This window comes from Phacochoerus africanus, chromosome 5, assembly GCF_016906955.1.
Source record: "Phacochoerus africanus isolate WHEZ1 chromosome 5, ROS_Pafr_v1, whole genome shotgun sequence".
Classification (NCBI taxonomy): domain Eukaryota; kingdom Metazoa; phylum Chordata; class Mammalia; order Artiodactyla; family Suidae; genus Phacochoerus; species Phacochoerus africanus.
Window position 1 is genome coordinate 53,645,203 of NC_062548.1, and position 144,179 is coordinate 53,789,381.

General features: G+C 43.3%; 1 protein-coding gene across 1 annotated transcript; it reads right to left on the reverse strand.

Annotated features, from left to right (window-relative positions):
* Nucleotides 1–11,676: 11,676 nt before the first annotated feature.
* MRPS9 (mitochondrial ribosomal protein S9) lies at nt 11,677–66,582 on the reverse strand. The gene is made up of 11 exons (XM_047781324.1): nt 66,398–66,582; nt 57,762–57,941; nt 46,737–46,799; nt 46,619–46,649; nt 33,471–33,550; nt 23,635–23,723; nt 22,714–22,789; nt 20,196–20,364; nt 18,725–18,833; nt 14,210–14,379; nt 11,677–12,566 (listed from the first exon to the last, which is right to left on the reverse strand). Exons 1-11 carry the CDS (start codon nt 66,530–66,532, stop codon nt 12,475–12,477), a joined length of 1,194 nt encoding a protein of 397 aa, XP_047637280.1. The 5' UTR covers nt 66,533–66,582; the 3' UTR covers nt 11,677–12,474.
* Between the last annotated feature and the right edge of the window lie 77,597 nt (nt 66,583–144,179).

A 144,179-nucleotide genomic window follows, 5' to 3' on the forward strand; every position in this document is an offset into this window, starting at 1 on the left:
TAGCCCACCCCCCTGGCTGGGATGGAGAAGGCAGAGGAGGCGAGCAAGGCCGTCCTGGCCACCCTGTCTAGCACACAGCCAGCGTGGCTCCTGGCTTGGGGGCAGGTCCTTGGGGCCACCCACATGCTCTCGTTGACTCCCACCGTTCACCCCCAGTCTCAGGGGGTAACTGAGGCGCTGCTTTTGGGTCTCGGTCTCTTAATATTTGTCTTCCACTATTTTGATTTAAATTCTCTGACACAATAGAAAAGTTAGACTTAACTGACATTTTCAGGATATCACATCCAAAAAAATCAGAACATACACACATACTCAAGTGCACACGGAACATTCTCAAGGACTGACCCCATACTGGGCCACAAAACTAACCTCAACAAATTGAGGGGTATAGAAATTATTTCAATTATCTTCTCTGACCAAAATGGCATGAAACTAGAAATCAACCACAGGAAAAGAAAGGAGAAAAAAACTGACTACATGGAGACTAAACAACATGCTACTAAAAAACCAAGGGGTCAATGAGGAAATCGAGAAGGAAATCAAAAAATACCTCGAGACAAATGATAAATGAAGACACAACCATTCAAAATCTATGGGATGCCGCAAAAGCAGTGCTTAGAGGGAAATTCACAGCAATACAGGCCTTCCTCAAAACAAGAAAAATCTCAAATCGACAACTTAACTCACCACCTAAATGAATCAGAAAAAGAAGAACAAACAAGACCAAAATCAGCAGAAGGAAGGAAATTATAAAGATCAGAGAGGTAATTAATAAAACAGAGATTCGAAAATAGAAAAAAATCAATAAAACTAAGAGCTGGTTTTTTGAAAAGGTAAACAAAATGGACAAACCTCTGGCCAGACTCACCAAGAAGAGGAGAGAAAAAAAACCCAAATAAACAAAATAAGAAATGATTTAAATTCTACTCTTCTCCCTTTCTGTAAACTAGCATTTAGAGAGTTTATTTAAAGTACAGTTGATTTACAATGCTGTGCTAATTTCTGTACAGCAAAGTGACCCAGTCTCTCTCTCACACACACAAACACAAATACAGTCTTTTGATTTCCCCCATCATGTTCTAAACCAAGAGACTGTACAGCAGAACCTCACTGCTTATCCATTCTGAATTTAATAGTTCGCATCTACTAACCCCAAACTCCCAGGCCATCCCACTCCCTCCTCCTTCCCCTTGGGAACCACAAGTCTGTTCCCCTATGTCTTTGAGTCTGTTTCTATTCTATAGATAGGTTCATTTGTGCCATATATTAGATTCCACATATAAGTGATACCATATGGTATTTGTCTTTCTGACTTACTCCACTTAGGATGAGAATCTCTAGCTGCATCTGTGTTGCTGCAAATGGCATTAGTTTGTTCTTTTTTATGGCTGAGTAGTATTCCATTGTGTATATGTACCACATCTTCTTTATCCATTCCGAAATGTTGATGAACATTTAGGTTGCTTCTATGTCTTGGCTATTGTGAATAGTGCTGCTATGAACATACAGGAGTGTGCATCTTTTTGAATTACAGGTTTATCTGGATATATGCCCCAGAGTTGGATTGCCGGCTCATGTGTTAGTTCTAGTTTTAGTTTTCTGAGGTGTTACCATAGCGTTCCCCATAGTGGTTGTACCAATTTATATTCCCAGCAGTGCAGGAAGGTTCCCTTTTCTCCACACCCTCTCCAGCATTTGTTACTTGCAGCCTTATTGATGATGGCCATTCTGACCAGTGTGAGGTGGTACCTCATCACAGTTTTAACGTGCATTTAGAGAGTTTATTTACATTCAGAATATTGTTACATGTAAATATATGTTTTGAAGGAGCCACTTGAGGTCAAAGTGGGGGGAGGGCATTCTACCTAGGGGGCCACAGCTAGAGGAGGAAGTGGTGGGGGCCGGATTCCTATTGGCAGGAATCTTCCTTCACTAGAAGGTGCTGCCTATGCCAAGTCCTATGACCCTGGCTTCTGGTTTTCTTCAACAATCCACCTTTCCCAAGAGGACTCGATTTATCCTCATCACAAGAAAAAAACAATTTTTTATAACTACATATGGTGAAGCACGTTAACAGAGCTATTATGGTGAACATTCTGCAGGACATCAAGGCAGATCTCAGAGATGTTGTGGGTTCTGTTCCAGACCATCGCAGTCCAGTGAATGCTGCAATAAAGCGAGCCACGTGAATTTTTTTTTTTTGTCTTTTTGCTATTTATTGGGCCGCTCCCGTGGCATATGGAGGTTCCCAGGCTAGGGGTCGAGTCGGAGCTGTAGCCACCTGTCTACGCCAGAGCCACAGCAACGCAGGATCTGAGCCGTGTCTGCGACCTACACCACAGCTCACGGCAACGCCGGATCCTTAACCCACTGAGCAAGGGCAGGGACCGAACCCGCAACCTCATGGTTCCTAGTTGGATTCGTTAACCACTGCGCCACGACGGGAACTCCCACATGAAATTTTTTTTTTTCGGTTTCCCGGTGCATATAAAAGTTATGTTTACCTTACACTGTAGTCTGTTAGGTGTAGCATTATATTTTTTAAAAGAGTACACGGCTTAAATACTTTATTGCTAAAAAATGCTAACCATCACCTGAGCCTTCAGCACATCAATCTTCTTGCTGCTGTAAGGTCTTGCCTGAGTGTTGACGGCTGGTGGCTGCTGAAGGGTAGGTGGCCACAGGGATGTCTGGCACATTGACCGACTCTTCTTTTCACGAACAACTGCTCTGTAGTGGGCAGCACAGCCTGACAGCGCTTTCCCACAGGAGGACTTCAAACTGCAGTCGATCTTCTCATATCCTGCAGCTGCTTCATCAGCTATGTTTATGGAATAATCTAAGGCCTTTGTTGTCATTTCAAAAGTCTTCACAGCCTCTTCACTAGCAGTAGGTTCCGTCTCGGGAAATCACTGTCTTTGCTCGTCCATGAGAAGCAGCTCCAAATCCTTTCAAGTTTCATCTGGAGTTTGCAGCCATTTGGCCTCATCTCCAGGCTCTACTGACAATTCGAGTTCTCTTGCTGTTTTCCCCACATCTGCAGTGACTTCCTCTATAAAGTCTTGAACCCCTCAGAGTCACCCGTGAGGGCTGAAATCAACTTCTTGCAAACACCTGTTAAGGCTGATATTTTGACCTCTTCTCCTGAGTCATGAGTGTTCTTAATGGCATCTGGAGAGGTGAATCTGGAACCCCTATCTGTGGCTTCGATAGACTTATGAAGTGTTTCTTAAATAATAAGACCTCAAATTTGAACTTTGTGGGCAGTAGTAGTTTCACGGGCTGCAGAGTGGATGCTAGGTTGGCAGACCTGAAAGTCACATTAATCTCCTCGTCCGTCTCCATCACAGCTCTTGGGCGGCCAGGTGCATTGTCAATGAGCAGGAACATTCTGAAAGGAACTTCTTTTTTTTTTTTTTTTTTCTGAGCAGTAGGTCTCAACAGTGAGCTTAAAATATCTAGTCGAGTATGTTGTCAACAGATGTGCTGTCATCTAGACTTGTTATTTCATTTATAGAGCAGAGGCAGAGTAGACTTAGCAAAATTCTTAAGAACCCTAGGACTTTGGGAAAAGTAAATGAGCACTGGCTCCGATGGAAAGTCACCAGCTGAATTAGCCCCTAACAGGAGTGGGTCTCTCCTTTGAACTGAAGCCAGGCAGTGACTTCTCTGTAGCTATGAAGTCCCAGATGGCGTCGTCTTCCCCCATAAAGCTGTCTCATCTCCGCTGTGATTCTGGGTAGGGTGGCCACCTTTGTGAGTGATCTTGGCTAGCTCCTGGGGGCAGCTTGCTGCTTCCCTGGCCCCTCCATGTTATAAAACGGCATCTTCCCTTCATCTCCTGAACCACTCTCTGCTGGCTTCATGATTTTCTTCTGCAGCTTCCTGGGCCTTCACAGACCTGAAGGGAGTTGGGGCCTGAGGGAGTGTTGTGGCTGGTTTCATCTTCTATCCAGACCATTAAACTTTCTCCAGATCGGCAGCAAGGCAGTGTCACTGTCTTATCTATGAGTTCCCTGTAGCAGCGCTTCTAATTCCCATCAAGAACTTCCTCTTGACATTTATACTTTGGCTGTTTGGCACCAGAGGCCTAGCTTTCGGCCTGTCTCACCTCTTGATACGCCTCCTCACTCAGCTTAATCACTTCTAGTTGTTGATTCCACGTGAGAGACGAGCAGCCCTTCCTTTCACTTGAACCCTAGGAGGCCGTCCTAGGGCTGTCAGTTGGCCTAATGTCCATACTGTTGTGTCCCTGGGGACACGGAGGCCTGAGGAGAGGGAGAGAGATGAGGGAAGCGCTGGTCTGTGGAGCAGTCAGCACACATGTTTATCACCTAAGTTCACTGGCCTGGATGGGTGGGATTCGTGGTGCCCTGAATGACTACAATATGGTAACGTCAAAGACCACAGGTCACAGATCACCCTAGCAAAGACAGTAATAAGGAAAACCTTTTAAGTACTGCAAGGAGTACCAAAATGTGACATAGAAACAGAGAGAGGGCAAATGCTTTAGAGAAGTGGCACTGACAGCCTTGCTTGATAAGAGTGGCCACAACCCTTCAACTTATAAAAAATGCAGTATCTGGAGTTCCTTTCATGACTCAGTGGTTAATGAACCCAACTATGATCCATGAGGATGTGGATTTGATCCCTGGCCTCACTCAGTGGGTTAAAGGTCCAGCATTACCATGAGCTGTGGTGTAAGTCGCAGATGTGGCTCGGATCCCGCATTGCTGTGGCTGTGGTGTAAGGCTGGCGGCTACATTCCAATTCGACCCCTAGCCTGGGAACCTCCTATGTGGATGTGGCCCTAAAAAGCAAAAAACAAAAACAAAACAAAACGCAATATCTGGGAAGCACAAGTAAAATGAGGTGTGCCCATATATACATACCCAATATTATGTTGTAGATCTGAAACTAATATGAAAAAGGATTTGATTTTAGTAAGTGCGATAATTCTAAGTTCAAATGTTCAAAGGTAAGGGTATGAAAAATAATTCGAGTTTAGAGATCCATCTGCAATAGACAGATTTAACATATAATTAATATGCCTGATTTTACAAGGGGCATCAGGGCATGCCTGAGTCACCTAGGTGAAATCCAGGAAGAGGGCAGGAAGCCCGCCCCCTTCGCCTAGCTCTGCCTTTAGCTGCTTATTCGGTTGTAAACTACTCCATCTTGTGGTTAAACAAGGGTACTAACTGCTAGAAATCTAGACAGTTTTTTCATGGTGAAAATCACTGTTTTCCGTTATAAAAGTTATGAATGAGCCTTTAAAAACTCAAACCACACCAAAAAGAAGAAAGTAAAAGTTATCAGTAATTTCACTGCCTAAAGATTATCTAGACACAGATAGATTTTATAAGTCAAATATAGGCACATAATACATGAATACTCTTTGACAAAGGAAAAATGGTTACCATTTGCCTTTTTCACTCCCACCATCTCAACACAATTCAAGAACGGGAGCCAGTCAAGACTGGATCACGTGAGCAGGTTGAAATAAAAACTCAGAATACTTTCTCAGCAAAGAGGGTAACCACCACCTCTGCGGGCCTCAGTATCCCCACCTGCTAAGGGGAGGGAATGGGTGTCAGAGGTTGCACCCCAGTGGGACCCTGAGCCAGCATCACACATGGTCCCCCCAAGGAAACATCTGGCATTGCTGGATTAAATGATCCCAAAGTCCCCTCTATCCATGTAATGATGCCCTTTCTTCCCCAGAAAACTTCAGAGTGGGAGCCAAGCTTCCTAGCACACGGTCCCTGGACCAGCCGCAGCGGCTTCGCCTGGAACTAGCTAGAAATACAAACTCAGAGAGAAATGCCTATGCTCAGGCCTGCTGCAGACACTCTGGGGGTGGGGGGTGTGAGGGGCGGGGGGCCTGAACGTGTCTCAGGCCCTCCAGGAGACTCTGGGGTGCGCTTGAGGAACGCTGATGTCGAACATAGAGAAAACACCCCATTCTTATTCACTTATCTCTCACTTCCTCATTATTAACTTTCAAAATGTTCCTTCCATAAAGGATTAGGCTACTACAGTTCAACTGATGGCAATGTGGGTTATACTATTAACTGGTCTGGCAGTTATGGGTTATCTTGATGAAGAAACAGGATGTGGTAACCTAAACCTTAGAAACACCACCAGTGACTTGATTGTGGACTTGGCCAGGGACCAACCCTTCTCTACCTCCCCTGCTGGCACTCTGCTCCCAGCCACCACCTGTGTCACCTGACTTGGGGCACAACCTCCTGCCCCGCCTCCCATTCCACCCCCAGGCCTGGAGCGACTCCTTAGCAGGAGGGGTAGACTCCAAAAGAGGGTGCCAGCCTCTGCTCAGAACATGCCCTGACTCCCCTCTGCTGCCACGGGAAACCATGGACAGCCTTAAAGAGTCCTGAGGCCCACAGGTCACCCTGACCATCTCTGTCTCATGACACTCTTCCCTCTGCTCCGACCACACCTGCCAGCTCCTGGGGTGTGCATTAGGGATCCTCGTTGCCTTTGGGGCCCCGACACAGCTCTCCCTGGCCTCGCCGTGCAAACTCCAACCTCCCCACCCCACCCCTTTCCTGCTCTGGGAGCTGGCTCTGCACCAGTGCAATGCCATGTGCCACTATTGTTCCCGACTGGCAGGTGGACTTCTGTGGGGCTGCACCTGGAGTGATCAGTAAGTATCTGGTGGGTAAATGGACAACATGGGGCCTGGCTGAGACCCCTCTCCTTCGCTCTGGAAGGTGTCGGCCTGCCTGCACCTGTGAGCTGGGCTGGGGCAGGAGGAAGCTCTGGAGGTCCAGGCAGGGCATCACCAGCCCAGGTCCATCCATCCAGGAGAGGGCCTCCTAAAGTATTGTGGGAAAAGAAACTCACTTTTCAGTTTTCATTTCAGATTCGTACATCAAAGGACCTCTGATTTTGAAAAATACAAAGCTGGTAGAGCCACTGGGCGGTGTGGAACCGCCAGCGTCTCTCCCTCGGGCGCAGGCCACAGAAACCCTAAGAGAAGGCCGTGCCCCGAGCTGCCCTTGTGATTCATCACGCAGACCCTGTCCAGAAGCCCTTGTGTCCTGGGACTCAGGGACCCTGCCGGCACCTGTGCTCCTGCCCCAGCTTCCCATCTGATAATAACCTATGCTCACACCTGACTTTCTTTGGCTGCTGTAACCAATTACCACAAGCCTAACGGCTGAAAAGAGCATGAGCTGACTAACTTAGTTCTGTGATTAGAGTCCAATCCCAAGGGTTTACCTCACTGGCTTCAAACCAGGGTGCAAGGAGGTGCTGTTCCCTAGGGCAGCTTGGACCACCTTAACCCTGAGTCCAGGACTGACTTAGGCGATTCCATTAAACGCGTGGAATATGACAGATTACTAAATGCTTAAAATTTTAATTTAACTTTTCTACCTTAAAAGGAAATATATTTACCAAGCCACTGGTGAGTTGTCACTCTTATTGAGCTCAGAGGTTAAGCCAACCACTCAAGAATATTCTGAAAGACCTGGTACTCCAATGAAATGAGTAGCAAGAGCCACACATGAGGTGTGTTGAAGATGAAATGCCCAGCCATTTCCTCCGAGCCCCCCATGACCCCTCAACCTTGCTGGCCTGTGACGTGCTCCCTGTAAGCAGGACATCTCATCTCCAGGCCCCACCCGTGGCTTCCACTCTGTGGAAACAGCTCAGTTTGTAACTGAAAGATCTGCTCTGGAAGTTGGGTGGCTGATCACAGGCCTCCAGATTCTCCCTGCACACCCTCTGCGATCCCAAACGATTTCTAGCAACACATCAGGGAAGCTGCGAGAGGCAGGGTGGGGACATGAAGGCAGGACAGTGGTGGTGAACTGGCCCCTTGCCCTGTGCACCACTGGGATCCCCAACGCACAGGGGACTGGGAGGGAGGGTTTGGGAGCAGCTGGCAGGGAGACCTCAGTGCGCAAGGCCTCACGGGCAGCTGGAGACCTCATCTCACCCACATGATGACACTGGAGCTTGTGTATCAGGACACAAGTAGGTCCATTATGCTTTTCAAGTGATGAATTTAAAGGCAGGAGCAAGAAACTCAGAAATTAACTCAGTTGTCCCACCAATGCAATGATCTGGATGGACATTCTCAATCCCCAGGCCCTGGAGGACTTTAGGGGTACCGTGAACCCTTCGACATCACTGTCTGGGACTCTTTTGTACATGACATCTTCCCAGGGTAAGGGGCCTTTGCCTTCATCTAATTCCATTACTCTAACACGGATTTGAATTTTCACATGGTTTAAATCTATATTCTCCTGAAGGAAAACCAGGGCTGATGAAGTGCATGAGGGCCTCTGGCTTGGGCAATATTTGTGTGCAGAGGTGTCTCTGGAGAAAGCTTCCATGCCATGTGTCAGGCTGTGGCTGCCAACGCCCTCATCATAGCCTGGGAGAAGCCAGATCCAGGAGGGCCCCGAGAAGGGGGACACACGGGAACACTAGCCTTGCCAGCTGAGGCCAGACCAACGGCAGCTCTCAGGACCACAGCTGGTTGTCCTCCTGCTCCTTCCTTGGGAGGCGAGGCCGGGCGTGTCTGCAGGAGGGCAGCTGCCGAGTAGCCAGGGCTTGGCTCTGTACACAGCCTGCAGGGCCCGGGCTTCCGGTCAGTGCTGGCAGCACGACTTCCCAGGGCCTGCTGCTGCGGAGGCTGCTGGGGTCTGCCCCCACTTCTGAGTGGTCTGCAGAGGCCTGAAAAGCAGGGACTTTGCCCATTTTTCACACAGAGGTCAGGGCTCCTGGGGGTGGGGACAGTGGCTTCCTGAGCACCTATCCCACAGAGGCTCTGAGCCCGACAGGTGAGGTCCGACCTCAGCTCAGTCATTATCACTTGGTCAGCTCTTACCAACAGGGCCTAACTGCTGCCCTTGCGTCATTTTCTGTTTGCTGTGTTTCCCTAAGTAGACTCCAAGCTTGGAGGACAAAACTCCTCAGGACCCAAAGGACTTACCAGTAAAGAGGCTGTGGACGGAGGGAAGAATCCAGACGCATAGGCAGCTGGGGAAGGCAGAGGCCACCTCCTGAGTCACTTGAACATCCCAGAGAGGGGTCAGTAGTGACGGCCTCTCCCAAGGTTGAGGGGTTTCCCTGGGCCCCTGCACACCCAGGACAGTGCGTGCCCAGAGGGGAGGGGAGGGGGCCTTCCCGGTCCGACTGGAAAGCAGATGCTGTGGGCACTGGGCAGTGGAGGGTGGCACAGCTGGGGTGCAGGGGCCCAGCTGGACCCGGTGGCACGTCTGGAGTGGCAAGGGGCTGCAGGCCAGAGGAGTGATCCTGGAGTAGGGGGTGAGGCCAACACTCCTCGATAGTGAGGGGCCCCCAACAGCTGCTAAAGTTACAGCTCTCCAGACCCGCAGTGACTGAGGCACGACCCTGGAGCACATGATTCTCTCCTGAGCAGCCTCCTGACTTCAGGGACAGAATCTGCTGTCTGCGAGGACTGTCCCTCCCATGGCTTCCCAGGAGCCGCCCTTGGTCCAGCGGGACCCAGCTCCCTAGGGCCGACTCAAGTCAGGTGGCTGAGCCCCAAGAGGCCACAGAGGGGTCGAGGCTTCCTTCTGCAGGGGTCACTCCCTCAGGGGGTCACACACCTGACAGTCTCTCCAGACACCACCCCACTGCCTCCCGCCATGTAAAGACTGTCCAGGTCTTGGGTTTCTGGGACCTGCAGCAGAAAGAAGCCCTGCTCTAAGGGAAGAGGAGCATCGACTGGCAATGGGGACTTGGCTTCCTTCCTTCACTAAATACCATCCTCCCCTCACCTCAAAGCAAGCCTCTGAAATGACAGAAGGAAAATCCAAGGGCACCATGAGGACCCCAAGAGGGGACGGTCTCCTCCACTGATGCCGGCGGCCGTGGCAGAGGAGACGGTGGAGAGGGGCTGAGGCACAAGCAGGAGTGCGCGTGAGTCTTTCCTGTGCCACAAGTGGGGAGAGAAAGACCCCACCCTGTGAGGCTGGCTCCCCTGGGGAGGGGTCAATCTCTTTTAGGAGAAGTACCATCAGGTCCTGGGAAATTGAAAAAGGAATAAATCCAGAGTTCTTGTGAATGGTTTTCATAGAAAAAGATCCAAAGACAGTTCTCACTTTTGTTAAAACTTAAGTAGCAGGGATTTAATGAGAAGTAATAGGAATTTTACCACTTTAATAAAGGGATTTCCTTTAAGAAAATCTCCTGGAGGGAACTTATCTGGGTGGTATTTATAACCTGGTAAATAAATGCTTGATGAATAAAAAGTGAATAACATAAAGCACCAACCCAGCAAAGTCAGACCATGACCGTCTATCCTGCGGCTGCAGTAACAGTACCCGAAAGGCTAAGGCCTGTCTAAAGTGTAGGTTTAGCATCACCAGGTACAGGGAGACCAGGACAGGATGGCCACCGAGAGGACATCCTGTTACTCAGTTCCCAGGAGCAGGGGACACCAGGCCACTTGGGGCAGCACCAGGGCCGGTGAGGTCGGGAGGCAGAGGGAGCCCACAGAAAAGTGGGCAAGGACCTCTGCCGTGCATTCTGAGGGAGGGAACAGGTGAGGTGGGAAAGTAGGCTCTGGACTGGCTAGTATCCGTGCTGGCAGCAGGCTCTGAGCACAGGTGCTGCCCAAGCTGCCCGGTTCTGGCTCTGGGTGACCAGGCCGGAATGTGGAGCCCCAGAGGGGAGGCGGTGGGGGTGGACGCTTGCACTGGTCGGGAGGCACGTGAGAGAGGGGCCGTCCCTTCAGACAGCAAGGCCCTGGGAGGTCACAGACTCAGAAACAGGTGGTTATTAGCACAGGCCTTCACTCCACAAATCGTGACCTTAAAGCGTCTCCTGATTTTTATGAAATACCTAATTCTATCTATAGTTCCTTTCTGAATATATAAATTTTATTATTTAGTTTGAAAAGCTAATGGCCTATGTTGAAGGAAGTAATACAATGTTATGACCTGAATTCTTTTAAAACATTTTTTTCACATTGTGTACCTCAGCAGTAATTTATATTTTCTGAGAAATGACAGAAAAAGTCTTCTGCTCACAGTGGTAAAGCTCAGTAGTGTTTATAGCTTAGTGCTCCAAGATGACTTTGAATTTTTAGTAATGAGTTTACTGTGCCTTAACCAAAGGCTTAGAATAAGAAAAATTTCTGGAGCCCACAAAGTTGCTCACCAAAGAAGGGGGCAGTATTTTTGTGAGTCGATGATTTTTATGGTTCCTTGACTGTTAATGTGGGGAATGTGTCACAGCCTTTCTGTTAAAGGCACTGGTCCTCAAAATTTGTAAAAAAGCAAAGTGCTGATCTTGCTGATAAACGCTGTAAGGTCCTCGCTGGCTGTCGCCTACTGAGGGCTGAGTGCCCAGCGTCAGCGGATCTGCTGAGCGGAGTGCCGTCTGGGTGTCTTAACACACATGTAAATACTTGGTCCACACATCCAATCACCGTCTTAACACCGTTGTGCTTCTGTTTACTCTGCGTAGTCAAGGCTAGAAACTGTCATTCATTTTCAAGGAAACTGCCTGTTTTCAGCATCACCCGCTGGCTACACATAGAGGCCAGACACACTGCACTTACAGCAAACCCCAAAACCCCCTCGAGCCCACGGTTCTTCATATCCCATGGAGGGAGCCCTCTGGGCATTGTGCCAGAGCAATGCAGCCCAGAAAAAAATGACACACACAGAACTTTGGAAAGTATTTTAAGGTTTCACAGACATGCTAAATAAAGCGAGATCCTCAACTGATTCCTCCTCTAACTGCAAGTCTGTACTCGATTTGGAAGTCTTATGCTAAGTGAAATAAGCCAGACAAAGAAAGACAAACACTGCACGGTATCACTTATACGTAGAATTAAAAAAGTCAAACTCACAGAAACAGAGAGTAGAATGGTGGCTGCTGGGCCAGGGAGGGGACGGGCCTGCTATCTTAATCTGCTACTTGACCCCTGGCAGCTCAGGCCACTCCAGATTGGCCAGCTTCTGACAAAGATGCTTCACTTATTTCATTCTTCTGAAAAAGAACTCTCATCCCTCAGCTTTGAAAAATAACGCTGTAACAACTGTTCTCTGGGAAAACAGGAGAACAGAAGGAACGAGTTCAAGCCTAGCTCTGTCATTAAATTAGCAGCGCAGCTCTGGCTGGTCAGATCTGTGGGGCTGGGCCTTCTTGTCTGCAAAAGGAGGTTTTCTTGACCAGGTTTGGCTGATGCTCCTTTCAGGTCAAACATGCCAAGATTCTAAGAGTTGTGCTTCTAGAACTCTCTTCTGAAAAGCTTTTAAAAATAAAGCAACATAACAAAGCTAAACATTAAAAAAGAATTTTTTTTTCAAGGTCACCTTTACAAGGTAGTATTTTAAAACCAATCCTCTCACAGCTTCGACGTCTGGTGGTGCTGCCGGGGCCGGAGGGCGCCATCTCCCATGCGTGCGCCAGGTGCCAGGCAGGCTCTCGCGATGCTCGCTCCTCTCCTGCTGAAATCACCTAGCGCTTCTTCCAGGTGAACTTCCTACGGGCTCCCTCTTGGCCCGGCTTCTTCCGTTCTCTGACACGGGGGTCAGCGGTTAGTAGTCCAGCTGCGGCACAGAGAGACGCCTTTTATGAGACACGAACAGGCAGGCTCAAGAGCGGGTAAACGAGAGCAGGTAAGCAGGTCAAGGGTGTGAAGTGACAGGGACTGTTGTCAGAGGGACGCACCCAGGCCCACAACAAATACCCAGCCTGATAAACCCCTCAGGACAGCAGTTCGCTTTCACTCTTCTAGGCTAGCCCCAATTTCTGAGACAAACACCAGGTATACAGTCTGGGGCTGCCTTTCTCATCCTATGGACGACAATCCCCTTCTGGTTCGGAGCTGAAGACAAAGTGGCCTTGTGCCAGGGCCACTGCGCACTGCAGGGGATGGTGCCCTGTACATGTGCTCTTACAAATGTGGAAATTGGAACACAGACAAGAAGCAGAAAATAAAAACTTCCTGGATGGCAAAGTAGGTAGAGGTATACAGACACCAAGAGTGACCGTACACATGAATGTACACACGCATGATATATGACTTAGCAAACCCATTTGAGAAAAGAAACCTGTTATTCTAATTTGTGTGATAATAAAAGTACCCCTTGATATTTCGTTTCAGAATCTCAAAAAAATAAGTTTTGGGGTTGTGTTCTCAGCATAAGTCATTTATTCTAAAAGAATAAAGTCAGGTTGGACCGGAAGCCTCCACTCTCACAATCACAGGAATAATTAGGATTTCTGGACAGTTAACGAGTTACTCTTGGCATATGGCCCTGACCGACACGCCTGGGAGTGGTCAGAACCGTGGTACGTGGGTAGTGACCAGACATCAAGGGCACTGGTGACAAGAAAACTCTGTAACTGTGTCTATAAATATGTAAACAGACCAGAGTCTTTTCACGTCTTTTTTACATTTCCAACATGCAAAGCTTTGGTAGTAGGGCACTTTCAATGGCCATAGAGAGCAGGTGGAACTCAAATGCTTATCATACACCCATGGCTCCTGCACTTGTACTTACAGGGCATGGAATAAAACAACAAGGTTCTGGATAGAGTGCAAATGAGGCCTGGCTAAATTCTCGTTTAAATGATAATATATACTTTCTTACTTTTTACTATGTACAGAAACTCAGACTCGAATTGTAAAGTGAGATCCAATCAAACTGTTTTAATGACAAGATAGGAACCCTACAAAATGGTGAGCTGTTTATAAGCAAGGGGGTTTTTAAGAGGCCTTCCCTAGCCTAAGCCGTGAAGGCGTCTACCTGCAGCGCAGGATCAGAACCCCAGGGGCGCCTCGCGCAGGCCATGTGGCTGGAAGGCTCACCCACAGCACCTCCCTCCTCCACAAATAGGGGAAAGACCAGCCATGGTGGGAGCCACCCAACTAACCAAATGCTAAAGCAGGGCCCAAGGAGCATATCCCCCGCCTCCTTCTGACCCGGGGTAGACCCCAAATTCATAACTAGGTGCCAGGGTCAGAGTGAGTAAGGGGAAATAAAATTCAAACTCATCTCACAATGGAAAAATGAATCTCCAATAACTTTGGAAAGGAATACCTTAGGGGTTTCATTATTAAATAGTGGTCTAATTTCTATGATAAAACCAAAGCCACCATTCATCTGTTAAACACAAAATGGAGCCATAAAAAGACTTGAGGATAATCTGGGGCCACCATGCCCCAGGTCCCGCCCCGAACACATACCTTGTCTCATCCACTCGACCTCATCCTCAGTGACAAAGCTGCACAAGGCTCTCGCCATCGCCAAGCGGACGGCCCCTGCCTGCGCCGACCTCCCGCCCCCCGACACCGCGCAGGTCATGTCGTGCTTCCCAAGCCGGTCAAGGAAGTGGAGGGGGAACATCAGCTGTTCTCTAAAGACACCACGAGGGACAGAGGTAAGTCTACGGCAAAAACGTGACTTCGCAGACTGCCCACCTTCTGAATGTTTATAAAAACCCAATTACGTGTCCCAGTGCTCACACTTCCAGATTGATCCACAGCACAAAGAAACACTGTTTCCCATGGCTAGATGCTCTGTGGGAGAGGGCTCAACCCTCTTCTAGGAAACGGTGGCACACCCCATCACACTGTCTGCTGATCCCTTTTATCCCATGAGAACTTGGCGAAGCTTGAAAATAACCCCGGAAAGGTGAGAACCTCCTTTAATCAACTGAACCTGACCCCTCCGGACTCAACAATCAGATGTAACATTAACAGGCCTTTCCAAGTAAGTAGCACATATGCCACCAGGGTTCAGAGTAAAGTCCACTACAATCTATCTGAGGTCGCTGAAACCATAGTTGACACATGCCCTGATCTGCACACTCTGACTCTAGCTCTCTGGGCTGCAGGGTCCTGCCAGGTGTCACCCACACCACCAGTCAGGCCCGCTTCCCCCCAGGGTGCCCACATGGTCCTGGCGGGGCCAGACCCAGGGCTGGAGCAGATGGAAGGCCCTGGGCCTTCTTGCTCCTACCAAGGGCCTACTGACACGTGCCCACAATCTTCTCTACCCTTGCTAGTAGTCTGTCTCCATATCGCTTCTCAACTCTTACTTAGGACAGTCAGTGAGGAGTTCCCGTCATGGCACAGCAGAAAGGAACCCAACTAGGATCCACGAGGATGTGGGTTTGATCCCTTACCTTGCTCAGTGGGTTAAGGATCCGGCGTTGCCGTGAGCTATGGTGTAGGTTTCAGACACAGCTCAGATCTAGCGTTGCAGCTCCGATTGGATCCCTACCCTGAGAACCTCCGTATGCCGCAGATGTGGCCCTAAAAAGCCAAAAAAAAAAAAAAAAGAAAGTTGGTGAATAATGAATATTGCAATTGCTCATGTGGTCTGACACTGCAGCTTTCTGGAGCCCAAATAAAGCTTACTGTGACACAGTGACAGTGAGAGATGAGAGGACAGCTCACTCCTGGGATCACGCCACACAACAATCCCATGTGAGACTCAGAAGCCAGAAGGCGCAGAGCTAACTGGATTTTGTAACAATACTGTTTTAACAGGGATGTTGTTTCAATAGGAACAAAACAACTCCTCCACAGAAAACAGGCATGTGAGGACATAAATCTGTGGGTTTTTTTTTTTTTTTGAACAAATATTTCAAAGCAACCAAATAAAAAATAGGAATGTTACAGAAATAGTACCGCAGGTGACATCTGCCTACGCGGGTTTGTACACGTGGATATTTTCAACAGTAAGTCCTATGAACTACCCATGTACAGCCCCACCCTCAGCTAGTCAGCTCCCTGGATGTGCCCCGCCAGCTACTGGGAAGGGCAACTGGAAGGGTGACTGTGAGGCTGCGCTCAGATGTCCGACTGTGCGGGGCCTGGGCCCCAGCCTTCACATTGTTCAAGGGTCAAAGGTGTTAGTGGTAAGAGCCATACTACAACTGCTAAGGAAAGGTTAGAGGCTGATAATAGAATCCCACCACTTCCAGCCAGCAGACAGGTGAAGGTGGGGTCCTGGAGGAGACCTGAGCACGCGTTGTTGGGCCAGTGCTGCCTGAGACACCATGGCTTAATGACAGCAGTGACATCATGAATGAAGCTTTGCCCACTGACTTTTTCCGAGCCTGACTACCTATCAGTTTTAACTCCTAAAATCTGAAGATTCCCTAACTAGTTTATATAAAGAAAGTGAGACCAAAACTCAGAAAAAAAAACCTGTAATTTACTCAAGATATACTGCTGAGTCAGAGTGGTCAAGGCAACTAGAAGTGGGGAGAAGAGTCTGGCCAGCGGGAAGCTGGTGTGTAGCGGGGACAACACCAAATGAATAAAGAGATGAAACACCCCCCCCCCCTCCCCGCAAGGGGCACAGCTGACCATGATTACATAGCTTTTGATCTGGACTGCGAGCTAGTACATATGAAAATGGTTGGATGGCATGAAAATACTTCACAATTCATCTTCTCTCAGAGATCTCAGATGAAATCCTCAGCTAAAAGAATCAATTGCATTTTGTCTATTTATTTATTTATTTAGGCTGCACCCATGACATATTGGAGTTTCCTGGGCCAAGGACTAAATCCCAAATGCAGCTGCAACCTATGCCACAGCGGTGGCAATGCCAGATCCATTAATGCACTGTGCTGGGTTAGGGATTGAACTCGTTCCTCCGCAGTGACCTGAGCCACTACAGTCAGATCCTTAACCCACTATGCCACAGCAGGAACTCCAGAATCAATTTTATTTTGTTCTTTGTTATATTATCAAAGTTATTTTGTAAAAAAAATTAAGGAATTTCCTCATTTCTATCTTCTCTGAATTCCACTCCTATGGCACCAATTCTATAGTATGTAACTTTGTGTATATATAAAATCACACTCTTTCATTTTTCTATAATTGCTTAAAATGCTAACTTTATCTCCTCTATTACATGGCTAGTGCTGTGTGAAGAATGCATTTCTTTTGCAGATATCAATTAAGAATTGCTTTACTAGTTGAGGGAGAAAAGGCCTTCCAAGTCAGAAGGGCAACTACTCTTCATATCACACAGCACCGGGCGCAGAGCACTAATGTCTGCTGTACAAGTCAACGAACTGATACAAAACTTCTGATGACACAAGGAAGCAATGTGGTCCACGTTCTCGACTAGGTGTGCTGTATTTGTGTGAAAACAGCCTAAAGAAAGGACCCTGGAAAGATAAGTAAGTAGTTCAAACTGACTTTCAGGCCAACATCTGAGACCATCAAGTTCAAGTCCCTCCAACCACTTACAGAAGTGACCTTTAAGCACTCTGGCTAAGGTCACACAGTTAGGAAACAGAACTAGAGTCAAGAAAATCAGATTCCTGGTTTGGCTGTCTACCTACGACTGGTCAGTGGTCACCTCCCTTTGGATCTATAAGCTCCTGAGCTGCTGCCGCAGGAGGAAAGGCCAGTCCGCTGGTAGCATGGCTGCCCTACAACTATTTAAAGGTGCTGAGATGGTTTGGGTGTCCATTCCACCAAGACTAGCCTTAGGCTTCCCAATCCAACAGGAAGTTTCTTGATGATAGAAATCCTATCTTAACCCTCACATCTTCACAACTCCCAGAATGAGACTGGGCATACAGACAACCCTTAGTAAAAGCCTGCTGAATCAGACTGAAGAATAAGTCCTAAGAATACAATTTAATTCTGAGATAAAGCCTAAATTGAGGCTTGCTATTAAATCATCAGGAGTTACATCTGAAAACAAATTAACAGACAGCTTATTGATCAAATGCCATTCCTCACAGCAGTCGCGATGCTCAAATTACTGGTCTCTCTGGCTTTTGATAAGGGAAATAGGAGCTTCCTCTATCTGTTTCTGAGAGGATGATGGCAGAATTAGTTTAATTCAATTAAACAGAGTTAGAGTGGGCTACTTCTTGACACAGGCACACACACGCACACAAATACATGGCTTTAGCAAGGTCTTCTTTCCTTACATAAGCACTGGGAACATAAGGCTTTAATGCTTCTGACCCTAAATATCACTAAGCAGGAGATGGATCGGGACAGGAGGAATTCATCACACAGAGCTTCTGTGACAATAACTACTGAAAAAATAAAAACTGTCTCAAGAGGAGGCCTTGGTGCAGTACCTCATAAGGAGATCCAAGATGAGTATATTTAGTGGATTTGAGCTGTTAACACCCATTTATGATTAACGTCTAGTTCTCCATGGGATACGAAGTTCAAAGAATAAAAGGGCCATATTTAGCCACTGGAACTAAGTAAAGCCTAATGGGCTCTTATTTTAATGCATAAACATCAGTTCTCTTTGCTTGCTCAATATATATAATCAATTTCCTCTGAGTAGGAAACGCTCCAACGTGATAAAGCAGACTTTTTTTCAATCTTTATGATGGGAAGTGCCAACTAAGGTGGGTTTTGGTTGCTGTTTTGCACCCTGGAAGCCAGGAAACAGAGGAGGATGGTCTGCAAAGAGAAATCTGGCACAGTCTGCGTTTACAGCTGAGACACTCAACTTTCACTGGGATCTGATGAAAAGAGGAGGATGGTTCCATTCACGAGGAATTCTAGAGAGGCTTTAAAAATCAGGAAAACAGCTTAAAAAGTAGTGACAGCTTCCTTCTAGCTGGTTTGATGTATTTTCTTAATGAAGAGAAAGAGGCATGCAAATATACTCAGAAAAATCATAAGCCTTAGGTGATCATGATGTATTATAAAGTATGTTTTCTTTCAAAATGAAAAGCAAAACCTAAACAAAGCCCTCACCTGTCCTGCGTCACTGGGAAGTAGAGCAGGTAGTCGACTCCGTTCACTTCTATTCTCCCACTTCCTTGGCCATAAACAACCACTTCTGCCTTTGCCGTCTTTCTTTTACCTTTAGAAGTATAAAGCGTCCATTAGTAAACACCTTGAAGACCAAGGCTTTGAGAGAGGCAAGACTACGGTGAATTTCTCCCCCCAGAATAACAACATATAACAGCCACATAGGAAAGTTTAAGTCAAAAATAAAACAGGCAAACCACACCACAACTGATGTAATAAAGCTTATTATGGAGTGAATTTTTCTTTTTCAATTCCATTTTAGGAACAATGATTTTAAACTAGTTTCAACAAAGTTAATTCATATTTGTTTCTATTACTTCAAAAAACAACCAATTTATACAGTGTCCTTTTAAATTAATACGAATAAATCTAATCATATAACTTTTAAAATAAATGGACAGTTTAATAAAGTGTAATTGGTAGAAATAAAAGAAACCCTCAGGAAAGGTCACACTTCTTTGAAAACATGAGCTGAAAATGACAAAGGAACGATGTTAAATTTTTTTAAGAGTTGCAAATATATCATTTAATAACTCAATTCTTTAAAGTTATACCACTGTCAAATGTCTCTTTACCTACAAGGAAGTGAGCTGAGGATCTAAAGTTTTCACATTTCATAGCTGTAGCATCTGACATGCAGATTCACCAAATATTTTCATTTTATGTAAGAAATCTTTATTATAAATACTTTGTTGTCACCACCAGTGGCAAATGTGAAAATAAAAATATTTAACATAAATGTGTAAAAATAAGAAGTGTTAATTGTGTAGGGATGTGTCCACATTTTAACTTTGGATGTTAAAAGTTTCAGTTATTAATAATGTTGACAGAATCTTAAAAATTAGGAAATCATGGCACAAATGAACCTATCCATAGAAAAGAAACAAACTCATGGACATGGAGAACAGGCTTGTGGTTGCCAAGAGGGAGGGGGAGGGAGGGAGACAGACTGGGAGTTCGGGGTTAGAAGATGCAAACTATTGCCTTTGGAGTGGATAAGCAATGAGATCCTGCTGTCTAGCACTGGGAACTCTATTTAGCCACTTGTGATGGAGCAGGATGGAGGATAATGTGAGAAAAATAATATATATATATATGTGTGTATATATATGTATATATGTATGTATATGTATATATATGCATATATGTGTATATATATGTATATATATGCATATATGTATATATATATAACTGGGTCACTTTGCTGTAATCAGAAATTGACAGAATATTGTAAATCAACTATAACACAAATTAAAAAAAAAACTAGAGGAAAAAAATTAGGAAATCCAAGAAAGCAGCAGCAAAAATAAGCAAACAAAATGAACACCAAAGGGCAAGAGCAAACAAGGGGTCTCCCGGACCTTGGGGTGGGGGGTGGGGGCTCTCTCCCCAAGGGCGCAGGCGCCTTCGTTACCTTCGCCTCTGCTGAAGGCCATCCCTTGCTCGTCATACTGCAAAGGCTCAATCAGCTGTTTTTTTGATTGAATAGGTATACTCCGACGGAACCTGTTCACAAAGTCTTCTTCAGTGGCACCACATGGCAACGCCGATAATCTTTCCAGTAGCCGAATAAACTGTGCGTACTGCAGACAATAAAAATTCATTAGGAGATGTGAGTGTAATTGCATTTGCTAAAGTTTTTCTATTTTTATATACTTGATCTTTCCAATGTTGCTCTTCTTGATGAATTTTGACAGGATGACACTTCCGCAACTTCATGCTGCTTTTAAAACAGCATGCAGATGCAGCACTTTCTCTGTGCACCTTGAGAACGCAATCTTCTCTTTCAGAGAGACAAAGGGATTCAGCATTTAAAGAAAAATGCATTTCTCTGCATAAGGATTACATGAAAGTGAGATTTAAATTCATTTTCAAAAAATATTTAGATGATTTTCAAGTGTAATTTCTACTCTTGTATTAGAACTGTATCAAGAGGAGCTTCATAAATGACTTCTAACAAGTTCCACAGAGTAAAATGGGAAGAGTTTGATTTTAAGAAAATGCACCTCTTAAATTATATTTCATAATACATTTGGCAAATATATCTTTAGCTGTTCAAGCTGTGTTACTTTAATGTTTATGATTTCCTTTAAAACCGAACAATCAAGCTATTTAAAAATTCAAGAGATACTTGACTTAAAGGGCAACCTCTTGAAATAAATTATCCTCGCTACTCTGTGCATTTTTTTTAATAGTTCTTGAACATGTGATTAGAAAGTAAACAACTTGGTATTAACCCCTTAAAATTAGAAGCCAGGATAATCACCCTAAAGTGTTTATGCAGAAGGAAACAACTGACACTTGAGATCCTGAGTTAACATGGAGTGTGAGACACAGCTTTTGATAACCTTATTTATGTTTTTGCCAGCCCTAAAAATCATACTCCTCTTTGTTGCCACTGCCTTCACAGTGAAACTCTGCCATTAATAATGTGAAATATATAAAAATCTCATGAACTAGATTAAAACGACTGCTTCCACTACCACTTCCTGTGATTCTACAAGAGAAAGCCTTGGTCTAAGTAAGGGTGATGTGCTGAGCCACCCATGGCACCCAGCCCTGCAGCTCCTGCTACGGCTCCATCCCCTCGCCATTCACAGGCCTCTATCCTTCCTCAGCTCATCTCAGCTCCTTCCTACTTGCTGCGATGCCCTAGAACCAACTACAGGTGTGACACAGCTGGGCTCAGGAACTGGAACCACGGTTCAGGACGCCACCGACCAGCCCTTCCTCCTTCATCTTAACACCAGCCATCAGCTTCAGGATTTCGTCCAACACCCAGTTGCCCAAAATTACAAAGACTGTATGTACTGTTTTGCCTTCATAGCTGCACACCTATAACAAAGTCCTCAGGATGTTTTAAAAATGAAAACTAACCAACCTGTATTATAAAAAAATCAAAGCAGCTAGAAAACAGGAAAACAATGAAATGATGTGTTCAATGAAGAAGCAATGAGAGATTTTTTTCAGTCAGATCTGAGCGCAGCAATGTGGGCCAGCAGCTGGGATGTTAGAATTCACTCCAGACATACCACTCACCAAATGCCCCACACCTTAGGTAAGCAAATCACACCTTCTCCAAAACATTAATTTCCCCAATATGTTAAATGAGGAAAAGAGCTTATCTGCACAGTGGCAAGGCACTAACAATGTCAGCCACTGCCACGCAAGGAAAAAACCTTTCTTGGAACAATGTGAGAAATTTAGCTGCACTCCAATCTTCCAGAAATAATCTAAATTTGGAATACCAACATATTTAAAACTTCAAATTTTCTGATAATACTGGCACATATCAGAAATTTAGCAAAAGGAGAATCCAACTAAGGCCTAAAGCAGGGGTCACAACCTCTATAGGCTGTAATGGTCACTTGGGGGAGAGCGCTTGCTAAAAATGTGGATTCCTGGGTGATACACGCACAAATTCTGAGTAGGGGCTGAGTCTTTGAAACCGCATGTTGTAATCAGCATTCCAGGTGATTCTGATACAGGTGGTCTGACAGATTCCAAGATGGAAAATATTGGCCGGGTGGGTACTGTACTTGGTAGGCTAGGAGGCAGCAAATGGCATGAAAGTAGCCATGTGCTTCATTTCTTTTCAATTTGACCTGTAACAGCTCCTTACACTTATCATCAGCTTGTAAAATTAGTACCTGCTTTACTGAAGGAGGTGAAAAATGACAGTTGCCAGGCTCCCCTGAACAAGGGCAGTGGACCGAAGGCACTTACGGAGGAGGTCTGGAGACAAGCATGCCACCTTCTTGTCCCTCCCCCACAGGGTGGGGGCAGAAATCAGCTCTAAATATGTTTTGAAAAGGAAAACTGTCTTAGGAACACCTGCCTCTGAGGAACGTTACTATTAGGATCCTGAATACAGCAATTGTCTATGCTCTTACGGCACAGGTCCCCTTAAATTAAAAAGATTAATTACTCACATCTTGATCTGACAGTTTTTCCACTAACATTTCTTCCAGTTCCTCCTTAATCAGCCATCTGCTGCCAATCGGGTCTCTGTTAAAATATCACATATATTCTCTTTTAAATTAACCATGCAATTAGAGTTGTATCACAAAAGATCCCACAAGTCGTAGCGATTCTTGATAGGGAAACACATTTCTGTGTGACATAGCTGTACAATTGCATCCAAGTAAATGATTTTTTAGACATATTATTTCCTCAATCTACTTTAGAAACAATACTTCGTCTAGCAAACGTTTCATTTGCAGAGTTAAACTTGGCTTTGTGGAACCCATTTAATATTAAATTCACCTCATTTCTCAAAAAGTAAAATTGTGCTGGTTTTTCATCATTTACTTTAAAAGAGATGTTATGGACACAGAATTAATCTGTCAATAGACTAAAGCAGTAGTGAAACCCATATAAAAGGTTAGGGGTAGTCTTTACAACCGAAACTGGTATGTTCAAAAACTTGTGTCTTACGCAAGAAGAAATATGTTACTAAGCCGGCCAAAATATAAAAGTGGTTTGCCCAAGTTGATGGATCTAATCTATCACCGTGTGCTAAATGGAAGCACAAACCTTCAAACACATAGATACATAAATATGTAAGCATATAAATGTATAGCTGTATATACAAAAATTCTGAATAATAATCAAATAATTAAGTGCCACTTAATAGATATATAAATTTGGAATGAAGTAACAAAAATAATAACCTTAATATTTATATCCTCTCAAACAAAAAGAAAATCCCACCTATTATTCAGAATTTTAATGATGAATGCTGAAATAACAAACAAAATTATAGGCTTTAGGTATGCCTAGAAACCACCAAAGATAAGTGGTAATGTTTTTTATTAATTTTTTCATATACTCCAATGCAAAAAGGAACTTACTTTAAGATTTTCGTTTTTTCTGCCAAGAGATCTTTGGCTCTCAACTGGTTGTGATGTTTTTCTACATCTAGGAGCTTTCCATATGTGTCCTGTGATAAATAAAACACACGTACTAAACCAGGAGTGACGGTGCGTTATCACTGCCACTTCATACCCCCCTTGAGTATGCCCATCTCAAAAGCCCCCTCCTCAAATTGTAGTTGCAAAGCAAGTACCACCAAAAATGCTTTTTAACAATGTTATTCCTCATTCAAACTAAAGAATGGTGGAGTAATTTCAATGAGAATTTACTATTACACATGGTAGCACACCTAACGTCAACTGATTTTTAAATAATGCTATAAAAAGTTTACAACTCTAGTGAGGTTGGTAAGAACAAAATAAAAATTACAAACTATTTATCTTCTTTAACAGTTTCACAAACAGAACCAAAGATTTTCCTTTAAAAAAATCATAATTTATATAGCAATATGCCTTCAAACATAGAGCATTATCAGTAAAAGTTAAGATATTTATAGCTGAACAACTTACCGGATACTTTATACTTATACAATATTAGGTCTTCACCATGTAGTTTGTATACTAAAAGGTTTTCTATTAATGTTTATTTTTCAATATTTGATTTCTTTGTATTAACTTATTTTCTAAAAAAGTCTGTGAATGTATGTTGCATGTTAAACTGTAATGCAAGTAGGAGAAAATACGCCATTTTGTTAGAACATGCAAAAAAGCAACAATCGGGCAATAAAGGTTATCGATGAAATACATTTTCCAGGAAATGAGTTTACACAGGCAGAATAATGCAACAGTCTCCCAATTTTTCTCGACTGAGAAGCCTGAGAACTCGTATCCAATCTGTGCATATTTATAAATACACATAACCTACCACACTAATATCTAAGAACAGACATTTTCAGAGGATGAGCTAGAGACGATATAAATAACATTTTCTCTTGCTTAATCACGACACCATCCAATGTCATCAACTAATCTCAGAAGATACAACTTGCTGGAGTTCCTGTTGTAGCTCAGCAGAAACGAAACCAACTAGGAACCATGAAGTTGCGGGTTCGATCCCTAGCCTCTCTCAGTAGGTTAAGGATCTGGCATTGCAGTGAGCTGTGGTGCAGGCCAGCAGCTATAGCTCCAATTAGACCCCTAGCCTGGGAGCTTCCATAGGCCTCGAGTGCAGCCCTAAAAAGACAAAAAAAAAAAAAAAGAAGAAGAAACAACTTGTCACTAATAGAGATGTTTTTCCATATTTCAAAGTCTCAATAATTTCCATTTTGGGGGACAACCTCCTGGGTAGGGGCAGGGGGATGGGGGAGAGAGAAAAGGCCAGAAAGAAAAAAAAGCTGCAAAGAATGATCCTTTGCGTTTCACGAGCACATGTGGGAAAAGCTGAGATCATGTTCCCTGATTGCTCAGTGAGATAAGGACGAAGTTCATTTCTTGTGGCTGGGAGGCTTGGGTGTTTCATTTATTTTGTTTGTTTTCGGTAAGGGTAGTAGAATTGATAACTTAGAAAAGGAGAAAAGCAGCACGCTTAGAAACTGTAGAACTGGGCTGAGCATCTCTGACGGAATGAAACAGTCAGCAGTTCTCAAGCTAGGCCCCCAGCAGGAGCAGCAGCAGCAGCAGCGCGTGAGCCCAGGACTGGGTTAGAAAGGTAAATTCTCAGGCCCCACCCCAGACTTTGTGAAGAGGAACCTCTGGGGTGGGCCCAGTGATTGTCCAGAACGATGCCTGTATGTAATGCCTACTGAAGTTTGGATCTAAACACTGCAACTATGGGGACAAATGAAGTGAATTCAATTCTGGTGTCCATATTCAGAACAACAATCTTGACAACTACCTTCAAAGTACAAATCCATAGCCTGGAGCAGCAGAAGAATGTATCTGACAATCTAAAACCACTGTCCGTGCTAAAGAAAGCAAAAACTAAGGTGAACCATTCACATCCAGAACACACAGCTGCTATTCAACTTAAAGTAAAATTTAACAATCTGTCTCCAAAGAATTGGTAAACCTCATCTGACTGTGGTTAGCAGACTTTAAATTCCTATTTAAAGGTTAAGGTGGTGAGTTGTAACTGTAGCTGGATAGTGTATCAGAAAATTTTTTTATGCATCTATTTCTAGAAAGCAATTCTCAAGTGCTCTGAACAGGTAAAACTGTGTGTGTATGGAGGGGGGACCCATAAAATGATGTGCCCCTAGTTGTACAAAGTGAACAGACGCACTGCAAACAGCATCTCACTATCCACCAGCACTGCCCACCAGCAGGTGGGAGCCCGACAGCCTGCCCCAGCCAGGAAGCACAGGAAAGCGCAGGCATCAGCCTCCAGTCTGAGTTTGAGGGTCCGAAGTCAGAGATATTTTACCTCTCAAACCTAGCTGAAAAAACAGGAATCCAAGAGAACACCCATGACAGTAATAAAAAGACACCCTATGTGGCTTGTGAGGGCCTATTTAATTTTCTGGACTAACCAAGGGAACTAAGACAAAAATAAGTGACCTGCTTCATGGGTAAGGTTCAAGTCAAAGTCTGGGCTGCTAAATTTGTCATCATTTTTCAGTGACTTTGGAGCAATTTTTAAGTTCATGTGTTTCTTAAAACTTGCTTTCACAGTGGTACTACCTTTCAGCAATATTATTTATCTCCATAATAATGTATAAATAGTGTTAAGTAAAATCATCAGAAAATATGTGGAGGAGTTCCCGTTGTGGCACAGCAGAAACGAATCCGACTAGGAACCATGAGGTTGCGAGTTCGATCCCTGGCCTCCCTCAGTGGATTAAAGATCTGGCATTGCTGTGAGCTGTGGTGTAGGTCGGCAGCTGTAGCTCCGATTCGACCCCTAGTCTGGGAACCTCCATGTGCCACGAGTGTGGCCCTAAAAACCAAAAAAAAAAAAAAAAAAACCCCCCCCAAAAAAAACAAAGAAAGAAAATATGTGGAACATGAGAAACAATCCATGAAGTGTACACGTCAAATTTCAGACATGTAAGTTCCATTCATTTACTGCAAATGCTTTGATGGCTGTAATCCATCAAGTTATAAGATGCTCATTAAGCCCCCTCATATGCTTCCTTAAATAGGAAAATATGTGTAAAGTACTTAGCATAGTGCCTGACCTATAGGAACGGTCAAGAAATGAGACCAGGGTGAGGCACGGCATTCAGGAGTCAAATAACTGAACATATTGTACTTACAGGTGCAACATTTCTATTTTTCTTCCTTTTCTAGGTAACAAAACCACTCTTGAGACTCGATCTAAGATAGTTAGAGACAAGAGTCCTCTGGAAGCACATTCTATAGCTTCAACTCCCTGAAGAGATGTGCACTAATTTACATTCCCAAATCCTTGAGGGTATAAAACATGCCAGGAACTGTCAACATCACAGATTCTCAGAGCTACCTTCTGGTTTACTGTTAAATTCCCACTTAATTTTTAAGGGACACTAGAGAATTAGCATGACCCCACCTACACTAAGTTTATATATTGTATTTAATAGTATAATTTTCAAATATGACAGGAATAACCCAGATGTGAAATGCTGAATCATTAATCACAGCGATGATTAATATTTCATAAAATCAAAGCAAGCCTATCCACCCTTCATGTCATCAGATTTCCATAATGTATGAGTCGATTTTAGAAGGTGCCTAATTTGAAAATACCAGATGCTCAGGTTGCAGAAAAGAAATGCTCAAACTCAACTCTTCCAAGAGCATGAGCAATATGATTTTTAGTCTAAAAATATGATTTTGGCTTTCTAAAATCTGTTTTGATTATATTAATCATGTAGAAATTCCAATTTTAGGAGGGGCAAACAAACAACATTTCTTAGGAGGGTGGTATAGAAAGTCAACCGTATTTTTAAAAATTATTTATTTATTTTTTGTCTTTTTGCCTTTTCTAGGGCCACTCCCACGGCATATGGAGGTTCCCAGGCTAGGGGTCTAATCAGAGCTGTAGCCGATGGCCTACGCCACAGCCACAGCAACGCAGGATCCGAGCCGTGTCTGTGACCTACACCATAGTTCACGGCAATGCCGGATCCTTAATCCACTGAGCAAGGCCAGGGATTGAACCCACAACCTCAAGGTTCCTAGTCGGATTCATTAACCACTGAGCCAAGACAGGAACTACAGTCAACTGTATTTTGTCTTTTGTTGTTGTTGTTGTTGTTGCTATTTCTTGGACCGCTCCCGCGGCAACCAGGCTAGGGGTCGAATCGGAGCTGTAGCCACCGGCCTACGCCAGAGCCACAGCAACGCGGGATCCGAGCCGCGTCTGCAACCTACACCACAGCTCACGGCAACGCCGGATCGTTAACCCACTGAGCAAGGGCAGGGACCGAACCCGCAACCTCATGGTTCCTAGTCGGATTCGTTAACCACTGCGCCACGACGGGAACTCCATTTTTTTTTGTCTTTTTTTTTTATTTTTTCAACTGTATTTTGACATACAACATGTACAATAACAAACTAACCATAACTATCATCTTAGATGCTAGTTCAACACAGAAAAATAACTTAAAATATGTTTTAAAAAAATCACAGAAAATAAATTTTCTAGATAACCGTCTTCTCAAATTTTTGGTTACTGACATATACAAAAGCAAGTGGAATAAATATGTATATAATTCACTTATCATGCTATTTATCTAAAGTTCCAAGTGATGTAATTCTACCGTAGACCTCTGCTACCACCTTGTAACACACCACACTATTCAGTTTATACTTCACATCATGCTATTTAACATAAAAAAAAAAAAAACTGTCTCACCCTCATGCCACACAGACAAGTACTCTGGGAAAGTACACACCTAGGAGTCATTTGAAGTGCTTGTGGCTCAGATAGCATCTATTTTTACTACTTAAAGCTCCATCATATTACACCATTACAAAAGAAAGAATCTGATTAAAATCAACAGAGGCAATACGTTGAATCAGGTTTTAAAAATTTGTTTTCCTAATTGTTACACTTAGACCAACAAGATACACAACAGTAATCATTCACATATGAGGAAAATGTACATGAAAGACAACTGAAGGAACAGCAATTTCTGTTGCTGAATTAACTTCTGCTATCAAGAAAGGGCTTAAAACAGCACTCAGATATATGTCAGCACCAGTCTGTAGCTTTCTAAAAATAAGTACTTTCACTACTTTAATTCCATTTTTAAAGAGCACTGCTTCAAAATTAAGTTTTAACTATTCACTGCAAGAGGACAAAGAGGATGTAAACTAAGTAAGAATTCTGCGACACTAAGTACCCAGAACTTTTGCTTATTGAGTCTGGAACCTTCATGGAATGAAGCCACACCCCCCCAACACCCTCACAGCCCTCTCCCAGGCGGCTATTCTGGGGCTCTGTGAATACAGAGGATGGCTCAAGTCATTTAAAATAAACTCCTCGAGAATTTCTAAATAAGCCAGGAGCTTCCTTCCAAAGTCAAGTGAATCCTGTTTGTACATAAATTATCAGGATGAGAATTACATCTTCTTTCATATTGTAAACTTCTTTTTCCGATCCAGCAGAACCGTTTAACAATGACCTACTACTTTCATTTTATACTTCTTTTGGGTAAACATTTTATTTGCGGCCACATAATTCCTTCAATTTATAGAAATACTCTTGAAAATACTCCAATGTTTACTACAAAGCTAGTCCTAAAAAATAAATGAGCTTCCTGTAAGATGCTAAATTCCCAGTGTAGTTTTTAGAAACATGGAAACTTATCTTAAAGATTGGGGTGGGAGGAGCTCATATACAACTTCAATAAATGCTTACTGTATCTGACACCTCGCCGTGTTTTCAGCATCTGATACTGCCTTCCCCAAACACTGGTTTCTCAGAATGTTAAAGGCATTCTGAGTGGAGGGTTCAAGGGTTCCCTGACCCAGTGTGTGTGAGCAGTGCATTACCGCAACACGTCTCTTTGCCGGAGGGCTTCCGGAGCCGGACCACGCCCAAGTGTCCCCTCGCTAGAGCGTCCCCGTGTACAGTACGCAGCACTGCCGATAGGGCGTCATTCCACAGACCCTTTCTTGAAGATCTTATAGCCCAGGTTCCTCAGAAAGCACTTTGGAAAAGGCTACAGTACAGACATGCCCCGTCTTAATGAGTCATATTTTATAAAAGGGCTCCCACTTCAGAGTCAAAAAATCACCTCCCACAATGAGTTATTTTAATAATTTTCAACTCACTTTCAGTGAGTGAGTGTCAAGATTTTTCAGAAACGAAGGTATTCATTCAATGAGTGAGCAGGAATCAACATCTGTCTTAGGATTAAAGGAACTGCACAAAGCCCACCACAACTGCCCAGGTTGGGAAGGTGCCGCTCATGAATGCAGCCCCCTCTGCCCACCCGCCCGGCAGCCTGGACAGCTCCAGCCTCAGCAGGCAGGGGTGCCCAGGCAGGCTTCCCTCGGCTCCTGGCCCCAGGCTACCCACAGCTTAGCTCTTCTCTGGTATAGCACCTGCTTCACTGCAGACACGTACGTGATCTTTAAAACGCCGTCCCTTTCCTTTATGCTTTTGCTCCGTTGTTTCAGGAAACTTCTTTTACTCTCTCTTTCTTCACTCTGCTCCTGAAACCCCCACCTCATATCTGGTAAGCACACAAGTCTGACTGCTTGTGTGGCTGTTAAGGAGGCAGAAGGCAAGAACTTTGGGTAAAAAAGATGGCTGAGCAGTGCCATCCTGCACGGCCCTCAACGATCCTTTGCGAAACTCCATAAGGCTCTTATTTCGTCTTAAACTACTTTCTACTGTAAAGAATTCACTTGTATAGTACTGCTTCATACTTCATTCATTACTTATGAATACATCCTATTCGTTATATTGTAAAATAAATGTTTTCCTTACTGACTTTCCCAGAGATCAGAAGACAGGCTTAGGATTGTGCCCACAGGAAGTGGGGATTCTAACTACCTGCTAACAAACCTTGAGATGTAACACCCTTACGCGTGGGAGGCCCTGTGGATCAGCAAGTGTCCCTTCACCTTGGACTGTCCTACCATGCTTCATTTCTGGGCAGGAACAATGAACTGCTTCTTTCTTCTCATCTTCCCCTTTCCTCAAAAACCTCCCCACCTCTCCATACACACGCACAAAAAAATTATGAGCCAACGGGAACTGGTATTCACTAAAGCATGACATACTGTCATTAACTGGAAGCTGTATAAGGCCCATCTTTTATTCCTGGCTATAATGTAACATGTAACTTTAACATGTAAACAGGGACCAAATATTAAAAAGCAGCTCTGACATGATTACAGAAGATAAAAAGGCTAAGGGACATCAGAAAGGCCTGCTGGCAGAACTGCACACATGCCTGAGATCTGTACTGTTCTGTCAACAAGCCTGGCTGATGATGGCCATGGCTCACACAATTACAGCTGGTCAGGACATGGGAAAAACCGAGTCTGGCTTCGTGTCTTTACCCTGTCACATGGGAAGAAATTACAGCCACAAAAAGAAACGGTAACAACGATTCACTTCCCGCCCACCTGCCAGTCTTTGGTGGGGGGGGGGGGCAATCCCCTTGCTGCTAATGGGGGGGAAATCATCCCCCTACAGAATGGAAGGGCATCTCACTCCCCACAAGAGATGGCAGAACAAAGGAGCAAGCACACCGACACCCCCAGGAGGTGGGGGCGGTTTCCGGCTTTGTCGTCTTATTTTCTATGCAATGCCTGACTTCACGACAAAACCACTCGGGAACGCCACAATGAGTATTTGGCTATTTCCAAGTAACAGCGCGCCTAGCACGATGCTGACCCGTGCCATGTAGAAAACAAGACTGCAATGACCAGGCTGCGATGGCTAAATCTGTCATATGTGATACTGAAGTAATTGGTGTGTATTCAGGAAAACATCTATCCTTTTTTCCTTATACAATTACTTTAAAATTCCACAAAAAGCATTTTTGAAAACGCAAGATTTTTATTAATTATCCGAATTAATAAGCTCAAGTTAACCCAAAATATCTGTAATTCCTATGTATAAACTGTTCTGATGAGCAATGAAACAAACACCAAACACACAGTGTTTAGGGGTCAAAATACCCAACAAAGAGACTGACCTAAATAACTGGATTTAAGTAAAACACTGGAGCCCAAAGAGCTCTCCTACATGCAACGAAATGGTATGACTTGAAACGGAAGACTATTTATTAACTGGATATAACTTGACACTCTGGTCCAGAGTGGGGTGGTGTTTTATCCACGGAGAAAGGCACCAGTTTCTCGAGCAATACCTTTTAACACACATAAACTAAAAATAAAGTTAGGCCTCTAACACAATGTGTAATTTCCTCATTATGATGGAATGCAACAAAATGTCTTGCCCTTGGGTTGCTCAGTTTCAGCCCAAACAAATGCAAATGGCTTGTCAGATGACAGCTGTTTGATAAGGCTCCTCTACAAGACCCGCATGCTTGACTTTTTTCCGTGAAACTTGGGATGAAAGGCAGAAGGCAGGAAGAGAATTAATGTAGCATACAGTCTAAAGGCAATGCTACAACCGTGATTAAGTAGAAAAGTTAAAAGGCACAGATTTTCCACAGCTTCGCTGCGTGCAACCCATCCGTGTAACAAGTTGACAGGCCTAGCGCGCCAGCTCCATCATCCCCTCCGACAGCTAAAACGCAGCCCTGCATCCCTTTTCAGAGGAAATTTGCGTCTGCACCATGAAGCGTTGTACATTATTTCTTAGCACTGCAGGGGGCTCGGGTCCATATGGAACCTTCACAAATATTACCACAGATCAAACCAGCGGCGTCGGGAGGCAGATTTGACATACCTATTTAAATGAGCAGCGGGGGGGCTCGGGGCCGAGGGCGGTGGGGGAGCAGGCAGAGAGCCGGCCGAAGCAGCCATTACTCAGCAAAGACACACTTCGCATTTATCATGCATTTCATTTCTGCCAGGGCAAGAAGCTCATTTGCCCAAGGTCAACAAAAAGTGAAAGGAAGGTTTTCTCTTTTTTTCCCCAAGAAATAAATGTACCTGACAAGTGAGGATTTCGTCTTCTGGGTCTGTGGAGCACGAATCAACCCCAGATAACTCTAGAAAGCAGGGGAAGGCGGGGCAGAAGTTCCAAGCCACCGAGAGAGAGCCGACTGGGAGTGGGGAAGCCCAGGGAGATTGCTCTAACTTGCAAAAATCATATGGTGAATAAAATAAAACTTGACATCATGTTCTAAAAATAAAATGGATTCTGTGGTCTAAAGCTGGAGATCAGCATCCAGCCTTTTTTTCAGAGTTAACTGCAGGGAACTCCCCAATGAGCTCACCATCAAACACTCTGAAAGAAAATGCAACCAGTTCCCAGTACACAAGCAAATGAGGTTGGAAATCAACATGTAATACAATCATTTCTTAGTCTTTGGGCTCCCGTTCTAGATGCCTACACTGCACTGGCCCACGAAATGCAAAAATCACATACCAACAACAAAAAGGCAGAGAGGACATCCTGACTGTCCCCCAGGGGGGCTCACCACCACCATGATAGCAGCTCACTCAGGGTCAGGACGCACTACTTCTGAGCTGAGCTTCCATCTCCTGGCATGACCTCAATCTGGAACTAAAAGCATCTTAAGGACAAACCATTCTGACAGAAATTCTCTAACGTTTACCCCTAGCTGAGGTGAATTAGTAAAAATATAAAGCCTTTCAACAAACCATCTTACCTCTAGAGGGCTTATTTTTTGTCCACTATGAAACAATCAAGGAAAATTCCGAAGCCGAGTGAAATCTCTAGTATCTTCAGTTACTTTGCTCATGGTTTGTATCATTTACCATAAAGGTAATATACTTACATGCATTAACGAATAATATGACTGTTTGCCAGTATAAAAGAGAAAATGAAATGGACGGCCATCTTCTCCCCACTGGATTGCTGATAAAAACCAAATGAAAACAAACAAAAATAAAAATAAACACACAGAAAAACCAAATTGCTATATTTAATTGCAATCTGAGGTATGCTTATAATTCTTATTTTAAAATCACAAAAAAGCATTATTGTCTAGAATTTTAATATTTAGTTTGACATGTCTAACACATCAATCCTTAGGATACTTACTATTTCACACTCATTAACACAATGTTTTTATCTGATAAACAAAACAATGTTTATATCTGATAAAACATCCCTAGGTATTTCACCATAAGAATTTCTATAACTTGTTTCAAATAAACACACAAAATACCAAAATCATTTTGCTGGAGCAAAAAAAAAAAAAAAATTAGGTTTAGCTAAACATACAATGCACTCCCTTATTCTTCAAAAGGAAAACTGATAAAGTCAATTACATCATACATTATCAGGGCACAGGCATAATATAACAAAGAAAAAAAAACTGAATGGATTTTTTCTGTGCCACATTACTGGTTTCAACTTGAGTGACAAACCTCAGAGAGTTCAAACCATCTAATGTAGAAGGAGCCCCCTAAAGATGGTATGCCAAATTCCCTCTGAAATACACATGGTCACACATCTAATAAATAGCTAACAGAGGTAAAGCAAACACTTAACTCTATGTCCTCTGCCCATGTCTGTACCGAGCGCTATCTCTGGGAACAGTCAGTAGGAGCCGCAAACATCAAGGTGATTATACGCCTCTATCACAGGAGTTGTAAACTCTTTTTTCCCAATCTGTCACTTGCCTTTTAATTCTGTTTGTGTGGTGTCTTTCATAATCAAGAAGTTTAAAGTATGTGTAAGAAGAATGTCACTTTTCCTCTCTGGCAGTGTGTTTCAACAGTTTTTCCATTTTGATCCCTACTAAGGAACCTTTTCAGATACTTCCTCCCTAACTGCCTCCCTCTCCATGAAATTTTTTTTTTTGTCTTTTTTGCTATTTCTTGGGCCGCTCCCGTGGCATATGGAGGTTCCCAGGCTAGGGGGTCTAATCAGAGCTGCAGCCACCGGCCTAAGCCAGAGCCACAGCAACACGGGATCCGAGCCTCGTCTGCAACCTACACCACAGCTCATGGCAACGCCGGATCGTTAACCCACTGAGCAAGGGCAGGGACCGAACCCGCAACCTCATGGTTCCTAGTCGGATTCGTTAACCACTGCGCCACGACGGGAACTCCCTCCATGAAATTTTAATACTGCAGATACAATACATATCTACTGATGTATACCTGCTGATGTATATATACTGCAGCCCTTTAAAGAGCCACAAACACTGTAATAGATAAGATTTTTTTTTCACCTCCTACGAACCAATTTATACCCCTTTGGGGGACAATATCATGCCCACTGAGAAAACTTGCTTTAAGACTCTTGTCTTTCTAAACACTATTTTCCTATATTTTTATCTGTAATTTTGGTAGGTTTTCATGACCAGAAATCTGATCTATCTGAAATTTGCGTCTGTGAGGCAGAAATCCAAGGACCTATTATCTTGCCTAACAAAGAGAGTCCTACTGAATTCCAGTTTTTTGACTCTTTTATTTTGAAACACCACCTGTACAATGTGTAGGCTATCCTCCTTCTGGGATAACTAGCATTACATGCAGGCCACTTTGAGTACACTTAAAATGACCAAAATTTCATAATAAATGGCAAAAAAAAAAGCCTGGACACAGAGCTTGGCTTGAAAAATAAAAAAAGATTCTTATTTGCCAATGGCTTTTGGACTAATTACATGTTTCTCTAACATCACTTTCAGAGACTTCATGAAATCCTGCATATTTTCCAGTCTTTATAACTTTACCATGGGATTTTCACTGTACTGTGAAAGTAAGCAAGACAGACAGACATTATGGCTGCAGATAAGACTCTACTGAAAAGCTTGCAGGCATCTCTTTATTTGGATCTCATTCCATCTGTATGAGTACATGAGTATTGGTGTGTGTGTGTGTGTGTGTGTGTGTGTACACACGTGTACATGATTTCATTCGATCTAGATTTCTTTTTTTTTTTTTGTCTTTTTGCCATTTCCTGGGCTGCTCCCTCGGCATGTGGAGGATCCCAGGCTAGGAGTCCAATCGGAGCTGTAGCCACCAGCCTACGCCAGAGCCACAGCAACGTGGGATCTGAGCGGCGTCCGCAACCTACACCACAGCTCACGGCAACACCGGATCGTCAACCCACTGAGCAAGCAAGCGCAGGGACCGAACCCGAAACCTCATGGTTCCTAGTCGGATTCATCAACTACTGCGCCACGACGGGAACTCCCCGATCTAGATTTCTTTAATTGGGTCTCATTCCATTTGTATGAGTACGTATCAGTGTGTGTTTGTATGTGTATGTGTGTATATGATTTCATTCAATCTAGGATGTCCCAGATTTTAAGATGCTCCATCATGTACTTATACAAAGAAAGAAAGAAAAAAAGCAAATGGAATGCCATATAGTTTACATTAATTGTAAAATGAATTGTTTGTTACAAATGTTTAAATATGAAAAACTGTCTTAGAATTCACAAAAGATGGCATAAAGAAACATACGCTGACACTGAATAATCAGGTCCACCAGTCTGTCTGTACCATTACCACCATCTAATAAAAATCAGTTTTTTGCTGCATTTTGATGCGCGGTAGGGTAACTTCCTTCATTACTCTTGCTTCTTTTTAAAAAAGTTTCTCGCCGCTTCCTGCACATTTACTTTTTCAAAATAAACTTTACAAGTTTTTCCAGAAGCCCTATCAGGACTTTGAAATTATATTAAATTCATTAATAATTTTTAAAGTAGCAGCTTTGAAAAATTATCTTTCCTTATACAAATATGAGATCGTTTTTTCTAGCTATTCAGATTTTCACTTATGATCGTTAAGTTTTACAATTTTCTATATAAATCTATTTTTGACGTTTAATTTGTATTTTACTTTTTGTTGCTCTTAATGGTGCTCCCTCAGTTATCTGTCTTCTATAAAATGAACTTTAATTACACAATACGCTCTTCTATTATTTTACCTTATTTTTTGTTTTTTTAGGGCTACACCTGTGGCATATGGAAGATCCCAAGCTAGGGGTGGAACTGGAGCTACAGCTGCCAGTGTACACCGCAGCGATAGCAACACGGGATCCGAGCTGCGTCTGCAACTCATGGCAACGCCAGATCCTTTTAACCCACTGAGCGAGGCCGGGGATCGAACCCACATCCTCATGGATACTAGCTGGGTTCACTGGCACTGAGCCACGATGGGAACTCCTCTTCTATTATTTTTAATAGACTTTATTTTTTTTAATAGCAGTTTAAGGTTTACAGCAAAACTGAGATTTCTCACATATCTCTACCACACAGGCACAGCCTCCCTGTTATCGGCATCCCTGCCAGATGGTGCATCTGTTGCAACTGATGGACCCACACTGACACATCATAATCACCCAAAGTCTACAGTTCATGTTAGAGGTCACTCTGGCGAGCATCCTATGTATTTTTACAAATGTACAGTAACAGGTATCCAATATTATAGTATCATATGGAGTAGTTTCATGGCTGTAAACGTCCTCTGAGTTCAGCCTATTCAGTCCTCCCTCTCTAGACTGACCTTTCATGGTCTCCAGGTTCAGCCTTTTCTATAACGTCGCAGAGTTCGGATTATACAGTATACGGTCTTTTCAGATTGGTTTCTTTCACGGAGCAGTATGAATTTCAAGTTTCCTCCATGTCTTTTCATGGTATTAGAGCACCTTTCTTTTTAGTGATGAACTATTTCATTGTCTGGATGCACCACAGTTTAATTATCCATTCACTAATGGAAGGAGATTCTGGGTACTTTTAATTCTGGCAATTTGGAATAAAGCTGCTATAAATCGCATGTAGGTTTTTGTGTGGACTTAAGTTTTCAACTCTTCTGAGTAAATAACCAAAAAGCATGACTGCTGGATCACACGGAAAGTGTATGTCTAGTTTTGTAAGAAATCACCAAACCATCTTCTGGGAGTGGCTGTGCCATTTTGCATTCCTACCAACAAAAAATAAAGAGTTCCTGATGCTCTGCATCCCCATTAGCATCTGATGTTGTCAGTGTGACAAATTCTGGCCATTCTTATGGGTTTGCAAGTGGTATCTCATTTGCTTTAATTTGTATTTCCATGGAGCATTTTTTCATACGCTTATTTGCCATCTATGTTCTCTGGTGATGTGTTTAAGATCTTTGGTCCATTTCAAAATCAGGTGGTTGTTTTCTTACTGCAGAGTTTTAAGGGTTCTTTATATAACGGTTCTTTATCAAATACGTCTTTTCCAAATATTTTCTACCACCCTGTGGCTTATCTTTTCATTCTCCTGATCATGTCTTTCACAAAGTAGAAAAATCTAATATTAATGAAATCCAGCTTATCAATTCTCTTTCATGGATCATGCCTTTGATGTTATCTAAAAAGCCAAGGCCAAGCCCAAGGTCTTCTACGTTATTTATTGATTCTGTTTCTTTAATAGATAGAGGACTATTCGAACTGTCTACCTCTTCTTGCGTAAGTTTCGGCAGACTACCTTTTAAGGAATTGGTTCATTTCATCTAGGTTGTCAAATCTGTGGGCACAGAGCTGTTCACAGAATTCCCTGATTATCCTTTTTTTTTTTTTTGTCTTTTTGCTATTTCTTTGGGCTGCTCTCGCGGCATATGGAGGTTCCCAGGCTAGGAGTCCAATCGGAGCTGTAGCCACTGGCCTACGCCAGAGCCACAGCAACGCAGGATCCGAGCCACGTCTGCAACCTACACCACAGCTCATGGCAATGCCGGATCGTTAACCCACTGAGCAAGGGCAGGGACCGAACCCGCAACCTCATGGTTCCTAGTCGGATTCGTTAACCACTGCGCCACGACGGGAACTCCCTGATTATCCTTTTAATGCCCATGGGATCTGGATCAGTGTCCCCTCTTTTACTTCTGGTATTAGTAATTGTGTCTCTTTTTTTTTTGTCTTTTTGTCTTTTTGCTATTTCTTGGGCCGCTCCCACGGCATATGAAGGTTCCCAGGCTAGGGGTCGAATTGGAGCTGTAGCCACCGGCCTACGCCAGAGCCACAGCAACGCGGGATCCGAGCCGCGTCTGCAACCTACACCACAGCTCACGGCAACGCCGGATCGTTAACCCACTGAGCAAGGGCAGGGACCGAACCCGCAACCTCATGGTTCCTAGTCGGATTCGTTAACCACTGCGCCACGACGGGAACTCCTTTTTTTTTTTTTTTGTCTCTTCTTTTTTAAAGTAAGCCTGGCTAGAGGATTTTCAATTTTATTGTCTTTTCAAAGAACCAGCTTTTGGTTTTGTTGATTTTCTCCCTTAATTTCCCCTTTTCAATTTTATTGATTTCTGCTTTAATTTTTATTGTTTCCTTCATTTTGCTTCCTTTGGATTAAATCCGTTGTTTTTTTTTTTTTTTTTTTTGCTTTTTAGGGCCTTACCCAAGGCATATGGAGGTTCCCAGCCTAGGGGTCCAATCAGAGCTACAGCTGCCCACCTACATGACAGCCACAGCAACTCAGGATCTGAGCTGCATCTGGGACCTACACCACAGCTCACGGCAACGCCAGATTTTTAACTCACTGAGCAAGGCCAGGGCTTGAAGCCTCATCCTCATGGATGCCAACTGGGTTTGCTAACCACTGGGCCATGACAGAAACTCCTTATTTTTCTAATATATGCATTCAATGCCATAAATTTCCCTCTAAGCAATGCTTCTACCTGTTCTTCTTATAAAAACTAAACATTAGAATTCTCTCACCAGAAGCAAATTTAGCGTTTATTGTCTTAGACTTTTTCAGTGCATTTATATACCTACTGAAATAGAGGATTGTTGGTGGGATTTTTAAAAATAAAAATGGAATTAAGCTGTATTTACACTACATATCTGCTATAGACTAAATGTCTGTGTCTCCCACCCCCCAAATTCATTTGCTTGAACCTAATCCACAGTGTGGTGGTATCTGCATGTGGGGCCTTTGGAAGGTGATGAGGTCCTGAGGGCTTTGCCATCATGAGCAGGATTAGTGTCCTCATAACAGGAACCCCAGAAAGATGCCTTGTCTCTTCCGCCATATGGGGACACAGGTGAAAACAGCTGTCTGAACCGGAAGCTGGCTCTTAGCAGATACAGGATCTGCTCAGGCCTTGATCTCAGACTTCCCAGGACTATGAGAAACAAACTTCTATTGTTTGCAAGCTGCCCAGTATAAGGTAACCCAAAGGGACTAGGATAATTCTAACCATTTTACCTGCTTTTCCCACACAACACTGTGTCCACCTGTACTAATGCAATTAGAGGTGCCTCCCTCTTAAACCTGCATACTACTCTACAGTGTGATTCTCCCACAGTTCATTTAGCTACTCTACTGATGAACATTTAAATTGTTTCTGGTTTTTTTGCTGACACATGATATTTGCAATTTTCCAATCTGGTGAGTGATAATAATCTCCTGTCCTCATCTGACAGACATTATTTCTGATCTGATATTTTCCTATGCTTACCAGCTACTTTTATTTTCTTGATATATAAATTACCTACTTTTCCTTTTGTCCACTTTTCTATTAGGTTGTTTTCCCCGATAATTTTAGAAGTAATTTATTCTAGATATTAGATCTGTCATGTTTCTTTTCTCCAGTCTATTGCTTGTTTTTTAAATTTATAGTATCTTTTTTTGAGAAATTTTAGATTTTGAAATAGATAATTTATTGACCTTTGTCCTTTTTATTTGTGACTGAAGGGCATAATATTATTTGTTGTTTAAAATTTTAAATATCAATCCCCAAATTATAATGTACTTTTTAAGTCTTGACCCAACTCTGTTATCTTCTGGATACAATCAATTTTTTAAAAATTCCACTAAGTGGATTAAGAAATAGGAGATTTCTGTCCAGAGAAAAGCAGCCTTAAAACAGAAAACGACAAAAATCCAAATGGTTCCACTGATGAAAATTTATCCTCACCCAAACCAGTGGCAAAGCAGAGGGAACAGAATGCAACTCTCCAAAATGAATCAAACATCCTCAAACAGCCATTTGGAACTACTGGAGAACACTCTCAATCAAAAGTTTCAAAACAGAACATAATGCACAAAAAACTCAAAGAAATGAAACAACTTGATTAAATTCAGGAGGGAAACAGAGAAAAAAGTTAAAGTAATGGGAATTATAACTTATAAATAACCCAAAAAAGAACAGATTAAAAACATAATAAAAGACATTTTTAAAAAAGCAGAGGAGTTCCCACTATGGCACAATGGGTTAAGATCTGATATTATCTCCAAGGCAGTGCCAGTTTTATCCCCAGCTCAGCATGGTGCGTTAAGGATCTGGTGTTGCCTCAGCTGTGGCGTAGGTCGCAGCTGTGACTCAGCTTGGATACCTGGCCCAGGAATCCTGGCCGTGGATACAGCCAGAAAAGAAAAACAAAGTAGGGAAACAACCAAAAAAATGAAAATGAGATAAAGAAGTTAAGAATCAGTGAGATGTGATTGATATGGAAAACAAGCCAAGAAGGAATAACAGTTACATAACTGGAGTCCCAAGGAACAAAAACAAAAAGTGGGACAGAACTAGATGTAAGGACTTGAATCTATCTGCAAGAGCTTACGGGCACCACTGTAAGGTAACCGTCGATAATCAACTGAAACGCTGTATTATCATAAAGTTGCCAGATAGCTTCAGAAAGATAAAGAAAAGAGCCCTTGGGACCACCAGGTGAGAGATAACTAGGTCTGCAGGAAATTTCTCAAAAACAACAGACAAGGCAAGGCAACAATAGAGCAGCATTTTCAAGGAACTCAAGAAAATAAAGTACGAACCAAAAACTTTCCCCTCCAGCCAAGTGGTCCTTCAAGTATCAAGGCTATAAAAAAACAATTTTAAAAACATGATAACTCAGGGAATTTATATCTATGAGCATTTTTGGAAGAATCTACTAGAAAACAACTCCATTCAACCAAGAGATGACCAGAGAAACCTTAGCAAAGGGAGTTACGTATAGCATTTAATAATCTAATTTATAGATACAAGACCAGAACGAGATGAGTAAGAAGCATACAGAATAAGATGTTGGGAAAAACCCCCAAACATATATGTGTATGTAGGTATATATTTGCACATTTAAAATTCCATGTTTTTATAATGGTTCTTGTCCACCAAAAATACATAAAGGCAGAAAAAGACCACAGTTTGTTACCATGGAGACCATCCCGTTACCTGGGTCACCAGTACCCTCCATTCCACACTGATTCCTCTGTGTGGACCTGGCCAGCGTGTTGTCATCAACCGGCAAGAGGCTCACAGGATCTCAGCATGACTAGCATTTCAGCTTCACCTATACTCTGGCGTGCTTTTATAAAAGAGTATCATTTAAAAAAATTTCAGAACAATTCATAGCTTTAATGTTTCCAGTATTCAGATTCTCAAATAATGATATTCTACCGTAATTCTTACAGAATTATTTTATTTTTTTGTCTTTTCTAGGGCCACTCCTGCGGCATATTGAGGTTCCCAGGCTAGGGGTCAAATCGGAGCTGTAGCCGACGACCTACGCCAGAGCCACAGCAACGCGGGATCAGAGCCGCGTCTGCAACCTACACCACAGCTCACAGCAACGCCAGATCCTTAACCCGCTGAGCAAGGTCAGGGATCGAACCCGCAAGCTCATGGTTCCTAGTCGGGTTTGTTAACCACTGGGCCATGATGGGAATATTAATCTTGTATTTTCTAACTAGGTACTTATAACATCTGTGCATATTAACTGACTTATTTCTAATTTCTTTGTCTTTTGAAATTACATTAATTAAGACTTTCAAAACAATACTGGGTACGAGAGGAAAGGGTAGGCACACTTGTCTTATTCCTAAACTTAATGTAAAGGGATCCAGTGATGTGGGTTTCTTTAATCTGATGTATTTCTGCTTCTCACCACAGAAAGTTTCTTTGTATTTCTAGTTTAAGAGTTTTTAACCAAGAAATAAATGCTAAATTTTGTTAACTGACTTTTTAATTCATCTTTGGAAATCTGACTCAATTAACAAAGAGAATTACAGCAATAAATTCCTAATGTTAAACCATCCTTACATTGCTGGGGTGGTGGGAATCTGCTGAAAGATCCGATGGTATCGTCTCTTAATATGATGTTTTATATGGCTTGCTATCATTTAATTTAGTGAGAATAGAGTATGGGTTTCTTTGTTAATGCTATCTGTGTCTAGATCTGATAACTGTGAGAGCCTTTAAAGTGAATTTTGGAAGCTTGTGTTATGTTTTTCTGCTCTGCAGCAGTTTACATAATATAAAAGTCACAAACTTTTTCAAGCCATGACAGATCTCACTGAAAAAACTTTCTGGGCAGTGTGCCTCTCTGGTTAGGTCTCCAACTACCTGACTTCCATAGCTTTTACTCTAACCAGCATTCTCCCAATGAAGACATTTTGGGGGATTCGGTTTTTCTTGAAAACTGTCTGAGTGGAGTCTAAGCCATATTCTGGGTCTGCCTACATCCTGCCTCGGCTTCTTCCAAGCTGTGTCCTGGGTAAATTCACCCCCATGTGCTTTAGATCCCATATCTGTAAAATGGGGAGAACATTTACTTAACTGGTTGTGAGTTAAGGCATGCAAAGCACTCAGAACTGTGCCTGGGCCTCGCTAATAAGTTTCAACAAATACTGAGTACTCTTATTATTTAGGATATTTCTCAAATCAATGAGAATCCAGTGAGCCATAACAACATTACACTTTTAAATACCCTCTGAACGTTATTATTTAAAATTACTAACGTTGTCCTCTTAGGTATTCTTTTTCCACTGACCAGATTTGAATTTGATCAATCTCATTGGCTTTTTCAAGGAACTAGCTGGTTTTACTTGTTCTACCCCTTCTTTTAAAGTTCTTTACTTTGTTCATCCATTTCATTCTCTTTCTGCTTTCTTGAACTGAATACTGAATAGCTCATTTATTTCTAGTATTTCTTGGTGTCTAATAAATCTATGTTTGCCTCTGTATAATGCACTGTCTGTATCCCATAGGGTTTATATGAACTGTCATACATTTCTAAATAGTTCCATAATCTCCATTTTGATTTCTCTTTAACCAAATAGTTTTATGGTCCTATCAGTTTTAATTCAAAAAATCTAGCCTATATAATTTCCAGTTTTCATAATTAGTTAGGTTTTTCTCTATGACTTATTGCATCATAATTCAATTAATATTCCATTGGCATCTGCACAGAAAATGTATTCTTTGTGCTTGTATCAGTAGCTATAAAATCATGCTGTGTTATTCAAATTCTTCAGAGCCTTAGTTAACAGCTTCTGCTTTAAACATTTCAATGCTAAATGCTTAGTGCAAAAAGGTTCATGGTCGTCAAATCCACTTAATGGATATTAGGTTTTATCAATATAAATTAACATTCTCGCCTCACTGAAGGGTTCTCTGACCTCCTTGAATTATGTCTGTCTGGTATCAGGTGCTCCTCCTTGCTTCTGCCATCATTTGGGTATATATCTTTTTTTTTTTATCACTTACTTTAAATGGTAGAGCAGGATTTTTATGTTAACTCAATCTGAAAGCTTCCATCTTTTAATAAGGGGAGTTGTAGCACATTACTGGTGCCATAATCTGTTCAAATCTAAAATTCACTGATCTTTTCAAACATAAAAACAATGTGTCCTCTATTTACAAAGTATAGCAAAACTGGTAGATAGGTAGGTAGATGGCAAAAAAAGTTATTTCGCGGATTCTAAAGGTATACTACTTAAATGTAATTAAATACAGTTAGCTCCAATGTAAGAAAATCCTACCAACACTGACCTATTTCCAAAATTAACACATGTGCAGGGACACACAGATGTTTCAGTTGTTACATTCCAGCTGATGGTAATGCTAACTTTCTAATACTGAGAAGCTGGTAAAGAAACAACCAGTCTCAGAGGGGGAGATACCCAAGAAGAGATGCGACCAGAAAAGAAATACAGAAATACAGAACAACAGAGGAGGAGACATGAGTGAGGAGACTGAGACCTTGAAAAACGGAGAAGCCACTAAAAAGAGGAACAAAATTACTATCATTACAAACATATACAGAAAAGCCATCAAGTGTAAGTTTCTGTGCCTTGTGTTTAGTTTATTTCCAGAAAACTGAGCTGCATCTTTAAATGTGATGTGCACTTTTTAATATAGCTTTCATTTATTATCTCCCAAAAGGTTTGATTAAACTGATATTATAGTTTATTATCAACTGCATGTACAAATTTAGGAAACATTAAAAAATATATTAAAAGATACAAGATATTTATAACAAGATTCAAAATAAAAGTTATAAAGAATGAAGTAGAGCAGAAGACTGATAGAACGCCTAGCTGTGAGCAAAGGTAAGATGTGGCAAAAACATCAATGCAAAATAATTAAGTTTTGAATAAAAATATCTGCTCTTACCAGTCTCTATTTAATCGGTTATCAAACACCCTAATGCTGTCTACAAACTGAGCATGTAAAGTATATCCACACATTTTCACTGCTAAGTTATAGGCTTAAGTGGCATTTATTCCCAACCTGTTTATTACAACTGTACATATTTCTATAATTACATGAATTAAGTTTGTTTTGTTTTTTCAGGGCTGCACCCGCAGCACATGGAGGTTCCCAGGCTGGGAGTTGAACTGGGAGCTACAGCTGCCAGCCTACACTACAGCTACAGCAACGAAGGATCCAAGCCGCGTCTGCAACCTATACCACAGCTCACAGCAATGCTGGATCCTTAACCCACTGAGCGAGGCCAGGGACAGAACCTGCAACCCCATGGTTCCTAGTTGGATCCGCTTCTGCTGCACCATGACGGGAACTCCTACATGAATGAGGTATTACATGAACAGATAAAACACTGGTGAAAACAGAAAAGGTAACTGCTGCTTCTATGAAAACTAAGTTGAATGTTTTATCAAGATTCAGAGGAAAGTTACTAATTAAAAAAAAAGTTTGTTCAACTTCAGTGTGGTTGGCGGAAAAATCTGTAGAAATACAAAATATTCTGCACTCAGATTTCTTAGGAGGTTTAAGTTCTTTGCTCCTCTGTTAGGAAATCAAACTAAAAACCTGTGATGATGCATCAGGGCAGAGTTATGCAAAAGAAACAAGGAGGAACACATACATCCTTAAAGAAAAAAACTACTAGGGTTATAGCAAAAGACTAACGAATGTAAATTTGTATTTTGAGTGGTCTTTTTTGTTTTTGTTTCTTTTTTGGCTGCCCCGTAGCATATGGCATTCCCAGGTTAGGGACCAGATCCGACCTGTGGTTGTGACCTACATACACCTCAGCTATAGCAACACCGGATCTTTTAACCCATTGTGCTGGGCCAGGGGTCCTGTTGAGCCACATTGGGAACTCCTATTTTGAGTGTTTTTAAGAAGTGATTTCTAGCTTTAATACTTTCTAAAGTAATTGACAACCCACCCCAGCTTGTTCAAGAAGCTTCTAATGTGAATTAGAAAATAGTAAATATTTTACTTCATTGATCTTAAAACTTGCATGTTTTCTTCAAGATTTTATTTTACATATTTAAAAGATGAAGAGAAAATATTAAAAGACTCCAAAGAAAACAGGGGACCAGATAAGAATGATGGCTAACGTCCCATCAGAAACAATGCCAGTTAAGAGACAATGAAAGTACATTAATAAAGTAATAAGAAGGGATAATCTATATTCAGTGAAAATATGCTTCCAAAAATAAAGAAAAATTGTAAATTTTCTTATTAAATAAAAGTTGAATTAGTCTCCAGTAGATCTGTACCAAACTCCTCTTCAAAAAGGCATACTGGGCAAATAAACTGACATTAGTATAGGCATAAACTCTAACATGATCTAATTTTAGTATTACCTGGTTAACAAGAAAAAGTTTACAAACCCCAGTCATTCCTTAGTTATAAAGTATTTCTGACCTAATTCACCACCACCAGGACACAGCAGTGCCTGCTGGTCCATAACTTACACTCCACTGCAGGAAAGAAAGATTATTTCACTCCTGAACAAACTCACCTCTTTGTTTTGGAAAAATCTCTTCAGGATGCTGTAAAATAAATTGAAAATGCATTAGATAATTACTGCAACTATAAAACTAAGTGAAATTTTTAAAATTATTAATGAAGATAACTACCTTCATTATTGGCCGGGCTCGCTTCTCAAACAAACCACTGGGAAAAAGGTAAGCGATAGCTCTCTGAAAATACACAAGGGTTAATTAACAACTGTTCCAAGACAAGTTCTAAGAGTTACTGAATGCATACTACTCGCCAGATATCGAACCAAGAGTTTCACATACATTATTTTACTTCACAATCTTTTATTTTATTTTATTTTATTGTCCTTTCAGGGCCACACTAGGGGCATATGGAGGTTCCCAGGCTAGGAGTCGAATCGCAGCTGCAGTTACCAGCCTATGCCACAGCCACAGCAATGCCAGATTCGCTGAGTGAGGCCAGGGATCGAACCTGCATTCTCATGGAGTCTAGTCAGATTTGTTTCTGCTGAGCCACGACAGGAACTCCCTTCACAATCTTTTAGATGGGATAATAAAATCACCATGTGTACATCCCCCCAAAGACAAAAAAACTGTAACTAGTTATTAACAATTTTCAAGTGTCAGCTTCAAACAGGAGTGTGATACCACAAACAAGCCCTCTCCCTTTTCTAAAGGAAACCGGAGGTCCCTCCTCCAGGGCTGGGCAAGGGCTCAAGAGGACTTCCAGCCCCAGGGGGTGGGCAGATCAACAGCCAAGAGCAGCGCCTACATCCCACCCACCAGGATGCCTCGATGTTTTCAGAAGCTCTCCGAACTTCTTCTCCTAGAACCTGCAGGAGGTTTATAAATCACATTTTCCCAGACATGCCCCCTTCAATGTCTGTTTCTCAATGGGGATGCCTTGGCATTCTGAATGTGACCTTCTCTAATGGGCAACTTTCCCTACAGAATGAGGCGTTTAACATCCCTAGCCCTTCCCCAAAAGTCTATGCCAGGAACACCCCCAGTGCTTGAGACAAATTTCACCCTAACACCTCCTGGGGAGCGGCATTGCCCCCAACTTGAGAACAACTGCAAAAGCCACAACAGCTTCCTCCAAGGTCCTCTTCACAATTAACAGGAAGACCCAAAAGACCATGCATTTCACCTTAGTTGAACCATTGTTTCCTTTTTTTTTTTTTTTTTGGCTTTTCTACCACGGCATGTGGAGGTTCCCAGGCTAGGGGTCTAATCGGAGCTGTAGCCACCAGCCTACGCCAAAGCCACAGCAACACAGGATCCGAGCTGCATCACAGCTCACGGCAATGCCAGATCGTTAACCCACTGAACAAGGGCAGGGACCGAACCCACAACCTCAGGGTTCCTAGTCGACTCGTTAACCACTGTGCCACGATGGGAACTCCTAATTCTAAATTTATTAATTGCTCAAAAAAACCCCCCATCAGCACAAGGCAGGCTTGCTCCATTAATGGAGCCTTGAGAATTGCCTCAGGTCATTGGGTGGGGGTGGGATTAGGCCTGCATTCATATTCAGACCAAGGGCAAGAGTTTGAGGATCACCCTTCTTCGGATTTGAATACATACCTTACAGGATATCAAGGAGGAGCTGCTACCTCTGGAAAGGAAGAGGGGCGCTTTTCCAACCCCCACTCCCCCTTGGGTGATAAATACTGTAGCTCAGCGGATCCTGGGGGCAGAGCTTTCGTGCCTGGCGACTTGCATCTCTCACAAGTGTCCTATCCTAATAAATCTATTTCTTGCCTACCACTCTGTATCTTGCTGAATTCCTTCTTCAAGGAGACATGAAGAGCCTGAACCTCAGTGAGTCCAGACAGAGGGTGAGTGATTCTAATTTAAAACCATGGGTTTAAGTCCCAATCTGGGTTTAGGCCGGGCTCAAGTTCTGGCATGTGGGTTCAAGTCCCAATCTGTGTTCTGGCTAGGTTCAGGCCATTAGGACTGTCAGTTTCAACACCACTTTAGGCACTGTTATGAAGACATCCTGACACCTTGCTGGTGGCAGCATATGGCCTGCATGGTTGGGAGTTTGCTAACATCTAACTAAACCACATGTATGTTTCCCCAAGCAATCTCACATCTACAAATTTACCCTGAAGATACACCCCACAAATATAACAACATAGGCTATTAGATTTATAAGAACAAAATATTAGAAATGACCAAATCCTCATACACAAGAGGTTAGCTGAATGAATGATGGTACATCTATGCAATCAATCACTCTACAGCCATAAAAAAGACTGAGAAAAGCAAAATACAAAAGAAATATACTTAGAATGTGGCCACTGGTATAAGAGAGAGAAACAGAAATAAGAAAATGCATACTAGAAGAGAAAAATATATATATACATAGGTTTCTTTTTGCAAACATTAACACAGGAAGAACAAAGTGGAAACAAAAATCATTATCTATTAAGAAATGGGTGAGAGCAGGGTGAAAGGCACAGGGATTAAGAGTAAGACTTCTCGGACTGACAGATGGCCCAGAGGCACATAAAAAGATGCTCTACATCACTAATTATTAGAGGCATGCATATCAAAACTACAATGAGGTACCATCCCATGCTGGTCAGAATGGCCAATAAAGTCTATAAATAACAAATGCTGGAGATGGTGTGGAGAAAAGGGAATTGTCCACATGTAAACTGGATGTAACTGATGTGAACTGCACAACCAGTAAATGTAAATTGGTGCATGGATGTAAATTGGTGCAACCAGTATCAAAACAGTATAGAGGCTCCTCAAAAACCTAAAAGTAGAGTTACCATATGATCCAGCAATCCCATTCTTAGGCATACAGCTGGACAAAACTCTATTCAAAAAGATACAGGCTCCCCTATGTTGACAGCAGCACTATTCACAATAGCCGAGACATGAAAATAAGAAACATAAAGGCAAAGAAAGTGTTACGATACTTCGGTCTTTTGAAAAACAGTTTTCTGGTCTTATTTAGAAGTACCTATATTAGGATGATAAAAAACACAGAATTTAAATATTATGCTAAGTGAAACTATAAGTCAACCAACCAGAAAACCACTGGAGGAAGGTGGTGAAGGAAATACTTGATTCTGCTAATGTTCACCTACCTGTCAACTGTTAGATTCTCTGATCCCCTGGTGGGTGTGTGACACTTGGCAGACACCAGAGAAAAAGGCCCTATACCCTCAAGTACCTTAAAACTGGCATTTCACAACTGAGGTGGGGTTGATTCCCTTGGACCAAGTCTATCAACCATGACAGTATTAACATAATGTCACAATAATTTGAAATAAGTACTTTTTTTTACTTCTGAACAACCTACATAAAAGGCTATTATCTAAACTAAGAAACACCCAACTTCCCACAAAAACAAAAATATGTATGTGTATCAGCTGGGATTCAATAATTCTTCAAGAAGCTTGGAAAGAATATTACTAGCCTAATATTTTCAGTTTTTTAGTCTTAGCATTTGTTTCAAGAGAAGCAGACTTTGGATGTGGCCTGTAGTGAACACACCATCGATATCCAGGAACCTGTAAGACAGACAAAGCTGTTGCCTTACTCTCATGTCAGGCTGTTGTTGCCTTGATCTTTCAGTTTTACACTCACTCAGAAGAAAATCTGAGCCACAGGAATGGAAAATAAAGGGCATTTTCCTACAATACGTTCTAGCTTAATATTTCCTAGATTTTCTGGAATTTGTATGGAATTCAACTTGGCAAAGTTCTCGAGCATTTTAAACTAACGTCACATTTGAAAAAAACATGGACATACATATGGCTTAGGTATGATGGCTGGCTGCCACAAAAACAAAAAACGTAACACAAACCACCTTGCTTCTTCCTGGAAAAAGAAAAAACGAAACAAAAACAAACTAGAGTATATGCTGAATGATAAGCATAGAACCTTTTAGAAATTTATTACACTAAGGCATAGTTTACCTGAATCCAAAACAAAAAAAAGTCCTTATAAAAATAAATATAGTAGATTTTAAAGAATCGAGCCAAGTAAGTCACCAGAGTAAAGTACTTCTCATTTATAAACATGTTTCCTACATCTTCGGGTTTTCACTGGAACACAGGAAACTCGAGCGTTCCCTGAAATGAAGGGCAAGGATGTAACTGGATTCAGAGGCTTATGTCAAAGTATGAAAGGACGACAGACTGAATGCAGGAGAAGGCGGCACTGGGTCAGGAATGCAATCTCTATTAATTAGGTATCCCAGCTGGGCAGTGGGTCTGCAGCTGTTAACTTGATCAATGACTTACCTAAATGTCATCTCTACTGATTCGCTTATAAATTACCAGCAAGTGAGACTAATGTACAGGTGCTAATTTATTTAAACTGTTCTCTACAGTTCTACACAGCTTTATAAACTGCATCTGGCACCTAATGTTAGCTGTCAGTTGTACTTAGACATGCCTGTCCTAACGACTCTGTTCATTAGAAGTGAGCACAAATTATGAAATATTGTGAAAAATGATACATCAAATGGAATGGGCACAGCAAATCAATTAGAGAAACTTCACACAGCATATTCACACTTAGGAGAATAAAACAGTCAGGTTTCGGAATGAGGTCTCTAAGACCAATTAAAAAGTAATTGGAAGACTTCAGCAGGATTATATATCAATTTGCTGGCTTTTTTCCTGCAATTCTAGAGTAATGCAGAACTTAACTTTTAATTCCCAAATAAAGACATTAGTAAATGCAAGTGCAATGCTATATTCATAATGTTTGATTTAAATGAAATGTCTTCAACTTAAAATTTATAAGCTTCATTCAAAAAGGAAAATGCAAATATCAGTTCTCAACTTTTTTGTGTGTTTACAGCATGATTTTGAGAAAAACAATTTTGATGGTACACATGGAAGGATGCAAAGACGTAGCACCACTGAACAGACCTGTCCCCTCTAGCACAATGTCACAGGATGCCAGGGCCCTGACCGCACTGCTTACCTGGCTGGCTCTGGCCTTGGAGCAAGATGGGAGCATATAAGATTAGCGAGGCATAATTTTCACACGTAAGTTGCATATGCTTCACTCAGTGAAGCCAGAGGCTAGATTTCTATTCAAGCTCAACCTTCTGGAATAAAGTCGTAAACCCAGAAGTCAACGAAAAAGGGCTTATGACGAGCTGCAGTCAGAAGGGCATATGGGTCCTCCTGCCCAGTTTTGCTGGCTTAGTTTGAATTCACATGCTAACAACTTTCCTAATGCCAGAGGGCTGGCCCTGCCAGGCAGACACCCTGAGAGGAAAGGAGCCGGGGCGGGGAGCCCGGCTGGTCAGCACGCACTATGGGGGTACCACAAGTTAACAACCACACTAAAGAGGAAAATCCCGAGACTCTGAGAGGTTAAGATTAATTACACTTACTGTATCCCACTAAATAAGAAAATGTTATCAAAAGATTTAACCTTTGAAATTGGAAAAAACATGGTAGTTCCCGTCGTGGCGCAGTGGTTAACGAATCTGACTAGGAACCATGAGGTTGCAGGTTTGATCCCTGGTCTTGCTCAGTGGGTTAAGGATCCGGTGTTGCTGTGGCTCTGGTGTAGGCTGGCGGCTACAGCTCCGAGTGGACCCCTAGCCTGGGAACCTCCACATACCTCGAGTGTGGCCCTAGAAAAGGCAAAAACACACACAAAAAAAGAAAGTGGAAAAAACAGACTCTGGATACAGAAAGACCTTGTACGGCCTTGGTTTCCTCAACAATACCTCCCTGGTAAGGTTTTTACAAGGATTAAATGTGGGATGACTATCAGCCTCCCAGACAGCATCATACACACACACACACAGGATTTCAGTAAGTGGTGGTATTTTTCATTACAAATGACATTAAAACTAAGTTTCTCTTATCTAGAAAGTTCCCTCTGGAGAGTATTTAATTTCCTGATCTTATTAAGAGAAAAATTACAGTACCTAGTTTTGCCTATTAAAAGCCAACATATTATAAAAAGCATTTGTGACAACTAAATACAAAGGAACAATCATAATGTTCTTCCTAAGATTACCTGGAAGCTTAAAATACCTTCCTGATTTTGGGTATCAAATTATTTATTTTTGTCTTTAAAATAACTAAGCATCTTTTTGGTATGGAAATGTTAAATGAGGCTCATCAGCTATACTGTCTCCCTTTCAGGTTACATACAGAGCCAAACCTCTTAAAAAAATAATAGTTTCAGAATCAAAAATAAGGAGTTCCCGTCGTGGCACAGCAGAAACAATCCAACTAGGAACCGTGAGGTTGAGGGTTTGATCCCTGGCCTTGATCAGTGGGTAAAGGATCCATCGTTGCCGTGAGCTGTGGTATAGGTTGCAGATGAGGCTCGGATTTGGCGTTGCTGAGGCTGTGGTGTAGGCCAGCAGCTGTAGCTCCACTTGGACCTCTAGCCTGAGAACCTCCATATGCTGTGGGTGCGGCCCTAAAAACAAACAAACAAACAAACAAAAAGGCAAAAAAAAAAATCAGAAATGAAAACAGGAACCATAAAACTATAAATTCCTATGTCATTTCAATGCTTTGCTAACAGTTGGTTGTCACTGTCCTCTTCCGCTTTTATATCCTACTCAGATGCCAAAGTCCACTACATTTAATAAAATGCCAAAAGAGCTAACTGACATAAAACATGAGACTTATCGAGGCAGAGCTAACGCTTGCGGCAGAAGCATGTCATCATGTCAAGGAAAGCGGCTAACACTTCCGAACAGGCTTTCAGACACCAGCAAGGTGAGACAAAATACCTACCCATCACAGAATGCGACCTCTGGCCGAAGTCACTCTGTGGTGGTAAACCAACGCCCCCAACAGGACTGCAGATCAGTCTCCCCCAAATTCCATTTCAGGTGGCATGGGGGAGTGTGACAAAGGCAATCAGAAAACTAAAGACTGATTCAAGTCACGGTAGATTTTATTTACTACAATTAATAGTAATAAGAACAATAACAACACATTAATCTCATGCTCCTTGGTTAAATTCTGAGGTAGGTAAGCAGGTATTATTTTAGAGATGAGAGAACCAAGTAAACACTACAACACGAGTTAGTGACACTGCAAGGACTCTCCTCACCCCAGGTTCTGCATCTTTCCATAAAATCACTTCAAATCTAACAAATTCATGTGTTTTTTTTTTAAGATGAATTTAACAACAAAAGATAGATGTTCTGCATCTATATTTCTCCCAAGAAATCCAGCTTCATTTAAAAAGATTCTACCTACTTTAAAGAAGTGACCGGATGTTTTTTCATATTAATTCATGATTTCAATACTTTATTAGCTAAAACTAAGGACCATTTTTATTATGTTCTATTAGCACAATGACTCAAAATAACATTAACTTACTCTCACCACACACACACACAGTTTTAAAAGTCCAGAAAAGCTATCACCTTCCACACTTAACAGAGTGATGTTAAACATATCTTCTCTGGAAAACAACTCAATATTTTAAGGACTAGAACTAACCATACTGCTTCTACCTGACTGAATGACAGATCTTTTAGATTTCTCTAAACAGTATGAAATGGATATTCTAGATGTAGACACCAATGTGTGTCTGCTGTAAACACCTTAACAAAAATAATTTTAAGATATTTTAACACACGTGAAAAATTGTTTTAAATCTTCAATATTTTTTGCCTTTGTGCAGTTCATCGATGAGTTCAGCAATCATTATTTTAGCAACTGGCTAAGGAGTAAGAAAAAATGAGCTTCTAAATAGATAAAATAACAAATGGTTTAATCTGAATACAATAGCACCTGATTTACCTATGTGAAAATTACACAGTGAGCCTAGACTTTTAACTAGGTAGTTGAATTAAATTACGGGTCATGTCTACTCTGTAAAAATTAAATCCTCATGAAAATGACTTTAACATCCCAAACTAACATTCTGACTAAAAATCCAAGAAATGAACTAAACACTCTAAACAACATAATTCATTTGTAATATTTACGTTAGGAAAATGCTTATCCCTTCAGATGTAATGATGAAACTACTGAATGATTCTGTTTCTCTCAGGGAGCTAAATGTGCTCTATGTACATCCAAAAAGGCAGTAAAGATACTCAAAAATGCCTCCCTCAGTGGTCAACTCAGGTAGTGGGACCCTCTTCTGGAGAATAGTTACTCAAGGACGTACAAGTCACAAGGAGAGATGGGAGGAAATTTTCTTGGAAAATCCTGAGAAATGCACCCCAAAAAACTATAAAACAATTCTATTTGTAATAGAATTATTTAAAAGAGCAACCAATGCTCAGAAATAAACTTAAAATGCCAAACTCTGAAAACATCACTGAATGAAATGAAAGAAGACCTAAATAAACAGAAAGACATACCGTGTTCACAGATCACACCTAATTATCACGATGGTAATATTCCCAAAATTGATCTAGTGATCCAACACAATCCTCACCAAAATACTAGTTGGAACTCTGCAAAAACTGACAAGCTCATGCTAAGATTCATAGGGAAATTCAAGGGGCAGAGAATCTTGAAAAAGAAGAACAAAGCAGTATACTAGCATTTCCCAATTTTGAAATTTACTGCAAAGCTATAATCAAGACAGTATTATACCAGCATGATAATAAACATATAGGTCAATGAAATATAACTGAGAGTTCAGAAATAAACCTGTAGTCTTTACAGCCCACAGACGTTCGGTAAAGGTAACAAAACAATTCAGTGAGGAAACAAAAGGTGCTGGGACAACTGGACACCCACGGGCAAAAGAATGAAGCTGAACCCTTACCTCACACCATACACACAAACTACTTCAAGATGAATTAAAGACCTAAATAAATGTAAGACTTAAAACTATAAAACATTCAGAAGAAAACATGTGCAATCTTCATGACCTTGGATCAGCAGAGGTTTCCTGGGCATATACTCAAGAGATGTGAAGCACAAAAACCTTCAAAAGCATGCTCACCACAGTATTACTCACAATAATCAAAAACCAAAACAATCCCAAAGCCCATCAACCGATGAATGGATTAAAAAGAAATGTGGTACACCCATACAACAGAAATTTGGCAAGAGAAAGGAATGAACCACTAATGCATGACGCAACATGGATGAATCTTGAAAACAACGTGCTAAGTGAAAGAAGCCAGTCACTCAGACCACATGTTGTATGATTCTGTTTACACAAAACATCCAGAATAGGCAACTTATGGAGACATAAAGTAGAAAGTCTGATCCAGAGCTGGGGGTAGTGGGGAGGTGAAGAGTGGTAGAGAAAGGGTATGAAGGTTCATTACGGAGTGATGAAAATGTCCTACAGTTAGACCATGGTGACGGCTGCATACCTCTATCAACAGACTAAAAACCAATGAACTATACTCTTTACAGTAGCGCATTATGTCTCAATAAAAAAGCTACCAAAAAGGGAGGGGGGAGAGCAAAAGAAGTAGTCTCAAGAGAGCTTAGGAGCAGTTCTGTTTGTGGTTCAGCAGTTAATGAACCTGACTAGGATCCATGAGGGTTAAAGATCGGGTACCGCCATGACTTATGGTGTAGGCCGAAAACCTGGTTCAAATCCCAAGTTGCTGTGGCTGTGGCCAGCAGCTGCAGCTCCAATTCAGCCCCTAGCCTGGAAACGTCCAATTGCCACAGGTGCAGTCTTAAAAAGCAAAAAAATTAAAATTTTTAAAAATATAGTTCTCTTGGAGTTCCCATCATGACACAGCAGAAACGAATCCAACTAGGAACCATGAGGTTGCAGGTTCGATCCCTGGCCTTGCTCCGGCATTGCCACAAGCTGTGGTGTAGGTCACAAACTCGGCTCAGATCTGGCATAGGCCTGCAGCTGCAGCTCCAATTAGACCCGTAGCCTGGGAATCTCCATATGCTGCAGTTCAGCCCTAAAAAAAAGGACAAAAAACCCAAAACACACACACACACACACACAGAGTTTCCTTAATATCTTCCAAAACTACCCAGATTACCATAAGGTTCAAAAATAGGACAAGGGCTGTGAGGTCCATAACGCCAAATCATCTAGACTAGACAACTAAGAAATAAATTTTTTTTTTTTTTTTTTGCTTTTTAGGGCCACACCTGTGGCACACAGAAGTTCCCAAGCTAGGGGTCAAATCCAGCCTACACCACAGCCACAGCAACTCAGGATCCAAGCCACATCAGAGACTACACCACAGCTCTAGGTAATACCGGATCACCAACCCAGTGAGCAAGGCCAGGGATCAAATCTGCATCTTCATGGATACTAACTGGATTCTTAACCTGCTGAGCCACAACAGGAACTCCCAAGAAATTCTTCTGGTTGAGTCCAAAATGTTGGCCTGGTGTCTTAAAGAGATACTTAAGTACCACTTACAAATAATTAGGAAAGGCATACAAAAAGATGGGAATTAAACTAAAATATGTAAAATCATAAAATGATTAAAAGAGTAATATATTTGAAATCATATAAAATATTAAATTCATACAAAAATGTTATTCTTCAGGTAAATATAAAACACCATGTGATCTTCTATGTTACTTCTTTAAAAATTAGAACAAGCTCCAAAGGTGTTAGATTTAAGTTCCTTTGCTAGCTATCCTGGGATGCCTAGCAAAAAAGCATTACTGATTATTATTACTTTTATCAGGATAATGATTCAAGATTGGAAAAGGAATAGAGTTCCAACCCTATTCTGAAGTCACTTAAAACATGCCCTCACTTGGAAAATTCAACTATATAGTTAGGTTGATTAAAACTCTGGGCTTACTTATGGGATTTTCTAAAAATTTACTATTAGTTTTATCAATTTGTAAGAAAGCTGAGTTCAAGACTACACAACAGGATGTGTGCTTCTAAATCGTGTTATTATACATAAGCATTATAGTGGCTCCTGTGACCTGGAATCAACAAAAAGAACCCATTTCTAGTTAAAGCCTAAAACTCACTATACTTTACAAGGCTTCAAACGCAGACTAGCATCTCCCTCTGAAGATGGTTCCAACTTGCCAAGCAGCATAGGAGCATTTTTCCTTATTCTGACAGTCTGATTTAAATTTACACAAAGCTAAAGGGTTCAGGCCGAAAAAAAGTGTTTTCACTATCTAAAGCTCCACAGCAATTACTTTTCCAACAAAAGTGTTTTCAGTACCTAAAGCTCTATAGCAATTACTTCTCCAACAGAGTAACTGTACTTACATCAATATCCTCTTGGGTAAAAGTTTCTGGATCTTCTCCCATCATGTTGGCTAAGTGTCTCTTTCCTATATTGAACTCTTCAATCTGCTTTTTAATAAAATCCACTGTGTAAGTTTCACGTCTTGAGGCTGCAACATTTTTCTTTGTTGTCACAACAGTAGTGTGTCTCAGCCTTAATATCTAGCAGAAAATACAAATCAAAAGAAAAAGATTTCAAGTTAAACAATGATCTTATAGGCCACTATATCTAAACAAACCAAGACAGTCAAACAATTGTCATTTTATTATGGCACTCAATGGTCAGAAGTCTGGAGACAACGTAACAGGCCTGTTAAGATAGCTGCTAAGAACTCTTCCGCTGGAAAGCTTGCTGATAGAAAGCCTGTGCTTACAAAGTAGTCTAAACTACCAGCATTTCAACGCATCAAAAAGGTGTTGATTATAGAAACACCTGTAAGTGATATGAGGCCTTCTTATCTGCTACAAATGTCCACGTTTGATACCGACCAGTCAGGTGAGCTGTTGTGGGATCTGACACATAGTGAATGAAGAAAAAAGGCCACTCCCTTAGAAAGAGGCATGTGTACATGTGGATGGAAATTAGCAAGCAGAAGATGCAGAGTAAAGAAGCGGGTACTCAGAAAGGTCCCTCAGACTACACGGTAGGAACTCACCTTATTTAAGGTACAAATACAGCTTTTCTTTAAATGCTTTAAATACAGGCTTAGCTTAGCCTGAAACTTTACTCCACAGTCCTGACTTTAAGCTGATACAGTGAAAAAAATTGCTTCACTGAACATTGAGAAGATTTCTTATTATTAATTTGGTTCAACAAGCTAAATGTAGACATCAGGGCTTTCACATCCTTTTAAACTCGCAGCAAAGCCATCACACTTTGTTGCTGCTGTTGGTCATTTTATGCCATGCTGCTGGAAATATCCCAAGACAATAACATTTCACCTGTAATAAAGGGCACTAAAGAACCAGAAAAATGTTTTCAAATGAGCATCCAGCTGCATTCAGTAACCAGATGTAACTACAACAGATCTTTCAGGTCCCTGCTTAAAATCTTAAATCTATGGCTCATCCTGCCTCAAGAAGTGTAAACACTCCTAAGCAATATTCTGACTTTAAGAACCACCAATTCTTACAACTCATTCACTTCCCTTTTCATAAACATAAAAATCTTTCATGTACACCACCACAAACACCATCGCCCCCACCCATTCTCTTCCCCTTTGAGAATCAGAGATGAAAACACTCTTGAGTAATTTGTCACCATAGTCACAATAGAAAATGTAAGAAAAAATACAGGACAAGTATTGGGGCAATTTAAAATTCCATGAAAATTTACAGTTCATTGCTCCTCAGAACAGTTTCTCTTTATATGACCAATAATCATATTTTCTTAAGAAGCTTTCTAAGAATACAGGTTCCTGTCAGTGAGTAAAAACAGGACCCGAACTTGCTAAGTGCAGTTCGCCTGCCCTTTTACAGACTCAGCCTGATCTCACACCCCTGCTCTCTCCCTGCAGCCAAGTACCACCATGAGCACCAACTCCCCACATCTCAGCAGTTTTACTGTCTTATGTTTTCACTTTTCCCGGGCTTTTGGTTGTTTTTTACAATTCCGTGACTTCTTTGAACAATGAAGAATGTTGCTTCCCATATTCAAAATGAAGAGATGGAGTTCCCATCATGGCTCAGTGGTTAACAAGTCCGACTAGGAACCATAAGGTTGTGGGTTCGATCCCTGGCCTTGCTCCGTGGGTTAAGGATCCGGCATTGCAGTGAGCTGTGGTGTAGGTCACAGACACGGCTTGGATCTGGCATTGCTATGGCTCTGGCGTAGGCTGGCAGCTGCAGCTCCGATTAGACCCCGAGCCTGGGAACCTCCATATGCCAAGGGTTTAGCTCTAGAAAAGACAAAAAAAAAAAAAAAAAAAAAAGAAGAAGAAGAAGAGAAAATGCTTTTCTGCCCCAGAATGATGATAAAGGTATGAACTTGGGGAAGAAAAGTAGCAGTCATATAGAAGAGATAATTCTCCCAAATATTCCACTAACAGAACACTGAGTACACTGCTAGTTTTGTAAATATGACAAAACTGTCCATGGCTAAAACAATCCATGCATCAACCAAGTGAACCCAGGACACTCTCCACCAATCACCAACCACAGGCTCAGAAGCTGCAACATCTCCCACTGTACATGCCTCGTTCACTGAAGTAATGAATTCCAGAGGAAGAGCAAGATTAGGAGGAAAGTGATGACTTCAATTTGGGGCCTGGTGAGTTTGAGATGTTTAATGGGCATCTCAGGAGAGGGGTGACCAGGAGATGGCTCTGCAGCTGTGTGCCCAGGAGAGATGAGAGCTACAGATACAGTCTGTTAATAATAAGCACAGGACAAGGTGCTGACATCAACAGAAGAGGGAACATGATGGGCCTCTGAATTAGAATGAAACCTCTCTTCTACGAAAAGCAACAAGATAGTTTGTGAAGGAGAGGAGGCAGAAAGGTAAAGTTACTTGTGTCTAGTGGCCGCTATTTTCTTTGTGAATTAGGACAGGAGATAGTCAGGAGAGTGATGAGTGATAATAGGTCTGATGGACAGAATACTTCATTTTCAAAGAGCAATGATCCAATGCTTGTGAAGTATAACCAGGAAAATTAAAGGAGAAAATAGAAAAAGATCATAGGTCTCCATTTATACTGGATGTGAGCCAGAAGAACACAACTGGAGAAACAGATAGGCCTCTCCACCTATACAGTATCTATACTTCCTTTGTCAATTACTTTTTCATTTCCTTTGTTTTTATGACCCAACCTGAGTTTGCTTTAATATATGAGAATAACACTGTTTAACTGGGTTTTAACAGATACTGTCTCATTTTTTATCATCATATATTTTTATGCTTCCTTCCTTATTTCTTTGGTATACAGTATTAGCTTTTTTCATTTGGATAGCATCTGGCAATTTGGATAGTATACAGCCTGCTTTGATTTTACCAGTGACTATCTCTATGTCTCTGAATAAGATGTCTAAATGCACTTCTCCAAGCAGCTTCTGAAATAAATCAATATCCAATGACTTCTCACCTACTTATTGTTTTCTTCTTCAATCACAGAAATTACGTGCTCTTTTGCCCTCCATATATATTGGCTTCTTTTAGTCTTATTTCTTGTACCTTTTTTTTCTTGGTATTCTATGATTTTTAAACCTTTCCTCTATGGTTTTTCCCCTCCTCTACAATGCCAATCCTGCAATCACTCTAAATTTTTAGCTTCTTATATTGTTGGTATATTTCCAAAGTTCTTCTCTTAAAAGTTTATTTTAATCATATTCTCTTATTCCCCATTTTATAGATCTCTCCCTCTCCCAACCTTTTAAAAATGTCCTTGACAGTGTGAAGTAGTTATAGTAAAATGATTCTTTCATTTGTTGAGTAAATATTTCTTTGTATTTTCTTCATCTCTCTCTTCCACACTGCTCCTTTTCTTTTGTTTCAACAACATTTTGGCATCACCTAAGCAAAAGAGTCGATTAGCTCAAAGACTCATTTCTTCACCTGATTTAAAATTATTCTCTGTCTACATTCTCCAGAGTTTGTCTACATTCTCCAGGTGGCGGCTTTCTTAATTTTAACATAAATGAGGCTTAAAAATCATTTTCACAATTTTTTACTGTTGTTCATTCCGAAGGGCTCTTAAAAAATATATATATCCTGGAGTTCCCGTCGTGGCGCAGTGGTTAACGAATCCGACTAGGAACCATGAGGTTGCGGGTTCGGTCCCTGCACTTGCTCAGTGGGTTAACGATCCGGCGTTGCCGTGAGCTGTGGTGTAGGTTGCAGACGCGGCTCGGATCCCGCATTGCTGTGGCTCTGGCGTAGGCCGGTGGCTACAGCTCTGATTCGACCCCTAGCCTGGGAACCTCCATATGCCACGGGAGCGGCCCAAGAAATAGCAACAACAACAACAACAACAACAAAAGACAAAAAAATATCTATATATATATCCATATATATATATCTATATATATATATCCTTAATTTGCTATTATCTACAAAATCTCTTTAGGATCTTCTCAAAGACATTTGTACACACTGCTTAAGATTATTGTATTCTTGGAGTTCCTGTCGTTGCTCAGAGGAAACAAATCTGACTAGCAGCCATGAGGACATAAGTTCAATCCCTGGCCTTACTCAGTAGTTAAGGATCCCGTGTTGCCTTAGCTCGCAGATGTAGTTTGGATCTGGCATTGCTGTGGCTGTGGTGTAGGCCGGTAGCTACAGGTCCGATTCAACCCCTAGCCTGGCAACTTCCATATGCTGCAGGTGCAGCCCTAAAATAAAAAAGACAAAAAAAAAAAAGATTATGACATCCTTCAAGCTCATAGTACTTATAAAAGTTATAGGCCATCACTGCATCAGTACCAGGTTACTGAATATTACATGTTCTGAATTTACATGAACATTCAGTAATATTACTGAATACTACATGTTCTGAATTATTCTAGTAATGAATTCACACAAAAAGATACACATTCAAAGGAGTCCATTATTCATTAGTACAATCCATTAAGATGAGCTGAGTGTGAAATGACCAGTCTCCCGCTAAGAACAGTAAAAATTCAGTAAGGGTCTACCTGGCCACAGCAAAGTACAATTCCCAGCAACCTTTTCTACAGGTTCTATTTCCAACTGAAAAGTTGTAACAAAGCATTTGCCTCAGATTTTGTTTTTATGGAATAGTATAGATAAAACTTGACAGATTTGTTTCTTTGTAAAGATAATCAGTGGGTCAGACAACTGTAATTTCAATCAAGTGGGTTCCCAAAGAAGCAGACACATTCTGTCAGTGAGGTCCCCAATTTGGCCAAATGCCAGTGCTCCACACTCTGTAATGGTATTCAGGAGTATTAAGGAGTTTCCTTTTTGTTAACTGGATAAAAACGGAACAAAGACGAATCTGCTGCTAATCTGAATAGAAAAGGAAAAAAACAAAACAAAACTGTGGGGAATAAAAGAAAAGGTAAAGACTGAAGTCAGATTAGAGAGAAAAAATGTGGCTAGAAAGAGACAATATCCGAGATGCCAGGAGCGTGATCACAGTAACCTTTTAGTACAGGTTCATACTTTTATCAACTAGAGGTCTCTAGATGAAAGCAAAAGAAACTGATTTTGCTTTACTTAAACAAAAGGAACCTCTTAGAAGGCTAATAGGGACCCACAGGACTCTACTTGAAAGGAGGCAGAGTCCAAAGCATCTCTGGCAGCTAAAAAGCAGGAATTAAAAGATCCAAAGCATATGCAATGAAGTCAGAATGTGGCCATTAAGATAAACAGTATTCCAACTGTCCTTGTCTCTCTGCTCAAGATCTCAAGGGAGGGGATATCTAATGGGGCTCCCTTGAGTCAGGTGCCCCAGACTACAGTTTTTCTGGACTGTAACCAATGGGGAAGAAATTCCTCCCAAGAAAACAGCGTGCTGTTATGAAGGTAAGTTAAATGAGCAAGGAAATCTACTGTACCATATAGGCAAAACTCAGCATTTATATTAATTCCACAAACTGTTATAAATTAAGAGAATTAACATACTTACCAAAATCATATATATATTTTTATGGACCTTGTGTGAATCCTGATACCAACTATAAAAAGTTACTGCTGGGATAACTAGGGAAATTTGAATATAAAATAGGTAACAGATGGTATTAAGGAAATCGTGTTCATTCTTTGAGTTAGACATGTTCAAAGTGGTATGGAAGATATGCTTTTTTTAAAAAAATCTTTTCGTGTCAAAGATCCACAGTCAAGTATCTGTAAGAAAAATCACAGAAATTCTGAGATTATATTAAAAGCCTCCAGGAAGGAGTTCCTTTTGTGGCTCAGCGGTTAAGGAACCCGACTAGCATCCATGAGGATGTGGGTTTGATCCCTGGTTTTGCTCAGTGGGTTAAGGTTCTGGCGTTGCCGTGAGCTGTGGCATAGGTTGCAGACGCAGCTTGGATCCTGCGCTGCTGTGGCTGTGGCACAGGCTGACAATTGCAGCTCCTATTCGACCCCTAGTCTAGGAACTTCCATACGCCATGGGGGTGGCCCTAAAAAAGTGAAAAATAAAATAAAATAAAAAAATAAAAGCCTCCAGGGAAAAAAAAGGTAGGGAGACAAATGAAACAAATTTGGGACACTCAGATATCTGTCCTTGCATTGAGGCATGAATATAAAACACTGAACTATGAAACAGTTCATAGTTTCACTGGTATGCAGGAGACAATGTGCTGGCTGGAGAGGTGACCAACTGAGTACCAAGCTTAAGAGAACTTGTTTGCTTTTCCTTGTTGCATCAGTGTCTCTCAAAGATTTCGGACTGTGACCTACAGTAATAGTCACTGCTCATATTACTTCCTGGTATACACTGACACCTATAAACAATACGCAAAAATACTTCCCTGTAGAAGATGCACTTTCATTATCATTATTATTCTATTCTTCCCACTCCCTTCTTCAACCTCTTAAGAGACTTCATAACTAATGGGGTATGACCCAAATTAAAAACAAACAAATGAAACTTGCAGTGTTTTAGAACTTCAGGTGATTTAAAATGTTTTATGAAACATGGCCCCTAAGAGAAATACAGCTATTAATATTGGAGATGGAAGTGAAGGAACGCTAATATTTTAGACAAGCTCTGTTCCAGAAAAAAGCCTTATAAATGTTTTTAGCTATATATAAGAAACCATTAAGGGTCTAATGGGGTCTTTCAGTTGTATCTGAGCTGAGCTTATACATGTGACATCTGCTGTGGTGGTATTCTGGAATTAGGGGATTAAGAAATCTCAGAACCACCCTTTAAGAGTGCTAAGAGTTTGACTTCACTCACCTAATGAAAAAAAAAATGAGTATGAGGGCTCTCCCATACATCAATGATGGACTGCTAGAAAAGCTACGTGGAAATATCTATTAAATGACTGCTGATAAGCACACATCCTTTGCAGCAATCACCTCACACCTAGAACGCTCTCCTATAGAAATAAAAGCATCAGGTGGAGGATACCTGATGTAATAAGAATTACAAAAGGATGTTTACTGAACTCTTTGGGAAGAAAAAGGAAACAAAGCAAATGCCCTGCAACTGTTGGATTAACTTTGATACACTCATGCCACAGAATATTAGGCAGCAGTTAAGACATGTAACAAGTGACTTGGGGGGAATTCTACTATACCTGTAAGCTAAAGAAGCAAAAAGTAGAACAGAGTCCATCTTTTGGAAGTATGCATATGCATGTACGTCTGTATATGATTAAAAGAACATAGGGAAAGACCCAGGATACAAACACTCCAAGGTTTGGGAGTTCCGGGGAGGGAGAAAAAGTTAGCAACTCTCTGCCACCTCCTTCACATTAACTGTCAACAATAAAAAACAGTCTGTATGCTACAGCCCTTTTACAGACAATTAACTGCATACAAGAAGGATATATTCGAAAGAGATGCATGAATAAAAACTCTGAGCATATATTCCAATTAAAAAATAAAAGCAAATGTCTGATGCATAAATGAATGGATGGCTTGGTTGATCTTGGTTATGTCTTTTAAAACATAAAGAAGATAGGAAAAAGATAAGTATTAATTTTGAATACAGTTTTTAGATCATAGTACTTGACTTCTTTACAATACTTGGTACTGTTAGTCACTTTCCCTCCTTAGAACATTCATCCCGTTTTCTATGACACCACGCTGCCTATTCTTTGGCAGCTCGTTCTCAATCTCCTGGGGGCTTTTCTTCATCTACTGTTTGCCCTTCGGGGCTCGGTAACTCTGTTTATTACTCATTCAGCACACCCTCTCAAGATCTAATTCATTTCCAAGGTCGCAACTACCATCTACAAGGTCACAAAGGACTTGAACTCCCTTCTTGTAAATCAGCTCTCTTCTCGAACTACTGATTTGCCTATCTCTGAGCCTACCGGAAATCTCCACTTGGACATTCCAATTATAATTATATAACAGATACAAATATATCCAAAACTAAGCTCGTGTGCTTCCCTCTCAAATTTTACTCCTCCTCCTCAGACCCCATGTTAGTGAACTGCATCACCATCCAATCATCTGTGAGGCTAGATTCCTGGCTTCCCACTGCCCTTGGGCTTAAATTTACAAGTCCTAGTCTCCATCTCTCCAAAGACCAAGTACCGGGAAAATTAAGAAAACAGAAACGGCACAGATACAAGGCATTTTTAAATTGTCACTAACTCTCCACTTCACTGGGTGACTTTCTCCATTAAGTATTCGGGTCACTGCAAAGAGACCAGTTCTCAACCGTCTCCTCCAGCGCGGCCTTCCTCCCTCTGGACCGCAGGGCTCGCGGGCAGGACCCATCCATCACCCGCTCCAGCGGATCAAAGGAGGAATCGCTCTCGGTGCGTCTCAGATAACTTCTCCCTCACCACACCCTGCGAAAACCAGAAACAACCTCCAGGTGGCGGCTGAAAGGCAAGTCCACTGCTCTAACTCAGACCCTCACTGAGCACCGAAGACCCCAGGGCCCCCGTCTGAGGGCGCCGAGACGGACCGCGGCGGCAGCTCCACATTCTCGCGTCACAGGAACAACACACCAACTTCTCTCAGGCCTTACCTGGCATCTGGCACCTGCCTGCAGTTCAGGAGCTGCGGCTTTCCAGAGGCCTTGTCCCCGGGCAAAGCTAACCCTACACCCGAGAAAGAATCGATAGGAAACGGCTGCACCACAAAACACACAGGGAGCAGCCATGTTGGCCGCGGTAGAACGGGATGGGAAGGCGCAGGGGCGGAACTTGCGGGCTGCGCAGGCGCCGACTGGCTCCGCGTCCTGGAGGCTGTCGGGAATGGGCTGGGGCGGGGGGCGAGGCCTGCGGACGGAGGCTGCTCGTCGATGATTGGGTGCGTGCGTTCGCGGGGCGTGTCCGATCACGCCCCCGGGCCCACGCCTGCAGACCGAAGAGAGGTTGCTCGTGCCCCTGGTCTCATCATTTCCTTAAATTTACCTTGAAGCCCCTCCGCGAGTCTCTATGGATCTACTTCGACGCGGCTATCTCACCAGCCCTCCTGTCCCACGCTGCCCTCGCGCCGGCTCCTCCGCGTAGCCGGGTCTTCACGCTTCATCACCCAGCCCTTATCCTCTGCCAGCAAGACCCGGCTCCACCTTCTGCTCCCAGAACGATCCCTTCCCGACAAAGGTTTTCCCTCTCCTATCTTGTAGACGTTGAACAGGGTACAGGGCCTCCACCCTTCTCCGGAGACTGGTTGTCTCCTAAGTGTATGATGCACAAGCTAACTCTTAAACCCGTGAGGACAGACACGTACTCTTCTTTGCTCGTCGCTCCTGTATTGTCAATACTAAGCCTCCCTGGAAGCCCCATCAAAACTAATGAATGGGTGTTGAATACAGATGAGTATGCCTTGCCTTCTGAGGCTTACTCCTGTTTGTAATTCCCAGGGTGCTTGCTACGAAATACATACTAAATGAGGTAGTAAACTGCTCTGAAAGTGTTTCGGAACACTTAGATTTGAAGGATTGGCAAAATTAATACACACATACACACCTGAAGATCAGAGGTCATGTTGTCAAGAAAATAAATGTATCTACTATCACCATTATTTCTTAAAACAGAACATTTTAACATCAAGAAGGTAGAAATGACATAAATCTCAAATGAGGTGTTGTCCTTCAAATGGAATGCATGTAGTTGTATGAAAAGTTCACTCTCTGTTCTTTTTGTCACCTTTTACGCCAGTGAAACTTTAGGAAGTTGGCTAAGGCCCAGGGACCAACAAGTTTGGGAACCAAGACTTTAAAGGTCATTAAAGTAGGTGTCTTTGTAGAGAACAGACTTGTGTGGCCAAGGGGTTGGGAAGGGGAGTGGGGTAGACTGGGAGTTTGGGATTAGTAGATACAAACTATTACATTTAGAATGGATAAGCGATGAGGTCCTGCTGTATAGCACAGGGAACTATATCCAGTCTCCTGGGATAGAACCATGATGGAAAATAGTAATAAAAGTACGCACATATCACTGAGTCACTTTGCTGTACAGCAGGACTTGGCACAACATTTTCAATCAACCATACTTTAATGCAAAATGTTTAAAAAATAGATGTCTTTAAATGGTATTCCTGCACACTCTAAAAAAAAATGTTTTTAACTTAATTGTGGAAATTTCACCAGGTATAAGACTAATAAGTGTGTAGAAGCAGAATTTATATCACTTTTTTAAAATGACATGTTGGAGCATATAAAAACTACGTAAGTACTGAAATTAAGGTTAGGAATTGTGGGAGTTTTTTCTGTTATTTTTCCTCTAAAATTGTCATTATGGTCTTTTACTAGATTGCGGTAAAGCAAGTGTAATACATCTCCCACCTCTAGGGGCAACCCTTGGACTGCTGCATGGAATTTCCTGTGTAGCCTTTGAGTTTGGGAAGAAATACAAAGCTACAGGCTGATATTGGGTGCATACTTTAAAGAAAGAAGGAAAGATGGGAATCAGAAATGTACTTGTAAACATTTAAACTATAAAAATCTGTAACTTTATCAAATAGCTAACACTCTTTTATCTTTAATATTTCATTTAATATTTCTCTATTACTGAGTACCTCTTATGTCAGAGATATCAGGTTTCCTAGGTCCCATATTATTGGACACCTCTGAACAGCTGAACTCTGCAAAAAGCAAATATCTGCTAAGTCAGAGTTCCAAAGTACAGGGTCTCCTTCAAAGACATCATGCATAAACTATGCTGTTCTATAAGCCCCTGCACTATATGCAGCTAGAGGTATGTACCAGTGCTAATAGTTTCCTTTATTATTCACGAAGAAGTAGCCTTGTCATTGCCTATGCCTGCTCCTGCCCACTAACCTACATATGGCACCTTCCTTAATAAAAGCCATGTGGGCTACAGCCCAGGGCTTTTTGTTCGTGGAACAGAGTGCCTCCTGTCCCCCACTTTCTAAATGTAAAAGCCTCTTGTGTGTTTTGTTATACCGTGCCGTCCCTCTTCCAGGATTCCGTGTTTCCCTGCAGTGCTGGTCGCGGCATCATATCAGAATCATAACATCGCAACCATCCAGCATGGTGGATTCATATAAATGTGATGGTCTGGTTCTAAAGTCAGCTTCTAAAATATCAGAAGAGTTCCCGTCGTGGCACAGTGGAAACGAATCCGACTAGGAACCATGAGGTTGCCAGTTTGATCCCTGACCTTGCTCAGTGGGTTAAAGATCCAGTGTTGCTGTGAGCTGTGGTTGTAGATGTGGCTCGAATCCCATGTTGCAGTGGTGTGGCTGGCAGCTGCAGCTCCAATTGGACCCACAGCCTGGGAACCTCTATATGCCATGGGTTCGGCCATAAAAAGCAAGAAAAAAAACCCCCCACATTACATAAAATATCACAAGAGTTGAAAAGGTAGAGTAATAGTACCAAGTGTGGCTGAGGTGTAAGTGTTGCTGAGGTGTGTGATGGCAGAAACTATTAAGATGCTGGTGGTCAGAGTGTAAACTGATACAATCTTCCTGAAATCAATAAATCAATGATTTAAAGTTGAGCACACTCTGCAATCAGTCAATTACAGTCCTAAGTATACATCCTGCAGAAATTCTTGCACAGTATGTCAGGATATGTGTATAAAAAATGTTCATAGAGTCAGTTTGTTTTTGGTAACAACACACACACACAGAGGCACAAAACCCTCTAAAGGATTCCTAGGAAGCATCCTTGCAGCTGCAGAACTTTGTGGATCAATACAGAAGACTTTAGAAAAAACACAAAGCCTTGATGGATCCACAGACATCTGAAATCTTCAGAGAATTTTGCATCAAAGGTGACCAAACACTGTTTCCCCGTGCTTCAGGGAAAAATGCATTAAATGTGAATCTAGAAATCAGAGTTCTCATCTGAGCCCTGCCACAGGCTTACTCTTGACACTTCGTGGTCATTCAGCTTTGGGAAAACCTGCATTTCTCATCAGTGTCCCAGGGGTGGGTGACACCTGTGATCCCCCAAAGTGTGGTCCTCAGAGCAGCCACTTCAGCATCACTTACTTGAAAAAAAAAAGGAAATTTAGACATAGAGACAGACATGTACAGAGGGAAAAAAAAAAATACAAAGGCACAGGGAGAAGAAGAAGGCCATCTACTAGCCCTGGATCACCTGAGGCCACCAGAGGCCAGGAGGGAGATCTGGAACAAGTCCCCCTCATAGGCGTTCGAAGAAACAGCCTTGCTGACCTTGATCTTGGACTTAACACCTCCAGATTTTGAGATAATACAATCTCCCTCCCAGAGCACCGACTAGTTCAAGAAAAACTGATCTGCCTGCCCTCTGAGTGAAGGACTGAGGTGGGAAGAAAGCCAGCACCACCTGTACCCCGTCCATGACCACAGAAGACTGATCACCTTGACCTGACTATACTTCAGGTAAAAAATTATCTGAATAGGAGTTCCCGTCGTGGCGCAGTGGTTAACGAATCTGACTAGGAACCATGAGGTTGCGGTTCGGTCCCTGCACTTGCTCAGTGGGTTGACGATCCGGCGTTGCCGTGAGCTGTGGTGTAGGTTGCAGACGCGGCTCGGATCCCGCGTTGCTGTGGCTCTGGTGTAGGCCAGTGGCTACAGCTCCGATTCGACCCCTAGCCTGGGAACCTCCACATGCCGTGGGAGCGGCCCAAGAGATAGCAAAAAGACAAAAAAAAAAAAAAGAAAAAGAAAGAAAAATTATCTGAATAAATGTTTTGATTTCTAATGATCTTTTTAAAACTCCAGTTTTTGTTGTTGTCGTTGTTGTTTTGTTTGGTTTTTAAGGCTGTGCCTGGGGCATATGGAAGTTCCCAGGCTAAGGGTCGAATTGGAGCTACAGCTGCTGGCCTGCACCACAGCCACAGCAACACCGGATCCTTAACCCACAGAGTGAGGCCCGCATCCTCATAGATAGTAGTCAAGTTCATTATTTCTGCACCACGCCGGGAACTCCCAGTAACTTTTTTTTTAATTTAAACTTTATTAAAAGTTTCTGGAGTGTTTTTTTTTCCTGAGTACCTTAGTGGGGGAGGTACAGCTTACCCCAAAGCTTATCTCCCCCTGCACTGTCCACACCACACACCTCCCTGTGCAGGAGCTGGGAACGCTCCCTGAGGCCTTTCCTGCCTTTGCACCACCCTGTCCTGCCCTGCCTGGGACACCCTGCCTCCCAGTGTTCTGGGAGCACACACATCCTAGACTGGGCTTTGAAACCTCCTCTGTTGGATACTCCTTCCTTCAAGAGATGGAGTGTGAGCTGGACTTAATGACCTGCCTCTGAAGGACAGGATCAGGTGGAAGGCGGGTATACACCTTTGAATTCTAGTCACAGAAGGCCCCGTGGCTTCCTGCTTTCTCGCTCTCTCTTGAAGTGCACGATCTGGGAACTCAGATGTCATTGGGTGCAGACACAGTCCTACGGGAAAGACCTGCCTGCCTGGGGAATGAGCCATCCAGCAAGCATGTCCTCCAGCCTTCTTGCGACTGCAGCCCCACCCCAGCCTGGGTCTCAGACTCCTGGACCACAGGAATCATGAGCTAGTCAATACAGGTTGTGTTAAGCCATGAACATGTGGGGTGATTTATTCTACACCAGCAGATAAGTAATATACCTGGGAATTTGTTAGAAATGCAGATTCTTGGGTTTTCCAGTCCAGACTTATTACATCTGAAGGTGAGGCCCGATCTTCCAAGTAATTCAGGATTCTTGTTTTGTTTTACGTTTTGAGTTTATGATATGTTATTTAGGAGTGGGTCACATTCCATTCTGTTTAATCCAGTGTAATTAAAGGTAATTCCATCGCACGTAATCCCTTTTCCATCTTGATCATCTGGCACATTCCTACCCATTTTTTGTGTGTATGGGTATGTGAGTTTAAAAGATACAAAACATTAAATTCACCATTTTAACCTTTTAGAAGTTTACAGTTCAATGGCATTAACTCCATTGACATTGTTGGGCAACCATCCCCACCACCATGCCCACCATCCACCCCCACCATCATCCCCACCACCATCCTCACCATCCATCCCCACCATCAACCCCACCATCATCCCAACAACCATCCCCACCACTGTCCATTCCCCACCACCATCTCCACCATGCATCCCCACCATCATCCCCAACAACCATCCTTACAACCGTCCCCACAACCCATCCCCACCATCCATCCCCATCATCCACCTCCAGAACTTGTTCTTTTTCCTGAACTGAAACTCTAAACCCATTAAACAATTCCTATTCTCCCTCTCCCCTGGCCTCTGGTAACAACCATTCTACTTTCTGTCTCAATAAATGAGACTATTATAGTTACCTCATCTAAGTGGAATCATAAAACACTTGCCCTTTTGTGACTTGCTTAATTTTCTAATGTTTTCAAGGTTCATCCATGCTAGCATGCATCAGACGTTCATTCCTTTTTAAAGCTCTGTGACATTCCACTGTATGTATAGACCACACTTTATCCATCTGTCAAGGGACACTTGGGTTGTTTTCACCTCTGGGCTTGTGAATGCCATGAACATGGCTGTACAGTCAAGTCCCTGCTTTCAATTCTTTGGGATATATACTTAGAAGTGGCATTGCAGGATTCTTGTGGGTTATGTTATTTTTTGTTGTTGTTGTTTTTGGCTGTGCCTGAGGCATGTGGAGGTTCCCCGGGCCAGGGATCAAATCCAGGCCACAGCAGTGACAACTCTGGATCCTTAGCCATTAGGGCACCAGAGAACTCCCAGGATTCTTGTTTTTAATGTGGCCAGATTTTTAACTTAGTCTAAATAGGTGAGTGCCCACAAAAGATAACTTGATAATTTAAATCTACATCTTAAAAAGTTTCTAGTTATATAGACTACTCCCAGCTAAATAAATGGTAAACAGGGGGTATGAAAATGAGTAATGTAAATTTCACTGGAGTTTGAAAATATTTATAAGAGGTGATTTTAGTACATAATTGCTATATCTCCAACTTCTATAATGGTTTAAAAACTGAATCTGTCTCAGTCTATAAGTAAATGTATTCTCCCAAGAGGCATATAATTTACCATATTAATTGAATGTTAATAAATAAGTAAAAAAATATCTTCTTTGGGTTTTTTTACCCCGCTGTGTTCGGTCCCATCCATCTACATATGCTCTTTACCTACGAGCTGTCAATTATGTTTTGCTATAAAAGAGCCAGCACTTAGGGAGCTGTCAGTCAACGCTGTTATGATGCTTCAAGAATCATTCCTCCAGGCTTCATTATCAAAAATAAAACAAATTTACATGGAACATAAAGGTGGATTGATCGCAGCACTTGCTGTGCATTGAAAATTACTTCAGACACACACAAGTTCAAGGGACCAGGTGCTTGGGCCAGTGTCTCCTTGACCATATTTGACTTTGCATAGATTAAGTCATTTTTTTAAAAAGCGCATGAAGACAGGGAAAGCAGATATCCCAACAGAGTGATAGGATTATAAATGGTTCCTGGAGTTCCTGTTGTGACTCCGAAGTAATGAAGCCAACTAATATCCATGAGGATGAGTGTTCGTTCCTGGCCTTGCTCAGTGGGTTAAGGATCTGGTGTCGCTCTGAGCTGTAGTGTGGTTCCCAGATATGGCTTGGATCTGGCATTACTGTGGCTGTGGTGCAGGCTGGCAGCTCTCAGCTCCCATTCAACCCCTAGCCTGGGAACTTCCATATGTCGCAGGTGCAGCCCTAAAAAGACAAAGATAAAATAGAATAAAATAAAATGGAATAAAATAAAATAAAAATAAATGGTTCCCCTATTTGAAATGATAGTGGGTGGAAAATGTTCTAGGACATTATGGATGTTTCTTTCATTCATGCACAAAACATGGATTTGGGCTCAAGCCAGGACTGCTCTGATGTATGTGAGTGGAAGTAAAGACGATCTAGAGAAAAGGAAGTCAATGAACAAGATTATAGACTGGATATAGTCAAGAGCCTAGGACTTTCAGAATCAGATAGAATTGGAATTAGTAAAATCACTAAGGGCATGTCTAAAATAAACACAGACTTAATAATCAAATTCTAGAAAACCAGTACTAAAGTGAACTTAAGGCATAAAAGAGACTCTTTTAGGACCCATAGAGGAAGTACCACTTTCCATAGCAGGGAGGCAGCTTAAAAAGTGCATTGCTCCCAAGAGGTTGATGCTGCCCGAGAATGTAAATAAGTAGAAGATTTTGATCCAGACCTGAAAAATGAGAGTGTTCTCATTCAGAAGCATACTGAAGTGTAATTTTCAATGCTTACTCTTTTGAGGAAGTTAAGGTAAGAGCAAATCTCTAGAGCCTCTGGCAGAAAAAGTGTGTGTGGATTCAGATGGACTGTGGGATACAGTTCCAAGAAAGCTCAAAGGGAATTATAGAATTTATACATGCATGCCACCTGAACACACATGCATGTAAAACATTGCAAAATGTAAAGAGAATCATAGAATACAACATAGCAGAAACTAAGCTCTCTTCTAAGTTTTATCTCATTTAATCACAACTTCCCTACAAGGAAGATGCTATTATTATCCCTGTGAGACATTGCACGTTGGAGCACACGCTTCTCTGCATCACGCCCAGGGCTGAGCAGGTCTGTGCGTGAATGAGTGTCTTTAGAGCCTCATTCTCGCCTTTCTGCTTTGCACCTGCTCCCTGGTACCATTCTCTTTAGGGATCCAGTCCCCTTGTCCCCCTGCTTTAGCATCAACACACTTAACTCCATCTGCAGCTCTCAGGGTCCTTACTCAGCCCACCATCTATGTAAGGACGTGAGGTTACATCTGCTAGGTTGCTCTTTAGAGGTCAAAAGCTGGCTGCCCTTCAGACATGTTTTCTTTGGCCTGCACAGTGGTGTGGTATGGTGTGTTGTTTGTGCCTGTGTGTGTGTGTGTGTGTGTGTGCCCCTGCACTTTAAATGTGAAAGCCTTAATTCGATCACACACCCTCCGTTCACATCCCCCCAGTCTGGGTGGCCTGCTCCAGGCTGTTCCCATGTTTGTGTTACAAACCTGCCTTCCACAGTGCCCGCACTGAGCACCACTCCTATGCTCCTGAAAACCACTCCTCAACAAACCAAACCTCCAAGCTATTCCAGTTTTGTCTACGCAAGCAAAGATAGCTAGGGACAATCAGGCTCTAGGACCTAGCGGATGCTTCCAGAAAGGCCCACCTTTCAGGGAATGGAATACTTAACTTGGTGATTTGGAGACTTTGTATTAACCTGCCCAACTTTGCTGTCCAGCTGGAAAGTGGAGTCTTGGTTCTTTTGGAATTAAAGAAAGAAATTAATCTACTCAAAGACTATTTTATCTTTATCACCCAAGATTTATTATGTATTTATTTATTTATTATTGTTTAGGTCTCAGCATGCAGCAGCTTGATGTGGGATCTCAGTTCCCAGACCAGGGATCGAACCCAGGCGCAGGGGTGAAAGCACCAAATCCTAACCACTAGACCACCAAGGAACTCCCATCACTCACTATTTGTTGATACATACTTTGGACGTTTCTGGGTAGTAAGAGGATACTTGTGTTTCAGGAGCTTGTAAATGTGTGTGTGGGGGGAGGTATTTACACAAATCTGATCATTCTAGAGAGGCTGATATAGTCATGAAAGAATTGCAAAGTAATTTGGGAGTTTGAGAAGGAAAACATTACTTCCTGCCAAATGGATCAAGATGGTTTTATTTCCTCAATGTTTTATAGAGCTGCAAATCAAAATAAGGAAACCATTGAACTCATTTCTTTAGCATTATGCAGAACCACTTCTAAACTCTCTCTGAAAGCAATTAACCTACCCCATTTTATAAACCCTGCAAAGTGGAATTTTCCGTCTCCATTTATCAAGTCAGGCGATTAAAAATTATTCTTCGATATCCTTAAATGACTCTTAAGCTTTTGCACACCACCTTTCTTATTTCCATTGAAGAAACATTCCTGGCCCGTTTTCCAAAATCAAGTATCATATCTGAAATCTGAAATGGTGTCCAATTTTAATGAGCAGATCACAGCCGCGTGCGTGATTAAACTATCACGTCTCTTTATGAATAAAGTTTGCTGTGATTAGATTGTAAACACCTGCATGCTGTATTTTAACTTTAGACTCAAAAGAACATTTCATCCTGGGAAATGCAGATTCCCGAAATAAGTATGTCAGTTTTCAAACGGAACTATTAGAGTTACATTCTGAATAACCTTGAGGCTTAGAAATATCTACATTCATATGGTAAATTCATGTTTTCCTGTTGTTTTATTTATGTGTCCGGCACTCTTTAGATGTAGGTTGCAGACCTCAGGGTACACGCTTGTCAAATATTCATATTCTCTACAACTTCATATCTAATCAGAGTGCTGTGTCTCTTTATGCAGTCAGAATCAATAATTCAATTTAAGAATTCAACAACTCATGCAGTTCATAACAGGGAAGACAAAATTAGTACTACAAACCGGGTGACTTCCAGATTTTATTTTTTATACATTTGATCTATTGTTAGAAAGAGAAAGCATAAGAAAAGAAGTGGGATTTGGGGTTTTTTTGTTTTTCGTTTTTTAAATGATTTTTATTTTTTCTATTATGGCTGGTTTACAGTGTTCTGTCAATTTTCTACTGTACTGCAAAGTGACCCAGTCACACATACATATATACATTCTTTTGTTCACATTATCCTCCATCATAAGTGACTAGATGTAGTTCCCAGTGCTAGACAGCAGGATCTCATTATCCTCCATCATAAGTGACTAGATGTAGTTCCCAGTGCTAGACAGCAGGATCTCATTGCTTATCCATTCCAAAGACAATAGTTTGCATCTATTAACCCCAGATTCCCAGTCCATCCCACCCCTCCTCCCCCTTGGCAACCCAAGTCTGTTCTCCAAGTCCATGAGTTTCTTTTCTGTGGAAAGGTTCATTTGTGCCATATATTAGATTCCAGATACAAGTGATATTGTAGTATTTGTCTTTCTCTTTCTGACTGACTTCACTTAGTACGAGCATCTTCTGGTTCCATCCATGTTGCTGCAGATGCACTATTTTGTTCTTTTTTGTGGCTGAGTAGTATTCCATTGTGTATATGTACCACATCTTCTTAATCCATTCATCTGTCGATGGACATTTAGGTTGTTTTCATGTCTTGGCTATTGTGAATAGTGCTGCAATGAACATGTGGGTATATGTGATTTTTTTAAGGAAAGTTTTGTCCAGATATATGCCAAGGAGTGGGATTGCTGGGTCAAATGATAGTTCTATATTTAGTTTTCTGAGGTACCTCCATACTGTTTTCCATAGGGGTTGCAGGGATTTTAGTTTTCATTTTTTGTTTTTTGTTCTTACCTAGTCAATACTGTAGAATCATGCTTTCTGAGCAGTGGAGAGCCAGTCCTGCTAAACCATGGGCACAAGCATTGGGTTACCCATGTTGTACCAATTTGTGCTCAGTTGCAGCTGGCATCTGTTACCTACTATTAACTAATTTGCAAAATCATTGAAAGAGAAGGTGGGTCAAGCTGTGGCTGACTCAGAGGAACATCCCCCTAGAACTTCCCTGGTGCTACTGTGATGTGCACCAGCCAAGGGGAAGCCTCATGCTCTGCCCAGTCCCAATTAATCACATTACAAGTCAGAGTCTCACATGGGAGCCTCAGATTGGCAGGCACTAAATCACATCTGGAACTCTAGCTGCAAAGCAGTCTTAACTTTCCAACTTTGGCTGTACAGGAGGGATGTAATTTTTAAAAAACTTTTGGTTGGCGTTCTCGTCATGACTCAGTGGTTAATGAACCCGACTAGTATCCATGAGGATGCAGGTTTGATCCCTGGCCTTGCTCCGTGGGTTAAGGATCCGGTGTTGCCGTGAGCTGTGGTGTAGGTCACAGACACGGCTCAGATCTGGCATTGGTGTGGCTGTGGTGTAGGTGGGTAGCTGTAGTTCTGAATCGACCCCTAGCCTGGGAACCTCCATATGCCGCAGGTATGGCCCTAAAAAGACAAAAGGCAAACAAAACAAAACAAAACAAAAAACACTTTTGCTTGCTGCTCTGTTCCTTAGAGTTTTCCCAACAGTACCCAGTACCTAGAACCTGGAACATAAATGTTTGTCGAGGGAAAGACATTGCAGAGGATATCGAGCAAGCTGAGCCAGTTTTTGCCACAATCACTCAATGAGGATATTGCAAGGGGGGCAATAACCTAAGCGCCTAAAGATGCTTAGACAGGAATATGAAGTCTTTTTCAAATCCCTTGAGGGCCGAATCCATGTCTGTCTTGTTTGAATGGTACCACCAGCTCGACTGTTCCTGGTACCATACGAGGCAGTCAGTGAATCTTTGTTGGTTGAATGAATGATAACGTGGAATGTAAGTGGTCATTTTCTCCTATCTCCACCATTCTTCATTGGTCAAGATTCACATATTGATTACATTCTCTACTTGTTTACTATCATGTAGATATTATATTTGATAATTTCCTAAAGTGAAGATGTGTACAAATTGAGAATGTTTACTGACAGCTGAATTTATTTTGATAGTTAACTCAGAGTGTGGTTGCCCATTACAGTAGCAGTGCTGCTGTTCCCTGGGTCCTTGTCTGTTTTTATTGCACAGAAAAGTAGCATGGGGGCTATTTCCTCTGCAGAAGATGCCTTCCCTCCAGCCTTAGAAAATATCATCTTAGCTCTTAAAGGAAGGCCAATGAAGTATGATTAATCAGAAAATAATGACTGTCATATCAGTTATCCAAAAGCATGTCCTTGCTGTGGCTTTATTTCTGTAATTAGGGGTGAAGGATAAGGCGGTTCACAGAAGTCTCCCTCTCTCATCCTATACTCATGAAATGGGTTTCCTATATATTTTTTATTCCTTATTTTTAAAACTCTGCTTTTCCTTTTCTTAAAAAAAAAAAATCTTTGGGCTTTCCTTTTCTGTTCAAATATCTATAGAAACCTCCATTTCATTTTATGGGCAGACGCGGCGTCTGCATATTTCTACAAATGAATTATTGTGCTGATTATTTAATTGAATTACGCAAAGTTCAGCACCTTTAGGAATTAATTAAAGTGAATTTATTGCGCATTATACACAACTCCGTGTTTTATTTTACAAATTTCCACTTCATAAGACTTATTCTTTCCAAAATTAGATTTATAATCATATCTATAACAAAAGTATGTCTTATAGTTATTCAGTAATATATTTTAAAGCATTTTAACATATTTTACCTCATTTAATTCTCACAATAACCTAGTTCTATTTCAAGCAGGCTAGAAACGGTGTCAAGTTTGGATACACTGACTTGAATATTTTAAAGGCAAAAAGCAGATATTAACAATGAAAAGGGTCATTTTATCTTCAAAAAGGAAAAAAAAAACACCTAGCAATACCATGAAAATAAAGTAATTCAATGGAAAATAGAACATGATCTAGGTGACTGGTTGTGAAAATAGGATTACCTTTTTAAATTTCTAAGATGTCATTACTTTCTACACACACACAAAGAGTAAATAAAAATTACCCTGAATAAGATGAAAAAAATCCTTTAATGATTTTTGAAATCATTTCATTATCACAAACACAAATTTGCCCTAAATATTGATATCCAGGTTTCATGAAGTACTCCTTTGGCCAGAGGTTCAAGCTTCAGATTTATTTTCCAGATTCAGGGTGAGAGTGATTAAACAAGGATTTAAACCATGGACTGAGGAGTTCCTGTCGTGGCGCAGTGGTTAACAAATCCGTCTAGGAACCAGGAGGTTGCGGGTTCGATCCCTGGCCTTGTTTAGTGGGTTAAGGATCTGGCATTGCTGTGAGCTGTGGTGTAGTTTGCAGACGAGGCTCGGATCCCTCATTGCTGTGGCTCTGGTGTAGGCTGGAGGCTATAGCTGTGATTCGACCCCTAGCCTGGGAACCTCCATGTGCTGCAGGAGCGGCCCAAGAAAAGACAAAAAAACCCCCCAAAAACCCAAAAAACCATGGACTGAGACATTCCTCCCATCACTTCCCTGTCATTTTCCTTCAATGACTTATTGTCCTGTTAGTCTTTTCTCTCTTAGCTTGTTAGTGACATCTTTTTTTTTTTTCTCATTGTAGCAAAATACCGGTAACATAAAATTTATCATCTTAGCTATTCTAATCCACAGTTCTGGGGTATTAAGTACATTCATATTGCTGTGCAACCCTCCGCACCATCCATCCTCAGAAATCTTTGCATCTTGCAGAACTGAAACTCTGAACTCACCAAAGGCAAGGCATTTTCCCATGAATGTGCACTGAGGAACAGACTATTTTGCTTACAGATTACAAACAAAAACCACTTGAAAGAAGGCAACTACATTCTTTTGCAAGTGCCATCAATATTGAAATCATGGTCTATCCCAAAGGCTCTGAACCTTGGCTGGATGTTGAAAATGTGCTGATGTCTAGTCCCAGGACCAGAGATTCTGATTGAATGGTCTGAGGTATGACCTGGGCTTTGGGATTAAAAAAACAAAACAAAACAAACCCCACAAACCAAACAGGTGGTTCTAACGATCATGGGAATCTGCTCTGCCTTCTTTCTGTCGTGGCAATGGATGTACTACTCCAAATATGCCTGCTAAGGCATTTTAATATTCTTCTAAGACAGAGCTCATGATTTCTGAATGAGCATTTATCCTCATTTTACAATCTCAGGCGTATTGCCCAATATTCCTGCTGTATCGGACTTGTTGGGTCTCCTCCAGATTCACTTAGCTCTCTTTCCATCTTCTGCCCCCTCCTCTAGCTTTTGCTTCCACCTCTTCACATCTGTCTTCCTTTGGAGGTCTGCCAAAGCCACTTTGGGCACAAGGGCAGAAAGCAGGCAATGACTGAGGTTTCATGTTTCCTCAGGGAGGCCGTAGCCAATGGCTACCTGGTGTGGCCAATGAAAGCCCAGGTCTCTTACCTCCATTTGGGATAAACTGAGGCAAACTGTATAGTCCGGTGCCCCAGCCAAATCAGGGTTCTTCTCCCCACCAAACTCTGCTTAAGATCACACCCTAGCCCGCTTTTGCACATTTTGTCCTGTTCCCTCCACTGATTGGTCCCTGAGAGCACCTCCTGAATAAATCATTTGCACACACATTCTTGTCTCAAGATCTGCTTCTGGGGACCTGGATTAGACGACAGCTCCTTGGGGACCCCATAGAGTAACTAATCTTAAAAGTATGTTAGTTAAGGAAGGAAAGGGAAAATAATAAAATGAAACATTAATTGAAGAAAAAACATATAAACTCAGCAATGCTTGAAGAAGTCTCAGCATCAACAAAGAGGATTTTTTTTTTTGTCGTGCCTACAGCATGTGGAAGTCCTCAGGCCAGGGATCAAACCTGTACCACAGCAGCTACCCAAGCTGCTAGAGTGACAAAGCTGGCTCCTTAACCTGCTGCACCACGAGAGAACTCCAAGGACTTTCTTCCTATTTTTAATCTTGATTTGAAAGTTAAAAGATTTTTCTATGTGTTTGTAAAAACTTCGCAGAGAGGGGGTTCCCATTATGGCTCAGTAGCAATGAACCCAACTAGGATCCATGAAGATGCAGGTCCAATCCCTGGCCTCACTCATTGGGTTAAGGATCTGGCGTTGCCGTGAGCTGTGGTGAGGTTGCAGACATGGCTCGGATCGGGAGTTGCTGAGGCTGTGGCCTGGGCTGGTGGTTGCAGCTCCAGTTCGACCCCTAGTCTGGGAACTTATATATGCTGTGGGCGCAGCCACCCCCTCAAAAAAAAGAAGCAAAAAAAAACTAAGACAAACCTGCCCAGACATGTTATGCCATGACTACTGATACTTCTATCTCTTAGGGAACAGAACCAAACAGCAAAATGCTTTCATATATTTGATCATCCGTATCAAATTTGCAGAGATGAGTATATGTATGCTGCCAGTATGACTTAACCAGGTGGACTTTTGCAATCTGACTTTGACTTCTGCTACTGGCATGGGACAACTTATGACACGCCCATGCAGGAACATGGTCACATGAGAAGTCAGAGCAGACAAGGTTTTTCTTCCATTCTTGGAAAGAAAATATTGGGTTACTTTTAAGAAGGTTCTGGTGGTTCAAGAGTCATTTTTGGACCACGTGCAGACAGAAAGACATAGCGGATTCCATCTAATTTAGGACACACGAGACTCCAGAAAACCCTGCTATAATAGACACTCATCTTTGCACTTAAGGCTGCAGCCTTAGCAAAGGAGCAAATGCTAGATCAAGGTCAAAACTGACCTGAGCCTTCTCTTGAAGTCATCTGTGTAGCCTGGAATTGAGGTCACAACAGCATGAAGGCTATTCTTTTCCAAATGCACAGCTTCTAAGATGGAAGAAAAGGCTTCGTTTTCTAGGGCTGTCAGTCTGGTGACTTTTTTGACAATTAGATTTACTCAAGAATTTTATAGAGCTAAAAAAAGAGAGAGAAATTAAGCAAAATGTCCAGATGTCATCTGTTAAAAATGTTTTATTGAGACAATCAACAAATAACATCAAACAAGTACTAAAATTTTAATTAAAATATGATTTACAACGTGGCTCTAGAAGCATTCCTATCTACGGGAAATAAGATGGCACTGCTTGTGTCCTTAGGACACTCAAACGTCCCATTTGACTTTGAGGGGCTCCCCCAAGTAGTATGTTCTCATAATGTTTTTTCCATGCCCACGGGCCTGGAAATGTTCCATAACACTTGAAAACACAATGGCAGTGTCAATTCTTCCCTTTCATGGCTGGCTACATCACTAAATAGATGTATGTTATGTTCTTCTGCCTTCTGCTCGGAAAAACCTAAGTATTGCATTTCTGTCAATTCATTGATTGAAGAGCTTCCCCCCTCAGAATGTTGACAGCTGCTTCAGAGGTTTATACACTAACAGCTGGCAGCGGATTGGCTAAAGAAGATCTGGGACCATGTCATTAGCATTCATCAAAGCCACACATTTCCATTGAAAAACCTCTTCAGCCCAAAGTTGACTATCAGGAAGCGGAGGACCCTCGTTAAGTTCAGAACAGGCCTTGATAACGCTTAACTCTCCATTAGCTGATTTTAAATGGAGCATATTAATAGAGTTCCTCTTGAATCTGTTAATCCTGAATGCTGTCTGTCACTAACACTGCTTTAATGTTTTGTTTTTAGCCATCAAACCTCTACGTGAGAACCCACTCAACAATATAATGCACTGATAAGTCCCTTGTGCTTGAGCAGAGGTAATTCCCAGATATAAAATGGAAATAAACCCAGTTGCCTTATTAATTACAGACATGAAAAGAGTCTTTGCAAGAAACATTGTGGATATGTATTGTAGTCACCCCTCTCTGAAGCAGTGCGCTAAAATCCTTGAAGTCAACACCGAAACATCCACGGAGGGTGTTTAGCATGTCATGACTGTGGGAGGTTTTTCCTTCTTCTTGCATATTGTAAATATTTTATTTGGTGATGCAATTCTTACATAATTGGAAAAATGAACTTTATATTAAAAAGCTTTGAGTACTGAAAGAAAGCTGCAAGTGTACCTTTGAAGCTGAAGAGAACACTAGTCTTATTTAACTATCTTGAAAGAACTTGGGTTTAAAAAGAACTTCCCCAGGGAAAAAAAAAAAAAAAAGAACTTCCCCAGGGAGTAGGTTCCTATAGGTAGATGAAAAGATGGTACACTGTTTGCACCATGCATCTTGCACTGCCTGTGAAAGGACGAGCATCCTACAAAGAATGAGATTTGTAGTCTCCAACGTAGGCTTTCATTTAAAAAAAAAAAAACTGCTATCTTTGATTATTAATATGGCTACAGGTCCGAACATCCCTAGATCAAAGCTTTTGCTCTCCGGAGGATGGATACTGTTTTTAAACCACCTGAAAGCACAACCACACCTATGGAGCTCCTGGACCAGCGATCAAATCTCCTACACTGCAGCTGCAACAACCCAGATCTTTTAACCCACTCTGCTGGGCTGGGAATCGAACCTGCGTCCTGGTGCTGCAGAGATTGTGCTGATCCCATCGTGCCTCAGCGGGAACTCTCAGGGTTCCTTTTGAAGGTTGCGTCACCCCTGACGTTGTCCATCCCTCAAGAAAGAAGTCTGAATTCTCCTCCTGGACCCTGCCTCCCCTCTTTGACCGTCCCTAACACACCAAATTGCCTCTGGTTTCTAGAGTCTTCTAGACCAGGAGTGTACGCCTCGCAGGGTCCATCCTCGAGGGAGCAGAGACAGAATCTGGTTCCTTCAGCACCTGCCACCATGAGCTATCATCTTTTTAAAATTTTTGTATGTGATGCATGTGTTTATTTTCATTTTTTACCTCAAAGTCAAGACTAATAATTCTATTTTTTTACAGTTTTGTTGAGGTATCATTGACATTCATAAATTGCACATATTTAGGAGTTCCCATCGTGGTGCAGTGGTTAACAAATCTGACTAGGAACCATGAGGTTGCCGGTTCGATCCCTGGCCTTGCTCAGTGGGTTAAGGATCCGGTGTTGCCATGAGCTGTGGTGTAGGTTGCAGACGTGGCTCAGATCCCATGCTGCTGTGGCTCTGGCGTAGACGGGTGGCTACAGCTCTCATTCGACCCCTAGCCTGGGAACCTCCATATGCTGTGGGAAGCGGCCCTAGAAAAGGCAAAAAGACAAAAAATAAATAAATAAATAAATATATATATAAACTGCACATATTTAAAGTGTGCATTTGATAAAATGTGATGCACATATCCCTCTGTGAAACCATCATTACCATCACAGTAATGAAGATATGCTAATGACCAAAAGTGTCCTCCTGCCCCTCCATCCAGCCCTGGCCCCAGGCAACCCCTAAGCTGTTTCCTGTCATTCTGGATGAGTTTGAATTTTCTAGAATTTTGTATTGATGGGGTGGTGTAGTACTCACCCTTTTTGGGGGGAAGGCAAGGTTCTGGTTGCTTTGACTCAGACAGTTATTCAAAGATTCATCCACATACTTTTGTATTCATTTGTTTTCATTTCTGAGTAGCCTTTCTTAACCCAGGTTAATCATCACTGATTTATCTGTTCACCAGTTAGTGGGCACTTGGGTTGTTTCCCATTTGGGGTGATTATGAATAAAGCTATTATGAACACTTGTGCAAATTCTTTGCACACATGTGCTTTCATTTCCCCTCATTAGGTAAATACCTAAGAGTGAGATGGTGGGGTCATGTGGTAGATGTATGTTTAATGGTTTAAGAGACTGTCAAAGTGTTTTCCAAAGTAGTGGTGGTATTTTATACCTCTGCCAGAGTGTGTGAGAGTTGCTCTGGATGCTTGCCAACACTTGGAATAGTCAGTCCTTTTACTTTTAGCCATTCCAGTGGGTATGTAGGTGTGTCTCATGGTTTTAATTTGCAGTTCCCCCACAATTAATGATGTTGAGCATTTCTATGTGCTTATTTGCCATCTATATATCTTATATGGCTAAGTATCTGTTCAAACTTTTTTGCCTGTTTAAATAATCGGTTTATTTTCTGATTCTTGGGTTGTAAGAGTTCTCTAAACATACGAGCCCTTGGTAGAAGATATATATATTTTGCAAGTAATTTCTTCTAGTGTATGGCTTACCTTTTCATTTTCTTTTTCAGAGATGGAACCCACATCCTCACGGACACTATGTTTGGTTTTTAACCTGCTGAGCCACAGCGGGAACCCTGCCTTTCCATTTTCTTAACATTGTCTTTTGAAGAGTTTCAGAAGTTTTAAATTTTGATGAGGTCCAATTGTTTTGATTTTTCTTTTTATAGTTGACATTTTCCGTGTGCCTGTTCCTCCAGGCCTGGCATGGGCCTCAGTTCCGGGATGCTGACTGAGCAAAGAGCACTGGCCTTGAGTAGGTGATGCTGTGCTGGGGGAGGAGTGGCAAACCACTGGCCTCATCGCTGGTGGCCCTTCCTGAATGAATGACTTGCCGATGGGAATACACATCTGGGAGTCACACGACCTCGTCTTTGCTGTCAGTGTGCATGCTGTATTGCTTGTCCGGTGTCCTTTTGGCTATATTTTGTTTTAAACGTTCATTTTGAAATAATCACAGAAAGACACCCCAAAATCGAACTTGGCATTCTCATTTAACTTTCCCCCAGTTTCGCTCAGTGATATCATCTCGCAGAATTTCAGTAAAAAGTCACACCGGGAAATGGACAGTGCTCAGGGCTTTTCAGATTTTTTTTTTTTTTTGCTTTTTAGGGCCACACCCATGGCATATGGTGGTTCCCAGGCTAGGGATCCAATTGGAGCTACAACTGCCAGCCTACACCACAGCTATAGCAGGGCAGGATCTGAGCCGCTTCTGCAACTTACACCACAGCTCATGGCAACACTGGATCCTTAGCCCACTGATCGAGGCCAAGAATCGAATCCTCAACCTCATGGTTCCTAATCAGATTCTCTTCTGCTGCACCACGATGGGAACTCCAGCTTTTCAGATTTTACTGGTTCTATGTGCACATTGTGTGTGTGTGTGCATGTGTGTGTGTCCAAGTTTATCTCTCAGGTAGATCTGTGCAACCTTGGCCATGGTCAAGATGCAGAGCAGTTCCATAATCCCAGACCATCCCCCAAACCCCCAGAAACCACCATCTCTCTGATTTTGTTGTTTTGCAAAAAATCTAAATAGACATTTCTCCAAAGAATACAAGCAGATGGACAAAAAAAAAAAAAAAAAAACATGAAAAGATGCTCAGCATCGCTAATTATTAGAGAAATGCAAATCAAAACTACAATAAAGTGTCACTTCACACCTGTCAAAAAGGCCATAGATACAATGGAATATTATTCAGCAATAAGACGTCTTTAGCTCCCTTGCCCATTTTTGATTGAGTTGTTTGTTATTTTGATATTGAGCTGTAGAAGTTGTTGGTATATTTTGGAGATTAATCCCTGGTCAGTTGCTTCAGTTGCAAATTGGTTTTGCTTGGGCTGTACCTGTGGCATGTGGAAGTTCCTGGGCCAAGGATAGAACCCATACCACAGCAGTGACTTGAGCCACAGCAGCGACAAAACTGGATCCTTAACCTACTGGGCCACCAGGGAACTTTGATTTCACCTATTTTTAACAGGATATTTTTTTCATGATGAATTTTGAGACTTTATATATTCCAGATATAGGCTGGATATGTGGTTTTGAAGTCTTTACTCCCACTACACAGCTTGTCTTTTCATTCTCTTAATGGGGTCCTAATAGAGCACATGTTTCTAATTTTGTTGAGGTCTAATATATTAAATTTTCCTCTTGCAGATCACAGTTTTGGCATCAAGTATAAAAACTTCAGAGTTTCCATTGTAGATCAGTAGGTTAAGAACCTGACTAGTATCAATGAGGCTGTGGGTTGGATCCCTGGCCTTGCTCGGTGGACTCTGGCGTTGGCGGGAGCTGTGGTGTAGGTCACAGACTCAACTTGGATCTGGCATTGCTGTGGCTGTGGTGTAGGCTGGCAGCTGTAGCTCCAATTGGACCCCTAGCCTGGGAATTTCCATGTGCCTAGGGTGTGGCCCTAAAAAGCAAAACAAACAAACAAAACCAAAAACCAAACAAAAACAATGACTTTGTCCTTTTTTTTTTCTCTCTCAGAGTTTTATGGTTTTTTTCACACTGAAGTCTGTGATCCCTTCGTATCTCTTTCTAAATGTAAGTAAAATTGGTGCTGAGAGAAGCCCAGTGCAGGCTGGTCCGTGAGCAGAGCATAACCTCTAACATATTCTCCCTCTCATTGCCTGGTTTGCTGATGCACAGGACCCATGCGATTCAGGAAAATCTGTGCTCCCAGGAACGTCTTCCAGACGACTAAGCTCAGAAATTGTTTGTCACCTCTGAGGCAGGGGATGCTTCAGCCCTGCAACGTGAGGACACCAAAAGCAAACATTGATTCAAAGAGGTTGGCATACGTGTGCTTCCGTCCTGACGGCAATGCCTCAAGGGCACCCAGCCCTCCCCTCCTGTGGCTCAGGGGCTCTGCCTGAAAGCAGAGGAGCAGCTTCAAGCTCAGCATCAGATCCCTCTGAAGCCTCAGCCTCTCTACTGTAACTGAGGCTTTAAACTTGAATCAGTAGAAGCTGCTGGTGTCTTCCGCAGGGAGGCCAAGGAAGTGGGATGCCTGCCTTTTCCTCTTCTGCTCCCATCCCATGTCAGAGCAGAGGAAGCAGAGGGATGGGGGGTGGCAAATTCTTCCTGGTCCTTTCGTAGGAAAGCCTAGGAAACTCTCTGGTCCTGGCAGCTTTAAAACTTAGTCTTGGAAGTTCCCATTGTGGCTCAGTGGTCATGAGCCCAACTAGTATCCATGAGGATGCAGGTTCCATCCCTAGCTTCGCTCAGTGGGTTAATGGATCTGATGTTGCTGTGGCTGTAGGTCGGCAGCTCCAAGTCCCCTAGCCTGGGAATTTCCATATGCCACAGGTGCAGCCCTAAAAAGACAAAATAATAATAATAATAAAATGCATTTATCTCTGTATTTAGGTATGGCCCTAAAAAGCAAACAACAGCAACAAATGAGCAAGCAAAAAAACTTAGTCTTGGGGTTCCCATGATGGTGCATCGGAAACGAATCCAACTAGGAAGCATGAGGTTGCAGGTTCAATCCTGGCCTCGCTCAGTGAGTTAAGGATCTGGCATTGTCATGAGCTGTGGTGTAGGTCGCAGATGTGGCTTGGATCCTGTGTTGCTGTGGCTGTGGTGTAGGCCAGCAGTTAAAGCTCCGATTTGATCCCTAGCCTGGGAACTTCCATATGCCCCAGCTACAGCCCTAAAAAGCAAAAACAAACAAACAAAAAACCTTAGTCTTTACTGAAAGGTGAAGCACCTTTTTTTTGGGGGGGGTGTCCATATTTATTGGACTCGGACGTTCCCAGGCCAGGAATCAAACCCATGCCAGCAGTGGCAACATCACATCCTTAACCCTCTGAGCCACAAGGGGACTCTTTATGAGACATTTCTAACTCTGGAGATTCTTATCCCTGAGGACCCTTGAACTGTAGTTCTTTCTTTCTTTCTTTTTTTTTTTTAATCTTTTTTTGTCTTTTTAGGGCAGCACCCACAGCACATGGAGGTTCCCAGGCTAGGGGTCGAATCAGAGCTATAGCCTCCGGCATACACCACAGCCACAGCAACGCCAGATCTGAGCCGCATCTGTGACCTACACCACAGCTCACAACAACACCGGATCCTTAACCCATCGAGTGAGGCCAGGGATCAAACCCACAACCTCATGGTTCCTAGTTGGATTCGTTTCCACTGTGCCATGATGGAAACTCCAATCTGTAGTTCTTTCATTCCACCAGGATGCTTTTCTTTTGGTTTAATTTGTACAAATAGACTAGAGCTATTTTTTTTGTTGGCCAGCATCCCTTATCTAGAGAAACCTTTTGGTTTCTTTAATTGTATTATAGTTAATTTAGAGTATTCTTTCAATTTCTGCTGTACAGCAAAGTGACCCAGTTATACATATATGTGCATTCTTTTTCTCACATTATCCTCCGTCATGTTCCATCAGAAGTGATTAGATATAGTTCCCTGTGCTATACAGCAGGATCTCATTGCTTATCCACTGAAAAGGCAAACTTGCAGTCCCTCCCCCTTCCCTCTTGCAGTCCCTCCCCCTTCCCTCTTGACAACTACAAGCCTGTTTGGAGAAATCTTTTGATTTTCACAGTAAAGCTGGTCCCCTCAAGGCAGACAAAGCAGTTGCAGATAAACTCATCTTTAGCAGATAAGGACATTTTAGAAACTATCTCCTTTTAACAGAAACGATGATGGGGAGGGAATCACTTTAAGGGACCTAGGGGAGGGGGCACACATGCTTTTTCCGATAGTGCTTGTAATAGTCACCTACTGCTGAGTAACAAGCTACCCCAAACTTGGCAATTTGGGCTGAGCTCCCTGGGGGGCCCTTGGGCCCATTCCCCACCTGGCTCTTTTTGGCAAGGCTCACTCACCCATCTGGTGCCTCAGCTTGGAAGGAAGGGATTGATGGGGCACAGGGCCTCTTTCCATGTGGCATTCCACCATCCAGCAGGCCAGCCTGGCCTTGTCCACATGGCTGCAATAGAACCTGCACCAAGACCCCTTGACACCAGGCTTGGAACACACACAAATCACTTCCAAAGCATTCTCTTCCGCAAAGCATGTCTCATGCATCCCAGATTTAAGGGGAGGAGAAATACACTCCACCTCTTGGTGAGGGGCGTAAAAATAATTTGTGGCTACCTTTAATAATTTACTGTAACGTTTTAAGACTTTAATCTCTCTCAATTCCCCAAGAGGACAAGCCAGGTAACAGGAAAAGGGGACCAGTCTTTTTCATCAGCATCACCTCTTTGACCACTTATGACTCAGAATGCTCAGAAAATGACACTGCTGCTTTGGACCAGGGGAGTGAGAATAGAAAGGTAGATTTATATCTTTTTTTTGCCACTTACATCTTTTTTTTGTTTGTTTGTTTGTTTTTGGCCTTTTGTGTCCTTTAATAAGTACCACATTCTAAGACTGTTTAATTTGGGCTCAGGAGAAGTGAAACAGGCTTTTTGTAAACCCAAGCTGTTTCTAAGGCCATGTCATGATGTTCAAGGCCAAGTTCAATGACACATACTGTAGGCAGATGCTATGATATGTCATGGTTGTGTGACATTCCATGTGGTCTTGCTGGAGGGGTGCATATGTAGCAATGAGATCATCTCCCATCCATGTTTTGAAATTTTTGAAATTTATTGCCACAAATTCATTGCCTTTGGGTTTAAGAATATATCTGAGTTTTTCTTGACCTCATATCCACAACGAGTGACTTTTTGAAAACACAAGTTCCAAATGTACTTAATCTAATCTTCGTATATTCAATGCAAAACAGTAAGTATGATAAACATTCCAGCCTATTAGCCTAACTATTTAGGCCTGTTTATTTTGAAATATTTTCAAGTTTTCAAGAACATAAACACATCAGCTGGAAACGATACATTTTTACCGATTTCCATCCACCCACTCAGATGGAAAAGCCAGTATATTTTTATAACTCAAAAAATCAGTTCTTTTCCCAGGCAAATGCATGGGTGGAATTTTCAAGGCATTTCCCAATGTTACACCTGCAGACTGGAGAAGAGAATAAGCTTCTTTGTGTCTCAGGGAAGGGAAGAGCACCCACTGCTGAATACCTTCTTGCTTTGGCACAACGACACTATTTAGTATGATATGTACTTAAATTATAGATGCGAAGCAGCGTTTAGGCAAGTAGCCAATACCTAGTCACTGATATTATGGCTGAAATAGCCATATAACCTGGTGTTACATGATGATGGAAACTCCACCCTTTCCATCTAGACTTTGGTCCTCTGCTGACTATTATCTATGTTTTCTTCTCTGGCTAGATGACAGAATTGGGCATATTCTTAAAAAATATATAGCAAGAGCACACTTTGCTCTTTTGGCTGCAACATAGTAACACTTGACAGTGATTTTAGAAGACAATGGTTCAAATATCTACACCCTTGCCAGCTGATTTCACAGCGTATTTGCACATCTCCTCATTGACCCCTGTTTCTAGGACTTCGTGAGGGCTCTCTCATTTTCTCCAGAATGAACACAATGCATTCAACACTGCAGAAGCTAAAGTACCTTTATCCCTTTTCCTTTAAGTAGCATGACATCCTGTACAGGTACAAGTCTCATTGTCCCAAGAAGATTTTCGTGAGGAGCGAGTAGAAATTCACTTCTTTCCTTTTATTTTGGTAAGGTATCAAAGGAGGGAGGATTTTTGTCCTTATTTCATTTTATTGAAAGTGTCATGGCATCAGTGTATGATGGGTACTTCTTATCGGCATAGCTAATTTTATTGTAATTTTATTATAATGAGGGCATAATGAGCAACAGGTCACATTTGGACATTGGAGAGTCACACCATTTTCCACCTTTCCTTGTCTTCCCCCAAGACACTTATCACCCCAAAAGGTATGGTTTCCTATCAGCCTGGAGGTTTTTCACCCACCCATGGACCCTGCTGTTTGCATGATGTGTGGTTTCCTGCCATTTGGCGCCAGGCACCCCTTCTCTGCTCGAAACTGTCTGCCTGCTGGAATACTTGAACCTCTGTTTCGGGTTTGCATAATCAGGACAATAGCCCTGGCTATGCGGGAGGTTGGTGGTAATTAGCAACAGGGTATGTAAATGTCTGAGCAGATTGTAGGCATGTTATAAATAGTAGATATTATTATAATTGTACTGTGCATAGGACATGTCTGGATTTATGTCTGTGGTTCATCTTTTAGTTATGCATGTTGATGATCTTTTACTATATAAAACATTTAATTTGTATGTTGAACTTGAACTGGTTCCTATATTCTGTCAGGCACATTACATCACTCTTCCTGAGAACAGAATAACCGTCAATTGGAAACGCAGCAGATTCTGAGGGACTGAGCCCTGAGGCAGCACTGTGAGCCCTGTCTGTTCCCCACCCTGTGTTCTGGGGGGAGCAGGACACTTGTCCTTTTGTTATTAAATTTATGAACTGTCCTTGATGATATTTATGCTGACTAACTCAGAGAACACTCATGATAAAATATGAACACTACAATTTTAAAATGGTAGTGTGTAAAATGCTTTCTTAAATTTTTTAAAATGCTGCTTATAATTATTTGTAAATGATACTTTAAATGTTTTGATTTTAGATGCCTCGCATAAGTGTGGTATTTTTCTTTTTAATATCCTCAAAATATAGTGGCCTCAAATTTTGTCTGTGTTGTTGCATGTGGCAGGATTCCTTTCCTTTTCTTTTTTGCTTTTTCAGGCCTCACCTGTGGCATATGGAGGTTCCCAACTATGGGTCGAATTGGAACTACAGCTGCTGGCCTACGACCCAGCCAGGCCAGCAACTCGGGATCCAAGCCACATTCGTGACCTACACCACAGCTTATGGCAACACTGAATCCTTAACCCACTGAGTGAGGCCAGGGATCTAACCCACCAACCCATGTCCTCATGGATACTAGTTGGGCTGGTCAACCACTGAGCCATGAAAAGGACTCCCTGGATTCCTTTCTTTTTTAAGGCTAATAGTATTCCATTGTATGTATATTTCACATTTCCTATATCCATTCACCCATCAGGGTGGAGACCAGGAGGGAAGCACTCTGAGCTCTGGAAAAACTGGAAGAACAGGTCTCCAGACAGTCAGATATTTTTAGGAGAAGATTTTATGCGCCCAATTCTTGCATCTCCTCATATCTAGAAAAACACTAAGATCCTTCATGGTGCTGTCTGCTCCTTGTGACCTTCAGGAGATCAGCAACAAACTTCTGTAAAATGTGTGTGTGCTGCACCCACCTCCCCCTTAGCTTGATCATATTCTGATAGTCCCCCTTTTCCTCCTTGGGTGGTATTTCAGCCCGGTCTGTAGTTAAGGATAAAGAATGTCACGGTCATCTGTGAAGGCAGTCACCTCCAAGGGTAAGGGCCAGTGAGTCCTGCAGGCTGTGAAAATCAGGATCCAGTCCCTGACAGTGGAGGTGCATATCAAAGGAATGATTTCAGTGAGTCCAGACATCTTTTGTTCCTGCTCCCTGCCCTTGGTTGCAAAAACACCTGTATACCCTAGTTCCTCCCTCATCGCCTCAGAGAGGGTTCTTGGGACTACCTGAGATGCTGTATCCCCAGCTTAAGTCTTTTTTTTTTTTTTTTGCTATTTCTTGGGCTGCTCCCGCGGCATATGGAGGTTCCCAGGCTAGGGGTTGAATCGGAGCTGTAACCACTGGCCTATGCCAGAGCCACAGCAGTGTGGGATCCAAGACGCGTCTGCAGCCTACACCACAGCTCACAGCAACGCTGGATCGTTAACCCACTGAGCAAGGGCAGGGACCGAACCCGCAACCTCATGGTTCCTAGTCGGATTCGTTAACCACTGCGCCATGACAGGAACTCCCCAGCTTAAGTCTTAATTGTGCCCCAAATAAAACTTAACTCTCAACTTTCAGGTGATGGATTTTTTTAGTTGATATGATTATGCCAAGCAGGCTCCCACAGAGGGCCCTTCCCCTCACTCTTCCCTCTTCCTGTGTCCCTCTTGCCACAGATATTCACACGGCCCTGTTCCCTCCTCCCAAACATTTGCAAATGTCCCTTCTCACTGAGACTTTCCTTGGCCACATTGTTTCAGGTGCAGCCCCCAGACCTCAGCCTCCTTCTCTGCTTCAATCCTCTCCAAAGACTTACCCTGTTCTCATCAAGTCTATACTCACATGTTTTGTTCGTGGCTGCCCCCCTCACCCCTGCTCCCCCAGCTGGAGTGTGGGGCATGAATCTTGTAAATGCCTTCTCAGGGGTCTGAGGACTGAGAGCCTTGAACCCTAACCACTAGACCACAGGGACCAACTGGCTTGATGTAACTCCCGCATACTTGTTCCTTCAGAGAAAAACCTCGACAAAAAGACCCAAAGCAGAGAGGCAAATAAAGTGTTTATGGAGAGAGAAAACACCTGCAGAGAAAGCACAGGTGGGCTCCAGTGGCAGTGGGCATGGTGGTGCAGAGAGACAGAGACAGAGGGAGAGAAAAGAGAGAAAGAAGAGAAGGACAGGTGCTTAGGAGATGGTTTAAATCACTTGTATGTGGGCAGCGCTTCTTGCTTCCTCTGGCCAATCATCTTGCTTGTCTGGCCTTGAGCCCACATCTGGCCTGACTCCGTCTTCCCCTGTGGGCGCGCACATCTTTTAGCTGAGATGGACTCTAGCTCCAGGGCTCTGGGAAGTTGACAGGATGTACTGTGCTCTGATGCCCCTCCTTTTTCTGATCCCTGAGGAACCTTTCTGCGCATGTGCAGTTCTGGAGGTCTCTTGGGCCTCAAGAATGAGAAAAATGTGATCTCTTTATCTTTTATCCAAGCAGGACACAACTCCTCCTTGCTGCCACCATTATCTTTATCTCAAAGTATCTGTCCACAGGGGACAGTAGCTCAGCCTGGGACGCTAGACTCTTGGTGAACATATGAATGGGTGGCTCCATGAATGGAAGCACCCATCTCCTTTGACTGAAGTGACAGCCCTTCTTCATGCAAATGAGGGATAAGTATGTAACTGCTCTTGAAAACATTTCCAATGTGAAAAAAATTTTGAGTCAAAATCTCTGCAATGATTATTGCCGCAAATGTAACCGACATATTACGCTACAGCTCGAAATGTAAAGGAAACATTCTTTTCATTGGAAAGAAAGCTAGTTATTTGCAGGAAGGCCTTGCCTGCCTAGGTGTTGGAGGGTAATTCACAGGGCACATGCAGCCAGATAAATCTGATTTTTGAGTCTATGGCTTGATTGTATCAATTTGTCATCCTTCTCCATTACTCACCAAATGAAAAATGAGCTGAAACAGTTTTTTTTTTTTTTTTTAACAACAATTCTTTTCATTGAGGAAGTTTCTAAATGTAGTAGGAGCTGTGTCTTCATTTTTCAAAGCTCTCTGTAGTGGAGAATTCTTAATTTTATGTTAACCTGAGCTCAGAATGGAATTTCAATGATGTGATGAGGGTTAGAGGCAATGGGTTCTGGTGGAAAGGAATTTTTGTTTGTTTGTTTTGGTCTTTTCTCCTTCTGCCTTTGCCAATAATTTGCTCTGAAATTTCAAGGAACTCCCATCACATTTCTGTTTTCAGGCTGCAAAATAGGAAGAAGAGAAATGGCTGTTGTCATGTTTTATAAACAAATGTTGGGAAAGGTGAAAATACTTTGAAATTTGAGGGAAAAATGTACAAGTTCAGATGAAGAGCTATTCTGTATTCAACATGTGAGTGGAGAGGTGGAGTTTAGGACTAATATGTGAATCCAGGGATTAAAGATTTAGGCAGGGAATTCCTTTCCAGGGTGAAGCTCAGATCCACCAATAAATTTGCACTCTCTAAAAACTTTGTTCTACAAATGAAAGGTACTATCTTATTAAATTGGATATTCTTTTTACTTTAGAAGAACTCCTTGCTTGTTGAATGTACCTAAAAATTTATAAAGCACTTTCTAATACATTCGTCTGTGCTTACAAAGATTACCAGTGTTAATGGATTTGCTGGTGTAAAGCTTTTTTTTTTTTTTTGTCTTTTTGCCATTTCTTGGGCCGCTCCTGCAGCATATGGAGGTTCCCAGGCTAGGGGTCGAATCAGAGCTGCAGCCACTGGCCTACGCCAGAGCCACAGCAATGAAGGATCCGAGCCATGTCTGCGACCTACACCACAGCTCACCACAACGCCAGATCCTTAACCCACTGAGCAAGGCCAGGGATCGAACCCTCAACTTCATGGTTCCTAATTGAATTTGTTAACTGCTGAACTCCCCTAAAGCATTTTTTAATTGAGGTAAAGTTGATTTACTTCAAGTATATATAGACTTTATATATACAGGAAAAAATATATATATAATTCAGATTCTTGTCCCTTATAGGTCATTACAGAATATTGAGTAGAGGTCCCTGTGCTATTTTGGATATTCTTTTTACTGTAGAAGAACTCCTTGCTTGTCTAATGTACCTAAACATTTACAAAGCACTTTCTAATATATTCATCTGTGCTTGAGAAGATTAAGAGTTTTAATGGATCTATTGGTGCAAATTATGTGACAGCATCTTTTAATTGAAGTAAAGTTGATTTACTTCAAGTATATATATATATATAATATATATATACTTCATATACATATATGTAACTTCACATATATATTCAGATTCTTTTCCCTCGTAAGTCATTACAGAATATTGAGTGGCGCTCTCTCTGCTATATAGTAGGACTTTGTTGGTTATCTCTTTTATACATAGTAGTTGTACGTATATTAATCCCAACCTCCTTTGTTTTCTATGTCTGTGGGTCTATTTCTGTTTTGTAAATAAGTTCATTTGTGCCTTTTTTAAAAAAAAATTCCACGTATAAGCAATACATATGATATTGGCATGACAGCATTTTTAACTGTGAAATTTATGCATGCTCTGGATGTCCTTATAAGGCCATGGTGTTTCTCTTCCCACATCTTACACAAGAGCCTCCAAGACTGGGATTTGTTCAAGGTCACGGATTTAGCTGGTATTTGAAAGAATGGAGATTCCAAATCTGACCTCTCGACTCCCTTCTTGTCCTGCTGCCATTACTCACCACGGGGGTGTCCAGGTGGCTGGCAGTGGGATAGAGTTACACTTCTAGTCATCCCGATCCATATTATTCCAGTGGGCTTCTCCAATCAGAAAGGGAATATTTCAAGAAAGGAAACCAAGCAGAATTACCTTTCACTCGTGGCTATTCTCGAACAACCACCCCTTCAAACCTCCAGAGAGATGAACATAGATTGTATTTTACAAATGTGCTGATTCCAACTTAACTGTTTTAAAAGCACCTCATGATTGTTAATAGACAGCATGCTTATATTGTCTGATCCCTGATACTGTGTATCTTCAAATCCCCCATTGCTGGTGGATAATAGGCACTCAATCACAGTTTTTGAATGTTCAGATGAAGAAACATGAGTATTTCAGCATTCATTGTTGGCACAGATGTATCTTTTCAATGTGTTGGTCAATATTGTGATCGTCACGTGGGTGCAACTTGCCTTCCTTTCTTGAGGCAGGACCACTGTCCTATTCTTGTTTCCTGTTCTATCCTGTGGTGCCACCCCCTTCAGTTTCATGGAACCTTCAGTAGAGGATATTTTGCATGAAGTAGTTTTGGAGCGTGAAGGTGGAGGGGGCTGTATCTAGGAGAGAAGGGGTCCTGAGGGAGTGGCTGAGCCGTGAAGTGTGAGCTGGTGAGGAGATTTGAGACCCGAGATGGAAGGAGGGTTTCCAGCCTTCTTCTCTCCCTAATCCTTGGTCTTGGTATCCTCATCATGTGTGAGGTGGGGGATAGTTGCTTTTGCTTTTTGTCTCTTTAGTTCTGCACCTGCGGCATATGGAAGTTCCCAGGCTAGGGGTCCAATCGGAACTGCAGCTGCTGGCCTACATCACAGCCACAGCAATGCAGGATCCAAGCTGCATCTGTGACCTACACTACAGCTCATGGCAAAACCGGATCCTTAACCCACTGAGCAAGGCCAGGGATTGAACCTCATGGATACCAGTGGGATGTGTTTCCACTGAGCCATGAAGGGAACTCCCCTTTATCTTTACTTCCTGAAGGAGAGGGTGACACTGTTGAGCTACAAGACCTGACTTCATTCAGGCTGCATAGTCATTGATGCTTATCTGGGATGTAACCCTTTTCCAGGCAGAGCCCACCTGTGCCACCAGTTCTCTGAACCGCTCTGAGCATCTAGTCCCTCCCACCTCAGTGCTGGCCATGCCCCTGTTGTAGGACTTGGTTCTGAGCTCTTCTGCGCATTTGTGGGGAAACTGAGTCATTTCCAGAGGAAACAAACCTCCGTGACATTTTAATCAAGACAGAGGAAATCTTGTTTCCCTTTCAGCTTGGCTTGGCCAAAGTGTCCGTGGTGGAAGTGGTGGTGAGTTGATTGTGGTTTTCTGGGTTCGTGTGGGTGTCTGACTCCACCCTAAAGGGTCGGCCTTAATGATGACTAAACATCATTGGGGCCAAATTGTGGGTCTTAATATTTTGACATGTTTTAGAAATGGAGAGAAAAATCTAAATCATCAATAAAGGGAAAGAATGCAAGGATTCTGAATCCTGGAGGTGTGTTTTATATGGACAGTAGCAGGTTGTTTTCACCTCCACATTGTCTTTTCTCTCTCTCTGATTTACCCTCCTTTTCTCTTTCTCATTTACTGAGTGATACGAAAATCTGATGTGGGTAAAATTTGTCTCTTATCTGCCTGGTCAGTATGCGTTCTCTCCTGATCAGTGAGTGAGTCTTGTGGGTTTTTAGCTGTAAAATCCCTGTCCCATCAGTTTCTTCTGAAATTGCTGCCTTCTCCTGTGCTTAGCCCATAATAGGGATATGTCATTCAAGTTTACACAGGCTGAGAGGTATCGCTGATCTCAATCTGACAGTAAAACAGTTGATTACTTCCTGAAGGACCTCTTTAAATCAAGAACCCTCCTAAAAAAAAAAAAAAAAAAACCCTTAGAAAAATTATTTTCCATTGCAGAATGTGGGATTAACCAGCCCCCAGATGCTATTCAGGCCTCTGGGGGGCTCAGTTCTGAAATGTCACCTTTTTCCTCCCTGAGTGAGAGGAATTAGGGATGCAGGTGCCTGCATCCAGCCAAGGTGTTTGCTTAAAGTTGAGAGGCCATGGATCCACCTGCAACTCGGCCTAGAATAAGATGACCTGGGAAGGACCTCTGGTTTCTTCTCTGCTGCTGCTTTCTGCTTAAGGCTCCACAGAACGTCATGAGAGCCAAGAGCTTGGAGGGAAAGGTGCTTATGAATTCCCCACTGTGGTGCAGAGGGTTGAGAATCTGACTGCAGCAGCTCAGGTTGATCCCCAGGCCCTGCACAGTGTGTTAAAAGATCTGGTTTTGCCACAGCCGAGGCGTAGGTCGAAGCTGTGGCTCAGATTCAATCCTTGCCGCGGTGTGGCCATTAAAAAAAAAAAAGGTGCCTATGGAAGTTCCAAGAGTGAGTTCCATGTGGATTCCTTTTCTCTGTCTAAAGCATCTGAACCTAAAAAAGAAAGCCAAACTGCTCACAGGTGGCCAGAGAGAAAACTCCCAGCCTTTTTCCATGTGGCTGCACCAAACCTTTTCATTTCCTGGTGGTATATTTTTTTCCTGCTTTTAGGTCTGATGTATTCTGCCATGCAGAATTCTGCTGCGTGCAGGATTTGGGACCACAGCAGTCACGTGAGCAGATTCTCAAGGGGCAGCTTTACCCATCTCACTCCCAGCATAGGCTACATCCCGTTTCAGACTTATGCTCTGACTGAGGTCAGCAGAAGAAAGCACACGGAATTCTAGCTGGAGGGGTTGTTACCAGCTTAACTTCAGTGTCGAGCAGGCAGGAAACTAGCTAGATCAGGTCCCCAAGGTGGACAGTGATGGGGTCACACAAGGCTTGTGAGTTCTGCTCCAATTCTATGAGTTCACTCTAAGTGAAATGGAAACTTCTGAAAGCTTCTAAAGAAGGGAGGGACAGGATCCAGCTTGCATTCTAAGAGCTCCCTGTGGCTCTTCCTGGAGAATACTTGGAAGGGGACCAGAATAGGATGGTGTGACAGGCAGAGGTGAGGCCTGGACGACTGGGGCGGGGCAGAGGGGGTAGTGACAGTTAAGGGGTTTGGGACCCTTAGGCGAGGGCCCTGCTCGACGGCCCTCACCTCAGTAGCTTCTTGCAGCACCTCGCCTCTGGGATCCGGGGGATGTGATATGCCAGCTCCTCGCACATTGAGTAGACGAAGGACAACAGGCACTGGTCCAGGCATCTGAGTCGCTGGTGGGTGAACAGCATCCTTCCTTCGTGATGAGCCTTGCTGCCCTCACGCCTGTGTTCCTTTCAGAACAGACGTAGACAGAGAATGCCTTGGGTTGGTAGAGCGGTTCAGTGGGCATGGCTTGGGCTTTTTCTTGGCTTACACCTTTTCACCCAACATCTTTCAAGGCTCCCCCCTGCCCTGACTTCCCTGCCATTTTGCGGGCTGGCAGGTGTATGTGGTTTCCCAGTGCCCACAGCTTGGCCCCTTCCTGCCTTCCAGGTTAACCTCATATATTGACCCAGAGAAGCCCCTCAAATTCCACAGTAAGAACTTGGAGTTGAAGGTAGGGAGAAGACAGAGCAGGACTGTGAAAATACCCTGGAATAGTAGGAGAAATGTAAATGAAAAACACCAGGAGATGCCTTTTCTAACATCGACTTTATTACACTAACAGAAGTAAATTGTATTTTGATTGTGGCCGGTTGAAAACCACATCCTACATGTATGAGGTATATAATCAGCTTAATCAGTTGCTGATCCCAGGACAATTTCATCCTAGTGTATTGGGAGAGTGCAAATAACATAGAGTTTATTCCATTCTTCTTAGTAATTTAAATGTCACTTTGTTAAATGAACTTGAAGACAGATTTGCATTACTTGAATGCAGGCTTTCCAATAATAATGTAACACTTTTTTTTTTTTCTTCCAGTATGAAGGTAATGGCTTCATATAAAAAGCAACCGGTTAAATTCAAAACATTTCCCCAAATGAATGTCTTTTAGGGCTATGGTTTTTTATTTATTTATTTATTTTTGGTTTCTGGTGTCAACTTTATTTTTAAAGCCTCGGTGATACATGCCAGTGACTCAGCTACTGTCTCTCAACCCACTTGTATGTATGTTGTTTTATGGTGGGGGGAGGGGCTGGGACTCTGCAAAGGACCCTTGGGTTTTTCCAGGTGCTTTCCTGAGAGACTCTGCCAGCAGGGGGTGCTAGAGGGAGGGGTGCTTTGAAGGACCCAGGACCCTGTAGTATCCTGCAGCCCCGCCAGTGGATGCGGCTGGGGACCTCCAGCCCAGCCCAACTTTGCTTTACGTTCATCAGGCTGACAGAGTCTATGCAATAGAAGCAATGCACAAATGATAGAAATTGAAGCCATAAAAGTAGCCATTGCCACTTTTTCCAGCTGGACATTGCTGAGAATTCTTACCTAGGAGAACAGGGATATTTCTTTTCCTAAAGGGAGCTGCTAGCAGAAAAGATGTTTGAGCTCTGGGTTTGAGGGATTCTGGCTCAAAGCCCCAGGATGCCTTTTAGAAGCCATTGGGGTCCTCGAGGCCAGAGTCACAGCCGTGGGACATGGAAACTCCACTCGGCTGAAGAGTCTTTTTCTTCTTCTTTTATAATCACTCTGACCACAACGTGCAGAAGAGGAGCTTATACATCTGCAGCTTGGAGGTGGGGTCGTGGGTTCTGTTTCTGGCTCTAATTTAGTTTTCAGGCTGAGAGAGTTATATTCCAGCTTCTTCATCTCAAAGAACACAAAGGCCATTCCTGCCTTGGCTGACCGTTTTGAGAATTAAACGAGATGACATTTGTAAAGAGGTGGGCCAGTGCCTGGCACCCAGTGAATGGCAGCCTTTCCACTCCCCCTGGTACCTGCGCCCCTGCCCAAAGCCCCCATCCAGTTGCCCCCTCCCCATGATGATCCCAGCTGGCTGGGGTGGAGGAGGGGGCGACAGCTCTCATGACAGAGGATGTCCTTTGCCTGTGGTATAGCTTCGCCCCTCCCCCAGGCACTTGTCCACAGCATCCTGGAACAGAGAGAACAAAGGCCTTTGTTCCCCAAAGGGACAAAGGGAGTTTCAGGCCCCACTTTGCATCCAACAGTCACCCCTTTCCTTGGAGGATTTAATCAGCCCTAGGTTCCCTGTCCGAGCTGCCCTGCCCACCCTCTTCACATGGGCTAAGACTCTCCGCTTTGGGGCCACAGGGCTTCTCTAGGTATTTTGGAAGCCTCCAAGCCTCCTGGTTTGTGCTTGGCATCACCTGGAAACAGTCATTCCCTCCTGTTCTAGTCCATTTAGTCTCAGAACCAGTGTTTCGTTTTGTATTTTATTTTATTTTTTTGCTTTTTAGGGCCGCACCCGCAGCATATGGAAGTTCCCAGGCTAGGGGTCGAATTGGAGCTGTAGCTGCCAGCCTACACCACAGCCACAGGAACAGCAGATCTGAGCCACATCTGCGATGTATACCCAGCTCACGGCAACACCAGATCCTTAACCCACTCAGTGAGGCCAGGAATCAAACCCAAAACCTCATCGTTCTTAGTCAGATTTGTTTCCACTGAGGCATGACAGGAACTCCCAGAAGCAGTGTTTTAAAGAAAACTCAACTCAGATCCCTTTTCTGTTCAAAAGCCCTCAATGACTACACTGTCTGTGGTATAATGTCTGAGCTACCATCTCATCTTCAAAGGTGTCCCCACAGCTGGCCAAGTCTTCCAGCAGTTGTGACCCTGAGCTGGCAGTGGGCTAAGGCACAAGAATCCCTGCAACTTTGGTCTTGTTCTCTTGAAGCACCCACTCTGGGGGGAAAGAGCTGTTAAAAGTCCAACCACCCCAACGCCCCTATCCAGTGAGGAAGGCAAAGGGAGCCATGTGGAAAGGCCCTGAGGCCACATGGAGAGGAAGAGAGGCCACCCACTCCGTGTGCCCGCCAAGCCTTCAGGTGACTCCGCCTCTGCTCCCTACTGACCACACTGCTCGAGGGACCCAGGGACAGCAGCAGAACTCCCTGAAGCTGGAGCAGCAGGGCTGGCCAGCATCTCTCTCCTCCCGAGGCATCTGAGGGATGTATCATGCCATCTCTAGGTGGACTGCTTTGGCTTCCTACAAGCATGGCATCTAAATGCCAGCAACGTAAGGGACCAGAAGTGGAAGCTCCTGGGTCCTCACGGCTCAAAGATGGCCAGAGGGTCACTCCTGCCATATTCTGTCAATCGAGCCATCTCAGAGCCCAGGCTCAAGGGCAGGGGACACAGATCTCCTTGCTCAGGAGGAGAAGTCCTAAAAGATTCAGGGACCATGTTCATAAATGGCCACAGTCAGATCTCTGGCCACCAGAAATTTGTATTTCTCTCATCACAAGACTCACCCCCACTTCTCGTGCCTTGTCCCCACTCTACCACTGCTGGCATCACACTGCTTTAATTAATTGTCCACATGTCTGCTTACCCTCTGAACTTCTTTCAGGATAGACGGGGCATCTTAGTCCTCTTTGGATCCTCTGTGGCTGATATGTTTATTACTCAGCATTTAATACATACCCAGTAAGGGCCAAACCACCATAAATGACAGTCTAGACCCATACAGTAAATCCTTTTTTGGAGGGGGGGGCGCACTCACAGCATATAGAGGTTCCCAGGCTGGGGCTCCAATCAGAGGTACAATTGCCAGCCTACACCACAGCCACAGCATGTCATATCCAAGCTGCGTCTTTGACCTACACCAAAGCTCATAGCAATGCCAGATCCTTAATCCACTGAGCAAGGCCAGGGATCAAACCTGGAACCTCATGGTTCCTAGTCAGATTTGTTTCTGCTGCACCAGGACAGGAACTCCCCCACACAGTAAATGGATTATAATCAACATAAAATTACAAAAGGAGACTGTCAGGAGTTCCCACAGTGGCTCAGCGGAAACGAATCTGACTAGGAACCATGAGGATGCAGGTTCAATCCCTGGCCTTGCTCAGTGGGGTAAAGATCCGGTGTTGTCGTGAGCTGTGGTGTAGGTCACAGACACGGCTCAGATCTGGTGTGGCTGTAGTGTAGGCCAACAGCTATAGCTCTGATTCGACTCCTAGCCTGGGAACTTCCATATGTCACAGGTGCGGCCCTTAAAAAAAAAAAAAAAAAGAAAGAAAGAAAAAGAGACTATCAGCTTATGGTTGGTTTAAATACATATTTCCCAAACAGATATTTCCTTCTTTTCAATTCATTATGATCATCTTGAACATTAAAAATATATCTGAAAAAATTTGGAAGCAGAAATGGAACCAGCAGAAGGCTGCTTCTCAGTCTTACTAGGTGAGCAAATAATTGGATTACTATTCACTGTTTTGTCTGACCCGGTCATATTTCATCTACTTTTGCCTTGCTTTTCTGTGGAGCTGGGCCAGGCTGAGAGCCGGAGTCAGAAAGGCCTGCCTGGTGTGCCTTTACACACCAGGAGGCAGGTAACTAGCTGGCTCTCCTCTCCCTCTTTCTCTCTCATCACTACTTTGATCTGGAGTTTCCGTCGTGGTGCAGCAGAAGTGAACCAGACTAGAATACATGAGGTTTTGGGTCTGATCCCTGGCCTCGCTCAGTGGGTTAAAGATCTGGCTTTGCTGTGAGCTGTGGTATAGTTTGCAGATGTGGCTCAAATCTGGTGTTTCTGTGGCTGTGGTGTGGCTGGCAGCTGCAGCTCCGACTGGACTCCTAGCCTGGGAATTTCCATATGCCGCAGGTCCGGCCCTAAAAACAAAAAAAAACCCAAAAAACAAAAATTATGACACCATGTGGAAAATTTTAATGATGCTTGGGGATTTGACGGTATAAAGGAAATTTTGCTAACTTTGCTGCATGTATTAAGCATCATTGCTGTCTTTTAGTGATATAGTCTGAGGTATTTATGGATGAAATTATAAACTATCTGGCACTCCTTTTCAAATAATTGGGTGCAGGTTCAGGAGTGATGAGTGAGTGGCGTATAGATTTTTTGGCTGTGTGTAGATAATCATCGAAGCTGATGATGGGTATGTGGGGGATTATCACATTTCTTTTTCCACATTTTTCTACCTTTCTACCTATTCAAATATATTTGAATATTTCCATGATAAAAATTATACTTAAAAAAAGAAAAAAGGGAGTTCCCGTCGTGGCTCAATGGTTAACGAATCTGACTAGGAGTGATGAGGTTGCAGATTCAATCCCTGGCCTTGCTCAGTGGGTTAAGGATCCAGTGTTGCTGTGAGCTGTGGTGTAGGTCGCAGATGTGGCTTGGCTCCCGAGTTGCTGTGGCTCTGGCGTAGGCTGGCAGCTACAGCTCTGATTAGATCCCTAGCCTGGGAACCTCCATATGCCTCAGGAGAGGCCCCAGAAAAGGCAAAAAGACAAAAAAAAAGAAAAAGAAAAAGAAAAGAAAAAAGAAAAAAGAAAAGAGGAGTTCCTGTCGTGGCGCAGTGGAAACGAATTCGACTAGGGACGATGAGGTTGTGGATTTGATCCCTGGCCTCACTCAGTGGGTTAAGGATCCCGTGTTGCTGTGGCTGTGGTGTAGGCCAGCAGCCATAGTTCCCATCTGACCCCTAGCCTGGGAACCTCCATATGCCGTGGGTGCAGCCCTAAAGAGCAAAAAGAAAAAAAAATAATAAATAAAAATAAAAAAAGAAAGGAAATATCTCCTAGAAATATTCTTTCCACTGTCAGCAAGGCAGATGAATTGCAAGCGTGTGTGTTTTTTGTAATAGCACTTGCAGGTATGAATTTATGAATTGGCTGGCCTGGCAAAGGTCAATCCTTGTAATAGTACTTTTTTGGGGGTAATTTCTTAGTTGATGTGTAGATTTCATCTTTTGTTTTGTTTTGTTTTAACCTTCCCTTCATTCATAGATCCATTCATTTGTTAAATAAATAGTTATGGAGTCTCTCCTACGATCTAGTTAAGTACTTACCTCTGGGAACACGGGAAAGAGGTAATAGACAAGGGCTGGATCCTCTTGAAATCTACAGCACAAACCCAAAGGGATGGGTGAGCTAGGAGGGCCCCACGGGGTCCAGGGTGATGCTGGGAAATCCAGGCTCCATCAGTCTCTTGAAATGGGCATCTGCCTACTCAGAGCCGCATCTCGACTCAAATTCCAGGTGGAAATGGGCTGTCAGACCCAGGCTTGCCAAAGTCACAGAACTAATGAGGATCAGTGGATGACAGAAAAACACTGTTTTACAGTTTGTCCCGAAACAGATGTCTTCCTGCTCATTTCCCCTCACCAGATGCTGAAGGTTAACTCCTGTGATGTAAGAAAAATGGTGTCTTTCTCTCAAAATTGTATCCCATGCTCATGGGCCAGGTCGTTTTAACCATTTGATCACCGTCAGACTTGGACGTTCCGCTACTGGCTTGTGTATTGTGGCAAGAGAGCAGAAATGGTATCCATGGTTTTCTGTTGAAACTGAAAATACAGACAAAATCAAAATACCCAATTCTACCGCCTCCCTTGCTGCTGTAGCCTGATGCTTGTGAGGATGGATAGTCTACTTCAGGCTCTGTGTCTGAGGTCACACATAGATTCAAGCCTTTGCTGCCCGCTTCGCCTCTCCCCCCCACTTCTAGAGACTATAGATTTTTTTCTTGAGTGCATAAGTTTCTCTCTGCTCTGTCTCTCTCTCTCCACACGGCCATCTGTTTCTCCCTGCGTGGAGCCATCCATCAGAAAGTTGTGGTAGGAAACTCCTGTGAACTGGGGGGACGAGGATCTTCAGATACAGGAACCATAAGAGAGAAGGGGACTGGGGTGATGAAATTGAGGGGAGCCCGACAACAGCAAGAGGGTGAAAGTCCAGCCTGTTCCTCTTTCCTTCCACTCTCTTCCCTTCCCCAACCCCAAGGGTCCAAAGGCTGTGAGATCCATGTGGGGGCCCTTCTCTGACGTTTGAGACAGATGCATGTCCCAGGGCATCAAGAGCTCCATGGATTCAATACAGAAAATGACTCTTGGAATATTTTTCTGTCTAAACAGTTTGTGATTCCTTGGTGGGTGTCTAGGGAGCACGCCCGGGAATAAGTTAGATGGCACAGGTGTGCAAATGACAATGGATTTTCGCCCACCTGGCCACGTCCCACTCGAGAAGGGTGTTCATCACTGGGCAGGTTTGACTCACTTTGATTCTTAGCTACATATTGTGTAGGTGAAACTTACATCTGGCCATTTGGCTAGAAAGAGGTGTGTACAGGACACTGACCGGTGTCACAAGAGAAATATTAATCAGAAGCATAAAATGGCAATGAGTCTGCAAATTCCTCTTAATAGAACCTGCATTGATCTGCAGAATGTCTCCTATTGCGCCCAACTGTGTCATGAGCTATATTTAGAATTTAATGTTTGGAAGTTCCCATTGTGGCTCAGTGGGTTGAGAACCCGACTAGTATCCATGATGGACGTGGGTTCGATCCCTGGTCCTGCTCAGTGGGTTAAGGACCTGGCATTGCCGTGAGCTGTGATGTAGGTCACAGATGCAGCTCGGATCCGGCGCTGCTGTGGCTGTGGTGTAGGCTGGCAGCTACAGCTTTTATTTATTTATTTATTTATTTATTTATTTATTTATTTATTTTTGTCTTTTGTCTGTTTCAGGGCCGAACCCACAGCATATGGAGGTTTCCAGACTAGGGGTCTAATTGGAGCTGCAGCCTCTGGGCCTACGCCACAGCCACAGCCACAGCAGCACGGGATCCGAGCTGCATCTGTGACCTACACCACAGCTCATGGCAACACCGGATCCTTAACCCACTGAGCAAGGCCAGGGATTGAACCCAAAACCTCATGGTTCCCAGTTAGATTCATTTTCACTGTGCCATGATGGGAACTCCAGCTGCAGCTTTTATTCGACCCCCAGCCTGGGAACCTCCATATGCCTCCAGTGAGGCCCTAAAATAAATAAAATAAAATAAAACAAAATAAATTTAACGTTAAAAACATAAAATGTACTCAGTTTGGCTTTTACTTTACTGGGAATTAAAAATGTAAAGCTATTTATATAGTCAATGTGTCATTTGCAAAGCTTTTTACAAATATTAGTGTGAAACATTCTCCCCTATTTTGTCACTGAGGGGAAAAAAGGCAAAAAATATAAAAACAAGCTACTTAATTTTTTAAGGGCAATATGTAAGATTTCTAAATATCAGGGCATAAAATGGATTTTTAGCATATATGACACAGTAATGTGTGGTTAAATTTCAACCTTTGTTTTAATAGCCATTTGGTCTCCAAGGATGAGAAAATAAACCAGCTTATTGTTTATTTAGTCTTTTTAGGGCCACACCCGTGGCATATGGAAGTTCCCAGGCTAGGAGCTACAGCTGCCGGCCTACACCACAGCCACAGCCACAGCCATCGCCACACCAGATCCAAGCTGCATCTGCGACCTACACCACAGCTCATGGCAACACTGGATCCTTAGCCCACTGATCGAGGCCAAGGATTGAACCCAGGTCCTGGTGGACACTAGTCAGGTTCGTTACCAAGGGGCCACAACGGGAACTCCATAAACCATTTGAAAAATAATTTACCCATCAATTCTAAAGTTGTTACTTTAAAGTGAATGAAGCATCCTATGTCATTTATATCTTTGTTAAAATGAAGATGTGATGTGTTTTCTAGGTAATAATATTTCAAGATTGTAAATATGAACCCTAAGATAGGGTTTTAAAAACACTGATATAGTAGTTCCCACTGAGTAGGTTCAGTGGGTTAAGAATCCGACACAGTATCTGTGAGGATGTGGGTTTGATCCCTGGCTTCACTCAGTGGGTTAAGGATCCCGTGTGGCTCTGAGCTGTGGTGTAGGCTGGCAGCTGCAGCTCTGATTTGAACCCTAGCCTGGGAACTTCCATATACCACAGGTTGCGGCCATAAAAAATAAAAAAATAAAAATAAAAACACTGAGGTAATCTAATTTTTACTTTAAAATTACAAAACAGTGAAATTTTTTGAAAAAAAATGCTAAGAGCATAAAAGGGGTTATATACATATTACTGTTATAGGTGTTTGCAATAAAAAAGAAAAAGGTGAGGCCCACTAATTGGTAAGATTCCCACCACAGGCCTGCTCCTCCATGTCTTTCCTGGGGGGTCTGAAGATCTCAGGGCAGCAGGCGCCCCGCAGAATCAATTGACGGCCAGCAGATGGGTTAGTGGCTACTCCTGGGAGCTGGCTTTCTGACTCTCTCTGTGCTCCCGGAGTGGTTGAGCAGAGGTCCTGTCCTCCTGTGAGATTCCAGGAAGGACTAAGGGTGCAGGTAAGGGATGGAGGCTCTGCTTAGCTCTGTGAGGGTTGGGCTATGCCCCCTGATGAGCCCAAAGGTTGAGCAGGACCATGAGGCTGTAATGTGGAACCAAAAATAACTTACTCGGAGTCCCCGTTGCGGCACAGTGGTTAACGAATCCAACTAGGAACCATGAGGTTGCAGGTTCAATCCCTGGCCTCGCTCAGTGGGTTAAGGATCCGGCGTTGCCGTGAGCTGTGATGTAGGCTGCAGATGCGGCTCAGATCCTGCGTTGCTGTGGCTCTGGTGTAGGCTGGTGGCTACAGCTCTGATCTGGCCCCTAGCCTGGGAACCTCCATATGCCGTGAGTGCGGCCATAGAAAAGACCAAAAAAAAAAAAAAAAAACTCCAAAAAAACCCAAAAAACAACAAGCAAAAATGACTTTCTCTGTTTGCATAAAAAAGAATGAAATAATGCCGTTTGCAGCAACATGGTTGGACCTAGAGATGCTCATATTAAGTTAGGCAGTGGAAGACAAAGCTCATGTGATATCATGTATATGTGGAATCTAAAAAAAGGACACGAATGAACTTATTTGCAGAAGAGAAACAGACTCAGAGACCTTGAAAAAAACTTATGGGTACCAAAGAGGACAGGGGACAGTGGGAGGGATGGACTGGGAGTTTGGGAGGTCTATGGAATGACTGGCCAACAGGGACCTGCTGTAGAGCACAGGGAACTCTACTCAATAATTTGAGAGGGTCTATATGGGAAAAGACTCTGCAAGAGAATGGACATGTGTATATGCATGATGGGGTCCCTTGGTTGTATAGCAGAAATGATCACAGAACCTTGTAAATCAACTATACTAAAATAAAACTTGAAAAAAACTCACAAAATGAGTATTTCACAAACTAGTTCTTCCAAATCAAATAAAGTGACCTTTGTGCAAAAACTGGGGAGAGATGAATGACATCTACAGTTGAGTTAATAAGACTGTACTGATATTATTATTATTATTGTTATTATTATTATTTGGCTGCACCCTCAGCACGTAGAGGTTCCTGGGCCAGGGATCGAACCTGCACCACAGCAGTGACCACACTAGGTCCGTAACCTGCTGAGCCACCAGAGAACTCAAGGACTATACAAATGTTAATTTCTTTGTTTTGACAAAAGGGCCCTAGTGATGTAAGACAGCAGCATTAGGGCAGGTAGGTGAAAGGTAGGTATCTGTCTATACGTTTAAAATTATTTTAAAGTGAAAGTTTAAAAAGTGCTGAAAATATCCCTTTTACAAGCAGGAAACATATTTAACGTGGAAGGGCCTTGAAAACCTCACTCAGACTCCGGGAGAACACAGCTGAGGACTTCAGGTGTTCTCAGCCCTGGATCACGGTGTCCTAGTGTTGAAATTTGTGTCACCTGGAGTCATGGGGGCAGCACCTGCTCCATCCCTTTTATGTCCTATTAATGCAGCCTTTCAGGTCCCTACTGCATTTCACAGTTGGATTAACTCAGTCATGCAAATCATGTCAAGCCTAAAAGAAATCAGGCTGTGGGCTAATAAGAAATGCTCATAAAAATTGAAAATACGGCTCAGAGCAGGATGCTTCTTTATGATGGGCAGCCAGTAGTCCCTAGATTCCTCAGGCTGATGGGGGTGGGGTGGGGGGAAATAGGTTGGAGTTATAAATAAAAACCACAGGGTTAATTAGACACCCCAATCTCGATTTGCCTCTTGTGGTGGAATGACCTAGTTTCCCACAAGATTAGCTAGATAAAGTTTCCCACACAAGGCATTTCTTGGAATATTTTTGTCTGTGATCATCAAGCAAAGATTTCCAAAGGATGCTTTGTAGGTTTCCCCAGATTCCTTCTTGCAGAAACACCACGATGTCTTGGCCCCCGGCCACTGGTCCTTCTGTTGGCAGGCCCTCCATCGATCATGCTTGTCTAGTTCCTCATGGCCTTCCAAAGCCCAGATCAAACAGAATCTCTTGAGTCAGAAAACTTTCAGATGACTTTCAAGAAGGGCTTCCTTGGGGTTCCCTCCTTGGCTCAGTGGTTAACGAACCCAACTAGGATCCATGAGGATGCAGGTTCCATCCCTGGCCTTGCTCAGTGTGTTAAGGACCCAGTGGTGCCGTGAACTGTGGTGTAGGTTGCAGACAGGGCTCGGATCTGGGCATTGCAGTGGCTTCGGCGTAGGCTGGCAGCTGTAGCTCTGATTCAACCCCTAGCCTGGGAACCTCCATATACCTTGAGGGTGGCTCTAAAAAAAGCAAAAAAAAAAAAAAGAAAAGAAAAAAAAAATTAGCTTCTTCTCCAATTGGCACTCTGCTCTGTTCTGCAGGATCTTCACGTGTGTCACCGACACTTGCTGTCTCACATTGTATGCTTTATGCCCATGGAGCTCCTTTCTGCCTAGAAGGCGTGTTCCCTGATGGAACAGCGTACCATTCGGCATCTCCTCGGACCTGCCATCACGGCTTGTCCTCACCGTCACGGGTGGTCAGTGACTGGAAATTGAGGGGATGGATAGAGAAAGACCACAGTGGTGCAAGCTGGTAGAGCGCTGCATCCTACCCCAAACCTGGTTACAATTCTCTACTGGCAGAGGACATTAGGCAGAGAAAGGGACCCCGTGCATATGTTTCGAAATAAAAAAACACCTTTAAAATGAACGAGAAATGCACAAGAGGGTGCTGAGCCCAACGGGAGACCCTCGGGCACAAGTCCAGCTAATCCTGGGCTCCAGTTATGAATCTCATGAGTAGCAGGTGTGAGATGAGACCCCTGCTCCCTCCTGAACCCGAACTATGCTCAGCACTGGTCACCCTCCAGGGTTTGCCCACTTTGCTTTAAAGCTGCTGACCTAAGTCTGCCTACACAGAAAAGTTTCCTTGTCCACGGACATGGAGTAGATTTGAGCTTATTGAATGCAGAAACTACACTGAAAACTTCTCTGTAATCACTCACATCAACTTGCCCAGAATAGAGTTCAAAACTATTAGTTGAATCATCATCCCAACCAGTGGAGTAAGTTTTTTCATCTTCACCCTTACTTCACCTCATACCTCAGTCTGCCCTGACCTTTCTCTTGAGAATGAACAGCTTGGAGCAAACCCTGCTGTTCATAAAGACAATGATGGGGTCACTAGTAAGAATTTTTTAAAAAATTGAAGTGTACTCAATTTATAATGTTGTGTTAGTTTCAAATGTGCAGCAAAATGATACAATTATACATACATATATAGCTATTCTTTTTCAGATTCTTTTCTAGTATGGGTTGTTATAAAATATTGAATATTGAATATATACAGTAGGTCCTTGTTTATCTTATATATAGTGGTGTATATATGTTAATCCCAAACTCCTAATTTGTAGCCCCCCTCCCCCTTTGGTAACCATAAGTTTATTTTTTAAGTCTATGAGTCTACTTCTTTTTTTGTAAATAAATTCGTGTCATATTTTAGATTCCATGTATAAGTGATATCATATGATATTTATCTTTGCCCATCTTCATTTAGGTCCATATATATTGTTGCCAATGGCATTATTTCATTCTTTTTTATGGCTGAATAGTATTCCATTGTGTACCACATCTTCTTTATCCATTCATCTGTCCATGGACACTTTGGTTGTTTCCATGTTTTGGCAATTGTAAACAGCGCCACTATGAACAAAGGGGTGCATGTATCTTTTTGAATTAGAGTTTACTAGCAACAATTTTGAGAATAACTTTTACTGAGGACTTCCTATGGGCCAGGGGCTGTGTTCATGTGATTGACATGCATTCTCTCACTCAATCCTTCAGACCTCCTTGGGACAGATGCTAAATTATTGTCTTCATGTCTCATAAGACACAAGGTATCTGCCATTCTGGGTGAGTCAGAAGTGTGACTTCAGACTCCATGCCCCAAATCAGTGGGAAAAACAGTCTTTCTCCTGGTCCTGGGGTCTTTCACAACAGTGAGGCGGCATCAGGCACAGACAGGTTTCTTTTTTTGCTGTTTTGTTTTTGTTTTTGTTTTTTGGTGGTGTCCGTGGCGGGTGGAAGTTCCCTGGCCAGGGACCCAACTTGAGCCACAGCAGTAACCAGAGCCACAGCACTGACGATACCCAATTAGAAGGCAGTTTTTTTTTTTTTTTTTTTTTAGGGCCGCACCCTCGGCATATGGATGTTCCCAGTCTAGGGGTTAAAGTGGAGCTGTAGCTGCTGGCCTACACCACAGCCACAGCAACAAGGGATCTGAGCCACGTCTGCAACCTACACCACACATCACGGCAACGCTGGATCCTTAACCCACTGAGCAAGGCCAGGGATTGAACCCGTAACCTCATGGTTCCTAGTTGGATTAATTTCCGCTGGGAAAATGGGAATCGGGAACATATGTTTTCTTAAACACGATCAGGAGTTCCCGTCGTGGCGCAGTGGTTAACGAATCCGACTAGGAACCATGAGGTTGCGGGTTCGGTCCCTGCCCTTGCTCAGTGGGTTAACGATCCGGCGTTGCCGTGAGCTGTGGTGTAGGTTGCAGACGCGGCTCGGATCCTGAGTTGCTGTGGCTCTGGCGTAGGCCGGTGGCTACAGCTCCGATTCGACCCCTAGCCTGGGAACCTCCATATGCCGCGGGAGCGGCCCAAGAAATAGCAACAACAACAACAACAACAACAAAAAAGACAAAAGACAAAAAAAAAACAAACCACCACGATCATTGTTTCAACAGAGGGACTGGAATGCCACTGGTTCCTTCTGGCTTGATGTAAACAGTCTCGTCCCCATCTCCAGGGAGGAGGGTGATGACTGCAGATGTTTTCCTGGAGGACTGCGTGTCTTTGACCTCATGTAGGTGTGAGGGGTCTGCCCGAGGACCTATCCCCAAGAGCTGTGCTTTTCATAAACGTGCCACAGTAGAGACTTTATTCCACATTCATTTTCACCTTTCTGCTGCTCTATGACAAACATTGGCCATAAAAATCTCTACCCTAATCCCTCTCATCTTAAGCCAACTCGTTTATATTTAATGTCCACCAGTGTAGGTGGGTTAAAAATTGCCTCCTGTCCTCTCCACTTCAAGGTGATTGGTACCTCTTTCTACTGCAAACGAGGGAGAAGACCGAGGCTCAGCTGCGAGCCCCTTCTAGAGGCTCATTGGAGCTGCACACACACCCCTGACAGATACAACAGGGATTAATGAGCCATGGCCAGAAGTTTGATTTTTCTGTCAAGTGCTCCCATCCGTTTTTAATAAACAGAAGAACAACATAAACTCCATCGCCTGCTTTCCACTGCTTCCTCCGAGCAGGCAGCTCCAGGCACTCTCACCACCCTGAGTGTGGAGCTATGATTCTAAACGACTGACAAATGCTTTTACGAGCCCCCTCGGTCCCTGCTCTGGCGGCTGACTTTGTTCCCCGGGCCCCACTTCTTTCCCTCTGTTTAATATGGGCTGCTCAGTGCTCTGCCAGGGAAACCGTCAAGTGTAAGATCACGTTTACAACTAAATGGCTTCAATTTATTGTGATGGGTGTAAAAATGCCAAAATACCCACTGTTTTCCCTTTAAGCCACGCTGTGCGCCCTTTTGCAGAAGGCTGTCTCCTGCAAGTCTTGAACGTGGAGCCAAGGCACGGGAGCTTATAGTAGCAGATGGTGAGAGTCAGGTAGGTTCCTGACATCACGGCTCTTGTCCTCTGCTTTTTTTTTTTTTTTTTTTCCCTAGGTCCACACCCGCAGCATGTGGAGGTTCTCAGGCTAGGGGTCAAATCAGAGCTGTAGCTGCCAGACTACACAACAGCCACAGCAATGCTGGATCTGAGCCCTGTCTGCTACCTACATCACAGCCCATGGCATCGCTGGATCCTTAACCCACTGAGTGAGGGCAGGGATAGAACCCACGTCCTCGTGGATACAAGCTGGGTTCATTAACCACTGAGCCATGATGGGAAAGCCCTTGTCTTCTCTTTGAATGAAGAGTCCCCGGAACATCTATTCTTACCAAAAATACGACGGGGACTTGTTTTGTCCACATTCACCAAAAAATGGGGTTGCTCAAAAAGGGAGATGCCCGTGGTATAAGAATGACTAGGAATCAGCATGTATTTCTTTTTTCTTTTTGGTTTTGCCAAACACACTAAGAGGTTTGTGGGGCATTTGTCTCTTGATTCCCTGAGATAGTTACTGAGAAAGACTGGCTGCCTTAAACCCAACTGACCACAGGATGTCAGCAGCGTTCTATGGAAATTCCACCCAATGGGTATTTACCTGGTAAAGCAAAACTTGTTTCTTAAAGAAGAAAGGTCAGCGCATATACATGTAGTCATACCTACAATTTCAAATGAAATCCGCGTTTGCAGATGCAGCCTTGGCTTCATCACCTGAAATCAAAGCAGATCTGCACTGTGGTTGTCCTTGAAGAAGATGTGAGACCTACAAGTAAACCAGTAAACTTAACAGCCCAGAGCTGCTATTTAATTGCCCCTGAAGAGAAGTCACCCTGAGGTGGAGTTAATAACCAATACCAGATCTTTTTTCCCCCCACTTTAATTTTCTTTGAAAGCTTCCTGCTCAGGCAATGCGGTGACCAATATCTAATGGAATTATACGCTGTTCGGATAATTTCCTTGGACTGGCATGTTTAGCAAATCCCCAATGGAGTGTCTCAAAGAGCCCAGAAGAGGAAAAAAAAAAAAAAAAGATTTGAAAGGAGCGTGGTTAGAATCTAAACTTAGGGTGGGAAGATCTTTAAAAATAGAAATTAAACAATGAGCCCCATCTCTGGCACTGTAGCGGGATGGACACAGCCCTGGTGCTAAAAGGAGGAGTTTGGGGGAGAGGAGAACACAGTGAAGAAGCCCAGGGCCCCTGGCTCATCAAAAACGGAGGAGGACAACTTACAGGTGACTGGACGGGTGGGGATGGGGGCGGGGGTGGGGCTAGGGCCAAGCCAGCAGAAGACCAAGGAGCCCCTTGGCTTCCTTCCTGGCTGGATGAACCCGGCTCAAGAAGCTTCCTGTTGGTTTATGTCATCAAAGCTTCCTTGAGTTGAGTCAACAAGGACATCGCCCTTACTGGGTCTGCTGGTGTCTTGGCCGATCTCACTGTGGCTTTACTGTGACCATCTCTAGCCTGTGGGGTCTGTTCTCTGCTGGGAGGCAGTCAGAGAGCCCATGCGGCTTCCTCCTAGGGGGCTCGGGAGTCTAGACAGGCCATCTCCTCCCCCTCTGGCCTTTGCGTCCCCATGTGTACAAATCTGAACTGATGTGAGTTTTTAACGCTGAATGCTTTGGTTAGGTGGCAGTTCTGGGCTGAGTTGGGACTCCTGCCTGCCCCCGTCCCAAAGTCATATGTCAAATTTCTAATCCTCAGGGCCTCAGAGAATGACTGTATTTGAAGATATGTTCTTTCAGGAGGTAACTACTTCTACAGAAGGTTGCTGGGGAGCTCCTGATGTGGCTCAGGGGTTAAGAATCTGACTAGTATCCATGTGGATGGCAGGTTCACTCCCTGGCCTTGCTCGGTGGGTTAAGGATTCAGTGTTGCTGCAAGCTGCAGTGTAGGTCGATGAAGCTCAGATCCAGTGTTGCTGTGGTTGTAGCCTAAGCCTCAGCTGCAGCTCCAATTCAATCCCTTGCTTGGAAACTTCCATATGCTGCAGGTGCAGCCCTAAATGGAGAAACAATACAAATATATTTAAAAAAAAATGAGTTTGCTGGGGTGGACTGTGATCCAATATGGCCTGTGCCCTTGTAAGAAGAGGCTATGATGCAGACAGGTACAGGGGATGACCCTGTGGGGACACAGGGAGAAGATGGAGCTCCACCAAGCTGAGAGAAACCAGGAGGACCCAGCTCAGCGCACCCTCAGGCATCCAGCCTCCGGTGTTGTGAGGACATGGATGTCTGTGGTTTCACCTCCCCCGTCCTCCCTCCCCCCCATTGGTGGTAATTTGTCATGGAGGCCCCAGCAAACCAGCACGGGGCTAAGCCGTCTCAACGGGGCAGTACCATTGTGGAGTTGTGATCGCAGGCTCTTTGGGAAACGTAGCTGCTATTGGGATCCTAACAGCCCACACCAGCCGAGACCTTGAGGAGCGCTGTGTGTTCTACCAAGAGCGTTCCTTCCATCAGTGATGCCACCATCACTGAGCTGTCATGGAGGTTGCCACCCCCGCTTTTCAGAGGAGAACACCCACTGAGGTGAGGAGCCCCGCCCCCGGGTCTCTGGGGGTCCACGTGCCAGCTCCTCGGAGTTGTACCATCTTGCAGACCTTGCGGTGGGAGGCTCAGGAACTGGGGCTGGTCGGAGGGAGGTTGTGATGTTATCTTCGTAGTCTTTTCTTCCGTCACGATTTTCCAGCAGAGCGTTATAACCCTCTGTGCGCAATTCTGAATAGCGTACCTTCCCCTCCCCGCCTGTCAGAAGTATGGTGGTTGCCGGGAGTCAAGCTTGCTGCCTATTCTCTCAATCACAGACTCACCTTTCCCCCTTTTAGGGCACATTAGCCTCCACAGGTGGTATCTTCCAACTCACCTACCCGCCTGTTCCTGTGAATTGCATCGAACGGCCAGGCTGGACAGGACAGAACTGGGCTCAGGCAAAGTTTAGTGAGTGAGGTCAGTGACTGGGGTGCCAGCTCAGACTTTGATGAGCCTGGCATTTGCTTGGAATCAGAGCCTTGCGGAGTTGGATGGGCCCTGAAAACCCATGGGTCTGTTACAGTGGGGGCAGTGGGTGTCCCTATAAATTCCACTCCCCAGAAACAGGCTTCCCTGAGGGCCCTTGGGGCTCTGTCTACTCAGCAGACTCTCAGTGCCCCAGAAGTGCTGTGAGCCTCCCCTTCAGCTGCTCTGTACTTGCCCGGGGTTTGCACAGTGTTCGTCTGGACTAGCTCAGAGTCCGGCTTGTCTTGTAGTCAGAGTTCTTTCCACGACAACACCCTGCCTCGTGCAAATATCTGGATTTATTTTTAAAAGAAGAAACAAGAGAAGCAGGTGGGTAATTGCTCTCCCCATGGAGTCATTTGCTGCTCTAAAAAAGGATTCACCGTGGAGGCTCCTTTAAATAGGAAGCTCCCTTGTGTCCTGGAAGTAGGAGTGGCTTTACAGAAATTCAATTTACAACCCTTTGAAATGCACCTATTTTGAAAAGTGAACGGACACGCAGGGACTCAGCAAACACCAAGTGGGTTCAATGATCATCCTTGGGGAGGTAGCTGAGGGGGGGGTCACAGGGCACTGGGAAGGGATGTCCTTCGCTGCTCTTGAACTTGAGGGCTGCAGTGCTGAGCACCTCCTGGGCATCAAGTACAAATCTTATCATGGCCTGCTACAATGAGAACAGTGATGCGTCCATTTCACAGCCAGGAAACTGAGGCACTGGGAGAGTCAATAACTGGCTTGCGGTTGTATCCCACATGAACCCAAGTCACATGAGCTTCTCAAGAAAACAGAGTTGTTAGCTAAAACCTGAACTTGGAGTTAAAAAATAAAACCCAGCAGCTAACTGTCCACTGACTCAAAACTACAGAAAACCTATGGATCTTCTGGTTTTGAAATTGTTTAATAACTGGAAACTGGTTTCAAACTTGAGTTGGCACGGTTTCGAGGGTTCGGTCAAGAGGAAGACAGGCTTCTTTTTAAAAGGCAGCAGAGGTGTTTTCAAGGCAACGCCATCTGTCTGATGCAGGCAGAAATGGGCACGAAGGAGGTGTCTTTAAACATCTTATAACTAATTTGTGTATAAAGTAAAATATAAAGAAAATCCACCTAGTTTTGATAATTGTAGAGTATTATCCCCTTTTAAGCATTAGGAAAAATATGCAGACCATTATTTGTTCCACTCAACCATTTAATTGTGTGAATGTCTTTCTTAAAATATCTACTAGGCTCTCAGCAGAAAAGGGTGAGTGTTCTGTGCCATATCTTCTTTATAATAATAATAAGCAGAAAGTAAATACAATTTGGTGCTTAAGTAGCTTTCCCCTTTTCCTGGGCCACCCGCTGTGTTGAATTAATCTGTTCCTTGCTGGTGTGTCCCCTCTCCATGATGCTTTGGGACACGGAGATGTCTTGTGGTTGCAAGCCCAGGCCGTGTGGTGTGACACTAGGCGGTGAGGTTGAGGTGCAGTCTTTCTGGAAACTTCTTCCTCATCCCTCGTGCTGTAGGAGATTGGGTGAGCTCTTCGTGGCTTCTGCCTGATGTAAGCATCCCCAGCCTGTTTCTCTCTGTGCTGGATTCACCAGCTTAGAGGACTCCAATGATTCATAAAAATCACAGAGCACAGGGCAGGGTACCTGCCGGGCTGCATGGCTTTTGCAGTTTGCCGCTGAGGCGGGGATTAACTTCTGTAGCTGAACAGTTAGGTCTAATAAGGCGTTTGGGTGTTGCTGTTAATGCACAGAGACGTTATATCCAGTAAGTCTTTCCTCTCTCTCTCCCTTCAGCTGTGCCTGTGTGTGTGTTCACGTTCCTCCCTAGCCACCCCCTGCTAAAGAATCGTGGGGCTGGGGGCAGGGTGGAGGATGAGGGGGCCCAGGACCACCTCTGATGCCTTTTCCAGGGTGATGCTCTGACTAATGAGCAGAGGCTGGGTCTCTCCTTTGCCAGAGATGAAGCCCCTTGCTCCCTTGGTCCCCGCTAGCCCGCGGGCACCCAGCCTGCTTCCCCTGTGGATGACTTCTGGCTCCAATCCTGGTGCCGGTGGCCGTGAATAACCTTGCTTTTGTGTGTATTTATTTTATTTTGAATTTCTCCACCTTGGTTCTTTCCACCTCCGAACCTCCTCCCTCCCCTCCCCCGGCCCCATGTGGTGATGTTTCTTGAAATGTTAGATTCTTTCTTCTTCCTCTGTCCCCCTCCAGTTCTGGAAGCATTTTGTTTCTGTGCTGCTTTGTGAAGCTGGTGCTGAGTCCAGATCCTTGGGGCTTTAAAGTTGAATTAATTATTAAACAGGAAGGGAGCAGTACTTTTAGCAGACGCCAAGTAACTCTGCTGCAGCCTGGCACGGCTTTTCCCACCCTTGTGCTGTGGTTTGCTGAAGGCAACTGGGGAGTTTTATTCTAGTTTTAATCAAGCATTTCTGTAAGTTTTCAGGCAGTTAAGATTTGGCAGCAAAGAGCTGGTGGTGGCCGGGACGGGGGGCGGGAGGTCCGTTCCCATTGCCTCCTGATCATTTTGGTCAAGAAATTTGTGTTCTCTTTTTAAATCAGCCGTACTTTCCCAGTTCAGAAATCAATCCGAAATCACCCATTCTCAACTGTTCACCTTTCCGTAGAACGGGATGGGCTTTCTCTCAAATATGTGTGTGTATGTGCCTGGGGGGGGGGGTGTTATAGAAATATTATTACATATATCTCTTCCTATAAAATGTCTTTGTATCAGCTAGTTCCTATTTGTAGAGAATGTGCTTTTCAAATAAAACCGTCAGAACCACGGACTTTGTTGCCGCATGATTGTGATAATCATTAATTTAGGGGTGAGCTGAAGGTTTCAAACCTCCTATTTAAGAAGTGCTAATGGAGACACCCGCAGATTTTCTTAATTTCCTGAGTCTAGGCATGGATAATTTTCAGAACCTCACAGCTCATCGCAGAGGCTGGCCCGCTTAGCCCCAGCTCTGGGCCTGAGCTCCTCTCGGAGCTCCAGGAATGAGAAGGTGCTGGTGTTTCCCAGAGAAACCCAAGCTCCTATCAAAGGATCAATGTAATCGCCTGAAAGGGCCCACTGCCCCCAGGGCGGGCTCCCCATTTCTTTCCACAGGGCCTTTCCCGGTCTCAGCCGACTGGCTTTCCACAGGAAGCCTCGGAGGAAGTGTGCTCAGCTCCACTGAGCCTGGCCCGGTGGCCAGGCGGCCAGCAGTGCAGGCTGAGGTTGGGCTGGGAGGTTGGGGGTGGGAGGTGGGGGGAGGAGATGTGTCTGGGGGGCAGCTGGGTGCGTGGGCAGGAGCATGACGCATCCTGGGGAGGAAAGAGAACAAAGATTTGGTTAAGAATCTAAATGTTCACGCATATCAATTAGGAATGGGTTAAAAAACAATAAGCCTGGGAGTTCTATCGTGGTGCAGCGGAAATGAATCTGACTGGTATCCATGAGGATGCAGGTTCAATCCTAGGCCTTCCTCACTGGGTTAAGGATCTGGCGTTGCCATGAGCTGTGGTGTAGGTCGCAGACGGGCTTGGATCCTGCATTGCTGTGGCTGTGGTGTAGGCCAGAGGCTACAGCGCCAATTTGACCTTAGCCTGGGAACCGCCATATGCTGCAGGTGTTGCCCTAAAAAGACAACAACACCCCCCCCCCCCCCGCCCTGCAAAAAAAGTAAGCCCAGTACACATTCCTGCAGCCCTCCCAGGGGGGCTTAGGACAGGAGAACACTTTAGTTGCAGACCCAGCACAGCAAGACTGCTTCACAAGGGGTCCAGGAAGCTTGCACCACATATATTCATTGTGGTCTCGGGACTTTGTGAAAATGCAAGATGTCCTGTGAGCCTTGCTCTCCAATTATTAGTTTGAAAAGTTTTTCTCTTTAGGGATGAAAAAAACAAACGGATTCTGGCTGCTATTTCTTTCTTTTTAAAAAAATACATAAAATGTTTACTTCAGGTATATTATCTGCATCTTGACTGAATCATTCCCATCAGTCAATACTTTTAATCACAATAAACCCGTACCTTTAATTACAATAAGCAGCATGGTGTGGTCCATTGGGTGGCTTTAGAAAGGTTGTTCGAAGAAGCAAGAAAGTTCACCCTTCTACAAATTTAACAAAACTCAGAATTTCCACAGCCTTTCTTATGTTTCCCCTGAACTGCCACCTTTTCCAGTGACTGCCCCTCTCTCACCGTGTCGCCCCCTGACCTCTATGCTGAGGTGGAGTTTCACTCCTGGGGCACCCTGGTGGGCTGTATTCTTTAGGGTTCTGTAAATGCCACGCTGTTATCATTATGCTTCTAACCACAGTAAATAATTAAAAACCCAGGTTAAAAAAAAGACATATTGCTCTTCCACCCATATTTGGAAAATATATGTATTACACAGCTTGTATCCCCTGTCTGTCTGTTCTTGATGTCCCATTTTCTTTCTGGAAAATATATTATGAACTGGGTTTTAAACTAAGGGATAAGATGCCTGGTCTTTGATGAAGAAGCAAAGATCATCATCCTTTTTGTGTGAACGGGGGTGGACACATGAGCCGCACCCCCTGTGGGGAGCTTGCTAGGCAAAAATTTCAAAAATACTTTTATTTAAAAATATCCCCCCCCGCCCCCCGGCCCCAGGGAGCTGGCCTCAGCCTCAGTTTAGATGTGAGAGCACATTGGAAAGCACTTTCACTTCGCTGGCGAGTCAAAGTTGCCAACCTAAACAGTAACTGGACAAAAATAAATAAATAAATAAATAAATAAATAAATAAATAAATAAATAAATAAATAAAAAGAATGCAGGGACTATAAGCCGAGAACGCATGGCTTTTCCAACCACGTTCCGCCAGCTCCAGGGAGAACCCCAGAAATACCGAGTGTACCTACATCCTCTCGCTCTGGTCCTCCAAAAAGAAAGAGATAGGAAATGCGTGTTCTTGTCTGATTTGGGTCAAATGTGTTCTAAAATTGAAATGGGGACTATTTACTCGACAAGCTGTCACCTGGGCCATGGTCACCCTGCATACTGGCTCTCCTGAGCTGGCTGCATGCCCGCCTGGCGGCTTGAAAGGCCGGATTCTCGGCTGAGCCCAGCCGCCTGCCCAGACGCTGGCCACCTCTGCAGGTGTATGGGCCACAGCCCTAGGCAAGGCTGTCCTGGCCTTCCCCAAAGGTCTCGGCGCGCTCCTGCAGCCCAGATGGTTCCAATTTGAGGCCTCCACTCGGTGCTGGAGCTGGATTGAGTTTCTTCCCTGAAACCAACAAGACCTGCTTCAGCATTTTGCTTGGATTAAAATATTTGTCCCTTTTTGCGCAGGGCAGAGGAGGACTCCTGAAAGCTCTGAGGGAAGGAAATCATTACAGGGCCCTACAGAAGTCAGTCATGTGTTACAGCTGCTCAGAGTTTAAGAGGAAGAAACATGGGACCTCAAGCCTGGAGCAGGACTCTTTCAAAATGCTTGTGCGCAGCCCAAGAAAAACATCCTTCCGAGGCTTATCTAATAACCAGCATCTATAATGGTCTCAATGTGCACTCCGGGGTCCTAGGAGTTTGCACCTACCTCCCAGAGCTCAGGAGACTCTGAAACACAACACAGTGGCGTTGAATGCAGAGGATTTAATCGTTTGTGTTGAAGCTGATATGGCCCATTAGGGGCTGTCATTTTTATCGACACTGGAGACACGTTTACCCTCTTCTTGCGTATGAAGTCGCTCCATGAAGGACTCTCCCACATTCGGTAACGATCCGTAGAACATGCACGAAAGACAATGAAGGCGCACCTGGAAAAGTCTGTTTTCCTCACATAGTTGGCTTCCTGCTAAATAAACTCATAAAGATCATACATGTGTAAGCATATGCTTACATTATAAAAAATAACATGTGTGTGCATTTCATTAAAAAAAAATGCAAAGACCAGACATCATGTATTTTTGGTTTCTATAAGCTTGGGAAGTATTGAGAGTGATCAGTTAAATTAAGAGCGCAGTTCCTATTCTTTCATTCATATTATAATAATCGAACAGCCAGTATTTTATGGTGCTTTAGGGAACATAAAACTAACAGCCATTAAAGGCGCAGTGACAACTTCTGAAAGCTGTAAATAAAAAAAGTTCCTATAAAATCTATTTATTGCAGAAATAGAATGCTCTGCTGAGATTCAGATTTTTTTTTTATTTTTTTGAGCTTACGTTTTAATTCCAGTAGGCACCGGGCAGAGACAAGCTCTGAGGAGCTGTACTCTTTTTTGAAACTGACTTCATGGACTTGAGAAATGAAAGCTACTTGATTCTGAGGTTGTAAACCAAATTTGCTCACTTTCTGTCCCTTTTAAAGACAAATGACTCCTTTTTCTAGGTTTTAGGTTGAACCACATCTCCCTAACGTTTCCATCTGTGTACGGAGGGGAAGCTTGGGAATGGGGCGGGGGGCGGTGAGGGGTGTCCAGAATCAAATTATTCTCGTTATTCACAGAGACTCGAAAGCCCCAGTGACGGAGTTTTGAGAGGTAGCCTCAGGCAGAACTTGCTATCAATGAGGGCCAGGAACAAAAAACATTTAAAAGCAGATTACAAATCCCTCCTAACAAAGCAAAATCAAATCACTGATCGATAAGTGCAGCTGGGTTTAAATTGTTTCCTTAAAAAGGCTTTAAAAACTTTTTTGAATGAGAGGCTGGAGGCTGAACCTTTCAGGCTTTGGAGCAAGCTCCTTCTGGAAAAGTCTTTCCAGCGAGGCCTCTCTCGGGATGGGCTGGAGCTGCTGTCTTCCTGCCTAACGTGGGCCCCGTGGCTGGAAAGGCTGGCAACAGGGTTTCCAGGGAAGGGACGAGATGCTCTTTGATGTATGTTAGGCGCTTGGAGATATTTTAGCTGCTAGACGCAATAGCATAGCTGGATTCCCTGTGGTCACCTAGAAAAGTTTGGTGAAATGCCCAAACTGGTGGCTGTGATGGCTAGAAAATCAACGTGGAACCTAAAGAAAATCTTCAACAACAACAAAAAGTCCCAGACTCTAGGTCACTTAAGCCACAAAAATGTGCTGGGTAGATCGTGGCTCGCTGTCTCGATCAAGACCATGTGCAGGATATGTAGGGGGACCTTCTGGCATCAGGCTTGACTCAGATGCCTCCCTCTCACAGGGACTCAATTCAAACAGGGTTTTTAAAAACAAGAGGTGGGGGAAGAGAAATGAGAGAAAAACCCAACGAGCAAGTAGTGTTCAATTTAATCACATATGTTCCAAATGGCACAGAAATAAGCAAAAAGGGTTCTGGTACATTTTTAATGATTTCATTATCACCAGACAAGAATTGAAAGATTGTCCAGATGCCATTGGAAAGATGGAAACATAAGATTCGATTTTAAAAATCATAATACCACAAAAAGGTTCCCTGCCCCCATAAACAGCTGAGGCCAGTTGAATGCGATCTTTGAAGTTAGGCCAGTTTGCAGATCAGTTCATAAAAAAAGGGAAGGTTGAGATTAGATACAAACCCTTGCTCTTGGCCTGGCTTTCTTCTTCTCTCTGTGAACATCATTCACCATCACTTGGCTGTTGTGGATTGTCCCTTTAGCAGAGTAATCGGGGTAAGGCAGTGAAGCTTCTGCTCACACGTGCCTCCAGGCTGAGTGGTGGTGGGAGCTGCCTGGCAGGGCCCCTCAGGCAGTATGTGTCACACACACAAGTGTGAGTGGCAGATGGGGACATCCTATATCAAGAATCCATGTTTGGGAGTTCCCATCGTGGCTCAGAGGTCAACAAACCCGACTAACATCCATGAGGATGCGGGTTTGATCCCTGGCCTTGCTCAGTGGGTTAAGGATCCAGCATGGCCGTGAGCTGTGGTGTAGGTTGCAGACATGTCTTGATCGCTCATTGCTGTGGCTGTGGTGTAGGCCAGCAGCTACAGCTCTGATTTGACCCCTGGGAACTTCCATATGCCATAGGCATGGCCCTAAAAATACAAAAAAAAAAAAAAAAAAGAATCCCCTACTTGGGTGGTAGCCTGCTGCTCCTTCCTTTCTCCCTGTCTGGCCCTCCCCCGTAATATTCACCTTGAAGCGATGCTCCTGCATTTTTGTGAGGCCCTGGCCCCTTGTGTCTCATCCTTCACTGGTCACATGGAAATGATTTACCACCTAGAAAACAGGTGCATTATCTCTTTATGGCTGTGCATGTGTCATCTTTCTAGAGAGATTGTAAGCTTCCTTTTTTAGATTAATTTTTAAATTAAAGTATAGTTGATTTACAATGTTCTGTCAATTTCTGTTGTAGGGCAAAGTGACCCACTCATACATATCTGTACATTCTTAGATCGTAAGCTTTTTGAAGGTGAGGACCAGAAGGTCTATAGCTTCCTGCTCAGGGCTGTGATGTCCCAATGACTTAGTAAAAATTGGTCTGTTACTGGATGGTTGGGAAGGAAGCTGAAAAGAGATGCCCAAGAAGCATGCCCAGGAAAGGCACCTGGAGGTTAACATCTTATCCAGGGACAAAAAACATGCTTAGCGATGGGACTTTTGTCAGCATCCCTTGAAACAGCCTCTATCTACAGGATGAGGGAAACAAAGAGCCACTTCAGCAAAGCCAGCATCCTTTTTCCAGTATTGAGGTTCCCCTGGAGTCAACTGAGAATGTGAACTCCAACTTCTTGGTCCTGGGATTCCAGGAGAGGCTCCCAGCCACGTTGCCATCTCACTCTCTTTGGCTAAGACCTTCCATCACCTGGCAAAAGGAGCCACACTTGCATTTCCCTGAAAGCCCTTGAGCTGTCACACTGAATGGACCATTCTCACCTTCCACGGTCACTTCCACAGGCCCCTTCTGTGGGACAAATGCTGAAGGACCCATATGTTTCATGGCCAAAGGGTCATGTGACAAACTCACAATCCCAAAAAATTCTTGAGCGACAGCCTTGTTTCCCTACTTTGTAAGTGATTTCTCTACCCCAAAACCTACATGAGCATGACAAAAATCAGTAAGGATACCTGGGTTTCATACTGGAAAATTTTAATGAGTGCTTGTAAATTAGGATCGCCAAATCTTTTTCTTTTCTTTTCTTTTTTTTTTTTTTGTCATTTCTAGGGCCGCTCCCGCGGCATATGGAGGTTCCGCCAGAGCCACAGCAACATGGGATCCGAGCTGCGTCTGCGACCTACACCACAGCTCATAGCAACGCTGGATCCTTAACCCACTGAGCGAGGCCAGGGATGGAACCCGCAGCCTCATGGATCCTAGTCAGATTCGTTTCCACTGCGCCACAATGGGAGCTCCGAGGATCGCCAAACCTTAAAAAAAATTTTTTTTAAGTATAGCTGATTTACAATGTTCTGTCAATTTCCGCCGTACAGCAAAGGGATCTCCAGATTCTAAGGGATCTCCGTGTGTGTGTCTCTCGCTGAGACAGAGCAATGGCCCCATTTACACAGATGGTCCGCTGGGTCCCCCAGGGGCTCTTACCTGTTTAGAGACAGGGGCGACCCCAGGTAACTGTGGGCTTAGGCCATGCACATCCATCCACTAATAGGGGAAAGGAAATTTACAATGTAAATTAGTTCTTGGTTTTGGTTTTTTTTTTTTTTCTCCTGTGCTCGTTGGATAACTGCTTATTTTCCACTAAATTGTTGTGCTTGGAGAACTCGTAGGCAGAGGCTGAACACCCATCATTAGAGTGTGTCTCACGTTGACTAATCTTTGGTTTGGGCGACTGCCTTAAAGTGGTTTCAGCGAGAACGTACACAAAGTGAGAGTGATCTCGATAGCAAATCGCCCTGTGGCCGTGGGACCAGTTCTACTTGGTTTGAAAGCCCCTCCTCCTGCCATCGTTTATCCTCCTGGGACATGGGCCTTGTTTCCTGCTAGTTCTATAGACAGATGCACTTTCTCACCAACTCTGGCTCCCTTTCATTCTTGACTGGTTCATTCTGGCCTGGAAACTTTTTCCTGGGCTTCTCAGTCATCCTGGATTCCCGCCAACTTGCAAGCTTTCACCTCTTCCCCAAACAACTTTTAAAACAGATTTATCTATTTATTTATTCATTTATTTATTTAATTTATTTATCTCTTTAGGGCTGTACCCACAGAATATGGAAGTTCCCAGGCTAGGGGTCCAAGCGAAGCTGCAGCTGCTGGCCTACAACACAGCCACAGCCACACAGGATCCAAGCTGCATCTGCAGCCTACCCCACAGCTCACAGCAACTCGTAGATCCTTAACCCACTGAGCAGAGGCCAGGGATGGAATCTGCATCCTCGTGGATACTAGTCAGATTAGTTTCTGCTGAGCCACAATAGGAACTCCAATATTTATATTTTAATTATAGTTGATTTACAGTGTTGTGCCAATTTCTGCTGTACAGCATAGTGACCCAGTCATACACACATACATACATACATATATATATACACATTCTTTTTCTCATACTATTTTCCATCATATTCTATCCCAAGAGACTAGATATAGTTCCTTATGCTGTACAGCGGGACCTCGTTGCTTATCCATTCTTTTTTTTTTTTTTTTGTCTTTTTGTCTTGTTGTTGTTGTTGTTGTTGTTGTTGCTATTTCTTGGGCCGCTCCCGAGGCATATGGAGGTTCCCAGGCTAGGGGTTGAATCGGAGCTGTAGCCACCGGCCTACGCCAGAGCCACAGCAACGCGGGATCCGAACCGTGTCTGCAACCTACACCACAGCTCACGGCAACTCCGGATCGTTAACCCACTGAGCAAGGGCAGGGACCGAACCCGCAACCTCATGGTTCCTAGTTGGATTCGTTAACCACTGCGCCACGACGGGAACTCCCTTATCCATTCTAAATATCATAGTTTGCATCTACTAACCCCAAATTCCCCATCCATTCCACTCCCTCCCCCCTCCCCTGGGCAACCACAAGTCTGAACTCTATGTCTGTGAGTCTGTTTCTGCAGAACAACTTTTTAGAGTGTTTGTGCAAGTAAAAGCTCTAATAAACTACAGCTAAGCATTGGTTGAAAAACCCTTCTTAAATAAAAATTGTTTCAGGAGTTCCTACTGTGGCGCAGCAGTAACAAATCCAACTAGTATCCATGAGGTTGTAGGTTCTAGAGACTCTGCATTAGGGCCCATGTATATCTGGTCCCTCCCCTTTCTAAGGTCCTCTCCGTTCTCAAATACTCAAGTGTCCAGTTTGTATCACATTCATCCTCTGATCTGGAACACTAGCTGTGTGTGCCTGTGTGTGTGTACGTGGGCACGGCTGCAGTTGTTAATTTGCGGACTGAGGTGAATTCCTTCAGGAGGGCAGGGATAAGCCCTTCATTATTATCTTTTTCTTCTTTGATTTTCATCACGACCCCCATTTTAACCAAATGTCGATGACAACAGACTTCCTTCAATAAATGTTGTTCAATTACTGGTAACTTTATAAGACAAAATCCTCATGACTTCAATAAAAACTTTATCTTGGAAAAAAGATAGAAGAGCCTAGTTCTGGTCTAGTTCAAATCTATAGTGTGCACATTTAATAAGAAAGCCTGATTAAAAAGAATTAAGGAAGAAAATGAGTAGTTAGCAGTGGAAACGAATCCAACTAGGAAACATGATGTTTTGGGTTTGCTCCTTGGCCTCACTCAGTGGGTTAAGGATCCAGCGTTGCCATGAGCTGTGGTGTAGGTCACAGATGCAGCTCAGATCTGGCATTGCTGTGGCTGTGGCATAGGCCAGCAGCTGTAGCTCCTATTTGACCCCTGGCCTGGGAACTTCCATATGCTGAGAGTGCGGACCTAAAAAGCAAAAAAAAAAAAAAAAAAAAAAAAAAAGAAAAGAAAAGAAAATGAGTAGTTTGAACGGTAAATGTTGTTCACTTTAAAACTTCTCATCTTAAGTAAGTTTTTAGCTGGATAACAGCAGAGTTTCTCATCAGATCACGTAGTCTCATGTTTCGTTGAAGCATTTTTTTGTCCATTTCTATGAGGGTCATTCATTGTTTACTGAAGATATCTGTTGATTGTTGTTATCTTTTTCTGGTAAGTATGGCTAGGGTTTTTTCATTCAAAAAATTCTCTTTTACTTGAAATTCTCTTGTTTGGGACTCAGACTATTACACCAAAAAAAAAAAAAAGTTAGAACAGAAACAAATAATATCACCACTTTTCTTCTGTTAAGAATTTTTGCATGCATAAGAGATCGGAAAAGAAAAGAGTGGAGTCATCCACCAGGTGAGGTGGGGCTCATGTGCTCCCATCAGATGTCCTGGGAAGGCTTTTGAATTTGATTTTTGAAATTCACTCAGAGACACAACAGCCTAGTGGAGAGTTAGCAGTATGCGGGGGTTTAATGATTCAGAGGGCAGATTCCGTGTGCAGCATGGAAGGCAGGCAATGTACAAATTCTGAATGAAGTAAGCAATGGGCTACTGTGAATCCACTAAGAGATTTCTGTAGGGAATTTCTGCAAACCTCAGCTCCTGAGAAAAAGATCGCACACACTGTTCTACCTGGATACCTGCTAAAACTCTCCTTTGACTAGTAAAAAACCCAGTTCCTGGTACATCTGTTGCCATTGTATTTACCTAGTATTCAGCAAAAGAAAAACAAGGTACTATTATTTTCCTAAGAGCAAATGAATGAATGAAAATCTAACTCATCCAAATCGTGCCTGAAAAAGGCATACTTTGATAGAAACTAACAGTGGGAGTTGCCTAGGTTTTTGTCTAAATTAAATACAAATTTACACACCCAAATGACTAAAATAATGAAAGTTATAGATGAGTGTATTGATGCATGATCACCGTCTACACGGCAGAACTTATGAGCAGCCTGATTTCGAGAACAATTACTTGTAATTAAAGCTGTGCTGGTTACCAAAAAAAAAAAAAAAGAAGAAGAAAAGGAAATAGAGAAGTCCTTTGTGTATAACACCAATTAATTACTTTTTTTTTTTCAGTGAGAATAGCTCTTAAGTATTCACGCTGCTATTTATATCTGACCACATCAGGAGAGGTGGTGACATGAAATCCAAAATGCTCTGCCAAATATTTAGGATGCGATTGAAGATACACGCTTCTCAGCTAGGTCTCTCAAAACACATTAAAAAAAAAATAACATCCATCTGACTCTAAGGTCAGAGGCTATTAAGATTCCTGTTTACTTCATATTTTTTAATAAAAACAGATACCCCAGATACTAGACAGTATGTAAGTCACTTTATCACACTCTCTCTCCACCTGCGGAGGGATTGCCAGCACAAAGATGCCTGGGTGGCAGTGGCCTTTCCTTAGAAGGACCCAACTGTGACTATTCCATTTGGCCTGGCAACAGTCCTGTGCTTCTGTGTCCATCCAGACAGGTTGTGGTGGCCTTCCTTGACCTCGGTGCCATGCAGATTCAGGGGGCTGACAGGGGCTGGGAGTGAGGGCTCCTTCCTTGGTGGCAGGGCTGCCCCCATACCCCATGTCTTGGACCCCCTTCTAGGGCTACCCTAATGGGAAGACCACGTGATCGTGTCACTCTCTCCCTCTATTGCAGCGACAGAGCAAGTTCTGGGTTTTCAGGACATTTCTCCCAGACCAGTTCAGGACTTGTCGGACAGCCAATAGCCACTGAATTCTCTTCCTGTTGTAGAACTTTCTGTGTGCGAATACAAGCACAAAACAGGCAACTAAGTCACGTGTGGGGTTCTAGCTCTTGATTTTGAGTTCAGGAAAGGAACCCACTGTAGGAAATACCAAAATAAATGAGAATATGGATGTTATGGGGGTGGGTGACCCCTGAGTGGTGTTTTTCTTACTTTCTCTGTTTTTCCGAGGTGCCTGTGACATTTCTGGAAGAATGATGATCTACTATGTTTGATAGTGCAAGGTGGAGGCGGGGTCACACTGACTGGGGCAACTCCTGGCTCCATCCTTTAGCGCCGGAAGACTTTAAGAGACTTACCTTCTCCAAGGTTTCCAAAGGTCCTATCTGTAAACCTACAACAATATCGACCTCAGAAGGCTGTTGCGAAATTAAATAATAAATATATGAAGAAATCTTTACTGTGTCAGAGCCAAAAGAATTACTAGTAAGCCTTAGCTATTGCCATTAGCTGAATTTAAAAGAATAATACAAATTCTAAATTGTTGCCTCATGATTACTATACCCCCAAATTCTCATAATCTTTTTTTTTTTTGCGAAGCCCATGGCATGTGGAAGTTCCAGGGCAGGGATCAAATCCAAGCCACAATTATGGCAACACTGGATCCTTGCTTAACCTGGATCCTTAACCCTACAGTGGGAACTCCCTGGTGTGAATTTTTTTTGTCTTTTTTTTGCCATTTCTTGGGCCGCTCCGCAGCATATAGAGGTTCCCAGGCTAGGGGTTGAATCGGAGCTGTAGCCACCGGCCTACGCCAGAGCCACAGCAACTCAGGGGGATCCGAGCTGCGTCTGCAACCTACACCACAGCTCACGGCAACGCCAGATCATTAACCCACTGAGCAAGGGCAGGGACCGAACCCGAAACCTCATGGTTCCTAGTCGGATTTGTTAACCACTGCACCACGACGGGAACTCCCCTCCCTGGTGTGAATTTTAAACTTTTTTTTTTTTTTTTGCTTTTTAGGGCCACAGCCTCGGCATATGGAGGTTCCCAGGCTAGGGGTTGAATCAGAGCTGCAGCTGCTGGCCTACACCACAGCCACAGCAATGTGAGATCTGAGCTGCGTCTATGAACTACACCACAGCTCACGGAAAAGCCGGAATCCCCAACCCACTGAACAAGGCCAGGGATCGAACCTGAAACCTCATGGTTCCTAGTTGGATTCATTTCCGCCATGACGGGAACTCCGGTTTTTAAACATTCTTATTGAAGTATAGTTGATTTACAATGTTAGGTTAATTTCTGCTGTACAACAAAATAACTCAGATAGACATATACAATCTTTTTCATTCTTTTCCATTATGGTTTATCACAGGATATTGAATACAGTTCCCTATGCTATACAATAAGACCTTGTTCTTTATCCATTCTCTATATAATAGTTTGCATCTGCTAACCCCCAAATGCCCAGTCCATCCCACTCCCTCCCGCTTAGCAACCACAAGTCTGTTCTCTATGTCTGTGAGTCTATTTCTGTTTCATAGATAGGTTCATTTGTGTTGTATTTTAGATTCCATATATAAGTGATATCATACAGTATTTGTCTTACTCTTTCTAACACACTTAACTTAGCATGATAATCTCCAGATCCATCCATGTTGCTACAAATGTCTTTCTTTTTTATGGCTGAGTAATATTTCACTGTATATATGTACCACATCTGCTTTATCCATTCCTCTGTGAATGGTCATTTAGGCTGTTTCCAGGTCTGTGATTCCAGATGCCCCATAGTCTCAGCTCATAGCTCAAGTGCAACCTCATGAGAGGTTTTGAGCCCCAGGCACCCAGGTCAGCCACACCTAGACTCTTGAACCACAGGAACTGTAAGAAAATAAATGTGTGTTGTGATAAGCCTCTAAGTTCTGGGTTACTTCCTTATTCAAGGCCGAGTGAGTAATACACTTGCTCCCCACTGCAGCCCTGGCACCTCTACCGTCCACACACAGAGGAGGCTGTGGAGAAACACTACTCGAATGAGTGATGTAAAAATTAATGGATTCTCTAAGTGAGAGTTCACGGAGGCACCCGATCTTTCTATATCTTGATCTCTTTATAATGAAAATGAGTTAGTTATCTCTCTCTCTTTTTCTTTTTCTTTTTTCTTTCTTTTTTTTTTTTTTTTATCTTTTTAGGGCCACACCTGCAGCATATGGAGGTTCCAGGCTAGGGGTCAAATCAGAGCTACAGCTGCTGGCCTCCACCATAGCCATATCAACACAGGATAGGAGCCAAGTCTGCAACCTACACCACAGCTCATGGCAATGCTGGATCCTTAACCCACTGAGCGAGGCCAGGGATCGAACTTCCATCCTCGTGGACATAGTCATTTTGTTAACCACTGAGCCATGATGGGAACTCTGAGTAAGTTATCTTAATAAAGCCTTCTGCACGCGGGTGTCTTATAAACTGTAAGAGATGGCACTAATGCTGAACTAACCTAATGATTTGTGTTTTCTATATGTTCTGAAAGTGATCAGAACATGTGGCCTAGGTGGTCATTTATTTCAGTACTTCACTATCAACCACATGCTGTGTGTACTGTGTACTCATTTGCTTCCAATGAAAATCCTGGGTGGGGCTATTTAGCATTTAAAAGACCCTGATCAGAAATTCACAGCCCAGGGGTGAAGAGTCATAGGTGGTGACTTGGAGCAGCATTCCACACTCCTGAGGCAAAGGCTTCAAACACGTTGTTATCTGAATGCTCTGTGGGGTCTGCCAATGAGCACAATAGATGCTGGAAACAAGCTCTCATTGCTTTTTTCCACTGAGTGGCATCTAAGTCTGTGGTTGGCATGAAGGACTTGGGGGGTCCTCCATCACCCTCTGTTGATGAGGCTCTGGGGTGATTTGGACTCTGTCCACTGAGCTGACCCGGAGGCTGGGGGGCTGCTGTGAACACTGCGGGCTGGCCACAGTGTGAAGCTCCCACTCAGAGCTGAGGTCAGAGGGCGGGGACTCCTTGAAGCTCATCAGAATGGGCCTCTATGAGATTTTTGTTATCCTGGGTTTTAATAAACATTTTGCCTGAGTCTTGCTTTCCGCGTAACCAAGGACTGTGGGACAGGAGACATGCAGTCTTTCTTCACCTTCCAACACTGGCCACGACTCACATTCACCCCAAGCCCTGACACTGGGTTGAGCCACTACCTAGTCTTGGGTTAGTTTACAGAAATGAGCCTGTGGAGGGCCTGCATGAACCGCAGTGTCATCTGGACCTCACGTGACTCCCTGAAAGGGGGCTTTCTGCCCAAACTGGTAAAGACTGGTGAGACTTGGAAAACGAATGAATTCTTTAATTAACACCACTTGCTCTCAGTTTCCTCAAAGGGGGAATCCTGGTAAGGAACTGCTTACTTACCGTACCTGCAGGCATGCAAAATTCCTGGGCCAGGGATTGAACCGAGTCATAGCAGTGCCCCCAGCCCCTGCCAGTGACAGTGCCAGATCTCCCGGTAGGGATTTATTTGCTTGAAATAACTCAGATTTCCATCCTGCCTCTATCTTTGTGTGAGACTTCAGCTTGCTGCACACCAGCCAGAGACCACTGACCTCCTGGGTAACCCTGGTGCTTGGTCCCCTCTGCTGTCTGCTGCATACCCCCTGGTCGGGCTGTGTTGTGGGCCCAGGTTGTGTGGGCACCTCCCTGTGCCCAAGGGGCCCTAGGCTCCACTGAGAGGCTGAGGGGTTGTCCCTCCCCTGGTTAGTCCAGGGTCACCTCTGTCCCTCCAGCCCCGTGTCTTGGGAAATCTCTCCCATTTATAGGAGTGCCGTCAGGGTTTGGAAGTCACCTGGCAGGGGAAGGGGCAAGAAATGGACTCATCTCTTCCGGGACCCTTTCCCACCTCTTCTTCAGGGGGCTTCATGCCACAGCCCTCTGCCTCCTCCTTCAGCAGCATCCCTGGCACCTGCTCTGTGCCAGCCTGTCTCCCTTCTGATCAGACATCTCTAGATACACCCGCACTCTCACGGCCGACACAGTCCAGGCTCCAGCTGAAATCTCTGCTCCTTACTTAGTATCATTTAATAGGCAACACTCCAGAAAGTCGTGGCCAGTATTTATATGAAGATAGAGAATTTTCACCCCAGGTTTTCCTCCTAAAAAAAGAAGTTTTACCCCTTGATCCCTTTGCCCTTCAGCTTCCGTGGTACAGACTTCTGATGCTTGAGAAGCTGTGATCAGTCTCCGTGGCGAATCAACCCAGCAGAGGCACTCGTACGTGGAGCAAAGAAGGTTTTCTCAGAAATGGATATAACACTGAAAAGCGGCACTAAGATTTAACATCAATAATTAGCCCCCTCTTGGAGTTCCCAGATGGCTCAGCAGGTTAAGGATCCAGCATTGTCACTGCTGTGGCGTGGGTTTGATCCTTGGCCTGGGAACTTCCAGTTGCCATGGTGGGTGTAGCAAAGAGATTTTTTTTTTTTTTAAGTTAGCCCTCTATTGAGTCAACAAGTGGATTAATACCATTTCTAAGTATGAACCCAAGAACGTGTTGGAAAACAGCTTCTCCAAGATGTATTGGGACGGAGCTGGGATGACAGATTAACAAATTCTGGCCAGCAGACCCAATGTTCTGTTGTTTGTCAAACTTAATAAAACAGAGATGCTCAGTGATACTGCGTTCCTACCAAACAGAGCTACCCCAAAACATATGCAGAGAGGATAAATAAGTATGTGGCTTTGACAGAAGAGTTGGAATGAAAGCAGAACGTGAGGGCCGGTAGAAAATTGAGCTGTCATTTCTGCACCTTGTATAGGTTTCATTACAGTCCTTGTAAATGAACCTCTGTTCAAAGACAGAGATTTTGTATATATGGGTACTCCTCCCCAATTTTAGTGGTGGATAATCCAAACGTGCTTAGCTTTTGTTTATATTTGAAGCATATGAAGATTAATCCAAACAATAAGAATAAAATAATGTGAAAATGTATCAGGCTCTATGCTTCAGATACATATGTATGTATGTGCTCTCTATACGAATATTATACCACGATTAAGAGTTTTTAAAAATACCAGCGCTGACAATCACAGCTCTCACCCAGACCTTTGGTAAATCAACATTATCCACATACATTTTTGTAAAATGCTCTTTCCTGCAGCAGAGCCACGATTGTTTAATTCCTGGACTGAGTGACTATTTCAGAGCTGGCAGCCTAAATGTTCTCATAAGATGTGCCTTCCAAGATCTAATAGGCTTGGAGAAAAGTGACAGTGGCACTAACAGCAACTGGGGACTCTATCCTTTAAAAAAAATCCAATAGGCCGACCTGTTTGTCAAAGTTACAAAGCTCCACCTCCAGCCTGGGGGCCAGAGGACAAGGTCGAGTCAGGACTCCTCTGAGTTCCATGAGTTTGAAATCCTTTGAAAGACCATTCATTAAGTCCCACTACTTTTTCTCCTATTCAATTTAGGAGAAATGAAATAAAACCACGAATCTTGGGAGCCATACGACAAGTATTAAAATGTATTGGGTGAAAACAAATTTGAACATGAGTAATGCTTGAACACATTCCAGAATCTTCCATCCAGAGCAAATCCAGACCCGTTTGCAAGGGGATGATGGCATTGACACGGTGAATGTCATATACCCCAGAAGCAGAAAGGACACTGACATCATTGCATCTTGACGGTGAGCAGCAGGATGGCCCCTCACTCTGGCCTGTGTCACTTCAGCACACTAGACGGCCTCCCGTGGACGTTCCTTCCTGCCATACTGCAGAGAGGACACAGGACACATAGAGTCCCTTGTCAGGGCTGGACAACCATTATACCCCATTAAGCCAGGTGAGATAAGATAAAATAATAAAATAAGTAAAACACCCATCTTGAGTCCTCTTTTCAAATCCTAGAGAATGGGCAGAAAAGTGACCCTTCAGAATCGTGCAAGAACAAGGGGAAGACAGTCCGTCTGCTTGGTGCTCAGTGCTCTTACATCCTCCTAGTGATCCCTGTAAGCATCGCCGACACCTCACGGTTTTGAGATTATTCTTTTAAATGGCCCTCAACAGCTTTAGGGTAGGGACATGAGGCCTGATTAGGAGTGGGTGCAGGGCCAGCCTCACATAAGGACAGGGTGGTCAGCCACCCACGTGGAGAGATTTGAGCTCTGGTCAAGCCCCTCCTCTATTCAAACAGAGGGATCTGAGCAGCATCAGCACGCATGGTCCTTTGTTGGACACTTGCCCTCCCAGGTGGCACACGTGGCCCCCACTCTGTGCAGTGACTCACAGACCTGGCACCCAGCACCTAGCACCCCGGGAGGGACCACTCCCCACCCTGGTGCTGGGCTCCAGGGCCTAAGGCTGGGCCATAGTGGAGAGGAGGTCTTGAGACCCTGGATTGGAGCCTATGGGCAGTGTGGTCACCCAAGGATGGGAAACAGGACTTGGTCAATCACAAGTGCACTTTCATTAATGAGTTTGCTGGTAGGGTGAAGACACTCTGAGAGTTGCCTCTTAATTCTCAATGTAATAATATTTCATAACAGCTTGTCCTTGTGTATTAAAGTTCTGTGGTGTTTTTCTGATATGGATTGCAGCTTTTCCCCTGGCTCCCTCCCTTTACTGAAAGTAGTAGAAATAGTATGCCCCCCACCCAGTGACTGAGCACTCACTTGCTTGAGGCTCCGATGAGCCAGGGGGGTTCCTGGGTCCGCTCTTTGCACCCAGTTTGCCGGCTTCTCTCTGTGTGCCTCTCCTCTGGCTCTTCCGCCATCGCTCCCTCCTCTTCCTGTTTCACCTGACTTGAAGCACCTGGGCATTAATTCAGGTTTCTAAGTCATCAAACTAGGACATGCTCCTTGCCCACACTTCCAGGCCCTGGGTCCCACCACCGACCTCCTCCCAAGGCTGTAGCTCCTCCCACCATCACCCTCAGGCGATGGTGCTGTCAGCTTTGCGGAGTCACCGTAGCGACTCCCTTCCCCGCATCCCATGCCATTTTAAAAGACTTTTTATTTTTTTTTCAATTCAAAAAATGTGTGTGTGTGTGTGTGTGTGTGTGTGTGTGTGTGTGTTTTAGGGCCGCACTCATGGCATATGGAGGTTCCCAGGCTAGGGATAGAATCAGAGCTACAGCTGCCGGCCTACACCACAGTCACCACCATGCTGGATCCAAGACGCATCTGTGACCTACACCGCAGTTCACAGCAACACCAGATCCCCAATCCACTGATCGAGGCCAGGGATCGAACCCGCATCCTCCTGGATGCTAGTTGGGTTTGTTACTGCTGAGCTGCAATAGGAACTCCCAATTTTTAAAAATCTTTAATTGAAGTGTAGTTGATTTATAATGTTGCATTCGTGTCAGATGTACAGCTAAATGATTCAGAAATATGTAGACGTATATACATATATGTACTTTCTCCAATTCTTTTCCATTATGGATTATTATAAGACGTTGAATACAGTTCTCTGGGTCCAAATAGGTTGGACCAAATAGTAGGACCAAATAGTAGGTCCAAATAGGTTGTCTATTTTATATTGTATTTTATTTATTTTATTGTTACTTTCTCATTTGTATCATTTAATTAAGGCTTTTTAAGTGAGTGACAGCTTAGTATGTTTTAAACTTATACATTTACTCTTTCTTAAAGTCAACTGGATCTCTTTTGGGATAAAAACAAAAACCATTTGCTAAACTGGAAGAACACGGAAGACCACCCTTCCATTGGGAGAGGTTCATCCTCTCCTTCAGGTGCAGCAGTAGCAGTGGCTCATAGTCTGGGATGCTGACAGTGTCTTGGGCTGTCCACTAAGCCCTCTGGGTCCCAATAGCTGAAAAATAACCTCTCATCTAACCCCCGCTGCAGTCCTATGGGGGAGGCATGGTCGCCTTCACGCTGAGTGAAATCAGACCCACAGAGCTGGAGCCACTGGACCACCTGGGAAGAGAGAGGCAGACCCCGGCCCCCTGAGTTGGGGGGTGAGGGAGCTCTGAGGGTGCTTTTTCTTATCTCCCCCCTGTAACTCACACAATAGAGAAGAGACTGCTTGCAGATACTGGAGTCTGCTATGTCCAGGGAAGCAGGAAAGAGCCAGAACAATCACCAGCACCCAGGCTTGGCCTTGACAAACTCCCCAGGGAAAGCAGAGCAGCCCAAGAAAGACAAGCGCTTCCACTCCTTAAAGAACCTCCAAGTCTCTCCCTTAGAGCACGTTTTTGACCTTTAATTCCATCATAAAGACTATCATGTTTTCCTCAGATACTTTATTATGACCAAAATGAGAAGGTGGTTTTTTTGTTGCTTGACTGAGTTTTTCACCATCCATTTTTGTTATTGTATAGATGGTCTAAAAATGACATTATCTACATTATCTTGTTATTGTTATTGTTGTAGATAATGTAGATAATGTCATTTTTAGACCATCTATACAATAACAAAAATGGATGATGAAAAACTCAGTCAAGCACTTGGTTGGATCTTTTTTTTCTTCTGCATTCACATAATGTCAAATAAAAGTCAAATCTAATTTTTACAGAACAAGCTGGGCCCAAATTCTTCTATAAAAAGAGATTTTTTTCAGGGAAAATGGGAAATTGACAATTTCCCCAAGAATTTCGTATGAAGTACTCTCTCCTAGTTGAATGATGACTTGAGATTAAGCCCTCCTGGATCCTTCCTTTTTCCCTTTATTAATGAATTAGAAGGCACAAATGATTTGAAATTAAATAAAGTTCTCATAAACATCATTCACGTCTTCGTTACCAGTCACTTGCGCTTTGTAAAACTGGATTTCCATTTCAATGGTTTCATGGGTAAAAGGAGTTGACTGTGGCTACTGGGGGCCCGGCTGGGAATCAGCCTGACCTGGCACAGAGGCGGCCGGGGAGGCTGGTGCAGGGAGTGGCCATGGGGAAACCAGCTGGGGCAGCTGCAACGGGGTATGCAGCTAGTGTGGCACAGGCTGCCAGGACAAGCACTGGTTCAGGGGCCATGGCCAGCCGAACCAGGGGGAGGGTCACTCTCTCAGGTGACTCCTGGACTGAGGGCTCCTGACATCAGTATTTGGAAGTGAGTTACACAGCCTTCAGCTGGTTTACCTTTTAGTCTCAGGGTGTCATGAATGAGGTTCCCCCCACCCCCCGCCCCGACATGTCTCATGGGCTTCTTTTCAGATTCTAGGGGGTCCTCTGGGCAGCTGGGACCGTGGACACTTTCCTCTCTTAGGAGGCAGCATGGGAATTCCTTCCAAGGTGGGAAGCAGGGACCGGAGCACCGTAAGGAATTTTGCCTTGTGATTCACTAGGTTGCACTGAAAATGTAAGAACACACTGTTACACAATTAATTCTCTCTTTGCTAAAAGGGACAGATCTCAGAAGCACCAAATAATTTCTTGTGCCACTTTTTTTCTCTCCCAATATTAGTATCCGTGTGAAACCTGGTATTTTGAGACTTTGCATCACCCATCTGGTTCTCTAGGAATCTTTATAAAGTGCTAGTACTCAAAACAGAAAGGGAAAGAAAGAGAATCTATGTGGGAAAAGAATCTGAAAGAAAATGGATATGCGTACATGTTAAAGAAAGAGAGAGAGAAAGAATGAAGTGAAGAAAAAAGAATGTTTTGGAGGACATAATACGTCCATTTTGTCAAACAAAATATTTTCTAGCATTATCAGTAGGCTGTAGTGAATTAAGCATCATTATCTAGTGTTCACTCATGAAATAAGTTCAGTATTTTAGCATAATTGATGTCTCCTTGCATTGCTAGATTAGGGGTTGGTTCCCGTATTTTTGCTGTAGACCACTGGAAAACCTTTAGTGAAACCACATTTGAATACAATTTGGGTAAATCTGAGTGGTTATGCTGCTAGAAGAAAAGGAAATCCTTCTCACTTTTGCTTGATTCGAGTTGATTTCAGCTTCCTCTGCTTGAGAACCACAATTAGCTTGTAGAGGGTCATGTGATCACAGTGGACCCAGGTACCCCCTCCCTGGAGACATCTGTGCCAGTGCAAGATCTCCTGGCTGCTTCTTTCTCCTCCGACAGTGTGGTCACAGGCTCTTGAAATGTCACTCCAGCCTGTCTTCTACAATTACGTACATTGAATGATAGGAAAGATGGTACCCTCTCATCTTCTGATCCAAAGCCATGCTCTGAATGAACACACAAGTCACAAGGGCATTTTATCAACTGGGGTTGAGTCTTGGGTTTTTCTACAAAGTGATCAAATTTTTTTGCCACATTATAAACCTGTGTGATGATAAAAGTTCTGAGTCCTGTCTTCTTTTTCCTCCTTTCCCTCAATTTCACTTCTAGAGATATTCTTGCTCCAAAATGTGTTCACCTATGACAGCCTTAGACAGTGAGCCATATACAGGTAACCACTTATATCGATGGGCACTCATAAGTATTGATGCAAAGTTCCTGAATAAAATATTAGCAAAGAGAGATGGCAGTGCATTTAAAAAAAGAATAGATCAAATGGAGTTCACTCCAGAATGCAGTAAGTTCGATAATAGGAAATCAGTTAATATAATTTCACCACTACGCTAAATTAATCATTGATAATTTGTTGGTCTGAATAAATGCTAAAACATGTCTGAAAGATGATATTCATTCCTGAGGGTTTTTTCCCCAACTTTTTGAACTATTTTTTTTAAATCAAAGTATGGATAATTTACAATGTTGTGTTAGCTTCAAGTATACAGTGAAGTGATTCAGATATCCATCTATCTCTATATCTATAGATATCTATCTATATCTATAGATAGATTTTTTTCAGATTATTTTCCATTTTAGCTTATTATAAGACATTGAATATGGTTCTCTATGCTATATAGTAGGTCCTTGTTGTTTATCTCTTTTATACATAGTAGTGTATTAATTTCAAACTCCTAATTTATCTCCCCCACTCTACCCATTAGTAACCATAAGTTTATATTATATATGGTCTATGTACCTATGAGTCTAGTCCTGTTTTACAAATAAGTACATTTATATCATTTTTAGATTTCATGTATAAGTGATATCATATGATATATGTCTTTCTCTGTTTGGCTTACTTCAGTTAGTATGATTATCTCTAGGTCCATACATGTTGCTGCCGATGGCATTATTTTGTTCTTTTTTATGGCTGAGTAATATACCATTGTATACATGTGTCACATCTTCTTTATCCATTCATCTGTTGATAGACATTTAGGTTACTTCCAAGTCTTGGCTATTGTGAATAGTGCTGTTATGAATATAGGGGTGCATGTATCTCTTTGATTTGTGGTTTTCTTTGGATAAATTCCCAGGAGTAGGGATTGCTGGATCATATCGTAATTCTAGTTTTAGTTTTTAAGGAATCTTCATTTTTTTCCATAGTGGCTACATCAATTTACATTCCCACCAACAATGTAGAAGTATTCCTGTTTCTCTCCACACCGTCTCCAGGATTTATTATCTGCAGATTTTTTGATGATGGTCTTTCTGACTGATGTGAGGTGATACCTCATTGCAGCTTTTATATGCATTTCTCAAATAGTTGTCGATGTTGAGAATATTTTCATGTGCCTGTTGGCTATCTTCAAGCCTGAGTTTTAAAAAACCTTCCAGTAATGGGTCTAGATCCATACTTTCTGAACATGATCAGACTGCACGCGCGCGCGCGCGCACACACACACACACACACACACACACACACACACACACATACACACATTCCGGTATCAGTATCATAATACCATGTTTTGTGGTAAAACCCTAAAAGAGAACTATTTCTATTAAAGTCAATATCTGGTCAAGTGTCCCTGTTATCACCAACATTAGTTAAAATTGTTCCAGAAGTACTAGTCAAAGGAATTAAAATAACAAAATAAGGAGTTCCTATTGTGGCTCAGTGGAAATGAATCCGACGAGGAACCATGAAGTTTCGGGTTCAATCCCTGGCCTTGCTCAGTGGGTTAGGGATCAGGCATTGCCGTGAGCTGTGATGTATGTCGCAGATGCAGCTCAGATCCCACATTGCTGTGACTGTGGTGTAGGCCAGTAGCTACAGCTCCTATCCGACCCCTAGCCTGGGAACTGCCCCAGGTGTGGCCCTTAAAAAAATCAAAAAATTAAAAAAAATCAAATAATTAAAAAAATAACAAAATAAAAAGTGTAAGTAGTGGAAAGAAGGAGCCAACCTTTTTATTGTTTGTGGATGACATAAGATTGTATACCTGGGAAATCCCCTGGGAGTTAAAACAAAAAACAAACAAAACAAAACAAAACAAAAAACCATCTTATTTAAAAGCAGAAGAAATAGGAGGCCACTCATTAAAGAAAAAATGAACAGCTTTTTTTCCATACAAACAGGAGAGGAAAAAAGGGAGCCCACACTCTATTTGTGCAACACATTTTTCCTGAGCACCTTTGCGCAGCTCCTGGGGACACAACTGAGTTATTCAGACTCCTTCACCAGGAAGTTGTCCTGCAATTGGAAGGGATAAAACATAAACACGCAAACACGCACGTGGGTGCATTAGACTTTCAGACTGTGCTAAGTGCGGAGATGGCGTTCAGGAGAAGGTTGTCATGGGGTCATGGAATTAGAGGGGCCAGGGGGTGTCCGCGACGCAGAGGGTCGACCAAGGCTTCTCCTAGGAAATGGGATCCGCCAGACACTGGAGGGATGAGAAGTAACCCATCAGGCAAGCAAAGGGCCGGGGACAGGCCAGAGGGGAGCGGGAGGAACCGCAGGGAGAGAGGGGGCAGTTGGCTGGGACGCCTACGGGAGCCTCGAGCTTGTATCAAGTGCATTCAGGGGAGTTAGCATTGGTAGGACACAAGGTCCCCTCGGAAGGTTAC

Excerpts from the sequence above, each read along its gene's own strand:
- MRPS9 (XM_047781324.1), bottom strand. The coding sequence starts at position 66,532 with ATGGCTGCTCCCTGTGTGTTTTGTGGTGCAGCCGTTTCCTATCGATTC. Across the intron at positions 23,724-33,470 it reads CATATTATTCGTTAATGCAT|GACACATATGGAAAGCTCCT; the intron begins GTAAGTATATTA and ends TATTTATCACAG. Across the intron at positions 18,834-20,195 it reads GGCCTTCAGCAGAGGCGAAG|GTAAAAGAAAGACGGCAAAG; the intron begins GTAACGAAGGCG and ends ATACTTCTAAAG.